The 139548-nt window shown below is 44.3% G+C and overlaps 3 protein-coding genes across 6 annotated transcripts; 2 read left to right on the forward strand and 1 right to left on the reverse strand.

Annotated features, from left to right (window-relative positions):
- Positions 1-8230: 8230 nt before the first annotated feature.
- ST13 (ST13 Hsp70 interacting protein) lies at positions 8231-33690 on the reverse strand. Its single transcript, XM_051962105.1, has 12 exons — positions 33127-33690; positions 23573-23630; positions 20901-20976; positions 20728-20798; positions 19040-19106; positions 18262-18346; positions 17934-18044; positions 15253-15355; positions 14303-14419; positions 13272-13320; positions 11532-11659; positions 8231-10513 (listed from the first exon to the last, which is right to left on the reverse strand). Exons 1-12 carry the CDS (start codon positions 33612-33614, stop codon positions 10385-10387), a joined length of 1482 nt encoding a protein of 493 aa, XP_051818065.1. The 5' UTR covers positions 33615-33690; the 3' UTR covers positions 8231-10384.
- XPNPEP3 (X-prolyl aminopeptidase 3) lies at positions 32387-64439 on the forward strand. Of its 4 annotated transcripts, none has more exons than XM_051962101.1 (10): positions 32387-32743; positions 35569-35685; positions 45846-46253; positions 47419-47621; positions 49534-49596; positions 50617-50730; positions 52080-52165; positions 52941-53121; positions 57054-57174; positions 61318-64439. In XM_051962101.1, the coding sequence occupies exons 1-10, from the start codon at positions 32533-32535 to the stop codon at positions 61482-61484; spliced, it is 1671 nt and encodes a 556-aa protein (XP_051818061.1). In that variant the 5' UTR covers positions 32387-32532; the 3' UTR covers positions 61485-64439. The 4 variants fall into 4 exon arrangements, with proteins under 4 accessions (XP_051818061.1, XP_051818062.1, XP_051818064.1 ...); XM_051962103.1 differs by lacking the exon at positions 32387-32743 and adding an exon at positions 33825-33979; XM_051962102.1 differs by lacking the exon at positions 35569-35685.
- Positions 64440-68926: 4487 nt separating this feature from the next.
- RBX1 (ring-box 1) lies at positions 68927-80618 on the forward strand. Its single transcript, XM_051962106.1, has 5 exons — positions 68927-69092; positions 70486-70564; positions 75327-75397; positions 77801-77886; positions 80423-80618. Exons 1-5 carry the CDS (start codon positions 69015-69017, stop codon positions 80433-80435), a joined length of 327 nt encoding a protein of 108 aa, XP_051818066.1. The 5' UTR covers positions 68927-69014; the 3' UTR covers positions 80436-80618.
- The last annotated feature ends 58930 nt before the right edge of the window (positions 80619-139548 follow it).

The raw sequence follows: 139548 nt of genomic DNA on the forward strand, positions 1-139548 counted from the left end.
CGTCCCTAAAGTCCTAATGCAGTTTTGGGGCGCCACGAATGATCGCGGGGAAGCATGGATCAGCATTTATTAAAGCACCGACGACGCTTAAGGGCAAAGTAGGATTAGCAGCCCTGTTAGCCGCGTAGTGCCCCACTAAATCCTAGCCCCGCAGCTGGGAGGGATCCAAAATCCCTGCCCTCCGGGAGCTTACATCCGGCTTGTAAGCCGCATCCCGCGCACGGGATAACAGGACGTACAGACAAGACCAATATAGGGCAAATAAAAGTCCCAAGGGCCAATGAATTGTCATCGATAACCTTGGGGGAGGGGGAGGGTTTCATTCCTGTCCAACTCTTTATGATCCTGTTTGGAGTTTTCTTGGCAAAGATGCTAGAGTGATTTGCCTTTTCCTCCTCCAGCTCATTTTACAGATGAGCAAACTGAGGAAAGCAGGGAGAATTTATTTGGCCAGGATCATACAGCTAGTGTCTTGAGTTTGGATTTGAACTCAGGTCTTCCTGACTCCCACCTGGCATTCTCCCCTGCACAACCAACAGCCCCTCCTGGCACACAGCAAATACTTAACGTTTTCTTTTTCCATTTTGAATAAATTCTTTATTCTGGTGCTTATTGTTTTCCCACAGTTCAAAGAAATCGCAGTTCACTATATAAAAGGTTCCCCACAGCACAAAGATGCTATTGCCCTCACCCACTGCACCTCCCTCGGACATTTGCGCATCAGCGGGCGAATCCTTTGTTTCTGGTCCTCAGCACCACCACAGATACTTTTGTGACCATCCAAAGGCCAAGGCCTCTCGGGGATGTCTCTATTTTGATGCAACGTGGCCCGTTCCCATCCCCCACAGTGCGTGACTCAAAGACGTTCAGCACCACCAAGAGAAGGCCGCCATTGAGAAGTTTGAGGTTTTAACTTCTTGAAAGGATGACATCCTCCCATGTGCTTGCTTCTTGGCTCCAACCTCCAGCAACCTACGCCAAGCCCCCCACCTGTCCACCAGGGCTGCTCTCTGATGGTGACCTCGGGGACAAACTCACCAGCCATTTTTCAATGTTGAATTTCCCTGGTCTCTATTCCCACTTCTAACTCTTTGTGCTTCTACACTGGATTCTCTCTCTTCTCCGGAGATGGCACACTTTCCTCGTTCTCTTACTTCTCATTGCTATTACTTGTCCTCAACTGGCTCATCCTTTCCCAACCAACCTCTTACTATGGGATTTCCAAATGTCTGTCCTTAGCTCTCATTACTTAGCAATCCCTGGATCACTTTGACCGTGGCCTCTACCCCTCCCAAATACTATCCTGATCTGCATTCTGAGCTCCACCTCCAAAAGCTTACAATGAATCTCCATCTTGTTATCCCACAGGACCTCAAAAATTCTATATGTAATCCAAATCGAGTTCATTTTCCTCTTCTTACATCTGCCTTCTGAGTTCAGTTTCTGCCCAGGGCACTCTTCATTCAAAGACTCCCATGCTTCCATTAATTTGTTCATTTTTCAGTCCTGTCCGCTCACTTGGGGTTTTCTCAGCAGCTGACTGGAGTAGTTTGCTATTTCCTTTTCCAGCTGATTTTACAGATGAGGCAATTGAGGCAATCAGAGTTGAGTGACTTGTCCAGAATCACACAGCTATCGAGTACCTGAGGCCAATACTCTGTGCAAGAGGTTAAGAAGCATCCAGGTCACCGAAGGAGGGGCTGTGAACCCAAAGACCAGCTGCTAGTCTTCCTCCTGAAGCAAGACACATATCAAAATCCCAAGCACTAAAGAGGCCCTCTCTGTGCACGGAAGACAGTTTTTCTGGCGAGCTTCTAGAGTTTTGGAGTTTGCAAAATTCTTTACAAAAATTCTCTCATCTGATCCTTATAACAGCCTGGGAGATTAGTGAATATACCTCCCACACTACCCACAAGGAAAATTAAGCTAAGAGAGATTAAATAATGATCACAGGGATCCCACAATCTAGTGTCTGAGACAGAACTTGAACTCAGCTCTTTGTAATTCAAGGCCCAAAAAAGAAAAACAAGGCTAACAAGGCCCAAAGCCACCTGGCTAGCTGCCTCTTAAGGTTTACTGGAGAAACTTGAGAACCTTCCATTTGTAAGTTATTATTATCCTAATTTTCTTTTGCCAAATACTTTTTTAAAAATGCTATTACTTGCTTCTTTGGACAAAACTCAGTATAAGGAGGGGGCTATGTGGCCAGCAGATATAGTGTTGGGTCTGGAGTTGGGAAGATCTGAAATCAAATCTAGTCTGACGTTTTACTGCTCTAAGTACCAAATTTTCATCCCTTAGCTAGACCTCACCCTCAATTTGATATCCTTGTTCTGCTTCATACACTAAGCCTCTGGAGCCCCCTCCATCAAAATGTTCTCTTCTTTGCTAGAAACCTCCACTTACTAGTACTTTGTCGTCTGTGGACCTCGGGTAGAGGAACTAATCAGAATCCTCTGAGGGAGAATCCTCTTAGGAGACTCTTGAGTTTGGGATAAGCAGGAACCATCTCCATATGTGGACTCCCTCCTCCTGAAGACCCAAGAGCATCGGGAGGACAGCTAGATCAATGGATAAAGCAATGGGTCCTGGAGCCAGGAGACCCAAGTTCAAATCCAACCTCAGACACTTGACATTTATTAGCTGTGACTTTCCCACAAGTCATCTAACCCTGACTGCCTTGACAAAAGAAAAACAAAAAACTCCAAAAACCTCAGAATCCTAATATCCTTTTCTAGCCCTTATAACAAGAAGGGAAGGAGATTGTAGTCTTTGAAAACTCTCTTTGCTTCTCTCCTTCCCACCCCAATAGCTTGTTCTCTTGGATGACCTTAGGGAAACCATATGGCCTTTCCTTAAAAGACTTAAAAAAGAAGCTATTTACTCTCAGCATTGACCTGACCTGCTTCTCTGATTTTTCTGCAAAACCTCTACAAAAAGTCAGAAATAAGTCTTACATCAGTGTTTTACACCATACTCAACACATTTAAAATGAATACATGACCCGCATATTACAGATAATAGTATAGGAAAATTTAAAAAGAGAAATCATAATAAAAGCTTTCACAGCTATGGAAAGGATAACCAAAGGATAGAGGCAATTACAAAAGAGTAAATATGTAATTTTGATTATATGAAAATAATACAGCTAGGTAGCAGACAAGCAAAAAAAAAAAAAGTTATCAAATATCTGACATCTATTATTTAGACAAGAGAAATTTAAAAAAAGAAAAAATACTGAAGGTTATTCCTCAGTAAGTTTGGACAAGGGGCAGGAAATTTTCAAAAGAATTGCAAATCGTTAGCAACTGCTCCAAACCATTGAAAAATGCAAATCAAGGCAACCCTGAGGTTGCACCCCAGATGGACTCATGAACCAGGATGCTGGAAAAAGAAAGTCAGTCAATGATAAGGGATTTGGAAAGACAGGCTTGAAGCCATTCTGAGTAGCCTGTCATACCATCCCTTTAAGTTCCTAGCCTCTCAACTCTTAATTAGCTCAAAAGTCTACCTCAGTCTCCCATCCACCTTTTTGTTAACTTAAGTTCAAACTTCATGGCTCAACTGAAACCGCTCTCCCCTGATATCAGTAATCTATGAGCAAATCCATTATTTAAGTGGCACAATGGGTAGTTGAGTTAAGGAAGACCCAAATTCATAAACCCCGTAAATAATAGCACTGACTTCCCCAGATTGCAAGGATAAAATTAAGGTATTTATAAAGCACTGTGCAGACTTTAACTTGGGTTCTCTATAAATTCGGTCCCACGTCACTAAATGGCCATTGGACATTTCAAACAGGATGTCCCAGAGTCATCTCAAACTGATTTCATCTTTTCCCTGCATCCCCCAAGCTTTTCTGGCCTGCCACCAATGTTCACCCCAACTTAATTTGAGATTTAACTTTGTCTCTGATTAGTACTTGTCTTCTAGACTGAGTATCTAGTCCTTGAGAGGAGGAATTGCTTTACTCTTTGAAGCTAAATTCCCATTGCCTATAGGAAGTATGGCCCACAGCACACATTTAATAGCTAATTAGCTATTGATTGTCTATTCTGAAAGAAATTAACCCATTTGACCCAGATTCTAAAGCTAGGTAGATTATAGCTCAAGGGGGGTCTTTGATAAAAATGAAAATCCCAGGTACATACAAATACTTGTAACTGCAATTCTGGTGGAAACAAAGAACTGGATTAAAAAGTAATGTCCATCCATTGGGAAATGGATGGCTATCAGGGTGTATAAGTGTCATGTTATATTCTTAATGATGCACAATCTGATATAAAGCAAAAAGAATCAGGAAAACATCCATAATAATGACAATATAAAAGAACAGAAAATAGTATAAACTCTTCATATTCTGAGTACACCAAAGCATGGAGGAAAAGTCTCTCCTAATCTCAGAGTAATTTTAAATGGTTATCTGCCCAAAAAGAATTCATAGAGCTCAAAAAAGATTTTAGAAATCAAATGAGATTGAGGAAAAACTTTTTAAAAAAGAAAAAAGAAAAAGATCATGAAAACAAAATCAACCAATAGGAAAAGGAACTACAGAAATGAATTTTTGAAATATTAGAATTGAGCAAGGGGAAGTCAATGAAGTTATAAAAGATCAAGAAATAATGAAACAATATAAAGAATGAAAAAATTAAAAGAGAATGTGAGACATCTCATAAGAAAAACAAAATATCTGGACAACGGATCAAGAAGAGAAAACATAAGAACAATTAGACTATCTGAAAGCTGTGACCAAAAAAGAATTTAGTGACAAAAAAAAAAATACTCAAAGTTGTCCTGAAGGGATAGAACAATAGGGGAAACTTTTATACAACAAAAAGACAAAACAATTCAAATATGATGGAGTTACAATTCACACAGACCACTACGAGTCAGACAGGACGACAATCCTGTCTAGGTCCCTAGACTGTTATATATTTTATATTACAATCAAAAAGAACCAGTTGTGGCTAAAAAAAACATTATGTCCAGCAAAATTAAATATAACATTGAATGAAAAAAGCCAGGTTTCACGATTTTGTTGCAAACAAACCTGAACTCAATAGAAAATTCAACATATGAGAGGCATCAAAAAGTTAATTTCAAGGGACTCACTAGAGACAAAATGTGTTTTCTATATGTTAATGTAAACCATATCTCTAAGTAATTAGATAGGCCAAAAGATTGGGTATGATGTGATTATAAAAATCAAAACTGTAGGAAAAGGTAAATAGTAATTATGCTATAGAAATGAGATGTGAGAACAAGACCCCACAAGAGAAAATAGATGAGGGAAAGAAGGACCAGTAGTTCTGAAATCCTACGCACTTCAGGAGTGGGTTAAAGAGGGAACAATATATACACTAAGCATTCTTGGGAGGGGAGGTTAAGTAACAGCAAGGCAAATTAGCAGTTAAAAGTCAAATAGAAGAGTTAGTAGGGATAAGAAACAAGAGATAATGAATATATGTATGCATTTATGTGTCTATATGTAAGGTGCATATATATAAATGTAGGTAAATATAAATACATCTGAGCTTAACTGTAGCCTGCTTGGAGGAGGCAGAGGAAAGAAAGGGGATAAAGTAAAAAGTGCACAGCAGAGAACCAAAGAAAACCTACAAGGAAGCAAAGATGGGTAGTTTTGAAAACAATGTTTTATTATATATATTTTTTTGAAATAGAAATTTATTGATTGTTACATATTTTGAATCCTCTAGTATGATCTGTTGTGCACAGGACAATGTTGTTTTTGTTTTCTATTTTTAGTTTTAAATAATAAAAAACCACCGGATGGCAATAGAAGGAATTCCTCCCCCCTGCCCCTTTACAAGGTGGAGCAGGTCACATCTGTTTGGTGCTTTGGGTCACTTGGCAGAACTGCTGACTCTGGAAAGGGCAGGGGACAAAGGGGGACGGTAGAAGCCCTCCATCCTGGCGTTGCCAGCAGCCCTTCCTGACTGTGCATCCTCTGGTTTCCTTCCGTGCTGCCCACTGTGATCCTAGCCGTTCAGTCACCCACATCTGCCACGGGCTCCCAACCTTGCCTCCAGGCACCCGAGTCTCCTGGGGTGGGCAAAGGTAGGCGGCCCAGAGGCAAGTAAAAGAGCTTAGGAAAAATGCCACAGGAGCCGGGCTCTCTTTGACTGTTTATTTCCTGGTCTTAAACTGCGCTCAAAAGTCCTTGTCTTGTTTATTTTCTGGTCTTAAACTGTGCTCTCACAGATCCTTGTCACTGAGCCTTTTGGTGATTTCATCTTCATCTTCACTGCTCGCACCCTCCAGTTCCTCAATCCTCACTTTCTTACGGCCCCAGCGCTTCACCTCTCCAGTTTTGTGATGACTCGAGAAGAGGCTCATTTCCTTAGGGACAAAAGAGCCAGGGATAGGCTTCGGAGTCGTGATCCACTGCTCGTCCTCAGTCGAGGCGTCCATCAACTCTAAGCTATCTTCACTGTACATTTCGTCACTCGTCCTCTCCAGACTGAGCTGATCTAGCTCATCACTAGGCTCCCGCTCCTCCTTGGACACCTCAGCGAGTCCTGGTAGGGTAAAATGCTCACCACATTAATGACTACATCGATCATCGCTTATGCTACTTAGATAAGCTCCCGGGCTGCCCCTCCTTGGGGCCCACAGTTCAGTCCTCTGCCCCTATAGATTTTGTTAGTGGGGGGCAGTTTTAAAATTTTTTCCTCAAGGGAAAAACAATTAACCTTTTGGGCACCAGGAGATAAAAATTTAAATACACTAAGTGATCATAAATTGCAGGTACTTAACACTAAAGCAGTATCAAATTAAAATTAAACTTATCTCCAAGTTCCCCCAGCCCCATGTCATTCATCCCCTTCCCAAGAGGGAGAGGAGTAGCATTTACTTCAATTTTGAAAATGTGGGGAAAGGCTATTCCTTCCAGGAGATAGAGGTTGGGCCATCACCGTACAAGGTATTGAACCCAAATTGTGGTCTATTCGATAATGAAAATATGCCCAATCTGTATTACTGACAAAGAAATCTTTTTTTTTTTAAATTTTATTTAATAATAACTTTATATTGACAGAATGCATGCCAGGGTGATTTTTTTTACAACATTATGCCTTGCACTCGTTTCTGTTCCGATTTTTCCCCTCCCTCCCTCCACCCCCTCCCCAGATGGCAAGCAGTCCTATATATGTTAGATATGTTACAGTATATCCTAGATACAATATATGTTTGCAGAACCAAACAGTTCTCTTGTTGCACAGGGAGAATTGGATTCAGAAGGTAAAAATAACCCGGAAAGAAAAACAAAAATGCAAATAGTTCACATTTGTTTCCCAGTGTTCTTTCTTTGGGTGTAGCTGCTTCTGTCCATCATTTATCAATTGAAACTCAGGTCTCTTTGACAAAGAAATCTACTGTACTTTTTTTCCCTTAGAAATCATGTTTAATCATGTTCTAAAATTTAAAAATACATTTTTTATAATTTGGCCCACATCTATTATCTTTTTATAGCAATGTTGCCTTTTCAATGTTTAAATATCTTGCAAGCATAGACCAACAAACTAGAAACTGTTTCTAATCTCGTACAAGGTTTATCAGTTACCCAGTCACTTAATTCCTAAGTCTATAAGCAATTTTAGGACTCAAAACTTTGGAGACATGGCTAATGCCACACCCAGCTGTCTGTACCGTTTTCCTAAATAAAATCGTCCAATACTCTGCAGACAGCTTTTTTTCTTACTTTGAGATTTCCTTCCTCCCTAAGAGGTAATTATTATAGGGCTCCCTGGACTTTCCCCCAAAGAGAGCATTCAGAACCTATGGTTTCATCCTTTCATTTCCTATAGTCCCTGACTAGGCCAATTTACCCAGCAGGCAACTTTGAGACTGACCCCAGTAACATTTATTTCACACCTTTCATCACCTTCTTGTTCTCAAGCACTTGTTCTCAGATCCTAATTCTCACATTGTACCTGTGCTCCACACTCATGTGGCTGAGAAAGCTGCCTCAAACCTGAGGGAGTCTGAATGCAATGGTAGGTGAGCTACTGGCAATGCCCACATAGACCACCTCTGAGACCGACAAGCTTTAAAAAAGCTGTCCATCTCTGACTCAGTAGGGTTTTCTTCTTCACATTCCCAGAGACACAGTCCCTTGCCATTAGTGGTCCCCCTGAGCTGGGTTAAAAGATGTGGAATATCCCTTATCTTTTCCCCCAGTCTAACTGGTCAATTGAGACAACACAAAAGCTTCCGGTTTGAAAACCACACTTTATTTGTGAAGGCGACTAGAAATATCCAATAATTTCTATTTTAAGCAAAAACAAAAAACAAACAAAAAGCCTCCTTTCACATTTTTCTTTCTTGTAGAGTTGTTAGTACAAGAAAAAAAATCACAGACTTGGCTATTTATGTTGCATTCCTAGACAAATGGAGAATAAGCTTTATATTTGCAAACCAATCAGGCCCAACACACTGAACACAAGCTGTTTTCCTAAGACTGAGATGACTTATCCAGACTCAACTGGGACAAACTTTTTGCATTGCTTAAATGTAGGAAGTAAGGTTTAATAAACCAAATGAAAAGGCTAGGATTCTGGGAAGGTTGGTGATGTCACGCTGAGGGCTACAAGAAGGCAGACCACACCATCAGGAAAAACCCAGGTCTCTGCCTGAGTAAGGGTATCCATTACCAAACCAGCTGTGCTGCCTCAGCACCATGAGCTCCATCCTGCCTGCTGGAGGGGAAAGGGGGCGGCAAAGTGTCATCGGGTTTACTGATGACTTATTTTAGGGATGTACTGTACTGTACTGCCTCAGCTACTCCTGTCCTTAAATCACAGGCTGTGTATGAGTAACATGCTGCCCTTCAGAATGTCTTTAGATGGAGGGCCTTGTCCATGCAGGCAAAGCCAGAGCCGTTTTCTGGATGGTGTCCAGCTTACTGTTATTTAAAAGTCACTTGAGGAAAGGAGAGCAGAGGTAGCAGCCGTAGCAACAGCTAGCATCTACCGAGAGGGACAGTTCCCTATTGGAAAGCAGCAATGAGATGTGTTATAAAATAAACAGTCCTACAATGCAGAAAAGAATCACAAATCTAATCTATTTATAAATCACATATTTAATATTGGATCATATAGCCATGTTCACCTACACGTTTATGTACCCACTAATCCAATGCTCACACCCTCCTTCCCCAAAATGGAAAGATAAATGCAAATGTAATTTCCAACGGACATTTCCCAAGTAACAGAAAGAAAACCAAAAACTTGCTGTGTTTAGTATAGATATATGTGGGGTCCTCAGGGTTCCAGTGAGTAAAAATGAAATTTCTTGTCCAAATGAGAAACTAAGGGTATTAGCCTATATATATAGAAACAGTAAGTGTTGCATTTTACATTAAATCAAACATTCGGCAATGCTTGCATAATTATGTTTACTTTGAATGATATTCTTTATAAATATGGACTATATGAGAACTATTTTTAGCCTAATAAAATGGGGGGAAATAAGACTGTGGGAATAACTGAAAACACACAGCCCAAAAGAGGACCAAGTGTCTTGTTGAGAAAAAGAAATCAATTCACATCCAAGAAAGTAAAGGACCTCCTCCTTCCTTTCCCTACACAAAGATACAAACGATGACAGTGACAGAGGAGCCGAGATTACAAGGTGGTGAACCAGTTTCACCAAAACATGCCTTCATCACAATGCAGGATCTAATTATTTAATTCCTCCCCACAATGCTATGGGAGAGATTATCTGGTAACACTGCCAGAGGTAGCTCCCATCCATCTCTGCTCACATACTTACTACATCATTGGTGGTCCCACAGTTGGTTTTGCCATCAAAATTAGCATTTTTTTAAAAGCACAGAATTTAAAAAAAAAAAAAAATCAAAAAATCCAAATAGGCATGAACTTTTTCAAATTTTACATAATTATATGAGGAAGTTCACCTCCTCTCTCTGATTAAACCAATTTTCCACCATGATTGGATAAGAAATTTTTTAAAGTAAGTCTCTTTTTCCTCACCCTGAAGTCTATTCAAATCCACGGGAAAGCCAAAATGATTAGTAAAGAAAATAATTTTTTGCACTATCTTTCCTTTCTTCTTTATGTAAGTTTTGGAAAATGCTTTTATGTTTCTTAAGTTTGTGATTCAGAGTAGGACAACATTATCTGATATGATTAATGGCCAACCAATCACTATAAAATGTTCCTGTTGCATTGGGGGTGGGGGGAGGGAGGAAGGGGGAGGGGAATATCTTCCAAGCACCCCAATTTTCTTCACCAGAAGGTCAGAGGTACATTTGGTTTGTATTATTGCGAGGTCCATTAAGTGATCTGGGTTGTTTTTGTGTTTTTTTTTCCGTCAGTAAGGGCTTTATTTGTTAAAAGGGCATTTATGCTTGACCTCCAAATTTGGCTGACAATTTGCTGATGAGATTCATAACCTTTGGGTTGCTCTGATATTTGGACATGTTCGCAGGGTTCTGTGCCACATCCTGGAACGCCACCATCACCTCTGGGTCCTGCAAACAAAGTTGTAACCCCATTAGATAAACTATCCTGGAGGAAGACAGCCCTAATGAACTCATCTATCAGCCTAAATCATACTGCCCCTTCAGCTAGACTCTAGTCTTGTCAGGGTCAATCTGTCAGCCTCACCACTATGCTTTCTGGCCCATAGTAGTGTTCACAATTCTTGGCTTCTCCTAAAAGAACAAATAATCCTACAGGAAGTGGGCCTGTTTCATCAGTAAGTACAACAGTTGGCTGGATCCGTCCCCTCCTCCCCCCCGCCCCCAACGCTCATTTGCTTGCCTCTTTTCTGTGTCGTTTCCTATCAATCCATCTAGTAGGACTTTTGGTCATGGCTAGAATCGAGATCTACTTTCTCTCCGTTATGACATGCTACCAGAGCAATGTGCTAATATAGGGCAATTTTCCCTTGTGTGAGCTAAAGTATTTACACTTGTTCTATTACATGCCATTTCCAAAGTTTCTTAGATAATTGTAGAACACATTAGAAACATAAAAAGAGTTTATAAGACTCGTGACTGCGCCCAAGGACAGACATGGGTACAATCTCCTTTCCCAGGAGGGTCATTCTCTCCTCCCTGCCCGGAGTCAGTTCCTCCACCCCTTTATGATGGCTGCCCTCTTAGGGCTGTGCCCCCTTGGCCAGAATCTTTAGTCACCACCTTGACCACAAGGAGACGGTAAAGGATAGCTTTAGGACCACACTGTGTGCCCAACCTTGTGGGCAAGTCTTAGGTGGGGAGGAATCTGAAATCAGTCAAGATGGAAAATGGGAGGAGGGGAGTCTGTAGGAAAAAAACAGCTGTTTTGTTTCATAAAGCCTTTCCCCGCAAACTGCTCCCCATGTAGAATGGGCGCTTCTTGAGTTCCCCAAATGACCCATCAGTCACTCAACAGGAAAAGATGATTCCTAAAATGGTTTCACTGTCACTACAAATAGAACCACTAGTACCTCCGCCTAGTACGGCAAGAATCAGCAGCCGATAGGTCGGTTTTTACAAAGCTTACCTGCATGGCGGCAAGCACTTCTGGGTCACTAAGAATCTCATTGAGCCCGGGCATTCCTGCCATCCCAGGCATGGCTCCTCCCATGCCTGGCATGCCTCCAAAGTTCCCAGGCATACCTCCAGGAAAACCTGCAACATGAGAATGAAACAAAACAAGCAAAAAAAAAAAATCACATGATGGTGGTCACGCTTTTAACAATATGATTTCTAACAACTGAACCATTTGCTAGCTCCTCACCCAGCATGCCAAAGCTGCCATTAAGTGACAATTCTGGATCGGTCTCATCTTAATCCCTGGCTTTTATCTTGAGACCTTTTGACGATAGCCTAGGCCTGGGGTACCTAATAGCAACTGAAATGGGGCCATAAACCATACATGAGGATCCCTATGTGCTGCACACCCTATCTTAGCTTTAAAGTTGTCATCTCATCTATACTGTGTTGTATTTTTATTTGGCCAAAGATTAATTAAATTCCAATTACATTTTTAAATTATTATTTTTTTTTTTTGGCAAGGCAATTGGGATTAAGGGACTTGGTCAGGAGTGTTCAGTGTCTGAGGCCGGGTTTGAACTCAGGTCCTCCTGACTCCAAAGTTGGTGCTCTAGCCACTGTATCAACCAGCCACCCATTCCCAATTCCATTTTAATCTGGCTCAGGCCACACTCAGGAGAGTTTTAGGCCAAGCATGTACCCTCAGGCCTGACCTATTGGCCCAGACAATCAGAATGAGAGCCATTGACTTTCCAAGTCTGTGTATTGATAAGTATGTTTTGGACACAATTTTCTCTGCTCAAGTTTCTACACAGAACATTCACTTCCAGCTTATAATCCAGCCAATCACAACACAGACACATCTTCAGAAGCCTCACAGCTCCTATTAACCTAGATGACGGGTGAACAGGAAAGCCCAGAAGCCCAACAGACAAGTCCTCACTGTCCATGATTCACCTCTTCTTCATACTCTGATCTCTGAAGCTCACCCAGCTGGTCCATGGTTCCCACAGCAGGGCACAACTTCCACTAATACTGGATTATTAATTCACATTTTAGATATTCTATTATTCCATTAAAGCCCACTTCATTACTGCCAATCCAAGAGCCAGAGCAATGTCAAATGAACTCCCAATGCGTGGAGCTTTAATGCTTCCTTTCAGGTGTGGAAACCACTTGGCAGCAGGCAAACATCATGGGATTTAGAGGAACCTTTGGTTTTCAGACTCTCTGGAGGACACTTCTTTGGGGCTCAGTTCTTTTTCTATACATGAGGGCTCCAAGGAGTTACACACACACACCATGCGCTAGCCACAGGGGAAGGACAGGGTGAAAGGCAGAGGACCAGTGCCTTTCACTGTTAATTCAGTCCAGTCCGCTTGGGCTCCTTGTCCCTGCCTGTCCTCCACGTCTCTGTCTCTTTGGCTCAATGTCAGCAAGAGACCAGTTCATTTAAAGATACAGAAAAAATTAACTTGGCTAGTAAGTATTTAAGCTTTCTGGACATCCCTTCCTCTCCATTCAAACTGGGTTTCACGCCTCCTCTTTCCCCATCCTGTTTTCCTGAGATGGAAGATTACATTGTTGATACATAAAAACTGTCTTTCCTAGATAATGTAACTATGTACTCTGATAATATATACACAGAAAACAATTCTACTGCATGTTTCTTAGAGTTCAGAAAAAAAAACCCAAACAATTTCCTTAATTCAAAACACTGACAGTTTGTTATTTTGATAAGTAGTACCTGGAAAAGAGCCAAATTGGGCTCCTGAAGTTCGTCGGGCTTCTTCCTCCTTTGAAGAGACAGAAAAAAAGAGTCCATCATTCCAGAAGGAGAATCTCAATTGCTTTCTTACTTGCTTGACTCAATCACAAATATCTGAGAGGTCAGGATCATTTGTGTAAAAGCTGGCTCTGAGTTCACTTAACTACCTTGTATCAAAACATTTTGTATTTATTCTTTATAGAATTTGAGGTGTTAACTGTCTCTCCCAGAAGAATGTAAACTACTTAACGCCTGCAGCTTTTTGGTTTTTGTTCTTGGCATACAGTAGTTACTAAATAATTGCTTGTTTACTCATTTTAAAATGTAAAATAAAATAACCTTGTATCAAAGATAGCAGAATTTCTATTAGGTCTACAAGGACCAGAAAAATATACGAAGCAAAATCAATCAATAAAACACATGACACTGTTGCTACTCCACTTTATTTTAAACAAACCAGGCCAACATTCAGTAAATCCGATCTGATTATGCTTCTAAAAGACCCAAGTTGCTTTAACTTGTCAGCAGGATAATGACCAGGATGGCCCCAGCTCTCCAGGACTGTGGGCTTGCCCTCAACAGAAATTCAGGGAGAAGCACTTAGGTAGGAACTAACGGTGCAATTGTCAGTCTTTCTAATGGTTAGAGATAAGTGAGGGGAAACAAAAACACTTTCTGGGATGAAAAATTTCAACTTGATGATCAGTGAGTTTTGAAGTTTTCTGCTGAATTAAATTATAATCCTATGCTACCACCCAAAACAGAAAACTGATGGATCAGCGGGCAGAAAAAGAGAATACCACTGAGTGATGGGCAGAAATCCCACTATAGTAGAAAGGTACAAAACAAACTGCCTCAGATGGGAACAGGCTGATCCAGCTTCCTTTTCCTCTGTGGGTTAATGTCTCATCAGCTAGGTGCTCTATCACCACTATGAACCTGTGCAAGTGTATGGCGTGTGGACATCAAGATCAGGGCCTGATCTCTTATCTCTAGCTCAAATTCTTTACCCTTTGGGCTCTCTCATGTTCTTCCCGAGCCTTCTTCACCCTTTCTAGCCTTTCTTTGACCTCTCGTTCCTCACGTTTTCTTTCATATTTCCGCCGATGTTCAGCAATCTTCTGGGCCTGGTAAAATGAACAGAAAGAGAAATATATTTTTCTCTAAAGTATAACAAAGGAAAAAAAACTACGTGGGCAACCATTACCCTGCCTATCCCCTCATCTCCCACAGAAAATGTAGGACTATTCCTGACTAAATACCCTAAAAAATTTGGGATGGCAATTAAATGACAACTTTAACAGAGCAAGGCAACCCATTACAATGAGACAGTAAGGAAGGACTGACGGGAAGAGACCCAGCTACTTAATTTATAAGCTGTTTTTGAGAACATCACTACAGTGGCAAAAATGTAGTCAAGAGTTCAAGGCCTACTCAGAGAGAAGGGATTGTGCGCCCTCTTGTGGTCAGCGACTCCTCTACACCCTGACCAGCCTTCTGATAAGGAAAGTTTACTCTGCTAGCCCTACTTGAAGGACCTCTGCATCAGAGGAGTCACACACCTCCTGGCCTCCCTAAAGCAAAGATCCAGTATCTAACCTGGTTTTGAGGTACACGCTAACATGCTCTCATAGCATACCCACCTGTTCCAGGGATGGATATCACAGCTGGGTTGCCCATCACTCAACTCTTAGATCATTTCTACAAAAGCATGTATCCAACCCTCTATCCCTCCTCTGCAGCACAGCTTCTTAAACTGTGATTCGATGGGGTTGCAAAATTATAATTTATTATCAATAAATATTTGATTTGTACAATATATAACTTGGGTTGTATAAAAATCTCCCTTGTGGAAAAAGTAGAGTCCTGACCTAGACTATCTGGAGCAGTCTCACTTGGGCTGCTTCCAGCAAACGTGATGCTGTGAGACTACTTCCCAGCCACCTGTGGCTTCACTTACTCTTGGCTGGACTTCCTTCAACATAGCACTGGCATCTTCATCATAGTCCAGCTTGCAAGCCATGGCAAGATCACGAGCAGAGTCCTCCCAGTGACCAAGGAGTCTACAATGGATTTAGATTTAATAATTAATTGATAAATTCTTCCGATCTCTCTGCAATCTCTTCCCCTTCCCATTACCAGAGTGCCACAACACCTGGTTTTCATTCCAAAACAAACTAAAAGAGGATCATTTCTAAAGATCTAAATGAGACAGGTAAGAATCAAAAGCACAGCTCATTTGTGACTTGATTCACACTTTATTTCTCTCACATCAACTACACGTAACTGATGTCATTTTGATCTCAGCAGTATGAGCAGCTGTTTCAAAGAAAAAAAATATTACTATTTTAGGTTTTCATAGAAAATAAGTCTTTCTTCCTTGAAGAGATACAAATCCAGAAAAGGGAGGGATTCAGATGCTTTGGGGAAGATAGTGAATCCTCCCCCTCAGAATAATTTCAGGGGACTGATAACAAAAATTGTGTTTTAGATTAGGGTCAGTTTGTTGATCACACATTCATCATCAGACTCTTAATCTACATTAAAGAGCACTGGTTCTATATGATGGGTCACAGCAGATAGAATCATTCTGGTTACTAAGAAACAGCAATGTTGTATTTCAGGTCTACAAAGTGCTCTGGTTTCAGGTACTCAATGATTCATAATTCACTTCTGGCACAACTCAATAAAAATGGTGTAACCAAAATCACACAAAGGGACACTGGAATTTTTTAACCAGGCCTGGAGACAGGAAGACTCATCTTACCGAGTTCAAATCCAGTCCCTGACACTGTGTTGGGAACAACTCACTTTATCCTGTTTGTCTGAGTATCCCCCTCTGCAAAATAAGCTAGGGAAGGAAAGGGCAAACTCTTCCAGTGTCTGGCAAGAAAGCCCCAAAGGGGATACCTGCAAGTTGGAGCCCAAAGGCCGACAGTGTCTCCCTGTAAAGTCCAGGGGTGTGCCACCTTCAGCCCCCACATCCCCTGGCTGCCAAGTTCTAAGGAGCCTCCCTTTATAACATGTGCTCTGTCCTTCCCTTCTCTTACTCACCTGCCACCCCCTTCCAGGCCCCCCTCCTGGCTTCCCCAAACTCTCCCTCTACATAGTCCTTTCCTTGCTCGCCACAAGACAGTCCAATGAACATGTCTGAGCCTGTCATTCCTTATCAGAAGGCCGCTCTGCTCCCCAGACTCAGACTTCCTCAAACTAGCTCTAGACTCCCTTTCCAGGGAAGTCTCCATTCTTGCCCCCCACACCCAATGCTCTGCTCATCAAGCTTCTTCTACTTTCACTGATGGAGAGAAAAGAACATTTAAGACTGACCTTGAGGAGGAAAAGAACAAGCTCTATCTTAGCGATAAACAGGGTCTACATCATCACAATGGGATCAATCTTTCTCAGAGCTCATCAGTCTTCAATTCACCAATTATTTCATTCAGTGCCTTCTTTCTGATTGATAGCACAAGGCACACAAACTACACCATCCTTGCCTTTAAAGAGATGACATTCTCTTAGCTAAGGAAGGAAATCTAAGCTTATTATGCCTTGAAGCGTCTCTCTCTTCCCCCCTGCTGATGGCTCACTCCTTCCGATCACCTGATGCAGATTCCACTACCAAACACCTGCCTTCTCACTAGCAATGGTTCAGCCTGCACTTAGAGGCCCTGTCCTCAGCATCTGACAGTGTCGTACCTCAACCTGGATCCCAACAGCAGCCCTGTGAAGGAAACGCTGTCACTGTCCCTGCCTCACAGATGAGAAACAGGCAGTAGTGGAGCGTCTGAGGCCAGATCTGTCTCCCAGACTCCAGGCAGCCCAACACCCCTCCGCTGGCCAGGACATTTCAGTGAAGCTCCCTTCCTCTCTGCTCTGCCTTCCCTGGCCTCCCCTACTTGTCTTCCTCAAGGCTAGAAGGACCCCCTTCTCTTTTCTCTACCTCACCCCAAAGAGGGAAAGATTTCCTACCTCATCATCTCTCACAGGGGCATTTGGCGGGACTGGATGGTCAGTCCTGCATTCTAGCTCTTTTTGGAAACTAAGCGACCTCTGCTTTCTGGCTTCCTTTTCTTGGTTCTTATTCCTAATACAGGTAAGGAAGACGGTTTTTTCATTCCCATCTAACTTCTCAACATAAATCAATCCAAAGGAAATATACGTTCTCTAAACATACAAGTTACTATACTAAAAATTGATTTCAGTACTTTTTCCATAGGAATGATGGAATCTCGGCGGTAGAAGATTCACAAAACTGATAAGACTTTTGGCCTTCTAAAGTTCTATTCCTGGGAATAAGCCCCAATATATGAATCCAAAGAAATAGACCTCAGACCCAGCTGGGGGCTAGATTCTGCACCATCAAGGAAATACCCCTCAACATATACACTTAAGTGCAGAGTGTGTAGAGGTTGGACTAAATGGATGTGGGTAGTTTGCTGAAAAGACCTCTAGCAACTATGTACCAGAAGGGGTGTAACCAGTGGGTGACCGAGATGAAAGGCCCTGGATAGATTGGCAGCTGTGGACAGCCTCTTGTTCTTCTCTCCTCCCAAGGGGAGGAAGGGGAAAGGAAGGAAAAGGAAAAGAAGAAGAGGAAGGAAAGGGAGCCCTGTTCCACCCAAAAGTTGCTCTCTCTCTCACCTGTGGGCTTTCCCTCGCCATTTGTAGGGCTGGGCGGAGTCCGGGTTTATTTCAATCGCTCTATCACAATCTCTAATAGCAGCATTGGGTTTTTGCAGTTTTATAAAGATACTAAAAAGAGAGATGACATTATTAAGCACTTTCAAAAACAATTTCACAAAAGGTTGACACAACAGTCCCCATGAGAAAAGAAAAAGCTAACACTGACAAGTGCCATTTGGAACCTTCTCTCCTCCCCCCTTCCTTCTTCCTGATCCAATGACCCACAAACTAGGAAGAAAAAAAAGGGGGGAGCTTGCACGTTACTTCACTTCCCAGGGCTCCTTACCTGGCTCTCTTAGCATATAAAATGGCCAAACGGGGATTGAGTTTGATGGCCTCTGTGAATAACTGAATGGCGGCATTAAGGTCACCTAAAGTAATAACCAAGAGGAAAAATGAAAAACAGACAAAAAACCATGTTAATGCTTTTGTAATATTCATTTACCTCACATTTCCCAAATAACATTTAGAATAGTCATCTACATTCTTCCCATGACCAGCAAAAATATTAGTAGTTACTTAGGTCAGTGTGCAAAACGAGCTATTGGCACGTGCCTGCTTCAGGGTCTCCTGAACTGCATGTAGCCCAGGAAAGAAACATACTGTTAAATCTGAAACCCCCAGGGAACCAATATGTGCTACTTTCTCAGTGTGATGTCCTCTCTAACCAAAAAGGCTGCTGGATATCAGTCAGAGATTGCACTAAGGGAATCTAGCCCAAGTTCGGGCTAACTACAACCACTCCCGTCTGGGCGAGCACAGCGCAGCAGGAATAAGCATGGAAGAGGCTTGGATGAGAGCAGTGCTGCCCGAAGAGCGTCTGAGGCTGGGACAGGCAGGGTGGGGATCAGGGATGTTCGCGGATCCTTAGCAGAGAAGCCTCATCACCACCTTCTTGAAAAAAGACATTTTCCTACTGTTCGCTCTCCCTGTGGTAGTTTCTAGGGATTCATTCACACACCTAGCTGCCAGATCTTTCCCAAAGGAACACTTTTCTGTTGGTGTAGCTGCGTAAGCACAGGGCAGGCACCTCCAGGAAGGTCAAAAGAAGCCCCTCTACTCACCCCCATTGAGGGCGTCAATGGCCGCCACTTTCTTTTCATTAGCCTGATCCATCATCTCATCTGTTATCTAGAGAAAGATTAAAGAGAAGAGGCTGGATTATATATGGGGTGGAGGAGGGAAGGGGAGAGGGGCACAGAGGCAAGCTTCTACCACAGAGGCCCACAGGCTCCACGCTGGCCCCCGCACCCCCCTGCCCCATACTTCAGGCTGACCACTCTGTCCAGACTTCAAGCCCTGAGCTGCCCCCACTTCTACTTTCATTTGAGCCAGACTCACAGAACAATACTGCTCCTAGTTTTTAAGTGAGTAAATGAGAAAGATCCTTCTGCAAAGGGAAGGGCAGGCAATTCACTGGCTGAACTGAAATAAGAGAATCAAAATTTAAATGAGCACACGCTAATCATTTCTGCCCATGAAAAGTCACAAATGTGTGACAAAGGGAACCCCTCTGAGAATAAATGTTTCTTGGCAGTAGAAAATAAAATTTCAGTATCATTTTTACCAAGATGAGCTTTATGCTCGGTGCTTCATTTTCCCATCTGGATTTTTTTTTTAAAATGTACTCAATTAGCATTCAAGTCTTTTTCCTTATGACATCAAAAAGAACAAAACCTATGAAAACTGCTTTCTACAAGAGCCTTTTCTCTTCTTACTATATTTCTGTGCATATATTTAATTTATCTCATGCTATAAAAAATTCTCTCCAGTTTCCCTGGTTGTTTCATCCCCCATATCTCCACTCCAGACAAGCGCGCCACTCTCTGACTTCCAGGACCACATCGCCAGCAGCCTCTGAATATTCTAGAACTAGAGTACCTCAAAGCATCGTACCACGCCAGCATGTACAAAACAGAGCTCCAAGGGGTTTTCCTCTCCACGCTTGCTTTATAGCAGCACAGTACTCCTGTTCATAACCACAGCATGACCTCCCACTCATTCTTCTGCACCTAATACAGCCCAAACTGGGCTACCGAATCTTCCCAATTTTCTACCTCCACAACACCCTATGAATTTCTATCCCCAAGGCCACCATCTCAGTGGGGAGTCAATGGCATCATCTCTCACTGGATTGCTACCAAGATCTCCTAACTGGTTTTTCCTGCTTTTTTCGAAGTAATCAGGGTTAAGTGACTTGCCCAGGGTCACACAACTTTAAGTGTCAAGTATCTGAGGACAGATTTGAATTTAGGTCCTGATGCTCTATCCACTAGCTGGCATCTCTTCCCACTCAAGTCCAGCCAACACAGCTGGCAAAAAGATTTCCCTCAAGGAGTTGATGTGACCATGTCACTCTGGAGGCTCCCAAGGACTCCAATCATCTCAATACTAAAACCACCTTCATCTAACTGTCACAAGTCCTTCCCGGTCTCGTCCCCAATGTTGCACTGGGGTGCACATCTGGCTGTCCCAAAGCCCTGGGGCCCTTCCCTTCCCATCCCTCCCCGATTCCAAGAGCTCCACACCATCCCCACATTACCCCTCCCACCCTCACTCAGCACCACAAGCTCATCCCCAGACTGCTCCAAGATACAACAGGCATCTGTATACCCTGTGGACCCCAGCAGCCCAGCCCAGCCTCTGGATACAACCAGCACTTATACACATCCTCCTTTCAGCTTTCACTGGAAGTGAAATTACTACTACCAGCAATTCTTAAGGCAAAAGACAAGGAGGGTCTTGAACTCACCTCTTTAGTCTCATCTCCCATTTCCTGAGGGGAGTCTGTATCTGCTTCAATCACACCTTCATTATCAATTTCTGCAAGGGGCAAAACACAAGTCCATTAGCAATCTGGGGGAGGTCTGAGAAGGATGTCTTTCCCCCACCCCATGTCAATCACATGAGCCCAGCTCCTCTCACCAACATCGCTTTCCTCGCTCTCTAGCTCTTCTAGTTTGGGGGCTTCCTCTGCTTTTTTAGTTTCCGTCTTTTCTTCCTAAGAAAACAAGAGCCAACCAAGTCAGCCCCATACTCGCCACCTCTTCATCAATCAGAACGTGCAATGGCAGCAGACACTGGGAGGTTTTACACTGAGAAAAACTCTGGGTGTTCACTTGCAAGAATAATAAGCATTAACGAGTTACTGGAGCAGAAAATGAGTTCAATCCTCTCTTTGTAGACTGCCCTTCCTTAAGTCCAAAGTGCTCAATGGTTTTGGTTTAACAAGCCCAGGACTGAACTTAGCTCCACCATCCACATGCTCTGAAGCTGTCCTGCAATATCTCATCAAGTGAGAGATATGTAAAGCACTCAGCCAGAACCTGTGCAGGAACTATGTTATAAATGCTGATTTTCTCAGAATGTTCTTAATAACATGGTTTTTTCTTATCTTGAAAAATTGATAGAAGTCTTAACTCGTTACAATGCCTTGGATACTTTAAGAATTTAAGGAGAGGAGAAATATATCCAGAAGAAACCCCAAGAAAAGATGGAACAGAAGTAAACTGAGTTTCTGTGCCCACATTTCCTCCAAACCAAGCTAGAAAATGGACCAGAACGAATGCTAATGAAGCAATCCAGAGAAAATCCTTATGAGTCCTTTGTATGGCCCAGGTTGGCATGGAAAGGTTTTAAGATTAGGCCAGTCTGGTACACAGAAAGAGGTTACTATCAGACTTGGACACCCTTAGACTCATGCAGGCTACTCTTAACAGGGGCAGGCACCAACTGGCATCTCTGCTCCCCACCCCCAGTCCCAGGGAGGAGTGAGGTCAGTGGCCCTGCTGGCTAGGGAGGCCCCAGCCAATGCAGAAGTGGGCATGGATGTGGCTTAGACCACAAGTTCGGAGCAGGGTCTCACTTCCAAGCTCTAGTCAAGTTGTAGGGGAATGAGTAAGAACCTACAATTCTGCTGCTCTGAACCTCTCAGGGTTTCCCCACTAGCTAACAGAGCCTAAGAGCAGCAGTAGCTGTTCTGCAAAGCAAACCAAATACTCTAGAAGCCTGACACTTATGGGTACCCAGACTGAGCTATCCCTGGCACTCTGAAACACGACATCCATTATCCCCAGAAAACAACAAGAGGAGCAGGCCAGAAGTATGCTGAGGCCGTCAATGCTCCAGTCAGGAAGGAAGCTGGGAGGATAAATAAAAGACTCCCACCCTAATGAGCCTTTATAACAGTGCAGTAAAGCTCAAGACACAAGCCCAGAAAGAATGATTCCACAACATATATGAGCAAAGCCTCAAAGAAACACACAGACTGGGAACAAACTCAACCATAATTCCTGGAAGATAAAGAAAGAAGTTTTTAAAAGTTATGTTTTTTATAATTAGAATGAGAGTACTTGAGAAAGAAACTGGAAAAGAAACGATAGCTGTAGAACAAAGAAATGGAACAGTAATTAAGACAACTTGGCACAAGAGATAGAAGCTTTTATGCAAAGCAACAAATTCCCTGAAAATAAGAATGGTCCAAATAGAAGCCAAAGACACAATAAGAAATAGAAACACAAAGACAAAAAGATAAATAAATAAAAACCCTTATAGTAAAAACCACCAAAAGACCTGGAATGTGACATTCCAAAGGGCAAAAAAATTGGGCAGATAGCTAAGTATAACTTCCACAGCCAAATATAACGAATATAATGTTACAAGGGAAACAGCTGGACCCCTTAATAAAACAGACTCTTCCAAATATTCCTGGTGGAAAGACCAAAGCCTCAGAGAATCTTGGGAGATTTAAATACAGGAGAGAAAAGAAACATAAAAAGGTACAAACACATAAATGAACTTAAAAGATAAAACAAGGATAAATAACTTCCATTCAAACATGGGGAGAGGATACCAGGGGGTCCTTGTGAAACCATTCATCATTATAAGGGTTCACAAAGGGGTCCAATGAATCAAGGTCTAGGCGTGATCTTAAGAATGGAAAGGGAGAAGACGAATATATTCTGGGGAAAAGGGAAGTTAGGAAAAACTCACACAGAAAGGGTGTAAAAGTGACATTTATACAGACTAAGGCAGGGGAGAAGTGGGGGACACTAGACATGAACTTTATTCTTATGTGAACTATTTGAAAGAAGAACACACACACACACACACACACACACTTCATTCCACAGGAAAACAGAAGAAGAGAATTAAAGGGAAGATACATTGAAAGAGGGAGGAATGAGTCTTGAGCAAAACAAATTCTAAGGATGTACAAAAATAGTAATAACTCTTGTTGAAGGGGTGCCCATAAACTAGAGAACAGATAAACAAGTTATGGTATTTGAATACTGAACTCTTATCAGTGTAATGACTAACCAAGATTCCAGAGGACTAATGAGGAATAAATCTGCCTACTCCCTGAAAGAAGTGAAGAAATGAGATGAGACAAATACTTTTTAGGATGTGGCTAATAGAGAAATTTGTTTTGACTGATGATACATGCGTGCCATGAGTTTTGCTTTTTCTGTGTTCTCAATTTGGGGGGAGTGGTGGCAGATCTTGGCTGAATATAATAAAATTTTAAAAATCAACAAAAAAGAAAGTCAACATTAGCTATGCCCTCAATGATCAAATTAGAATTAATTTCTACTTACCTTGACTTTTTCTTCTGATTTTGCTTTATGTGGAATCGGTGGGATTTTACCACCCATACTGGAAAAAGAAAAAAAAATAATCAAATTTTAACAAAAATACGCATTATTATCTTTAACACACAAACAGTTTTATTATGCTATTGTAGCTGACAACAGCTACATACTACGAAAGAGTTGGATGCCTGCAAGGAATCACTGCCAGATGGGACAGCTCAGAAAGTCACGTGGTGAATGTTTGCATACTTGAAAAGCAAGCCATGCAAAAAGATCCCAACTTTCACATACAATCATCGTGCTCTATTCCACTATATATCCGGCAGTATCCATTTTAACTGGTATTCTGTTAATACCAGAAAAAACCTTTTATGATGGGGGCATCTCCAAATCTAAATATCATCAAGTGGGGTTATCCTGGCAGAAATATATACAAGTAAAATCTAAATTAAATGGAACACTTGCTTGTGTTTTATCTACATTTAGCTTTTTCCTAATTGACTCACAGTGAAGCAAAAAGCTACCACCATCTCCCCAACACCTTTTAGTTCTATTGCTGATGCATATAAAATAGACTAATAACTTCTGGCAGGGCAGCTAAGCAGCACAAGTCAAAACTCCACCATACAACCAATGAAGTGTCTGAGGCTGGAAGTGTCTCAGACTCCTGGCCCAGCTTCCTGCACTATGGCACCCCTAGCTGCTCCAAGGTCGCTTCTACAGGGTTCCGCTATTGTCTCTCCCAGACCCTCCATATGCTTATTTCCCTTGACCTCTGTAGGATTCACAGTGCTAGCTATTCCATTCCTCCTTCATCCTATTTCTTCCTACGCAAGCACATTCATGCCTCCCCTGCACCTTTTCCAATAAGAAGTAAAACATACTAGAAAGAATACTGAATTTGGAGTCCATAGGCTCAGGGTAGAGTTATTTAAGATCACTGCTGTGAAAGGAGAGGGCAGTCTAGCTACCTTTTATCTTGGCCAATCCCCTTTAATTTACAAATGAGCCAATTGAGCTCTTAAGAGGCTTCCTGAATCCCAGTCCTTACCAAGTGGTCCTGGACTGCTGAGTCTTCCTCTTCATCTATAAAGTTGAGAGGAGGGTGGGGGCCAAAGTATCCCATTAGCTATACCTTATTTTGTTTTTGTTTTTGAGAATTTAAAATAAAATACCTTGTACACATTAAGCACTACATCAAAGGTCAGGTTTTCTATGTAAGAATGGAACAAAGGGAACCTTGTGTGCTTAAAATTGATGCCAATCTGGCCAAAGCCCCAGCAAGGCCTATGAAGTCACTTCTGAGCTGACACCCTCCCTGGGTTTGTAAGCAATGCAGGCACCAGCACAAGGGACCGAGCCCTTCTGGCAGATTTCCTTTTCTCAGAACTTCCTGGACCTTTCATGGGCAAGGGAATCTATTTGGAATTAGTCATTTATCTGTTTATTTTTTTTATTAAAGTTAAGTCCTTGGAGGGAAAAGGTGGTTTTCACTCCCAACACTATTGTGGAGAAAAGGGTTTCATCAACCTAAAGGAATTCTCTGCATTTCACCCCCCTGAATCCCCAGCACTAAATGCAGGATCAAGTTATGGGCCACAGCAAGCGCACAGTAAATTTTTGGGCCTTCAAAAAAAAAAAAAAAAAAGAGGTTAGTACCATGGCCCCTGAACCATGGCACAGACTGCCAGGAGCCACTATTAGGTGTTCTGTTTGGATGGCATGCCCCTGTCACTGCCACCACCTCCACCTTTCCTTTGTATTTTTGGTTACAAAGGATGGCTCTCTGGGAAAAAAAGAGAGAAGGATGCATTTGAAAATAAAGATGTCAGCAAAAATACTAACAAAAACTCAAAAAAATAAGTGTCTGTCAGCAAAAATACTAACAAAAACTCAAAAATAAGCGTCTGTTGAATTGTAGTATTCAGGAATCATCACTCAGGAATGGTGGCAGGTCATGGGTGGGCAGGATGTCATCCACTTACAATGGATGTAATCCATCATTGGAGTGAGCATCTTAGAGATGTAAAATGTGATTGCAGGTATCTTTCAGTCTGCAATAAAAGGGAATGACCTCTGGAGTTGGGCGGGGGGGAGAGGAGGGGGCCGGCGGGGAAGGGGAGGGGGAATCAGTGACAAGTGATATCTTCTCATCATTTTCCGTCTGATTTCCTCAAAGCTAAACTTGGTCTTCTAGAAATCAGTGATGGTGCAGGCCCTGAAATCAGGAGGACAAATTCAAATCTGCCCTCAGACACTTAACACTGCCTAGCTGGGTGACTCTTAGCAAGTCACTTAACCCCAATTGCTGAACCCCAATTGCTCCAGCAAAAAACCACATACAAATAAAAGAAACAGGTAAATCACCTCCAGAAAAAATCCCACTTTATCAATCCTTTCTCAAAGAGTAGATAAAGGACTGAATGCCAAATTTCATCTGCCATCTGACCCTAGCAATAGACAGTGGCCCCATCACTTCTGAGAGCACAGCTCCTTCAAAGTATTCTTTGTTTTGTTATCATTAGGATCTAACACCAGGCCCTGCACACAACTGGTACTTTATAAATGTTTGTAAAAATGACAAAAAGAAAAGTAGAGGCAGGGAGTTAGCCAGATGTCTCCGGTGCTTCCATCTGAAGAACCCCACCGACCCCGACTGGTCCAAGACCTCGTCCTCCCCCATCTTCTTCTGGGCCTTGCTGAGCCCACTGGGTTCAAAGCCAACACCATGAATGAGACACACAGGGATATACAAGGCGAGTTGAATGGCCACCATCTTCCCTCTGCTCTGATGACAGCAAAAGCTCAAGGGCCTGATCCACAGCACCCCACTTCCTGAAGCACCTCCTTCCAGTTCAGCTGCCCCTTCTCTTCCCCCACTGCAGAGAAAGAACGCACCTTTTTTTTTTTTTTAATTTTTTAAATATATATTTTATTTTATTTTATAATAACTTTATATTGACAGAATCCATGCCAGGGTAATTTTTTTACAACATTATCCCTTGCACTCGTTTCTTCCCCTATTTTTCCCCTCTCTCTCTCTACCCCCTCCCCAGATGGCAAGCAGTCCTATATATGTTAGATATGTTGTAGTATATCCTAGATACAATATATGTTTGCAGAACCGAACAGTTCTCTTGTTGCACAGGGAGAATTGGATTCAGAAGGTAAAAATAACCCGGGAAGAAAAACAAAAATGCAAATAGTTCACATTCGTTTCCCAGTGAAGAACGCACCTTCTTAACTGGCAGCCATCAATGTGAGGGGCTCAGGAGCTCTGCCTTCCCTCCAATGACTACCTGTCTTGCTAATAAGTATATCTGAAGCTCTAGGCCAAGAACTGCGGATACAACCGAGGGTAAAAGGCAGTCCCTGCCCTCAACAGAACAAGAAGTAAAAGCTGTGCCCAGATGGAATAAACTGGAGAAAACCATCAGAAAGGGCCCTGGAATGAAGCAAAAAGGCAGAAGCAAGAAGATAACTTTACACTGATACACTAATATTATGGCTGAAAAGTACAATCGAAGGAGGATAGGGGTGGGGAAGGACCCACCATAGAGGTCTACAGCTCACAGACCAACAGAATCAATATTGAATTACTGCTATTGGCAACACTTTTTGGGGCACTCGAGGCCAGGTAACATCAGGGCTTCTCAGACATTGAAACTTTCTCACATCTCATCTTTTTCAGTGTCTAATAATGTGCACAGGGCCTGGCACATTATGGATGTTTAATATATTTTCTTTAACAGATGAAAAATTGTAACATTCAAGTACAGAGAGTCTAGGAGATATAGTGTCACAGAAAAAAGTGATGATAACCACAGCTTAAGACCCCTTCAAAAATGCTCATTCTAGAGGACGAGGCTAACATCAGCATTATTAGGCTGGGAGAAATGGACAGACATTTATTTGGTTTTCACAATTATGAAAATTAAGTTGGCAAAATGAAACAGAAAACAAACCCAAGAAGAAAAAATAAACAAGGATTATCAAGGATAATCAAGTTATCTTCCCCCTTCCAGAAGGTAAGCTCTTTGGGGGAGGAACTGGCTATATAATGAGAGTTGGAGAGTCATGTGGTTTAACATGCAATTAAATGGGAATCGGGAGGATAAGAAAGAAAATACTGACTAGGCACCCATTCTTGCAAGAATGTAAAAGAAATCTTTCCCCGCGTTCATCAGTGAGATCTTGGTAAGATATTTTGTTTCCTACAAGGCTTTATGTCATTCTCAGAGAAAACAATTACCCAGAGGACACAGTTGCCAACATGACTTCCTCAAGTATCATCTGACCAGGTCACGCCTGGGCTCAAATTTCCAATTACTCCCCTCCCTCAGGCAATTGGGGTTGAGTGGCCTGCCCAAGGTCACCCAGCCAGGAAGCATTAAGCAATTGACGTCAAATTTGAACTCAGGTCTTCCTAACTTCAGGGCTAGTGCTCTATCTACTGCGCCGACTAGTTGCCCCACTCCCAATTACTTTTAAAGGATCCACCATCAACTCTTCCTAGAGGCAACAATGATATATTGAGGGGGGGGGATGAGGAGAGAGCCAGAAGTACTTGGGATCCAGTTTTCCATCTCCCAAGACCCTATACAACTGTAAGCTACAGAGATATACTCACCTGCACTGAGAGGAAGTTTTTTCATTTGAGGATTTCCTTTATCAATGCAATCAAATATCCAGTCCCTATCTTCCTACAATTATCCAGTGTACAGAAAATATTTGGGGATTTGTTTTTTTTTTTTTTAATGAGCTAGCTCCCTTGAAATAATTGAGGCTGCCTCCTCTCCTCCTCCTCCCAAAGATCCAGTGTTTCTAGGCTGGGGACCAGTGACAAACTGGTATTAGCACCGTACTTGTGCCTGACAAGTCAGTGTCCACTCTATGCCCAGGCCTCAGGATCTTTCTTTCCCCAAACCCTCCTCTTTCCGACTCTCCCATCACTGTTGCCAAGGGCATCCCCCTCATTTGGGGTTCCTCACCTAATAGCCATCCTTACATTCACTGCACATTCCAATCCACTGGCAAATCTGCTCTTATCTCACACATACACATGTCCTGCCTGATAACCCCTCTTCTCCCCACCCAAAGCCTCCTCACACCCTTAATACACCCTTAATTCACCCTCGTGGCCACATGTACTGCTTGGAGAGGGAACAAAGGGAGCAAGAAATCCATCCAAAAACAACAGAAATGTTTTACAGGGCATTTGCCATTTTCACACAATGCGGCACTAACAATAGATGTCTGCAAAATGGTCACCAAGACAATCGGTGCAGCTTATTGCCAACTTCAGCTTGCTGAAGATGAAAGGGTAGAACAGTTTTAACACTTCAGGACTTCAATCCATAAAGGTGGGGAAAGGGAAGGATCAGAAGTATATAGAAAAGTATGATTTAGAAAGAAGAAATGAGATAATCCAACCTATATAATTTGCATGATTTGTACAGAAGAAACATCATACTTCACTACCTGCAAAACTTTATTCAAAACAAGAATTGTGCCCAGAAAAATCCCCAAGACTAAACTGACATTTTAATAGATAAGATAATTAAGAGGGTTATCTCATATCTCTGGAAAGTTGAGCCACTGGCTCATTAGAATTAAAATCAGACTTTACAATATAGCGATGAGAAAAAAAAAACAGAATCTATAGTTAAAATGAAACATTTCAATAATGAAAATCAAAGTCAAGGGATAATAGAAATGACACCAAAAATTACTATTTCATCCAGAAATTACAATAATGTAAATCAGTCACTGCAATGGGACCAGAAGGCCCATTAATTAGCAGTAATATAGCTTGCCAAAAAAAAAAAAAAAAAAAAAAAAAAGGCTTTAACACTGGATTTGAATATAACTCATTGGTAAAATCTTACAAAGAATGAAAGGTTATTATGAGCTCATAGAAGAGTTTACCCTGTTTATCCACACAGGAAAAGATTTGGGTGACAAGTCTATTGGACAGATTCACTCTGCCTCTGATCTCTAGATCTGGGACAGACATTCAAGATGGATTATCAATGAGCTGCACCAAAGTGAAAAGGAAGAGTGATCTGATTTATTCCAAGTTTCCCATCTTTAAAAATAATCACTAAAACAGTGTTGCTTCACCAAAACTTCCACTGGTCACCACTGCCCTCGAGGAAGGAATGATTAATGCGCTACAGTAGGGAGAGCAATGGATACTTGTGGGTGTGAGCAGGCTACCTTACACCCACCTAGAACTCCATAAGACTTCTGACTGACCTCAAAAAAGGTACTTCCCCTTGAGGCCTGTATCATCTTCCACATGAAGAGGCTGGACACAAGTCCATTTTCATGAGGTGTGGAATGGTTGTGGACAGAGAGAACACTAAAGAATTGATCCCCGAGGCAAACAGGCAGAAAGCTCTGATAGAGATCAGTTTAGCTCCGTGGCCCCACCCTCTGGAAAGGTCCTCCAGTCTGAAATCCAATTTATCTGGGGGGGTCTCCAGCAGCCTTACCTTGCCAAGTCACGTCAGAAATCCCAATCACGTCCATGAGGTTAAATTTTCCCTATAAAATCTTTAGGGATTTAGGTGGGCCACTTCATGGCTGCTGCCCTCCTTTAGGTCAGTGTGCCACGGCATTGCCTTAATAGAGTCTTTATAATCTCTCCTCCCCTTCCCCCATCATATGGTATCTTCCCTAACTCCACTATGCTTCCCAACCTCACTTTTCCTTCTTACAGCTAACTTTTAGGGTGCTAAGTCCTTTTAGGATTTAAAGCCTGCTAGCTAAGGAATGCCCCAACCTCATGGGGAGCTCCCTTTCTACTAGATAATCACGAGTTCCACTGAGGAACTTGTCTTTCATAGGCTCTACCGCTTTATCTCATATTCACCATTCCCAGTGTCCACTCACCTGCTTAAGGCTTTGAAGGCCTTTGGTCTAGTCTGAATAAGCCTTTGAATGGGCTCTGAAGTATAAATTACATGGAATTACAAATTCGAAGAAGTAGCTTAAGTGCTGCCAGAGGCTTGTGAGAGCTTAGCTTAATTAAAGTGTTCGATTTCATTCCAGTGATGCAATCCAGATGATGTCTTGTAGTTCTGTATCCCTTCATTTTGTCTGTAACCTCTTCCCTAAACAAATCTACCTTTTGCCAAAGAGAAAGGTCACTGTGCATTTTTCACGTGACTGAACCTGAACTTTTGGTGCCTACCATCATCAAGCATCTGTATCACCCACATCAGGTTGGTCCTCTAACCACAACACATTTCAGTTCTAGAGCTATTGTTGGAAACAAGAGTTTTCAAGCAAATATAGACAAGTGAAACTTGAGGAAATCGCTTGAAGGCATATATTGGGAGCCATTTCCCATTTCCCTTAGAACACACAGCCCAATGTCACTCGACTGATAAAATGGTTAAAGGATATGAATTTCGTATTCTTATTATAGATTAGATGACATTATATTATTACATGTTCACATAAGAAATAAAAAAATTGATAGTCATATAAAAATGCTCTAAATCACTGCAAAGTAAAACAACTCTCACACCTATCAGATGGGCTAAAATGACAGGAAAAGATGATGAATGTTGAAAGTGATATGGGAACACTGGGACACTAACGCATTGTTGGTAGATTTGTGAACTCATCCAACCATTCTGGAGATCAATTTGGAACTATGCCCAAAGGACTAGGATACTGTGCATACTCTGATCCAGCAGGGTGTCTACGGGAGTCTATGCCCCAGAGATCATAAAAGAGGGAAAATGATACACATGTGCAAAAAATGTTTATAGCCGCCCTTTTTGTAGTATCATGGAACTGGAAACAGAGTGGATGCCCATCAACTGGCAAATGGCTGAATAAGTTAGGGGATATAAATGTAATAGAATATAATCTGTACTATAAAAATGATGAACAAGCTGATTTTAGAAAAGCCTGCTAAGACTTATTTTTATGAAATAATGCTGAGTGAAGCAAGCAGAACCAAAAAAATTGTACACAGCAACAATATTGTGTGATGATCAACTGTGATAGCCTGGTTCTTCTCAGCAATTCAGTGAACTCACATAATTCCAATAAACTGGATGGAAAACACCATTTGCATACAGAAATAACTATGAAGACTAAATGGAATGTGGATAAACGCACACTATTTTCTTTTAGTTTTTCCCCCCTTTTGTTCATGACATACATAAAAACTGAATGAATACAATCTTTTTTTGCATTGAAGATGCTACAGATTGTGCCAAAAGCCAAAATTTGATTTAGAGTAGTTGCCTTTCAGTAAGTAACTTCCTTTTGGGTTCACCCTGGGTTCATTTTACTCTTTATAAATAGCAAAAATCTTGCAATCACCCTGCAGACAGTCCCTGTGCCTTTCTTTGCAGAATCAGAGGATCCATCAAATGGATTAAAAGACTCTGCCTGAACTTTCTAGGAAAAACCCCAAGACATAATGAGAATAACTAAAATTAGGACAACAGGTGCAAGTGATTAATGGGGTGAACCAATTTTGTTTTCAACTATCACAAAAAATGCAGGCCACCCATGGGCTACCACAACTTCCCTCCCAAAGCAAGTTCTCAGAAGAGGGTGAGCTGAGATCCCCAAAGCTCAAGCAGAAGAGTGGGACCGAGTCTTGCATGTGAGGGAAGAGCAGATTATGGAAATAACGCCAAAGGCAACCAAACTCAGCTCCCCTGCAGTGACCAATCCAGGTCCAGGTCCCGCTCCCACAAAACCTTAATGCTCCTTGCCAACGGGTTTAACGTCACAAACTACTCTACTTTTATAAGCGCAAAAGCACAGGAGAGGCTTTGCCATCTGAGAATGGGGCTCCGGGACCTCAGGGGGGTCCAAACCTAACACGTGGCCAGGGAGGCCGCGGACCGGATCCGTGACCACCTGGGTGACCTTGGTCAGAACCGCCCACCCTCAACGATTTCCTTCCTCGAAAAATGAGCAGCCCTCCCTGAATGGTGACCTCTAAATGCCATTCTAGCCCCACCTCGGCCTGGACTGGCAGGTCCGCAGGGGCCCCTGCCCCGCCCACCTCCATCACGGACACGCCCCTCCCGCCCAATCCAGAAGGGCAGCGGACCCCAGCCTTCCAGGGGGGCCCCAGAACAGAACAGTGCACGAAAATAACCGAATCAGAGCAGGAAGAGCCCTCAGGGGGAAAACAAGGTGGGCGCCCCTGTCCCTCCCCCTTAGGCAGCCCAGGCACACGAGCCTCTAGGCTTCCCCTCATCCTGGCCCGCTCCAGGCAAGCGCCCCCCGCCCAGCTCGGGTACATGCGCCCCTCCCCCTGCGCAATTCGGGCACGCGCGCCCCTCCCCCTAGCGTACTCAGAACTTTGCCCCTCCCCCTAGCGTGCCCAGAACCTTTTCCCCTCCGAAGCCCGGGCACGCGCTCCCTTCCCCCACCCCTCGAGCATCCCGGGCACGCGCGCCCCTTCACCACTGGAGTTGGGGGGAGGGAGGGGTCATCTTTGCAGGTCGGGGCAGACCGGTCGTTTGCCTCCCGGACTCTCGCGCTCCCGCAACGGTCCCGCCCAGGTCAGGCCTCACCTCTCCACCCATTCCCGGAGGAACCGCAGCTCTTCGGTGTGCAGAAGGCTCGGGTCCTGCTGGCAGAGCCTGATGAAGGCCTGGAGCTCGCTGAGCTTGCGGCTGTCCATGATGGGCAGAGCCGGAGCTGGGACTGAAGCCCGGACTGAGGCCGAGGCCGGGTCGCCGGGGGCCGGAGCAGCGGGCTCTGGAGAGGCGGCGGACGACTGCTCGCGCTCGCGCGTGACGAAGCGGGCGCTGGCCGAGACGGAGGAGACGGAGGTGGTGGGCAGGCGGACGCGCGACGTGGGAGCGGACTGGGTCCGGAACGGCAGATAGCTCCGCCTTCCGGACAGTCTCGTGGGGCCTTGGGGTCTTGGCGGCAGCTCCTCCCCCGCGCCCCGCCCCATCGCACCTGCGCACGAACCTTCTAGAAGTCCCCCGGGCGAGCTCGTCGCCTGCCCGAACGCGCAACCGTGCTTGGCGCACACGCCTCCACTGCCCCCCATGCTGCTGCTAACTCCCGCGACTGGTGGATGCCGGTGGGCTGGCGGCGGGAAGCGGGTTGGATAGGCTGGACTCAGGCGCTCTCGGAAGGCAGCCTTAGAGTGGCGCCAGGCGGGGCCGCGCCCCGGGACGCCACAGGGCCGGATGCCTGTGACGCCATCGCCGCGCGCCGCGCGCTGTTCAGGCCCGAGGTCCCTACCGGCCCTGCACGCCTGCGCGGCCGGAAGCGCCTCGGTCTCCCAGCGACGCGGCGCTCGCCTGTGCTAGCGGCTCCGGTCCGGCACGCGCGAGGGGCTGGCTGCCATGCCCTGGCTGCTCTCGGGTCCCCGGCTCGGGCCCGCCACCAGGAGCGCCCGCCGCCTCGCAGGTTAGAGCCGAGCCGTCTCGGCCTGAGGGCGCGCCGAAGGAGAAACTGAGGCTAGGATGGGGTGGGGGGCGAGCCGGTCTCCAAGCTCCCCGGGAGTCTGGAGAGGAAGAGAAGCCGGAATGGGCCTGGTGGACTCCGGAGCGGTAGGGGCGGGAACAGAGAAGGGCAAAATCGCGGAATAAATGCTATCAATTCTCGAAATTATTACGGCCCCCGGCCCGCTAAGAATGAGGCCGGAGCGCCAAGGTGATCGAATGGGGGGCGGGACCAGCCCCTGGAGAGCAACCCCCAAAGAGAGTTGTCACTCTTCTAGGGAGGATCTGGGAGCGCTGTCACCTTGAGGTCACACAGCTTTCCCTCTGCGAACACTTAGAGGCAATGGAAAGTGGGGCTAAAAGATGCTGGTCAGGAAAGTGTCCCCCAGCCTGATCTGGCTCAGGCTCAGAGGGAAACGAACGCCCCCAAGTGTGGTTTTCTATTCTCATGCATGTGGGCACCGTCCCCTGGCCTCTGTGAGACTCTTCCTGTCCCGGGCACCGACCAAGGATGTCCAACCGAGCCCCAGCTTTGTTAGAGGCCAACCTCCAGTTTAGTCACACAGCAAAAGCCGGGAGGGCAGACAAAAAAGTCGCTGTCTTCCGAGGGCTCCTGGTCTGAGATGGGGGCCGCTGAGCCAAGGAGACCTGGAGCTGGAGCAATCGAGCTGCCGCCAAAGAAGTAAAGAATGAGGGTCGTGGGGTGGCCAGAAAAGATCTGGTCCCCTGCCAAAAATAAAAACCTAGCGATGGTCAAGGAACAAGCTCTCCTGGTCCAGTGTTAGGCAGTTGGACAGGGGTGGACAGGCTGTTCTCCATCTGTGGAGCGAGCTCCACTGCAAGAGCTTCCTCCCAGCCTTGTGATTTTCCCTATCCCCTTCTTCCTCTCTAAGGTCCCTTGTAGCTTAAATTGTACTCTTTACTTTCCATACTCTGCCCCACAGCAGGCCCTTTGGTCCCTACCCCACCTGCATTTGCCACTGAGGTGCCACCTTCATTTGACTTTTTGGTCCGGGGATTAGAGGAAGCCAAGTCTTGAGTTTATCCATATGATTTAACACAGAGTAGCAATAAACAACTCCTTTCTGTGACACTTTAAGAATGAAAAAGAACCATCCTTAGCTGTTTCAGCCTACAGGAAGTCTCCTGGCTCTTAGCCTTGGGCCACCAAAACCACACAGTTCTTCGTCTTTGCTTGTCAGCAGGTGTAGAGAGGCTGTGGCAGAATGCTGCCATCATGGTGCTGAGCCAGTCCTGGGCCACTGGCATTGTTATCTATCTGTTTTCCTGATAAATCTAATGAAGAAATTCTTGGTCTGAGAGCGGGGGGAGAAGGGCGCTAGACAGTGGAAAACTTTCCCTTATGATAATGTACTTTGCTTGGAGTATAAATGGATGGAACTTAATTAAACTTAAGAGTAGAGAAGTTTTGTTCTTTTTTTCTTATTCCAAGGCTGGGCACATCTTAGACAATCAATAAATGCTCATTGACTAACTGTTATCCATTCTTGTGACATATTTATTTTTCTTCATGCTCTCTTACTCTTTCCTTAGGATGCACACCCTGTTCACAGAGGAGGTTCTCCCTCCAACTTTTTCCCGAGAGAAAGATTCCCAGCCGCTATCTAGGCCAACCCAGCCCCTTTACACACCCACACCTTCTCAGGCCAGGTAAGGATGCCTCCTCTTCCAAGGAATAATCTCCCCAAATGGGTATTTGCTCTACAACCCAAAAAGTAAAACCCCATGAATTCATACTAATTGGAGGTGGGGATAAGTTTTTGTGAAAAGAGAGTAAGTCACATCAGATTTTGAAAAGTATAAAACACATTGGTAGCTTGAGCAGCTAAGCTTTTCAGTGGAAGATCTTCTTGTGGGATGGCTTTACTGAATGAATGGATGTTCCCAAAAGCCCTTTGAGAGAGAAGATGGGGAGGGGTGGACCCCAGAGCAGATGGACAGACAGATATCAGGCAGATATAAAAGGTTCCTTGGAGCTTGTTCCTCAGCTTTCTCCTGTGGTACAGCATATTTGTCCAGCGTTCTAGGCTCTGGATATTGAGTCAAAGCTGAAACAATTGGGCCTCGACAGGAAGGCCCTAAGGCCTCCATAGACTGGAGGCCCCAAGCTGAACCTGAAAAGGAAGACGCTTTCCCCACACACATACACCCTGGTTTGGGGGGCGGGGGTGATTCCAGGAATAGCGTCAGAAATGAGCTTAATGAGCAGTGGAAAACAGCATGAGATCCGATTGTGGCCCCTTCTATGTCACGTCACGTTATTTGATGTTGAGATGGATGTGTTGGGCCTACAGGAAGCGAGAGTCCCTGCTTGCAAGGAACTCCGGTTTGGCAGAGAGGAGGCCTGGCATATCCCATGTGCTTGTTAAGGCTGCGCCTGCCTTCTGTAAAGCTTTCCTGGGGAGAGGCTGGGCTGGGCTCCAGCTGGAACATTGGATGTACAACCAGTGAGACTAGAAGAGAGTTTTGTGGTCTTACCCCAAAGGGCCTTTCCAGTAAGAACGTTCTAAAACATTTTCTTGGTTAGTGTTTGTTTTGTTTTTGTATTACAATTAACATCATCCATTGGCACAGAAACAGCATTTTTTTTAATGTTCATGTTTTTGACTACTCAGTTATATTTGTTGATTCCCCCTTTAGGACTTGAGCTTCTTGAGGCCAGGAATATTTTCTGCCTTTCTTGGTATTCTCAGTACAGTATCCAGCATACCATAAGTGCTTAATAAGTGCTTGTCGATTGGTATTAGATCCCGCTTTGTTACTCCTTTGAGTCTCCTCTTTACCATCTGTGCACAATAAGCATCTGGCCTGATTGTCCCAAATGCTGATCACTTCTTGGGGCCCTGGAAGGCCCTCCCTTTGCTGTTGCTGCCTCTGGCCTCCCCTCAACTGTTGTACATTACAAACGTTGGGTACATAGCTTCCCAACTGGTAGGTTGTCCCCCTGCTAGGATGGATTTCACACTTACTCTTGAGCAGATGTATGACCAGGTGAGTGAAGTCAGCTGCCTCTGGAATCTTGTTTTGATTGCTTCCACTCAGCAAATGGCACCAGGTGCATCTCAGAAAGGGCTAGCCCTTTGCTGATTATCACTTCATCAGACTGGAACTCTTTCTGGGAAGTCTTCTGAGACTCAGAAATTACAGCTCACCACCCAAGAAAGAGTTGTCAGAGTCGGAAGGTGGGGTAAATGGTTGTTGAGCTGCTATCAAGTGAATTCTTCTTTCCACTCCACACACACACACACACACACAAAAATGGAGATGCTTTGATTTCTTGTGGCAAATGACTTCAGATGGTGAACTGTGTTTCCTGGACCCTTCATTTAATAATCAGTCATGTTGGCAAGGTGACACGTGTGGATTAGTTTTTCGTGGAGAGTCCATCGGGCTTGTTGCTGCCCTCTGCTGGAAGGAAGGGGTCGCATGGTGTGTTTCAGGGACAGCACAGGCCCAGAGCAGATGGGAGCCTGGGAAAATCATCTAGCTGAGGGTATTGCAGAGGCATCCTAGTCCCAACCCCCTCTTTCCTCCTATTGACTTGTCTTCTGTCGTACTTCAGAAGTACGGTATCTGGAAACTTTGAATCTCTTGGCATGGAAGAAAAATGAAAGTGTAACAGGTTTTTAGTGTTCTTTCCACATCTAAAATCACATTATTAGTTTCCATAGAGTGGTTGGGGGTGGGATGGTAACAAATAGCTACTTCTCTGTGTATATCCTTAGTTAGCTCCCATGGCTGACATAAGGTCCTGTTTGGCATTTAAAGCCCTTCGTGACCTGGTGGCCCCTTCCCACCCTTCCATTCTTTTTACTCTTTATCTGAGATCCAGGGATCTGGTCTCCTTGTTTTATCCCTGAAGGTGACACTCACCTCCAGGCATTTTTTTTTTTTTTTAATTTGGCTGCCCCTTGTGACTGGAACTCTGTCCCCCTCATCTCTGCTTTTCTGATTTCTCCGGCTTCCTTCAAGTCTCACCTTCAGTTAGAAACCTCTGAACTCCACTCCCACCTTCAGGCCTGTATCCTCTTGCTGATTTTCTCTATGTATTCTATACATATTGTTTGTACCTTTTCACTCCCATTAAATTGTAAGTTTCTAAAGAACAGGGACTGGCATTGGCCTGGTTTTATTTTCCTGGTGCTTAGCATAGTGTCTGGACCATAGGAGATAAAAAATAGACAGTAACTGACTCACGTTCTTTGTTACTAGAGATCATATTATCTTGACAAATCTGAAAAAATCAGTAGTAGTCACTGAAAGGTCAAAAGCAATGCTAGTGCTCATCTCCGAGGTGGTCCGTGTGCTGCTTATCTGGCCCCATTTGGATGGTCGCACAGCTGAGGAGCGGCCCTTTCTGAGAGGTTCCTCCCCCTCCCCACCCCCCCCTTGCACATCAAGGGTCTAAACTATGTGAGAGAGAGGGGAGCCAAGGAGGATTCAGGAGAGGTTCCCTGAACCATTAGCTGAGACAGACTTTGCCTTTCTGCAAATGGTAAATGGAATTGGAGCTAGCCTAGGAATCAATGGTAACAGGAAAACAAGGCGTTTCCCTTTTTAGGGGTCCACATTTATTCTTTATTCTTCTGACGAGGTGATAGAGGTCATTCTTTGCCTTAGTTGCTACCTAGCCTTAATCACTGAGTGGGTATTCAGTCAAGCTGAGCTTAAAAAGGCCCAGGCCTCCCACTGCATTTGGGGCCATCTCCATTTGTCCTGATCTATGTCGGGCCACTAGACCCAGCTGGCCCTGGGAGGTGGGAAGGGTGGAGTGAGGCAGGTGACCTTGCACAGCCCTGCCTCCTACATCCAGTTCCCCTTCCAAGACATGGCATCCCCTCCCTGATGTGCTGGTCCTCTTCCAGACCAACAACAATCAAGTTTATCCACATCTCAATGCACGTGAGGGATTAGGGGGAGTGGCCCAGCTAAGTTCCAGCTCTTTAACAGCCCCTGGGTCGTAGTGACATGGACCACATTCCCAAGATTGTATCTGATCATAGCATTGGACAGCGTAGAGAGACCGGAGGCCTCACGTGGTGCTTAGGAAGTCCCTGTTGTCCGATTTGTGGTCATGGAAACTAGAGGCTTCATTTTGCCAGAGATAAGAGGGAAACTAGGGACTCTACGCGACCAAATCCTTCACTTGGGTCTCTTAAATGGAGGAATTTTAAAATTACATGGTTGCCCTTCACCTCTCTCCTCCTCACTTGTATTGATAGGTCAAAGCTCCTAAAGAGACATGATAAGAATCAGATTCTGAATTTTTAGGGTTTTTAGGGGCTCTCTAAAGGTCATAAATAATAATTAAAAAAAATAATAAAGGCTTATGTCTCTTGAAAAAGCCTTTCACTTGTCAGAAAGGGGAAAATGGAATCAACAGCAGGCTATAGATCTGTTGGCCACCAGGGGTCAGCATGGAGTCAGGAGGGTCCATGTCATGCTCTTGGGACTAGGAGCAAACTACTTCCACCTCAATTTTTTCATCTACAAAATGGGGCATGTTCTTTTTCCTGGAGAATCGTGCTTCTTTCCTGCTCTCCTGACCTTAAACGGCCATCTTCAAGCATGGATTGTCATTCTCCAAGTACCTGCCATTCCTTCGCTAAAAGAAGTGGAAATCTTTTCTACTAGTTTTTTTCCAGACAGATTTTCCTCTGTTTTAAGTCTTAATTGAAGAGTGGTTATTTTCATGTTTCTCAAGAACAGGATTCTTGAAAATGAACGGTAATACTGAGAAGACACATATAGCTCAAATGCAGTCCGATTTTTTTCAAATGTGGACTACGTTTCAGTATTACATTTTCAAATGGCTCATTGTTCTGTTGGTGGAAGAAACCTTAATAGTTTTTTTGGCTCCTCTCCCCTGTGGTAGTTTTCTGTTAAATTAAGCACATTATAACTACTTCAAAAGCAGATACAGCAAAAGTTTGACTATGCAAAATGATTAGAGGAAAAAAAAAATTTTAAATCACCCAGTATCAAAGAGAGTACCATTTAAAGTCTCGCATCACAATCTCTCTGGTTCAGGCTCAGAATGTGTTTAATAAAATTTGACCCACCTTACTTCAGGATACATGAGCAGGAAACAGTTGTTCGGAGAGGTTCATACCTTTCTCTCTCTGGATTGTCATTTCTCAGGCAAAATCAGAAGTGACTTTCTTGCTCCCGTTCCTTTGGGATTCCTGGAGAGCCGGCTGGCTTGAGAGCTCTTCCCTTCTGCTGAGGAGGTTTCTGAATAGAGCACCTAGATTGGCTAAACAAGTGTGGTCATAGTCTGCATCACCTGGTGGCCCCTACTTGCTTCCCTGACTTTGGTTTCTTCATACTTTAGAGCCCATTTATGATTTGATAAGGGGGGATAATTCCTACTCGGCTTCGGTCTTATCAGCTGGACTTCATCCAACAGCAGCGTTGGGACTTTGTCTGTCCATTGTGCATAGTATAAAAATGGCCACATTTGCCTCAAAGGTTCACATTTCTTATCTTTCATCAGCCTTTTTTCTCCTTTTTTTCCTAAACTTTATCATTTTTATTTTATGTTTTTAAATGGGAAGGGCACAGTTAATAATCCCTTTGGACCATAGCCACCTATTTCAGTGTAGGCCTGTGCTAAAATATTGAACTATGCTAGAGGATTTTAGTGGGGCTCTGCTCTGCCTCTGATCAGCTTGAGTGGGTAACTTTCACAGCCTCAGTTTCTTGTTCTGTATAATAAAATAGATGATCCTTTAGGCTCCTTCTAGTTCTGATGTTTGATAATCCTTTCCAGACATAAATATGTGCTTAAAGTAAACATAAAGATATTAAAACTGTGTCTCTAATCCTTCCTTAAATTTGGTACTCCAGCTTTTGACCTCTTGCCTTTTCTTTCTCCAGCACTTAGTAGCTGAACATATTAAGTGCCGATATCAATGCTTTGCTGCTTATATGATCAGTTCTGTTGCTAATGACAGTCCTAGGATAAGGGAAATTCACAGATAGCCCAGAAGCCTCTGTATTCTCCAAGGTGACTCATCTCTTATAAGTGGGTGGTTCTCTCCAGGTCACAGAATAAAAAAGCTCAATGGAATGACCAGGAGGCAAAGAGGGATGAGAAGGAAAAGGGGGAAAACTTGAGTATTTGGACAAATCCTGAAGTGCAGAGCCACCATTTGCAGGGCCAGTTTGGAGCCCTGCATTCTGTAGTGCAAAGTCCTCTGGGTCCCTGTAGTGACAAAGTTCATCCTTTGGAACCAGACATAACGATTAGGAGGTAAGGGCAGGGAGACAATCTCTTTTTCAGGCTCGTAGCAGAGCCTAAGATATCTGGGTGAACCCCTAAGGAAGCCCATGGGAGAGAGGAGACCACCTGACTCTCCTAACTCCTGCTGTTGAGCGGGCCTGGCCCTTGAGGCACATTATCCAGTTGTCTCAACTTCACTTTTCCCCAATTTCCAACAATCTCCTCTAGTGTGAACAAGCAGACGTGTTTTCTTCTCCTGCTGGGGGCTTGCTTGTCCCCATCTCTATGACAACGCATCTCTGTCTTGCTTCCATCTCAGGAGACATTCACTGGGGGGAAGTGACTTTTTTTTTTTTTTTTTGAGCAATCAGCATGTTTTTAACATAGGAGAAATGAAAATGGAAAAATGAAATGGCTCTGAGCATCATAAAGTCCCCTTTTGCAGCTGAGGAAATGGGGCCAGAGACGAAGGGACTGCCCCAGAATCCCCCAATAAGATTGGGGAGAGGATTCGAAGCTCCTTGTCCTGGGCCCCATCCCCAATCCCATGCTGTGTTAAAACATGTCTGATCTACACTACGTTTCTTCTCTGATGACAACAATGACTCACATTTCTCCCATGCTTTCCTTGAGATAACAAGGAAATATGTTGTTATGGCTCATGACCCTGCATCTTCCTGATTTCCCCCATCCCCACCTTCCCACCAGTCACTTTGAATTGTACTGTCTTGCTGCTGGGTGACCCTGGGCCAGCTACTTTACCTCTTTCTGCCTCAGTCTTCTCATCTATAAAATAGGGGTAATGGTCATATCTGCCCCTTGGGGCTGCTGTGAGGTCAGGTGAAATGATCGGTAAAGGGCTTTGCTGGCTGTTGTGCCTGCTTCTGGTGACGAAGCTCCTTGTCTCCATCGGATGGCCCACTGAGCCTAGATGGAGCTCCAGGATGACACGTTCCAGGTGCCATCGCTGGGAATCTCCGTGGGGAGAAGGGGCTGCTGCCAGCTGAAGGGCATGACATCCCTGGTTATGCTCCTGTGCGGTTGTGGTGGCCAAGAGGGGCAAGAAATGACCCTGAAGCCCAGGGTGGAGACGTGATGATGTTGCCTTCAAAGAGAGGAGATCGTGAGCAGGCCAGAGGGCAACTTCCTGTGACATTTTGTGGTTGGTTATCCTTCCTTCTTGAAGAGACCCACGATGGCAGGGGCATAATGCCATGGCATGCCAGTGAGTTGGATTTAGGTGAGGGAGAGCTGTGTGAGGGCACTTGCCTCACTTTCCCCTCCAGAGCCCTCTGGGTCCAGTGGCAGGATAGAGATCAGGACTGGAGATGGCCCTGGATGCAGTGGGAGAACCTTGGCTTTTTTGAGCCTAGGGCCTTTAGCAGGTCTCAGTTTGACTGGGGCCATACCCATTCAGTGATTAGGGCTTGGTAGCAATTAAGGGTTCTGATGGTCAAGGGCCCTGCAGGGGCATGAAGAGGGCTCTGCTGATTCCATCAGTAGCTGTTTGTTTAGCAAGACATTGTGCCCAGATGTGCAGAGGTGGGGGGCCCAACAGGCGAACCCAGTGGAGAAGTGTAAGGAAAATCTAAAAAGATGACTTAAACTGGGAAAGGCCCCATTGAAATTGGGTTTTAAAGGGTAGATAGACATTGAGCCAACCTGGGGAGAAAGGCCAGCCATGTGTAGCTCTATTCACACACACACACACACACACACACACACACACACACACACACCCCTTTATCCAGAGGAGAGAATTTGGTCTGAGAGAGGTCAGGGGGCACAAGTAGGAAGCAGCTGGGCTAGGAAAACCCAGGGCCAGTGACTGATGGAGCTGATGGCCTGACGGGCCCCTCCAGCTTAGGCTTTCTGATGGCCTTAGGAAGGGAGGCACATGGGAAAGTCGGAGGTAACACTTCTCATGGCGGGTGGCAGTGGTGCTGATGGAGAGAGGGGTATCAGAAGGGGATGCAGTGTAGGGGAATGAAAGTATGGTCCCCCCTGGGACCAGACACCTGTAGGAAACAGCCTGAAGCCAGAGAGCTTGGGTTCAGATTCCACCTGTGATATGTCAGGGCAAACCTCCCAGGGCCTGTCATGTCTCCTGGAAAGGAAGAAGTCAGTGGCTTCTGATGGCTCTCACACTAAGGCCCATGCTCATTGCATGCTGCTCCCTGTGGCTCTGGTGGGTGATGGAGGACTCTTTGTCCTCTGGGTAGGTGCAGTTTCAGGCCTCCATTCCTTGTCTCTGAAATGATGGGGCCGACTCCTTCCCTGGCTCGTGACCTCCTTCTGTGACTTATGGAGGAAACGGCGTGGACGCATTGAGTCCTCAGTTGAAGGTGCAAGACAGTGGAGAGAGGAGGAGGAGGAAGAATTCTGACCCCAACCCTCAGTAATCTTCGTAGCTTGGCCCACTTGCGAGATAGAAGTGAGGAAATGTTCCTGGATTAAAGTCCTGGGAGGAAGTAGGGTGGGTTTGATGCCCCGTGGAGCAGTGGTTAGAGTGCTGGACTTGAATCCTTTCCTAGACCTGCTCTGTGCCTGGTTCTTGGTAGGATAGAAATGTTAGGGTTAATGGCTTCAATCATGTGTTGCTGAGAGAGACAGAGAAAATGTGATTAGTCTTGAGGAAATGTGGGGCGTCTTTTCCTTTGTTGCTGGAGTAGAGAATGGAGGGAGAACCGCCCAGTGCACCTGAGTCACAGGGAGTTCTCTGGAAGATGGCCTTGTCGTGGTCAGTGAAATCAGAGACTTGGTCAGGTCTGATAAATAATAAGGAGATGGAAGAGGTGTGAGTTTTGACTGGGAAGAAGGAAGCTGGGGATCAGCCCCTAAGAAATTCATCAAGCTATTGACAGAGCCGGTTCCATCTGCTGCTCCCCAAGCTATAAGAGAAGTTGGGAGCTGAGAAGCAGGGCCTGATGCCCCCATCTTGTTTCTGGCTCTCACCTTCATTGTCACTAGCTTGAGCCAAGTTCAAAGGTTTTAGCCAAGTTTGTTTGGTTCGGCCCAGCTCTGAGGAACTCCAGAACCTGATTGTTCTATCCTTACGTCTTCCTCAGCTTTCTTGCCCTGGGATTTTTGATCTTTGCTTTGAGGGATTTACCACCTCCTTCCCCCAAGACTCTGGTCAAGAGTCTGAGTTTCTGGCCCTTGCTGCCAAAAGTTTTCCCAAATTGATCAGTGCCTCATTGCCCTTGGTATCGGACAAAGCATTCTCAGATGCCCTCTTTTCTTTGACCTTTCCTTTCTTTTCTAGGGGTTAGTCTTTTCCACCATTTGCCATAGCCCGGGATGTCTTAACTTTTCACAGGAGTAAGTGTTACATGCTCCCTGGTATATAGGTATATAAAATAGGTACACAAACTAAGCCTTTACTGGTAATAAATCATAACTTCATGACCCCCACGTTCATTTAGGAGTCCCCTTATGGGATTGCGGCCCAGTAAGCAGCTGGGCCCTAGATTACTCTCCTTCAAAGAGGCCATGAAGTACACAAAATATCCCATCATGGTCCCTTCTCTTAAACTTCATTCAGCGGCTGGTAGTCCTCGGTTTCTCCCAAATTCCCGCTCCCGATCCGTGAGCCAAGGGCAAAGAGAAGATGCACCCTGGTGACAACCAAGGACATTTCCTGTCCCTTTCCTCTGTATCTTCTTTCCCCAGAGAATGGGTCACTAAGGTACAGGTATCAGCATTTTTAAAGAAACTTCCTAGAAGTGATTCCCATGCGGGCAAGGGTAGGGGCAGAGCGGGGGAGAGGGAACAAGGGGGATGCTAAGGAAGACTGCTCAGTATTGACTTGGGCTACCTTGGGCAATAGTCAGATGGTAAGCTAGGTGATGTCATCAACTGATAGAGGAAGCTAAGCTGAGCACTTGGGTCAAAAATGAGCCGGTGGAGGCCTTTCCACAAATGGACTGCAGGGGGAGTTTGTGCCCTTCCTTGAGCTGTAACCAGCCAGCCATTAATTTAAAACGTAAAGGAAGCCTTCCGGGACATCCCCATTGTTAGTCTGTAATCATTTCTCCGTCCCCATCCCCATCGGTTTGGTTGGCTTGGGAGCCAGATGTTGGGGGCCACATGATTGTACAAACTATATTGGTGGTTGGGGGGGGGGGGTTGAGTATGCTAATCAAGGCAGACAGCTTCAGGGAACTCGGGAGGCTCCCCACAATATCTAGGCCATGTTTTAGCCCTTCAGTCATGCTACAAGCTAGCAAACCTGCTCCCAGAATGTAAGCCTCTTCTCAACCAGACAATTTTGGAATTTAGAGGGAAATTGGAGTCTTGGTAAACCAAGGCATTTTGGTATGATATTGAGCCTGGTACTTTGGGCTGGGGAAGGGCCATTGCCCATCCTCTGATCTTTTCACAGATGTGTTGGATCCACCTTCATCCTTGAGGATGGAGAAGGGCTGGCCCAAAGATGGAAAACCTGGGCACTCTCCCCAGCCTCTGAGGCGTTAGCAGAGCCCCATGGAGTACACTGGGGAGCTTGTGTGTCCTTATCCTCAGGCCGTCTCATCGGTAAAATAACTCCGCATAAACACACAATCTTGTCGTTTGTCATCCTTAGGCGAGGTGACTCCAGGACTGTCCCAAGTGGAATATGCTCTCCGTAGACACAAACTGATGTCTTTGATCCAGAAAGAAGCCCGAGATCAGAGTGGGACAGACCAAGCGGTGGTCTTGCTCTCTAATCCCACCTTCTACATGAGCAATGACATCCCCTACGTCTTCCACCAAGACAATAATTTCCTGTACCTCTGTGGATTCCAGGAGCCCGACAGTATTCTGGTCCTTCAGAGCCTCCCTGGCAAGGAGCTGCCCACTCACAAAGCCATGCTCTTTGTTCCCCGGCGGGATCCTAGCCGGGAGCTCTGGGATGGGCCACGGTCGGGGGCTGACGGAGCCGTGGCTCTCACTGGCGTGGACGAAGCTTTCCCTCTGGAGGAGTTCAAGCATCTGGTCCCCAAACTGAAAGGTACCAACAGGGGCCTGTAGGGATGTTGGTGCTAGAGCCCCTCTTACCACTGGGTCACCATTTTCCTTGGGGATCCCACTGGATCCCTCGCCACCTTTACCACCAAGTCACCATTTTCCTTGGGGGTGGGATCCCTTGCCACCTAAAATCAAGTTTCTAGTAGATCTTCTGTGGTCCAAAGGACTAAGACTGTCCTTTCCTAAGCTGGAAACTTAGTGGATGGTGTTTATTCTCCTCCAGAGGCACCTGTAAGGTCCTTAGCCCTTCCAAATGGAAGACACAAAAGGTCAGGATTTCACCCTTTTTTCCCCCTTGAGATAGGGAAGTGATCAGCCTAATTTTTTGACAGGATTAGTAAACAAAATGCAAGGTGGATAGAATAGAGCTTACATGCTGTCTGGTGCCTGAGGGCTCTAAAAGCTGTCTTAATTAGGCAGTGAGTACTTGTACCCTGAGCCAGGCTTCCTGGCTTTGGGTGCAAACCTGGAGAACCTGCTCCCTCCCGACACCCTTATCCGTTAGGTGGCTGTGTATTAGAGCACTTGCTCACAGTTGGCGAGGACGCCCCACCAGCCTCCTGTAGACCTGCCAGTCAGGCGCCTGCTGGGCGGGGCTGGAATGGAGAAAAGGGTCCTCAGCTTCATGCAGGGGGAAACCTGGTCACAATCCCTCAGAAAAACTATTGGAAAAGCTGGCCCTGTCCCCGCCCCTTGTCCTGGGAACCTAGCTCTCCACCCAGAAGGGGCCACTTGGCAAGGGCGGCCGGCGCACTGTCCTCCGAGGCCTCGGCCCCTCTCTCTGGGTTTGCTCCAGACAGCGTCTGAGTCCTCTGGGATAGGCTGAGGGGAGGAGCGGCTTGTGCAGTGGCCCCTTGCTGTGCAGCCCGCCGCCACGGTTTGGGAGAAGTATTTCTCCCAGGATGATGAAAGGCTCCTCCCTGGAGTCCGGACAGAGCTGCGGCCGAACTCAGCCTGACCACCCCCTCCCCCCGCCCTGGTCCTTCGTGCCTCCTGCCCCTTTCTCTGATGGGGAGTGAGTGTTTGTGTGGTGTAGGGCCCTGCCACATCCCAGGCCCAGGGAGCTTGTGTCATTTGACCCTTTGTAATCCTGCCGTCTTTCTGCGACTCTTCTCCTTGCCTCCGGTTTTCTCGGGTTTCCTCGGAAGCGGAGACAAGTACAGTTTGGTACGACTGGTCCAAGCCCTCGCACGCCCAGCTGCATTTGGATTTCATGAAACCTGTGACTGAGGCCAAAGCCGGGAGCAGGAACAGGGTGCGAGCTGTCCGGCAGCTGATCCAGCGCCTCCGGCTCATCAAATCCCCCTCGGAGATAGCGCTCCTGCAGGCCGCCGGGCGGCTGACGTCACAGGTACGCGGCGGGCCAGCCACCAGCTCTGCCCGGGGGTATCTGATGATGCGTGAGCCAGGGTCTCCCACAAGAACTTCCGGGAGCTCCTGCTCGGGAGGCCCCGAGCCCTGGGGGGACAGCCCAGGTGTCCCCAGTCTCTCAGCTTCAGCTGAAATCTGCCTGCTCAGATCTCCTTCGTAGTTGTGCCCTTTTCCTGTGCCACATCTCCCCATCTCCAAAGAGAGCATAGACTCACAGAATGGCAGAGCGGGGAGGAAAACCCTTCTGATGGCAGGAACCCCGACTTCCCTTGTGGGAGCTCCACTCCAGGACTGAGAGACGGGAGCCAGGGGGCTTAGAGCTCAGCTGCTGCTGCCCCATCCCCACATCTTACAAACCAGGAAGCCGAGGAAGCTTCTAGGAAACGAGAGCTAAGGAAGGAATCCATTCCACACGATCCACACCACAAGGCCTCCTGCAAATGCTTGAGGAGAACCTGAGGTGGGATTGAAAATCACATTGGAGACATAGCCAGCCCTTCATCAGGGACCGGGGGCAGTGGGAGAGACATCGCCAGCTGTGTTGTTCACAGATTAGGACACACATGCTGCTTTAAACTAACAAAAGGGAGGGCATTCTGCTGGGAGACCTCGGGGGGCTCACCTTCTCCCACCACATCAGCTGTAGCTTCAGGGCTGCTACCATCTAGCTTGTCTTGGCACACAGAGCAATCCCCAGGCCCCCACAGAGGGACCACGAGCTCCCCCATTGACTTTACTCTCCGGCCTCCATTTTGGCCCCAGCCATGGCCACTGTAGTGAGTCACTCTCTCTGCAAAGAGATAAGATGGAGTCCCTAGTCAAGTTCATAAACTCTGTCCTTTTGCTGCCTCATTACCTCTGGGCAGGCCGCTGTGGGGTCCATCTCTTGTGAAGTCTTGGGAAGATTATGGGGCCATTAGGAGAAGCGAGGGGTCCATTCTGGAGCACGGTGTTCTTAAAGACACCCACACGGCCTCACCTGGCTTCCTCCTTTGATGATTCTTTATACATTAACAGAGAGTCAGCCCTCCCCGAGAAAGCTTCAGTGATTCTCATCTGGTGATCTCTGTGAACCAGGGTAACCTCTGAGGAGCTGTGGTAACATCCAAGGCCTTCCCCATGCCAAGCCCAGCCTTATTTCTGATCTGATTTCTCTTTGTTCCCTGGGCTCCAACCCCACAGGACGGCCTGTTCCCTGAACTTGGTGTGTTCTTCCCCATATCTGACTGTGCTAAGCCAGCCTCCTCACTCTTCAAGGCCCCGTTCAGGCTGTGCCCCCACGAAGCCGCCTCCTTTTTGGATGCTTCCTTTGCTGGTGCCCTCCAGAGATCTGTCTCCATCTCTCCTTTGGTCTCATGTCCCGCTACTGCTGCAGTGACCGAGGTGTGGGGCAGGAACAGTGTTTCCTTGGTGTCCCCATCCCCTAGCATATTGCCTGAAACATGGTGGCTGCTTGTGAAATACTAGTTCAGTTACGCAGTGGTGGATATGAATCCCTTAGCTCATTTGATCCCCACCATGAGGAAGGAGATAAGGTCATCAATACAACCAGCACGTTAAAAGTGTAATGCTATTCCTCTTTTACAAGATAAAGAAACTGAGGTTTATAGACTTATTTTAAACCACTCAGCAGTTAATTGTTAAAAGTAAGAGCAGAGCCAGGTTTCTGACCCCAGGCTTGCTGCTTTTTCTGTCCCACAGCAGGGGTGCACAAGGCACCTCTGGAAGGGAACAGTTTTGCCTTCTCAACTCTGACTCAGCCGCCCATGCTTGACTCCCAATATCCCTTTTGGGCCTGAGAAAATAGAAGGACCAGTTTTTGGTATTCCAGTCTCTAGGTCAAGAAGTGTGGATTGGATAAAAAAAAACTCTGTCCCCTTTTCCTTTGGCAGGCTTTTGTAGAGACCATGTTTGCTTGCAAAGCCCCAGTGGATGAAGCGTTTCTTTACGCAAAGGTAGGTATTTTATTGAAATAAGGGATTGTTGAAGAAGAAAAGCTTTCTTAAGGAGTTAGCAGATAATCTTGAGTTGGTAGAGAGTGCCCAGGGGGCAGTCCTTGAAACAGGAAATATTGGAGAGAGAATGATCTCGGAACCAAGAAAATCAGAGCTGGGAGGGCCTTAGAACAGGGTTCATCCTCCTTTTGCAGGTAAGGAGGTAACACCTCTGAGCTTAGGAAGTTCTATGCATCCTCAGAGCCAGCAGCTGCATGAGTGTTCCCATAAGTGGCCATTGTATATTTGGGCAAGAAGAAAACATGTTGTTCTGACAATGAAGGCTCGGGGGGCGCCCGCCTAAGCGGGCACGCTGCCCTAGCGTCCTGGGGGCTGCTAGAATGCAGTTCGTGATGTGATGACTCACTTGCCCACAGCTCTCACTCCCCCATAAGAGTAGGCTGGTGGCCATTTGAAAGGCTGAAAAGGTCACAAGGCGTGTGTGCGTCAGCAGGCCCGGCGCACCGCTGTTTAAAAAATAAGCTGGCGTGGTGCTGCAGTACCTGAATAGGAGTCCGGCCTCTCTCCCCCAAGGTCCATAATTGCCCTCATTATGCCCCTCGATAGAGTTGGAGCCACTTGTGGCCTTCGCAGAATGCGGCCCATAGAAAAGGAGGCCCGGAGGGCTGATTATAGGTCTGGCAAAGGGGCCATTAAGAGTCCAAGTTCTGCGGCTTAGAGAATAGAACGCCGGGAAGTAAGCAGCTAACGAGCTCTTAAGGAAGGAGCTGGCACTGAGAAAGCTGGAACCAGGCAAATGACCAGGCAACAAAAATGGCCTGAAATTGGAGGGGAAGCAGGTGAGGCTGCAGAACACAGGCCACAGCCCCTCTCCTGTGGCGCCCCCCTCAGGGCAGGGGCCTGGCCCGGCCTTCATGGGATTGTGCATGTTGTAGTCATGGTAAACAGTCAGACAAAGGCCCACCTTCAGGCACGGAGGACCCCAAGGCCGGGTCCTCATTCTGTCTCTGCCTTTTGCAGTTTGAATTTGAGTGCCGGGCTCGCGGTGCAGACATCTTGGCCTACCCCCCTGTGGTCGCGGGGGGGAACCGGTGTAATACTTTGCACTATGTGAAGAACAACCAAATTATTAAGGTAAGTGGGAACGCTTCCTGCCCCCCCCTCACTCACACACACATTGGATGGCCTGCCAGTCTGAGAGGACTGTGGTGTAGAGACCCAGGCCTGGCAGAGAGCTTCACTCAGCACCGAGGAGCAAGGGGAAGCTGTAGTTTGAGCGCTGCTCCCATTTTGTAGGTGCCCCCAGCACCCAGCTCATGGGGCTCCGAGCCCTGATGGTCGGCTCAGATGGTTCTCATTCCCCAGAACTGGGCCCAGAGATTCCCTCGACCCCCTCCCAGCATGTGCTGATCCACCTCCGTTTTTCACCATGTTAGGCGACCCTTGTCCTGTTGGCACATGTGGCACTCTCACCTCGCAGGCAGCAGCCACCAATGCTCCTGCTGCTGGGCAAAGGTCACCTCGCCCCTCCCTCTGGCTAGCCCCCCTCCACCTTGTCTGCACCCAGGGCAGAGCGGAGATGCTGTTCTCTGGAAGCTTTGGTTTTATTCTTTAGAGTGGCTTAAACACAACAGTGCCGTGGAGCCAGCCACCCCACTGCTCGTGGGTGCACTGAGCTCCAGGATGGGGTGGCTGAGGTGGCTGGTCACTCCCTCCGAGGGCAGCACAGGCTGTAAGGAGATGGCTGCTCAGACCCTGAGTGAGGGGGCAGTTGCCCATCCTTGCAGATAGGGTGGGCCAGCTTCTCGTGTCAAATCCACTGCTCACTTCAGTTAGGGACACCAAGGGCACTTCTCAGGTTTTCTCTCATTTTTTTTCCCTGGGATTAAGTGACTTGCCCCAGGGTCACAAGGCTAGTTAAGTGTTTGAGACCAGATTTGAACTCGGGTCCTCCTGACTTCAGGGCTAGGGTTTTGTCCACTGTGCCACCTAGCTGCCCCTCTCTCGGGGTTTTCTCAAGGGGTGCTGGCATCAAACAGCCCCAATGCCCAGGGTCACTAAGAGGAAAAGACTTCCTCTTTGAGCCGGGCCCATGGGAGCCCAGAGTCAACTTCTGCCTCTGGTCTGTTGGTCTCCTCTCCCCCCTGCTTAGGTGAGGAAAAGAAAACCAAAAATGCAAAGGGTAGGCAGGAAGGCAAAGACAGCCTGTGTAGATGATGGAACACGGGGGGCTGTGGACCAGGCCCCGTGTGAGCCACATGATCCCTTCGGGAAGCGAGAGGGCCCGGAGAAGGACTAGATCCCCCCTCGTGTGTGGGAGAGAAGTAGCAGAAAACTCCACAGAATGTGTCTGTTCTTGGCTGGGCCCAGGAAAGATTCTCCTTCCTTTAAATCGGGCCCATCAAAAGGGAGAAGCAGCACAAACTAAGTGCAGAGCACTGTGCTGGTCTCCCGCCACTCTGCTCGTTTCTCCGCCCCTGCAGGATGGGGAGCTGGTGCTGCTGGACGGAGGCTGCGAAACTTCTGGCTACGTGAGCGACATTACCCGGACCTGGCCTGTCAATGGGAGGTAGGCCCCAGGACCCGGATGGCGCCAGCAGGAAGGCTCCTTGGAGGTGCTCCCCGACAGAGGGCGGCTTGCAGTCCTGGGGTGGGCCAGGGGGTGGGGACAGAGCAGAGTTATTGTCACCAGGCTGGACAAAGTCAGAGACCTAACCCCGCGGGCCTTGCCCCTGTCCCAGAAGGGGCCCCCCTTGGAGCCATTTGGCGCCGTTCACAGCCTTTTGGGACATGGACTCACATGTCACTTGGGGAGTCTCACTCCCACGCATAGGAAGCGTATTGCAGCTTGTCCTCAGGGACATGGAGCACAGGGAGACTTCCCCTCTGTTAGCACTCATAGACGTTGGTGGCGAGGCTCTCCTTTGGAGGCGCTGAAAGCAGACCAGTGGTGTGACGCTTGGTCATAGGATCTCAGCAAGCATTCCTTACGCACCTGCTGGGTGCCAGGGGCGGCACAGGGCGCTGCAAGTTCAGAGACATCCGTGCCCTCTTGCCCTCCAGAAGCTCCCTGTATCTGGACCTGGGTCTGGGAAGCATCAGTTGTTCTTCCTGCTTTTACGAATGAGGCAGTTGAGGCCCAGGGCTTTGCCCGCAGTCACATCAGTGGCGCCCCACAGTGAGAGGCCCAGGTTTCCGGCCTTTCCTAAATGCCTCATCGCCCACCAGCCATCACTGCTATGATGGCGTCCCCACTCCTCTTCAAGCTTTAATCATTTCTGGTGCCCTGTGTTTTCCTCCGTTCCCTTTGGTGATGGTAGTGAGCCTCCCTCCCTTCTCTGCAGGTTCTCCGCAGCCCAGGCAGAGCTCTATGAAGCTGTGCTGGACGTCCAGAAGGCGTGCCTGGCCCTGTGCCGCCCCGGCAAGAGCCTGGAGGACATCTACAACCACATGCTGGCCCTGATCGGGCAGAAGCTGCAGGAGCTCCGGGCACTGAGCAGCCACCGGGCCAACGGCACCATCAAGGTACGCGCCCTCACACAGGGCACCACCTCGGGAGACTGCAGACGATGGGAGGCTCATTAAGGACCAGGGAAAGGCTCCTTCTTGGGGAGCCCATGGAGAGACTATTACCTGGTGCTGCCAGCAGGGGGCAGCCCCATCTTCCACAAGCCCTTCATCCCTTACCAAGATGGTGGTTTGTGGGCACCTAGCAGAGGGCCAGAAAAGGGCCGGGCACAGGTTGTACAGATTTCTTTGCGGTGAAACCGAAAGAGCTCACAAATTTGTGCATTTATTAAGCACCTATTGTGTCCTACCAATGTGCTGAAGGCCACCAGAATTAATATTGTTCCCTTTTTGGAAGGGAACAAATCTCACACAAATGGAATTTATTATAAACTAAAAGACTCTACTTGGGAGAAAGTTGAAGGTTTTATCAAGGAAATGTTACAGATGGAAGATCTCCCTCTTCCCCAGAGTTTCCCTGAACCATTTTTATCTGAAGACAAAAGTCCCAAATTCCTCCCAGTTTAGGCAACTTAGTAAACAGCCAGTGCTTTGCTGTCCATGCAAGAATCTTTGTCTTAGCTACTAGCAAATGCTTAGCATGAGAACCAAAGGGAGTGATTTGAATGAGAATAACAACCTCCATCATAAAAGAGGGAAAAGGAGCCACATGTTTGTGGCAGCTCTTTTTGTGATGAAAATGAATAGATGCGCATCAGTTGGGGAATGGTATGGCATGTGGGAGTAATGGAGTATTATCATTTTATAAGAAACAATCAGTAGACTGATTTCAGAAAAGCCTGGAGAGACTTACATGAGCCGATGCTGAGTGAAGTGAGTAGAACCAGGAGATCATTGTACATAGCAGTAAGATTATGTGATAGTCAACTGTGATGGGCTCTTTTCAACAATGAGGTGTGATTCAAGGTTATTCCAATAGACTTGGGATGGGAAATGCCATCTGCATCCAGAGAGAGAACTATGGAGACTGAATATGGAGCAAAGCAGAGTATTTTCACTTTTTTTGTTTGTCTTTTCTTATTTTTTTTCCCTTTTGGTCTGATTTTTCTTACACAAATTGACAGATATGCTTAAAAGGATTGTATAAACTCTTATCAGATGGTTTGCCTTCTTGAGGAAGAAACAGGTAAAAGAGAAGGGAGAAAAAATTTGGAATACAAAATCTTACAAAAATGAATGCCGGAAACTATCTTTACGTGGAATTAGAAAAATCAAGTGCTGTTGAGAAAAAATTAAAACCAACTCCCTCCTCAAACTTGAAGATTGGCAGGTTTGAAATAACTTTTATTTCCTAGTAAATAGAAAGAATCAGCATTCACTGTAGTTTTTGTGAGCAGGGAAGATTCAGAACCAGAGGATAATCATCTGTAGATTTCTGCCAAGAGGGCAAATCTGGCCTTTGAGCCTGAACAGAGAGCCTGGGACTCACTGAGTGATCCAGGGGAGAGTGTGTGTGAGTGGGTGGGTGTTCCTGGAGGAATCAGTTTCATCTGGGTTTCAGATGAGTTAGGACTCCTTGTCAGGAATGCTAAAAGTGGGGTAGTGTTTGGACCTAAGACAAGACACAAAAGACAAGTAGTTAGAACTAAATGTTGTGCAGGGGCTCACAGTAAAGGTTGGAGCCTTGTGGCAATCCAGGATCACAACAGGACCTCCGAGAGAGAGAGAAAAGGGGGTGGGGGAAGGAAAGGGAAAGAGAAGGGAGAGGGAGAGGGAGAGAGAGGCGGGAGGAAGGAAGAGGAGAAGGAGAAGGGGAGGGAGGGAGAGAAAGAGAGAGAGAGAGAGAGAGAACGAGTGCACGCACGCACGCGCGCACGCGCGCACGTATGCAAGCACTCTGGAGGGTAGTGGGCATAAGGGCTAACTCTTCAGAAGACAACAGTATCTGACCACCTGGGGAAACTTGGCCACCTGATAATTAGATCCCTTCTGGGTATTTTGACTTTGCTGTTTTTTGTTTTTTGTTTTTTTTCCCTGTTAGCCTAAAATATCTGGTCCTTTGTCAGGGAGAGAAAGGGCAGAGTGTGAGTTTTTAATTTGGGGAGAGGTGTTGATATTATTAATTTTTAATTTTTCAAAATTTTTGTTTAGTTCCAAATTTTCTCCTTCCAGTCAATTCCAAATCTCCACTTGCCCACTCAGTGATAAGCAGTAATAGATACCATTGTACATGTGAAATCATGCAAAACATATATCTATATTAGTCATGTTAGGAAAATTTTTTTAAAGGAAAATCAATTAGTTAATAAAAAGATGCTTCAAACTGAACTTAGAGTTCATCAATTCTGTGTCTCTATAGGAATAGCATTTTTCATCATGGGTCCTTTGGACCAATTATCTTGAGTCATTACTGATCCAAATAGCTAAGTGAGTGGTGGTTGATCATACAGTATTGCTGTTAACTGTGTCCAGTGTCTCCTGGTTCTGCTTACTTCAGCTTGCTTTTGGTTTATAAAAGCCTTTCCAGGTTTATCCGAAAATATCCTACTATATTTCTTTCTTTTTTTTTTTTCTTTTTCTTTTTCTTTCTTTCTTTCTTTCTTTCTTTCTTTCTTTCTTTCTTTCTTTCTTTTTTTTTTTTTTTTTTTTGTTGCTGAGGCAATTGGGGTTAAGTGATTTACGCAGGGGGTCACAGCTAGGAAGTGTAAGTGGCTGAAGACTGAGGCCAGATTTAAATTCAGGTCTTCCTGACTTCAGGGCTGATGCTCTATCCACTGCATCGCCTAGCTACCCCTTGTCATTTCTTATTGTACAGTGGATGGTATTCCATCACAATTATATGCCACAACTTATTCGGCCATTCCCCAGTTGATGGACATCTTCTCAATTTCCAACTTATTTGCTGCTATATTTTTGCATATGTGGATTTTTTTTTTCTTTTTTTGATCTCTTTAGGATACAGACCTAATAGTTTCTGGGTCAAAGGATTTGCAGAGTTTTCTAGCCTTTTGGGCATAATTCCAGATTGTACTCCATATTTGCAGCAGTTCACAACTCTACCAGCAGTGCATTCGTGTCCCAATTTTCCCATCTCTCTTCCAGTATTTATCATTTCCTTTTCTTGTCATCTTAGCCATTGTAAAATGAGGTGATACGTTGGAGTTGTTTTAATTTTCATTTCTCCAATCAATAGCGATTTAGATTGGTTTTTTATATTGATGGCTTTGATTACTTCTTCTAAAAATTGTTCATTTCTTTAGTTATTTATTGATTGGAAAATGGCTTATTTTTCTTTACTCGTTGCCACAGTTCCTAAGGAAGACCTTTTTTTAAAAAAAAATCCTAGTATCTTCATTGGATAAATGAAAATTTGCTTTGCTGCCTTTTAGAGCAGCGGGTTTCGTTGGAGTTGTTTTAATTTTCATTTCTCCAATCTAGCAATTTAAAGATGTTTTTTATATTGATGGCTTTGATTACTTCTTCTGAAAGCTGTTCATGTTCTTTAGTTACTTATTGATTGGAAAATGGCTTCTTTTTATTTATTCTTTGCCATAGTTCCTAAGGAAGACCTTTCTTTCTTTCTTTCTTTTTTTTTTTTTTTGGAAGACCTTTAAAAAAAAATCTTACAGTATCTTCATTGAATAAATGAAAGTTTGCTTTGCTGCCTTTTAGAGTAGCAAGGAGTGTGGTCCTTGGATGGAATTAAGCTAGGCACACTTTCCTTGGGAATGGGACAAAAAGCTGTTTGTGGCAGCCCAGGATCTCCCTTCCCAGGGAGTCTTGAATAGAGAGATGTGCAGTAAATTAAATCTGGTGGGAGCCCCTGGACTCTCTCCTAGCAAGCTTAGAGTTTCCCTCAGAGTCAGCTCATGTAACGGGAGCTATCCTGTGACTCCTAGGTCTAAACATCAGTCTCTGCAGGGAGGACAGTTCCCCCTTCACTGGCCTAGTCGTTTCTATGATGATGACCCAGGACTTTGCTCTTCTAGGCAGCTCGGAAATACTGCCCCCATCACGTCGGCCATTACCTTGGTATGGATGTCCATGACACGCCGGACATGTCCCGCTCGCTGCCCCTCCAGCCCGGCATGGTGGTCACCATCGAGCCAGGTGAGAGCAGCTTCATTACGCTTGGAACTTGAGCCAGGTGAGAGCAGCTTCATTACGCTTGGAACTTGAGCAGACTCGGAGCAGAAGGTGCTTGGAGAGCATGATGAAGTGTCCTTCCCCAAAGTAGTCATCCCCCTGTTTGCTTTAGGCCAGGTCTGCTCCCAAGGAGCGGAACCCCTGAGATGGCATTCTGGAATTCCTGTGTTGCTGGCGCCATGAACCTGGGTCTGGAGTCCTAGGATAGAAGGCCAGCTCTCAGGCCGGTCTTCATTACATGCAGCCGTGGGGTGTCTGTGCCCATCAGGATGGCCCCGGGGGGGAGGGGGTGCATCCAAGGCCATTTGCTCCCAAGTTTCTCCTTCCTGGCACCTCACATTGGGAAGCTGGAACAGCTCCCTATATTCTCTCCTTGTCTCAGAGTCTTCACCAGGCCCCCATTCCCTCACCTGCCAAAATCTGAGCTCAGAGGGGGAATCGATGACCAGGAAAAATAGCCCCCTGCCAGTGGGCAGATGAGGTCTGAGGATCAGTTACACTGCAGAGGGCAGAGGACATCAACGGGAGGTGGCCAGTAGAACAAAAGTCTTTGGCCTCCAGGCCATTGCTCTTTGGCCCTTGCTGTTCAGTGGGGGACCCCCTCCTTCCCTCTGTACACCCACCCCTTGCCTGAAGCCCAAAGACCCACCCTGCTTCTTGGCCAGGCCAAGCCCTCCCCCGGGCCTAAGGAAAAGTGCTGGGGACACTCATTAGCAACTCTTGAAGCTGGAGCAGCCCAGGAAGGATTCCACCCATGCTCAGGATCTGGAAGTCCTCTCCTTTGTGGGGCAGAGCCCCTTCTGCACTTGTTCTCTTTGCCCGTCAGAGCTGTCCTTGGTCTTAGACCTTTTGTGGGCCGCCACCAGTCTTAAGGACATTTTTTCTTTTTTGTTTGTTGGTGTTTGGACCAGCATATCTAGCTGGTGAACAATAGTCCTTAATGCTACCTTGGTTTTCCATCTTAGTTCTGCTAACAAAGAAATATTCAGGAACATCTATACACATACAGGTTTCTGGAAATCTCCATAGACAGATCCAATATACCCACCAGAAAACTTCTTAAAGCTTCATTTGCTTTGGGAAAGGTCCTTCAGAAGTTGTATCAGCCATGTAATTGAATTAACTTTCTCCGGACTAACTTGTCTCTTCCCCTCATCTAGGTTTTCTTTCCTTCTTCTTCTGGCTCTGTGAGCTATTGGGTTTCTCCCTTTTTGGGGGGGCCACAAGCTGAAATGTTGGTACTTGGGTTTCTCTGTCACCTTTATAGCAAATTACACTACTGCCCATGATTTTGGGAGGAGGATGCTGTGGATTTAATGTAAGAATTTAATGGATTTAATCCGCCTTCATCCAAAAATTCTGGAGATCTGTCATTGACCATATTGGACTTTGCTGCCAACTTTTGGGGCTAAAAACACAAATCCGCCATCTTGATCCAAGCATTCTTTCTGATTACTGGAGGTTTTCCTCCAAATTTGACACCCACCCACCCACCCCCATCGCCACAGCAAATCTATCAGCATTAATCTCTGCTTAGCCCCCCAAAACACAAGTTCATGTGCCTCCCATGCTAGCCCACTAGGCCCTTCCCCTGGAGCGAAACCACTTTCTAAATGAAATGCTGAGAGCATTGCTTTCCAGGAAGAACATCAGCCAAGAGACAGAAGCAATACATCCCTGCAAAAAGAAATATGATTTCTCAGTGGGCTGTCTTGGCCTCTTGAAAAGCAAAGTACCTCATGGATAACCTCCTAAATTCTGAAGGCCCCATAAGCCGGCAGTCCTGGGCAGACTGCTTTTCCTGGAACCAGATTAACTGTTTGACACTTGGCAAATAGTATATCACTTGGTCCTCTCTATAGCTCTAGGAGTAAATGCTGTTTTTATCCCCCCCGCTTTACAGTTGAAGAAACTAAGGCAGACACTTAAAGCGACTTGTCCACAGTCACCCAACTAGGAGTTGTCTGAGGCTGGACTCAAACTCAAGTCTTTCTGGTACCAAGCCTAATGCTTTACCCACTGTGCCACTCCGCTGAAGAAAGGGGCCCAGTTTAGCCATCACCCTTATGTTCTTTCATTAACATCATAGGATCTTTGCTTGACTTCTTCCTTTATTGTTCAACTTTCAGTATCTACAAATGCTTCTTTTGTTGTGATTTTTTGTTTAGTCATTTTCAGTCATGTCCGGCTCTCTCTGACCCCATTTGGGGTTTTCTTGGCAGAAATAATGGAGGGGATGGCCATTCCTTCTCCAGCTCATTTTATAGATGAGGAAACTGAGGCAGAGACGGTGAGGTGACTTGTTCAGGGTCATACAGCTAGGATCAAAGATCAGATTGAACTCGGATATTCATGTAAGGGGCTCTAGTCACTGTGCCACCCATCGGCCTTTTATTGTGTTAGACTCTGCTGGGAAGCAGAAATCCTTATTGAAATATTCCATTTGATGTAAATTTCAGTCAATATTATTAGGCTTAGATGACAAGAGATTTTGCCAGCCTAGCAGGTGAGAAATACCCTTGCCCTCCCTGCGGAAAGATTCAGGGAGGGGCTTGTTGGGCACCTCCTGTGGCACTGCCCAGCTCTCTGCTGCCACACATCTCTGTGCTTTCTCAGATGCCTCAGAGAGAGGTGTGACTGTCTGATGGGTCACCTGATGTGGGCATGTAGGGAGTGAAATCTGGGGCACTGCCGTGGCTGTAGCTGCTGTCAGGAGCTCGCGGGCCAGTGACCTCCACCTCCAGCCAGTTATGAAATCACGGGTTGGAGCTGGAAAGGCTGGCGAGCTCAGTGCATCCAGCCTTGTGCCATCCTCCCAGCCTTGAAGCTCTTGTGCCAGCCTCTTTGGTGGTGTGTCAGAAGCTAAGCTCCTCCCACAGTGCCTGACCCGGCCTTCGTTGTGCTCCATGTCGGGGAGACGAGGACCTTCCAGGGAGGGGCTGTGTTGAATTTGCTTTTGCTTCCTTTTGGTCTGATTGTCCCACTGAGGATATCCCCTGGAGGCTGTGGAAGGGAAAATTTTAAAGCTATCTGATGGAAAATTTTCCATGGCATGGTGGAGCCCTTGAATTCATACCCTGTGCTAGATCTTCGCTATCACTCTTCCCCCATAGTTCAGCCCATTGAGACAGTCTTTCAGAAGTAAAGTTCTAGGTCCCCAATGGTGCCGTCACCCACAGATTCTCTGCCTCAGTGACATCCTCACAAAGTCACTGGTCAGGACCTGGGGGGCTTGTTTACTGGGCAGTGGAAAGGAGCACAGCAAGAAGGGAGAGGCGGGAAGTAGGATTGTCCCCTGGCCTATTGGGAACATGCCATGAACTTCCAGAGCCAGAAGAGGAGCATCCCTAAGCTGCGCCCCTGGGCGTCACTTGTTCTAGGGGAAGATGGGGGCAACATTGGTATTCTCAAAAGTTTTCTTTTGTTCTCCCTCCCCGGTGGAAAGAGAAGAAACCAGCCCTTGGAACGAGTAAACACAGGCCAGCCAAACTGTCTGTGTTAGCCATGTCCAACATAGGTTTCCATCTTGGGTTCCATCAGCTCTGTTAGGGGGTCATGTTTGATTAGCAGATCCCCAGAGTTATGGCGGGAATATGTCAAGTTCCTTCCAAGTGGTTGATTTTTGCAAAGTACTGTTAAAACTTCTGGTTCTGTTCGCCACACTCTGCATCAGTTTGTACAAGTCTTTCCATTGAAATGCAGCACTGCTCCCAGGCAGCCACTTGTTGGTGAGCCCTCCCCTGGCTTCCATTTCATTAATCTCATGTGGTCTAAACTTTAGTTTTATAGAGAGAGGATTTTTTTCCTTTTTGTGATGGACCTAATGGTGATGTGCTGAGCCAGAGGCTATCCCCAGTTTAGAACCTCTGGGGGGCCAGTTGTAAATTGCTTCCTGGAGCAGCTCCACCACTGTGCACTTAATGTGTGTGCATTGGGAGGCACCTCAGAGCCATTTGGATTTGCATTTCTCTTAATTTTTTGTGATTTGGAGTGTTTTAAGTAGCTTGGATTTCTTCCAGCTTAAGGCACTCTGAAAAGCTACCCTGGCCTGTCTTCTCTTCCCTGGGTGATTTCCTTTCTTTTCCTTCCCCTTTCTTCCATTCCCAGGCATTTACGTTCCTGAAGGTGACTGTGATGTCTCTGAGAGATTCCGGGGTCTCGGCGTGCGCATTGAGGACGACGTGGTGGTGACCGAGGGCTCGCCCCTCATCCTGTCTGCAGATTGCCCTAAAGAGATGCACCATGTGGAGCGGATCTGTGACCGGGGCTCTTGACCCGAAGCTCAGGCTCCTAGGCAGACCCATACACTCACCCCTGGAGGAGCTTCCAGAATGTGCACACGCATATATTCTCGAGTATATGTTTGTGCACATATGTGTATATATACATATATACATGTATTCATGTATATATGTATATATGTTTGTATGTATTCCCTTCCTTGGGAGTTGGAGGGAGTCTTTATGCGGACATTTTCCTTTTATACTTGGGAAGCCTAAAGAGGGAATTCTTCAGCTCTGGAGGGGGGCAAGGGGCCTGTTTATACAACAGCAGTGACTTAGGCCTGCTCAAGGTTTTAAGGTAAAGGGGTAGGTGAGGTCTGCATTTCCTCTGGTCTTTAATTAGTAAATCATTCATTGACAAAGGCAGGAAAAAGATGCCCCTCTCCCGCCCTCCCAATGTAGCTGTTCCTGCTTCCAGGGACTCCATGACCTGCCTTAGAGGCTTGGAGACAAGGCACAAAGCTCTTGGCTTCTCTTCCTCTCTCCCATGGGGGACCACACTCCACACCCAGAAGCCCTTAGCTGACCACGTTGTCTCCACAACTTGGGTTGGCTGGCTGCTGAGGCTACACCCTCAGTGAGGTGATGGCTCGGAGTCCATCCCTTGTGGCAGGCTGGGAAAGGGCTTTGAGGGCAGAAGAGGAGCTTGCTTCTGGACAGACCTTCCCTCTCCTTTTCCCGGTTTTCCATAGCTTATCCTGCCCTGGTGGTACCCATTCCCTGGTCAGGTGGGCCCTCTTCTTTGACCGAAGGGACCAGCTCGGCAGCCTCTCCAAGGCTGCAGCTCAGTCTGAGCAAGGGAGACTTGCCGACTCTCCCACCATTTGCTTAAGGCAGTGCTAATGCTGGTAAAGCTGCTGATGAGCCTTCAGCTGTCCCTTGAAATCCTGGTGTCCTGGTTTCCTGGTTGGGCTCGGGACACACCCAGCCCTGGCCTTGGTGCTGGGGCCCCACTAGGGAGGGAGCCTTAGGAAAGGGTTAAGAGTCAGTGCCAAAATCAAAGCCCAACTTCACAAAGTGCCAGTAAAAGGACCACGGATTGTTTAATAAACACGTCAGGGAAACGAGCTTGAGAAATGACACCCTTCGTGGAGTGCTGGAAGTGTGCCTATCTGATAGGAAAACTGGAGAGAGATACAGAGGAAGCCAAGGGCGGGCAGCCGGGCGCTCCTTCGGGAGGCAAGGATAATGTTACAAAGCCAAAGTGTTACAAATTATATCCGGGCTGCCCTTCCCCGCTGAAAAGGGGCCCGTGATGGCTGGACAGCTGGAGCAGGTGTCCACGAGGAGGCCCAGTGTTCCAGAGAGCCGAGATGTCCCTTTACATACAGCCTTAACCCCCGCACACACACATACACATATACACTGTCTTTCTCCATCTCTCTCTTGCCCAGGCCCCAACTTCAGCCTGCCATTTGCCACTTAAATGAAAAAAATGAGACAAGCAAGGTAGGAAGGCTTTTTTAAACTTGAAAAACCCTAGAATAAAAGCTTGACCTTTCTATATGGCATTCCTTGTGAAAGAACACAGTAACAAGTTTGCAACTTTCTGCTGAGAAACTGGCCGAACTTGGGCAGAACACGTTCTTGTATTTGATACTTACCTCCTCCTCCCTTCAAAAAGAAACTTTCAGGTCATTGGGAACTTTGTCCTGGGCCCTAGAGCCCTAAGTGTGCCTTTGAGTAGAATCGTGGAGCTGCTCTGGCCACCGTAAAGTCCCTCCGACAGGGTCTCTTGTCGCCCAAGTCCCAGCATCCTAACAGGACCCTCCTGGATACTTGAACAACTGGTGCTCCTGAGGTCAAAATCCCCCCCCCCCCGCACCATCACCTCGAAGACAGTATTTTATGAGGTGTGTGGCTTTGCTAGGTTTGGGAATTGGAGAGCAGACAGTCGTTCCGCCCGGGGTACATCCTTGGTGCTTCGCATAAAGATTGATTTGCCAGCCAAAAAAGTATTAGATCCTTTCAACATCCACCCACACCCCCAAGTGAACGCTTTTATTGGGCAGTGACTGGGGAAAAAAAAGCAAGGATATTCTTTTTCTTCCCTAAGAGGGGCTTGAGGAAACAATACCAATGGCAGTTATTTCAAGGTGGTTCTCATTGGCTCCCCAAACTTTGCATTTATGTTTGTTGATATCAAGAATGTTTCTTGTTTCTGGGTGAAGAGAAACCAGCAACCCCATTGCTGAGGGGTCACTGTTGGGTGCCCTTTGTGATATGTCTGATCTCAGGGCATTCTCATTTATTTTTGAAAGAGAAAGCCTCCATCTCGCACAGTTCCCCTCTCCTTGAGAGCAAGGGTCATTGTAAGACAAATCAGAATTTGCCCTCAATTTGGTGTATCCTCGGGGAGTTAGGGCCTCTGCAAATCTGACCACAGAGTCTGCTTCCCATGATAGCATTAGAAAGGTCCAGTAATAAAAGCAGATTTTACTCTTGAAGGGGAAAGGTTTGGGGGCGCTTTTTTATTTTGGTCATTCTTGCCACTGAGTGAAACAGTGTTAAAGCCAGACGTGGCCAACAAAGCCGTTGTCTTGAGAGGTGTCCCTTTAAGCTGCTGAGCTTGCTCGGGTGTCTGGCTAGGCTCGACCTTAACTGGAACAGGAGAGAAGGGTCACCAAATACCTCATGGATCCCTTGGGGGAAGAGACTCTTCCCTTATACCAAGGCCCTTCCCAAGTTCACAGAGCAGCTGAATATTTCTGACTGCCTTCTCCTTCCTGCACCCATGGGGAAATCATGGCAGATTCACAGAGGGGAATGGTCTCCTCGTGGGGTAGCTGATCTCAACCAGCATTCTGACAGTTTTATGAACTTTGTGAATATCGAGTTGGACAAAATGCTGTTACTTTGTAAAGACTCGCCCATTGAGATATCAGGTATTTCCCAACAAGGGAAAAATTTTGTTACCAGTGTTTAAAAATAAACTAATATACTGTACATTGCTTTTGGCCTTGTCATGTTTTGGAAGCTAAAGGTTTCTTCTGGTGTGACTTTTTCACCAAGCACTCAGCTCAAGGTTCTCTTGGGCAGCAAGCAACCATTTCACTTCCCGCTCTTGCTCACCGATATGTTCTAGACATAAGGACCCCATCCTCAGGCTGAGGGGAAGAAATGTAACTGACTGATCGAAGGGTGGCAGAGCCAGATCCGTCTGAAGGCAGTGCTTACACTGTAAATTAGGCCAGTGCTGGGCTTGATCCAGGTCCTGTCCCTTACCTGGGTGACCCAACACAAACTGCTGCACATTCCTAGGTTTCAGAAAGCCCCTCTACAAAATCTGAGGTTTGGATGAGATCTCAAGAGATTCCTTCCATCCCTAAAACCTGTAGGCCTAGTCTATGGAAAACTGGCCATAGGGAAGAGCATTTTCCCTCAATAGGGTGGGATCAGAGGAGGTTCTGACTTAGGTATTGAAGGAGGACGGAGGGCTGAAGGCTCAGTCTTTCCAGACCTGAGAGAGGGAGTTTGCAAATACATGGCAGCAGAAAGCAGTGGGCAGACAAGGATTCCCATTTGGCTGGGAGAGGAAAAGCCTTTAGAGGCAATGGCAAATTTTCGGTGCTAATGACTGACAAGAGGTATCTTCCTATAGTAGATTGCAAGCCAGTCTTTGAAGCGGGAGAGACATGGCTTCAGACCACCATCCCCTTTCTTGACCCAATATATGACTAGGCAAATCTCAGTAGTCAAGGCAGTGATGGATGATGGATGTTACGTAATAGACATAAATCACAAAGAACCAAAAATGCTGAGGCTTCCTATCAAGAGGCTCCCCAATTTTCATTCTTATTTATAAAGATCACTTAAAACATGGAAAGTATGAAATTCTCGGGGGCAGCTATTTCCATTCATTATCTAAGGTGTCTCCGAAAGGATGGTATACAGCGGAAAGTTCTCTAGGTTTTGGGTTTAGAATCAGGAGACCTGGATTTTAGGCCGGACTTGGTTAACCTCAGGCTCATGTACTGAGAAAGTCAAATTTTTTAAAGTAATTCGTTTGCTGGAACCACGTGCCCCTCTGCAAAATGAGGGCATTGGACAAAGAAATCTCCGAGGCTCTTTCCCATCCTGACATTCCTTGATAACACAAAATCCCACTTCTTTTTTTGCTAACACTCCACAAGGAAATCATAAGTGGAGTGTGGCTGCTAGCCTCTGAATCACCTCCAGAAAAGCCCCATTCTACATATGTTCCCATCCAGCCTTTGTCTGAAGCCTTCCAAAGGGAAAGAACTTACTGCCCAACGCAGCCCCCTCTGCTCTTGCCATGCTTGCATCAGGGTTTCCCTTGACACAGAGCCAGAATCTGCCTCTGTAACAACTCCCCAGAGCCCTCACTGCTTGTCGTGGACTCTCTGGGGCCAAGTAGAACAAACTTAATCCTCCTTCCCAAAGTCAGCTCTTCAAATACTTGAAGACCAGAGGCATTTATTTATCTTCTCCAGACCAAACATGGCCACTTCATTCGGTGATGTTCAAATTGGGCACCCTCGACCCATCCTAAAAGATGGCCCCATTCCTACCCTGCCCTCCCTTAAATGTTCATAGGAACTCTGTGTCCGACCTGTGGCAGAGCACGTCGAGCTCATATTGGTCTGATCAGTCACACTGTAACTTGACCCCAACAGTGATGTCATTTTGGTCCTTTTCAAGAACGCGGACAACCAATCCTCCCACTGAACACGATCATCCAGATAGGGCCTGACCATGGCAGTTATGGGGAGACCCTCATCTTCTCTCCTTCTAAGAGGATTAAGAGCCTCTGACTCAATTCATCTTACGAAGAAATACACTTTTGGGGCTGTGATTTTAGCCCCTACTTGGATAAGAAAAAATTAAAAACTGGACCAACAAAAGCTCAGTGGATCAGTACAGCATATTATTACAGGTTCAGTAACTGCAAGGCTGGGCTCGCCCCATGATATTTCTTTTTTTGTCAAATGTTGGCACCAGGGCAATGAGTAAGACAAGGAAATGAGTGGCAGGTAGCCTCTCAAGGAGTAGCCACTTCAAGACTTTCAGTTGGTCTACACCCTGTCGGTCACAGTCCACTGCTGTCCCAGTTTCTTGAGAGCAGATATGAAAATCATTCACTGGAGAGTGATCCTGATGAATCTTGTGCTCTGAAAACTGGATTCAAACCTGGACCTTGGTTCCCTGGCCTGTAGAATGAGGGAGTTAGTTCAGAGAATGCCTCTAAGCCATGAGTTTACCATTGGGGATTCAAACTTGTTAAGAGTCCATGAGTCTGGTCAAAGTGGAACCTGAAAAATACTTGAAAGTGGCCAGGACAGGAAAGGCAAATAGAATCAATCGCAAATTAGACATTTAAGAAATACAGTGATTATAGGTTAGCTGGTTAATGTGGATTTCACAGAGTAAAGAAGAATGAATGAAGTATTTATTAAACACTTACTTTGGGCAGAGCACTGAGCTAAGTAAGCTCTGGTAATATAAAGTATGACCAAGCGTGGAAACTTCTCAGGAGCTACAAGAAAATTGAAATATGCCTTATGAAAAAAATTAAGAAAAATATCACATCTTTTGGCGTTTTGGGAGGACATAAAAGTTGGACTTTAGGATTCATTTTTCTCTGCAGTGGCTTAGCACAGTTCATGACACACAGTGAAGACAGTAACTGCTTTATCACTCCATGTATCATTTATACCTGCCAACCTGTCCATACTTACCAATATACCTGCCTAATTACCCATCACTGGTTGTTTAAAAAAAAAAAAAAAAAAAAAGGCTGGAAAAGATCTGCTTTGTTTAGCCTCAGAGAGAAAGTTCTAGAGCTTATTTTTCAACACTAAAACTCTGAAAAACAGAAAAATAGGCATCTAACAAGATCTGGCTTTTAGTCCTCCAAACCTCGAAGGGCACCTGCAGGGTGCTTTCACCTTGCAGGTCAGGAGGGTGGTCCCTAACCAAAGCAGCATTTTCAGGACTAGGCAGAGAATGAAGTCCTGGGGGAAAAGGCTAGATATGGAATTAGAAAATGAGCCATTGATCCTTTTCCAGCCTCAGTTTCCTCAGTGAGCCAGACAGAGCCTCATCCAGGGTCACAGATTTAGAGCATCAAGGTTCAAAGAATCAGTCTCTGGATGGGAAGCTGGACAGTGACCAGAGATCCTCCTCTCTACAAAGGGCCTCTTCCTGCACAGCCTTTGCTTCAAAACCTAAGAAGGGATGGGAGGGGAGGGATGGAAGGGGAAGGGGCTCTGAAGCAGGCAAGCTGCTCCGGCCCCATCGCTTCCAGCTCTAAATGAAAAAGCCTAAGAAACCCAGAGAGGAAGAGGAAGAGCCAATTGTCAAGCCTTAGGTTTTTGTACCCGGAAGATTTGGGGGGAGGGGGAGACGGGCAGCACAGCTGGCTCTCGTAGATGAAAAGGAGAAATTGTTGACATGTGGGACCCCCGAGGGATATGAGAGCTTTGTGGGGATGGGAGGGAGTCCAAAGGAATCCATTGAGACAGGGAGGGAAGCTTCGGGAAATGTAACTGGAGTCGCAGAAAGGAGGTACGATCTTGGAGACGTTGGGGAGCAGTATCTGGAGGAAAATTTGGGTATCATGGAAGGCACTCGAGGGGACCCAGGATGGAGACATGATCTTAGGGGATGGGGACGTATGGGATGATGAGATTAACTGGAGATTTGGGACCCCCGAAAGGAGTCTTGAAGGCTCTTTGGAAGTAGAGAACCCCTCTCATCGAGACCCAGCAAGGAGACATGGTCTTGGAGAATGGGAGTATGGGGGGGGGGTGTTAGGGGAGACACGGAAAGTTCGGGGATCCAAAGAGAGAACATTAGGGTCCCGTGGGGAATCGGGGAGACCTCGGATCTCGGTGGTCGTGAGGGGAGCGGGGAGACCTTGTATATCGGTGGCCGTGAGGAATCGGGGAGACCTCGGATCTCGGTGGCCGGGAGGAATCAGGGAGACCTCGGCTCTCGATGGCCGTTGGGGGAGGGGGGTAGCTCAGGAATGCTGGGGAGGGGGGGGCGCATTGCGTAGGTGGAGGTGCCTTACGTGTGCACGTGCGTGGGTACGTGTCTGCCAGTGCGTACTCGGGCCGGGGGGCCGGGCTGTCCCCCCCAACCTCCCGCCAGGCTCGGAGGCTGTGGCGCAGCACCCCAGCGGGGTCCCTGCGGCTCCCGGGGATGGGGGGCTGCGCACGGGGGGAAACCCGGAGCCTCCTCGGGCTCAGCGCGGGGGGAAGGCTATTCTGGGGGGACGACGACGTCTTTTCGATTTCAGCTGGGCTTACTCGGCCCCTCCCTGTCCAGCCCCGCCTCCTCTGGGGGTTGAGCAACCCCAGTGACAACCTGGGGAGACAAGAGGGAGGGGGGAGAGCCCGACCAGCGCCTTTAAGGGGCGTGGCTTCTTGCCACGCCTCGGAGCCTCCGTACGCCGGGAGGGGCGGGGCTGGAGAGGGAGGAGGTCGGAGGCGGGAGGGGGAGGCGTGCACCGCCGCGCAGGCGCAGTGAGCGCGCGACGGGCACTCGCTTTCCAAAATGGCGGCGGCGATGGATGTGGACACCCCCAGTGGCACCAACAGCGGCGCCGGCAAGAAGCGCTTTGAAGTGAAAAAGGTTGGGCCTGTCCGGCACCTCCCTCAGAGGGGCCGGCGGGGTGTGGGTCCGCTTGCAGGGCCAAGCGGGGGACGGCTGGGCTGGGGGGCCCCTGTTCCCCGGCGTTGCTGGGGTACCCGGTTCTCCACAGGAGGACGGAAGTGGGCGGGATTTCGGCGGGGATGGACGCGGACGCTGCCCAATGGGCGCGGGCGAGGCTGCCCGGCGAGGAAGCGGGACGGGCCAATGGGCGCGGCCGTTGTTGAGAGGCCGGCGGGCTGCGGCTCCTGCACCTCTGCCGGGAGCCTGAGCTGTCATTGGGGGAGGCGGTGGCGGCGCGGCCGGGAGGGGCGGGGGTGGGGCCGGATCTGCCCCGCCCAAGCCAACCCAGCCCAGCAGCGGAGCCGAGCCCGGGGTCTCGTGACGCCTCGGGGGCTGCCCCGCCCGCTCCTCTGCTCCCTCCCCGGGGCGCGGGGGTGGGAAGGGGGGGGGCACCAGCCGGCTCCCCCTTCCCCCCTCCCCGCAGCCCCTGGCCTTTGCTTTGTCCCGCGGCTCCTCCCAGGCCCCTTGTTCTGGTCACGTCCAGAGCCCGTGGGTTTGCCCTTAAGCACTCGAGCCCCCTCCCTCCCCCAGTTGAAATGGAGGGGGGACGTGGAGAAGAGGGCTACGGTCACAGCAAACCTGAGGGCATTCTCTCCTTCAGAAATCTCGGGGGGAGGGATGGGATTGAAGGGTTTGCAAACACCCCCAGTTATACGTTTTAGAGACATGGGAGATCCATTTTTGAGTGCAATAAATGAAGGCATCAGAAACGAAGTCCCTGCTGCCGCCCTTCCCCCCCTGAAGTGGGAGGAGGAGGAGGGAGGTGCTCCCCGACTATCTGAAACACGGGGGGGGGGAGGGGGCTCCTAGTTTACCTGGGATGGAAGAGGCAGTTGGGCTACCGTGGGGAGCAGAATGGCTTGCACCCCACTGGTGAGCCCCGGATGGATGCTGGCTGGCCTGGATCGATGCCTGGGATGTAGATTTAGAAAGGATGACCTGAGCAATGACCAAGCCCCTTTTATCCTGGGATTAGCCATTTCCACCTGGTCATCCCCCACTTGAGGCTCTGCTGGGCATTTTCTGTGGATGAGGGTTTCCCATAGGACATCCTGGGGGGGAGGGGTGCTTGGAGCTCCTGAGAGATCCCAGCACTTATTACAGCTAAAAAGGACTTTACAGAGACGGGAGGCTGCAAGCTCTCGGTCTTTTGGAGAGCTGGCTGGACAGGGGGTCCGGCCACCAACGGTGCTTTTATCACATAGGAGACTGGCCCTGCTTCCTGATTGCCTTGGCTAAAGAGCAAGGTGGACCCATTGCTCTAGGAACTCTGCAGCAAGTGTGCATCCTTCTCCCCTTTTTCTCTTTGCAGTGGAATGCAGTAGCTCTCTGGGCCTGGGATATTGTGGTTGACAACTGTGCCATCTGCAGGAACCACATTATGGACCTTTGTAAGTCACTGGGGGAGGGGATCAAGAGGAGAAGGTGGCAGGGCTTGGGGGTCCAAGTTGGGCCCCTTTTCTTCCAAGTGACCTAAAGACAGAAGTGCCGCATCTAGGCTGTGAACCTTTTAGAGACCGAGCTAACTGGAAAGAAATCCACTCACATCTGAGGGGGGAAGACCACGCTTCCCAGTGAATAGTAAAAAGAGAAGGTTGACTCTCCATCATCTCTGGCTCTCCTGCCAGGCACAAAAAAGGCAGAAATAGTTAAAGGAAAAAGAAAGTTACAAATGCTCTTTCAGGACCATTGTTTGTGGGGCACAGGTTGCAGGGAAGGTCAGAAGACGAAGGGAAAACACTTTTCGGTCTCTCAAACATAGTAGAGAATCACGGGAAACTTCAGATTCCCAGTCAAATAGCTCAAAGGGAATTATACTTACATCTTTACACGCCACATGGGACACAATTGGCTGCTGAACACATGCTGTTGAATGGCTAGCCTTTTAGTAATAAGAACAAGAAAATCAACCAGGAACACTTTTAAAAGCCAATCTTGAAGAGTTAATGTGCAAAAATGGTTTGTTTTATTATTAGCAGTTAGGCCAAGAAATCTACAAACACCCAAATTTAGTTCTTTATTTTTGAAATAGCTTCAGGGAACTGTGATAAATTTTCATGATTAAATTATCAGCCAGTGGGAATAGTCTGTAATCATAGCTACATTTTCTAAATTAAAAAATAAAATTCATTAGTTGCTGTTGGGAAGCAAGCCTGACTCTTATGATTTTGTAGTGTATTGATTGGTGGTTGGGTAGACTGCCTTTGTCTTAGGTAGGATCTTTTTGGTTTTCTGTGGGTTTGAGGCTTTTTTCCAGGGGAGAAAGGAAGCAAGCAGTGTTTCTCTTTCACACATAGGCAAATCCACAGCTTCCAAGAAATTCCAAATACATATCTACATATATATATATGTGTATATATGTATTTGTGTATGTGTATACATATATATATTATGTGTGTGTGGCATGTATATTTGAAAGATGCCAATCACAGAAGAACATATGTACACCCTTAAATGTGTGTGGGTGTAGTCTTTGATTACAGCCAGCCAATATCTGTGCCTTGCCCAGAAGTAAGAAGATCTGACTTGGGGTTGCTTTTGTATAAAGGTTATTATTTAAAATTCTTTTCACATTTCCCATTTTTACCCCAAATAACCATGCATTGTAAGAATCAGTGTTAGTTTTGGAAAGCCAGCCTACTAGCTGTATCACAGGGAAACTCAAGGCCATGCTTGCTCTCTTTCTACTTGTATTTTCTCTTAGATCTTGTTGAGTGAATATAGGCCTTTAAGGGTGCTTCTTCTTCTTCAAGATTCTTATGAAGAGCTATTCATTGTCAGTTTGGGTGCTGTATAGAAGTTATATGACAATGGGTTATAAACAACTTACATGCCAGCGTCTGATCTTCTGAGGGTCTCAAAAAGTGTTTGAGCTGTCAAGATGGCCCTCGCTTTTCAAAAGTAAATGGATTCTAATTTGACTAGACCATCCTCTAAGAAAGCATCAACGCTCGCTTTATTAACAGCTTCATCTAAAGAGACTCCCTCCTTGAATTAACATGTGTACCACCAAACATGGGAGGCCACTGTTAGTGCAGACAGGCTTAGACTGCCAGGCCTGTGATGCTGATCCAGAGAGCTCTGGTCTGGCATCTCTGCTTACTATATAACGTGCTGGGCAACTTCTGTATCTGTTGGGCTTGTGGTCATTTCTTCAAGCCTTTTGTTCACCATGAATGTTTTCTCAGGAGAAAGGCCTCACAGAAGGTTCCAGTTGGCCTCTTGTTCTGCTACTAATAATTGGTCTCTTCCTGAAATCATGGGACAATTTATGTGCCCTGAACTTGAGAGATAAATTCACTTCAGGTAGAGCCAACCGCCTTCACTGTACTGATAGCCAGATAACTCAATATAGACTTTACTTTGTCCCCTTCCAAATTAAATTAAATTGGGCCCACTATTGGGAAGCAAAATTCAGTGGTCTCAGTTTTGTCCGCAGACACTTTCTACCTTGTTTCCATTATCTTGATAACCTCTCCTCAGCTACCCACTGTTCTGCTAGTCATCCTTTCCTCCTTAATAAGGTAAAAAGAGGATCTCTTCTCATTTACATATTACCCTACCTTGATTCTCCTAGACTATGATAAATACTTGTTAACTGACTCCACTGAATATATTTCCCTGCAATCCAGTCTCTTGGATTGTACTTCAGCCAGCCTGCCTTTCTAAGACCTTGTCTTGACTCTGAAGCTTAGTTGAAAGGCCCCTCCTCTCTGAAGTCCTTCCCACATAACTCCCCATTATTCCCAGCTTTTCCTGGAGCATAACTTGTTCCAGATTTTGCCCCTTTATGTCTACCTATGTTATACTTTTGCATTTGCGTTGTATCGTCTAGTGGAATATAAGGTCCTTGAGATCAGAGACTGAATTTGGGCTTTTTATCCATCACTAGCTTATTAGTTGTCATGATACATGGAGCTGAAATATTGGTTGAATTGAATAGATTCACAAGTGTGAAATAAAGTTTTTTTTCCCCTGATTAAAGGAATTTCTGGCTTGAATCAAAAGAAAGGGGAAAGTTGATGTGTGGGATAGAAAGGCAGGGAGCCCCTGAAACCACACCAAGATAACTTGACAGACTGCTGGTCAATGTGATGATAAAAGGAACTTCTGGAGGTCTCTTGTCTATGTTTGCTAGTCACCTTTCCAGTCAGCAGGTTCTGCTCCCTCCCTCCCAGGTTCTTTCCTGTTCCCCAAGAAGGGATTATCAGGGCAAGGTTGGTGAGGGCCTAATCCTGGGAATTACTGTGGGCCAAGACATCTTTTTTGACAGCAGGGGTGGGGAATGGCCGAAGTCTGTGTAATATGTGCAAAATCATTTGCATAATCAGTAATCAACCACAGGTGATAATGAGCTGAAAGCTAGCTGCTACAACCTCTTTAGTTCTGTAAGTTGATCATTTTGTATGACCCATGAATGATAATATAAATATCCAAATGGCCCTTGGCAGAATAAAGGTTCCTGCACCTGTTTTAAAACTTGCACATGTCTGCAGGACAATGTTTTCCTCAGGATCAGTACTTTTCCTGTTGCTCCTTGACTTGTCTAAAGTCAGGCACTGGACTCACCTAGCTTTAATCTATCTACTCTTGGCCCCCAAACTTCAAATATGTGTTTTCTCATACGTTTGATATTTTTAAATATTTAATATTTGATTGGTTTTTTAAATTTCATAACCCCCCTCATCTGACGTCCTAATGCCCACCCCTCTGCCATCTCTCTTATTCCTCTCTCATGAAGTTTCTGATCAAGAAAAGGGGTTATTGTAATCAGGCCCTTCATAAGTAATAATACCATTGTAATTCTTGAAATATTTAGTGAGTTTTTGTTCTGTACAAAACACTTTCTAGGTCCTAGCTGAACTAAGTGGAAGATCACTTTTGGAAGAAAAACAATCTAGTCCTCATGCTGAAATTGTCACCTTACTCATGACTTTTCTTTTTTTGGCTAGATTTTTATCCTCCTTTAATTGTAGGTCCTTCATCATGAAATGAACTGGTCCTTGAGAACCCGTGTGGTCATTTGCTCTCTTCAGCAGACATAAAAAAAATCACAAGCAGAAACTTTAGGTCTTCATTTGGGTGATTCCTTAAAAATGAGTGCTAGACAAAGAACAGGTCCAAGAGAAGGAGAGTGAAATGCTGCTTTAGGTGGGAGCTGTTTCTTAAACAGATCCTTCAAGAAACTTCTGGAGGCCTCTTGTCTGTGTTTGCTAGTCACCTTTCCAGTCAGGACATAATTATACCTTTTTTTTCTCTAGGTTTCTAGTTACTGCCAGGTTTACATGATGAATAATTGAATTCTACAAATATTTAGTACTTCTATTGAAAGCAATGTTCAAAGATTTTATTAGGCCCTGACCTCAAGAAATTTGTGATCTCAGACACATACCCAATGAGCTAGAATGCAAATCAGAACATGATAAAACCCAAGAAATTCACGAGAAGTCGCAAGAAATCTGAGGGGAAAGAAGCGGCTTCTAGCTGGGGAGAGTTAGACAATTCTACCGATTCAGCGATTAGTGGGAGAAGGTCAAGCAGCTGGCAGAAGAGATCCCTGCCCAAGTCCAGCTGGGAAGCAGCGAAGGAGTCGCAAGTGTGAGCTGCTGTGATTCAGAGAGGGCTTCATGAGTTATATTGGGCACCATAGGGAGAGAAGAATGTCAGTGGGGTGGGGGAGGGGAGGCAGTCCATGCCAGCCAGAGTTTGGAAAGGGGGACGTGAGCTGTCAGTCTGGCGTGACTTAAAACTTTGTTAGAAGGGCAGGAAGGGAACATCAGAGCCAGATTGGGGAAAACACTAAATGCCAGGGATTTGGAGTCAGCAGTAGGAACCCATTGAAGACCTTTGAGCAGTAGCATTGTGAGAGCAGGGCCTTGGGAAGATGCTGCAAATGTTGATGTGGAAGGGGGATCAGAGAAGGGTCAGGACTAGGACCCCTTTGGAAGGCAGAGGGAAAAGAGATAGCAAGGATTCAAGGCTCCCCATTTCCACATTAGAAAACTGATTAAATAAAATCACACTTTTTTTTGCAAATGTTAAAAAAAAAAAAAAGACCCTCTTGCCATAGTCGTCAAAAGTGCAGGAGGAGTTGCTGTTACAGGCAGGTAAAAGAGTTCCTACTCCTGAGATTGTGTGATCTTGTTCCCACAGGTATAGAATGTCAAGCCAATCAGGCATCCGCCACCTCTGAAGAATGTACTGTCGCATGGGGAGTCTGCAATGTAAGAGAAACATCTTTATGTTCCATAGACATACCATTCTCTTGTCTTTTCTGTTAGGTTTGCTGTTAAATAGAAAACCTTTCCACAGTGGGCTCTATGCAATAAGTACATGGAAAGTAAGATTTTTAAACATCATTCGCCTGGTTTTGCTCATTGCTTCTGTGGGCCAGTAACTATTTGCAAGGTGCCTTTATGCAGCACTTCAGCTGGGCCCTTCCTTGGTCATGCTGTTTTCTTCACAAAGGCTCCCAGCTCCTTGCTCATCGTGTAGGTCACAGTGGAGCGGGAAAGGAAGATCAAGATTAAGGGCAGAAGGGGCAGCCCTGGCCCTGGCCCAAGCCCAGCCCCAATCCCAACCCCAACCCCAACCCCAAGGCTGACTTTTTAAACAAACGTGCTGTAGAGAGACTTCTTAGTGGGCCACAGATTTATTCCAGCAGCATTTAGAATGCTTCAGAAACTCTTTCCCTGGAAATGGCCTTTGAGCCTCTAAAAACATTTGCTTCACTAGTCTTTTGGGTTGTTTTTGTTTTGTTTTATTTTAAACCAAGCATTTACTTTTTCTCTCTCTCACTTGTCCCTTCCCTCCTGGAAAACGAAGAAGAGAGAAAGAAAACCCTTATAACAAATACGCCATGGTCAAGCCTAATTGAATCCTGCTTTTGGCCATGTCCAAAGCTGCCCGCCTCATCGGGCGTCTCATCTATCCTCTTTGTGTCAGGAAGGGTTTGCTTCTAGTCTAGTTGGTGACTGATCAGAGCTTTGCTCTGTTGGATGCAGCCTGGAGCCATTTGGGCTGAATGAGTTCTAGGCTGGAGCACTGGCGGCTGTCAGAGAAGCCTGAGCTCCCATTGGGTGGAGGACATCCCCCGTAAGCCCCCGGCCATGAGAAGGCTGCCCTTCTCATAGTCCCAGCCTCCCTGGTTCCAAGTTCCCTTCCAGCTCCCACTCTTGATCCCTATGAGCAGTCTTCTCAGTGTATTGGCCAGCTTCCTGCAGACTGGTTGTAAAGGGCGTTGTTAGGATCTAGCCGAGGACCCTGGGCTCTCCTCTCTGTGGGTCTCTTCTAAAAAGCTCAATGTGCTGGCTCCAAAGCTGCTGAAGAGCCAGGGCAGCCTGTTGCGGGGTCGGTGCCAGCCAGCCTTTGCCCTGGCCAGCTGAAGCAGGGTAAGAGGTTCTGCGGCCCAGCCAGCTCCACAGAGTTAGGGTTGTGAAGGTCAAGGAGGTTGACTAAAGTTGTCCTTAGAAAGGCCCAGGACCAGCACGGGTCCTGATGATTCTAGCGCTTTCTCCAGTGAACTCTTTTTTTTGTTTTAATAACTTTTTATTGATAGAACCCATGCCTCTCCAGGGAACTCTTGCAACTCCTCCCAGGACTGGCTTCTGCTGGCTCTCCCTGAGGTAGAACACTCCTGCTCGATGCCCCCAATGCAATGGATCTAGTCTTTATTTACTACACCTGAATTTGGTTATAATTGTTACAAAACAACAGTTACAAAACTCCCCAAAGATCAGTCCCTCTCCTGCTTCTTCGTAAGCTCTCTTTGCTCTAGAATTCCCCCAGCCTCCCGTAAGTTCAAGGCCGTGGTGGATGCCACAAAATGAGCGTGCTTGCAGACCAGCCTGGGGGGTAGCTTTTCTCCTCCAGGCACGTGTCTTGAGTTGTAGGAGGCAGCCAACCCTCCCTGCTGCTTGCAGATTATTCTCTATAACAAGTTGTGTGGGGACATGAGCCCCCAAGGTCACTGACCTACGGCCTTGAAACAGATCCTCTCCTCCCCTGCCCGAAGGCAGGCTCTGCTCCTCTCCCAAGGCTACTCAGGGAGTATCCTTGCTCGCTGCTCCATCCCTCTCCCTCCCTTCACCCCAATTCGAGTAATGCCCTTTTCCCACATCCTTGTCCCAAAGGAAGATGATGTTTGTCTGCCCTCCCCATAGTCTGCCTTCCCCACTGCCTCCTCTCAGCAAATTTAAAATGAACCTTGGCGTCCACAAGATGAGATGCATCTCTGCTGACAGAAGCCAGCCTTTGCCACTGGGAGGGTGCTGGAGGGAGTTCTGGGCTCCCAAAGCACTGGCCCTTGGGGTGAGGCCTGAGGGAAAATACTGGGAAGCTGGGATCCATGGGCAGGCCCAGGGGAGCCCTCGGCCTGTGAGAAGAGCAGAGGAGAGCCACGTCCTGGACGGGCAGGGCATGATGGGGGTCCCGGCCTACAGTGTCTGCCCCGTGCATTCTGTGATTTTTCTGTTCGTTATAGTGAAGTTTCTGAGAATGGATCTCCATACAGAGAGGAGAGAGGTTCATCTTTTGCCTTCTCGTGTCTTCCTCCACACCTCTGCTTCTGCCTGGCTTGTGAGGTAGTGATGGAGATCCTCCTTAATGTGCTTTGCTTTCTATTTCAGCACGCCTTCCACTTCCACTGCATCTCTCGCTGGCTCAAAACCAGGCAGGTGTGCCCGCTGGACAACAGAGAGTGGGAGTTTCAAAAGTAGGTGCTCTGAGCAGTTTGGTGTGTGATGGGAGACACACAGACTTCCTGGGGTGGGGGGCTGAGTATACTTGGGGGTTTTTTAAATTTAGACTTTGGTCACCAGAGTAGCAACCATTCGTGTACCTGGGGGGCGACTCTGTCTTGGACTAACAGCTGGTGGGACTCATTTAATAAGATTCTAAGGAGGCACCGTGGGTAAGGAGCCTTGGCTTCCAGCATCTGCTCTGCACACCCTTACGGACCTTGAGATGGACTGCTGACGTCTCATTTCATCTGTAACATAAGCTGAAGGACTCTGTACTCCCAGCCTCTCAGAGCTGGGAGAAGGGAGCTTTGGGAAGCCTTGTGAGGCTTGCCAGAGGCCTCAAACACATCCCTTAATTCAGTTCAGTAAGTCTTTCAGAGGGCCTTCCATGTGACAGATGCAGAGGAAAGACAAGGCAAGGTCCTGTCCCAAAATCCAGCCATACGGGAACCTATCTTATGAGAAGATGTCGGGATCCCAACCCTTAGAATTGTCTGGAAGGGCTGGGCACTGGCAGAGGTGGAGCTGCTCCCGGGGCATGGGCACGTAGGCTACTTTCCAGTGAGCCTGAGCTAGGGGTCCGGCCTGTCAGCCTGGATGGCTTGAGGGATGGAGGGCATTTCCTAGTGGCGAGCAGGCAGCGGCACTGGCCCTGCTACAGGGCCCAAGGGTATTGGGTCTATGCCTTGTAAAGCAGAGACAGCAGAATAGGGGTTTGGCTTTGGTGCCAGAGGACCTGCCTTCAAATCCTTGCTGTACAATTTCTAACCTCTGGACTAAGACAAATCACTTCAGCTTGTGGGCGTCAGTTAAATTAGGTGTTCTCAAGGTCCATTTCTGCTCTAAAACTTAGGATTCTAGCCCCCTCAAACCCAGATTAAAGCACTGGTTTATCTGATAAGCAATTGGACACTTTGGGGTATTCTTCCGTGACGTGGCATTGGGTGTCACGTGGACCTTATTTGGGCCCCTGTCCAAGAAGCTGCTTCCAGGGAGTACCAGAAGGACCCAGTATAACATGGCCTAGAGTGAGAACTTCAATGGCTGATTTTACAAAGAAACCTACCTAGTAATCCTTAGAAATCTAAGCTTTGTTCTGGGAATATAACAGATCCAAGAGGCCTGGGGTTAAAGATAAGGATGCCAAAGAGACAGGCTCGGGGCTTGACACACGCAGCCCCAGGCCAGGGTCTCGCCATAGTCCTCTGCTGGGGCCAGCGGAAACTTAGTGCTTGACATATCCTATAGGGAGGCTCCAAACTAAGTTCAGAGGATGGAGGACAGAAGTGGACTTGCTCTGTGTTGCCTAGAATCCACCAATCTCTCAAATTTCCTCCCCCAAAAATAAAGTCAGCAGTAGAATTAGGAAGGTTTTGGTCCTGGCCCTTCTACACACTTTATGACCTTGGGCAAAACACTTGTGTCCCAAGGAGATTGATGATCTCATCTGTGAAAGGGGGGGTCTTAAAGACCTTGCAGGTGACTCCCAGAGTGCTACTGCCAGCCCTCAGCCCTCTCCTGAGCTCCAGGCCTTCTTTCCTTAGCAACTGCCCTGGGGCATTCCTGGGCATCCCACACTGCAGAGTCCATCCTTCCAGTCAGGCAGGTTTTTGAAGTCTCCCAGCTGCCCTCAGCTCTTCCCTCTCCCTCATCCCCTGTAGTTAATCAGTCGCCAAGTCTCGTCCTCCACCCTCCACCCCGTCTCTCACGTCCCTCCCCTTCGCTCCCCTGTCCTCTGCACTACTGCTAAACTAGTCCCTCTATAGTTTCTCCTCCCCTGTCCATTCTCTGCGCAATGCTTAATTGATATTCCTGAAGCATGATGGAGCCAGACCCCTGCCTACCAGGCACTAGTGGCTCTTAAGACAAATAGACATTTTTCTTTTGTGCGCCTTTCTCACCACATCTCCCCTCACACTTTGCTCTACCTTCCAGCCCCAGTGGGCTGCTGATTCCCCCCCACCCTGTGCCCTCCTTGCCTTAGTTGGAAGCCAGAGCTCCATTCACTCACCTGAAGCCCCCCTCCCAACCCCCAATGGTTTCTGTATCTTCTCCATCAACTTGATGAGTTGTTTCTCAGCAGTAGAATTTAAGTGTTGAGGGCAGTTTGGTTTTTGTGTGTTTTAGTGTCCCCAAGGTTCGACAGATGCAGGGGATCTGGATGTGGGTGCTTAAGAAATGACTGTTGAGTCGAATCGAGTGACCTAGGAATGTCCGCCCTCCGTTGGGGCTTCCCTCAGGGAAGCCTGAGAGCAAAGCTGAGCCAGTACTGGCAAGGCCAGCCCTTCCTCAGGCCCAGGAACCTCACGGTGCCCCTGTAGCAAGGGCCAGCCTCTGATTGGTGGGGGAGGTCTCAGAAGAACAGGGACTGGCAAGGAGCCGGCCTCCTGAGCCACACACGTGGGGCCCATGTAAGCCGCCAGCAGGCTTTAGCCCAGAGGCCCTGCGGGCTTGGACCGACTGGGAAGGAGGAGGCTCCAAGACAACTATCTTCCTTTTGTTTTTCAGGTATGGGCATTAGAAAAAGCACCTTCTTCCTCAAGATTATCACTTTTGTTCGCTACTTGATGACTTGCTGTCCTGTTGCTTAATTATACATGAGTTAAAGCCAGTCTTTGGTCTTGTGTGCAGCGTCTTTTGAGTTTGGTCTTAGTGCCACCATATTGTATTCTGTGTGAAATAAAGCCCTGTTGGATCCAAGAAACTTCTGGTCTCTTCCATGTGTTCTAGAATGATGACATCACAAGGATTTTCTCTTCCCGGACTAGGAAATCGTCCTTCTGAATTAAACATTTGAAAAGAAAACTGAGGATGTGGATTGATTGAATTAGATAGTCTGTGCCCTGCTTGGCCCTTACTAGACCGAGGCTGGGTGAGTGGCGCATTCCGTCCTCGGTTATCGGGCACCTGCCCATCCTCTTCCTCACGGTCGGACCAGTCCCACTAATGTGGTGGCTCCATCAGCTCCCGTCATGCAGCATTTTCTTACGCTCGATTATCCCGAGTCTTCCCCTCGTTCTCTTGATGGTTTCATAAGTTCCTGTGAATTCTCCTGGCACGTTGGGATGGATGATACTTCTGTCTCCACGTCCAGCCTCCATCGGGCCAGATCCCATTCCCACATCCCCTGGACATTTACACCGAGATAGCTCTGGGCCTCGCAAGGTCCGCGTATCCAAAATGCATTCTCCTTCCCCTCGGCCCACCCCTCCTCACGAGCCTATTTCCAGTAGGAGCACAGCCACCCCCCATGTTTGTGGTCTGGGGGACCCGGCCACTCCCCATTTGCTCCCCCCTTCCCTCCATAACATTTTGATTGTCCTGCTATGTCACATGGGTCTCGGGGGTCTGGGTTGTCTGCCAACTTTGGCTTTCGAGGGGAATCCGTGACAGGCTGGGGTTTTTGGTCTTTCTGTTTTTGGAGTACAGCTAGAACTACAGAGTCGGGGGCCTTGGGATGGGGTTCCCTCCCACTTCTTGTTGAGCTGCTGCAGCCCCGTCTGACTCTCGGTGACCTCGTTTGGGGCTTTCTTGGCAGACATCCTCCGATGGTTTACCATTTCCTTCTCCAGCTCGTTTTACAGTTGAGGAAACAGGCAAACATTTAAGTGAGTGACTCGGTCAGACATTGGTGTCACAGGCCACATTTGGACCCAGGTCTCCCTGACTCAAGACCTGGCCTTCTATCCCCTGCATTACCCAGCAGCTGCCCCACGAGCAGAGGGACAGACAGGAGGGGGTCGCGGAAAGATAACGAGCTCTGTTCTGGACAAGCCGAGTTTAAGACGGCTCCTGAACATCCCGTTCAGGATGTCTAAAGGGCAGCTAGAGATGTCGGTTGTTCTTAGTTCTCAAAATGGACCCTGACGTCAGGGAAGCAATTCTGGGGAAGTTTAAGTGAGGGATGAGAGATTGGAGTCAGGATGGGTGAATTATCCCATGCACATGATCGTTAAATCCATGGGAGCATCGGACGTGGCGTTCTCACAGTGTTCGTCCAGATCCACAATCTCTAGGGCTCAGGATGCCGGAATCTGGGCTTCCAGAGAGACTTGGGAGCTCTCACATTTGAGAGAGAAAGGGAGGCAAAGCCAGGCCTTTGGGGAGAGATGAGGTCCCCATCGCCAGAAGAGCTCCAAGGAAGCCGATCCACAGAATTGTGTTTGGGAGAGACAGGACCTGAACTTTGTCCTTTGTTACTTCCATGAGTTGCCCAGACTGGGCAGGTCTGTTCTGGGGAGGGGAACCTGGTCAGAGTCTTAGCCCCCTCAGGGTAGTGGCAAAAGGCTGAAGAAGTCACTTTCCCTTCTGGGTGGAACCCGAGTCCTTGGTGGGATGTCGGGATCTCTGGAGAAGGTGGCGTTCACCGACCTGTCAGCGGCTTGCTTTGCTCGTCGCCAGAAGTTTAGGGTGGTCCTCTGGGACCCAGGTGGGTGCCAGACAAGCCAAAGAGAGCGTGATCTGGGGGATGGTCCCCAAGGCCCACTGTTCCCCGTATCTGCTGCTTCATGGGGCAACAAATAAGGTCCTGCCAGGAATATGACAGGGGAGTTGTTGAGACAGGGATTTACAAGACATGATTGTAGCGCTTTCCCAGGCTGAAGACCTTGCTAAAAAATAGCCTCCAACGCAAGGAAATGCCTGCATTTCCCATCTGGGAAAGTCATCTGACTTCTCAAGGTTCTAGGTAACTCTTTCGAGACTATACTATCAATCAACCAGCGTTTATTAAGCCTGGACTGTATGCTATTTTCTGCAGATACAAAAACAGCAACAGCATTTATTTAGTGCTTAAAAATTTACAAAGCATATTACAAATGGAATTTCATTTCATCCCACGGCAACCCTGGGAGGGAGGTGAAGGGAGTGCTGCTGCCATTGGCTGTTTACATTTGGGGAGACTGAGTCTGAGAGGTGACAAATGTGTACTGAAAAAAAGGACAGAGAATCAACAAATGTGACTCCCATGGTACCGGGCACTGCTGGACAAAGACCAAGAATAAGACCTCCTCTCCTCGCAGATTGGAGAGAAATACATGCATAAATATGTGCAGAATAAATACGAAATAGAAAATAATCATTGCTAGTATTCCTTTAAGATTTTCAAAGCTCCGTAATAGATACAGATTACCATATTCCCATTTTACAGATAAGGAAAATGAGTCTCAGACAGTGAAGTAAATTGCCCATTGGAACTCACGTCTTCCTGGCCCCTAGTTCTTTTCACGTGAAAATTTGAAAAGAAATGCTTCCTAAATGTCAACAAATCTCAGAAGCTACAAAGGGGCGTCTGGTGCAGCTCAAAACCTACAAAGTAGACGTTGGGACTCCAAAGACTCCTCTTCCGACGGGCCGCCCACCCTTCACGGCAGCCTGCTGATGGACCTCACTTATCTTACCCATGACAAGGCGTTTTCAGGCTTGAAAGCTGTCCCCAGAACCAGCCAATGTTCACCTCCTTCGGACTTAAACCCACTGCTCATCTACCATGGATCCCAGTCAAGCCCTTCCCATGTTCCTTAAGCCTTCCCCAATTTCCTTCAGCTGTGACAGGTTCTCTCTTCCCCACCTCATTAATGGCCCAACCCAAAGAGAAAAACATGAGCACCGGCCCTTATCACCTTTTCTTGGGATTGCTATTTCATTAATCCGACCATCCTAAAATTTGGAAAATCTTTTTAAAATGCAGAATGCTTTCCTCGGGAGAGCTCTCAAGTGACCTTCCAGCTCTAACATCCTCTCTTCCGACATTCCAAGTTCTAAGGTTCTTGCTTGATCTGATATTCTGTGTTTTAATTCCCCCTCAACTCTGTCATTTCACATTCTCATCCATCTCCTAGTTCTGACATTTTGTTATCTAAGGGGCCCCTGCCAGCTCAGATGTTCTGTATTCTAAGGGGCTTTCCCAGCTTGCTGTTCTATAACCCTTCCCAATTCTGACATTCTCTAAGCCCCCTTCCAGGTCTGACTTCTATTCTAAGCCCCCTCCCAGCTCTAACATCCCCTGTTGTAAGCCCCTTCCCAGCCCTGACATCCCTTGTTCTAAGTTCCCTCCCAGCCCTGACATCCCTGTTCTAAGTTCCCTCCCAGCCCTGACATGTCCTGTTCTAAGCTCCCTCCCAGCCCTGACATCCCCTGTTCTAAGCTCCCTCCCCGCTCTGATATCCCCTGTTCTAAGCTCCCTCCCAGCCCTGACATCCCCTGTTCTAAGCTCCCTCCCAGCCCTGACATCCCCTGTTCTAAGGCCGGATGACCCTCCTGTCCTTAACAGCTTTCCTGTGCTTGCTGGTTCTGAGCCTCGGGTCCCTGCTCAGTACAGAGGGGGCCGGCACTCCTGCCCCGGTTTCTCCCTGGAGTGCTAGGAAGCCCAACCTTAGACAATGCCCCAGGTGCGCTCTGTGCCCCAGTAGCCTCCTCCTAGGCCAAGATGGCAGCCCGGCCTGGGGGTGGGGCAGGTGGCTGCTCTCCCAGCTCGGGATATTTCAGTCCTCCCAGGCCGGGCTCGCCGCCCCCACGGCCTCGCTCCCTCATTGTTTACCCCGCTGGGTGCTGGGAGCCGTCTGTGACTCACTGCCTCCCTCACAAACAAGGCTGGGTTTTATTGCAACTGGAGGCCCTCGGGTCCCTTGGGCTGCCGGCTGGATGCAGCCCCCTGGAGCCCAGCCCCGGGCAGCCCTGCTGGAAGCCAACATGGAGGAGACCTTCCTGCGGTCGTCTCAGTCAAGGTCCCGGGAGCCTGCCTGTCGGCGGCAGCGGGATGGTTTGTTATATTGTTGCTATGGCAACTGAGGGATGCTGATACAGGTGGGTGAGGAGGAAGCCCATGGAGCATCTCGTTCATTCAGCACCCGAGCCATTCATTCACTCGTTCAGGCACTTGACAAATATTTCCTGAGGGCCTGCTTCATTCAGGGGCCTGGCTGGGGTGGGGGAGGGGACCAGAGAGGCCCCAGAGAATCATGGTTTAGGAAGAAAAGGCCTGGGAACAAGGAAAACTGGGTTCCTGGACACTTACTAGGGCACGTCCCCTGGTCTCTCTGGACCTCTGACTTCATTTGTCAAATGGGAACTTGCTTTGTAGGGACTGACTGGAACAGCAAGTGTAAGAAGCTTCATGAAGCTAACCTTGCTAAAGAAATATCAGCTAGTTAGCTAGGTGGCACAGTCAAGAGGACCTGGGTTCAAATCTGGTCTCAGACATTTAACACTCCCTAGCTGTGTGACCCTGAGCAAGTCACTTAACCCCAATTTCTTCAGGAAAAAAAAAAAAAATATATATATATATATATGTACACACATATACACACACACACACACACATATATATATATATATATGTGTGTGTGTGTATATATATATATATATATATATATATGTAATTGTTCTTGTAGTATTTATCGGTATCTGGCTGGTTAATCTTGTTAATCCAGGAGGAAGGAATTAGGGGGATAGATCAACCTTCCCAAGTACTTCACCATTAGGCCTTCCAGATCCCTATACATCGCCATCCAGGCGTCTAATGACCCCTAAGCATGCTTGGGCCTTGTAACTCTTGTAACTCTTGTAACATCTGCCCTGTAACTGCACCCTTGGGACCACCAGCTCTTATATTCACCTAGCAGGTAAACCCTCCTGTATGTATTGTCTCTCCCCAACCCCTCAAAAGCAAGGAGAGTTTCCATATGTGTCCTCTGTCCTTGGGCACCGGTAAACGCTTTTTCATTCATTCACCGTTGTTATAACTCATAGACCATCTCCCCCAAAGCACTGGGCTCACATAGGCCAGCTTCCATCCTGCTGACCCCTCAAAGGTGAGATTCTCTCTGTAGCTCATTGTCCCAAGCCTGGAGTTTTACTCTGGAGAAGTCTTCAAAATATAGCTGAGGTGGGGCAGCTAGCTGGATAGAGCAGGAATCGGGAGACCCTGAATTCAAATTTGTCCTCCAAAACTTGACACTTCTTATTAGCCGCGTGACCCTACGTAAATCAAGTAACCCTCATTGTCTCAAAAAAAGCAAAAATAAATCAAAGAATAACAAGAATTATGTCGTGTCCAGGTTTCTCCAAATGTAGGTGACAGATATAATCCCAGAATTGGGGTGGTGGTCACTCTAGATCAGAAGTCACGTTATTTCAAGAGACACTATTTTTTTTTACATGATAGCTTTTTATTTTCATGTTTCAATTTTAAAAAACGTGCAAAGATAGTTTTCAATATTCACCCTTGCAAAATCTTGTGTTCCAGATTTTTCACCCTTCCTTCCCCGAGACAGAAAGCAATCCAATATATGTTAAATGTGAAAAGACACTATTTTTTTCCTTCATAGTCACAAAATTTTAATATTTTAATCCTAAACATTTTAGGCAAATGGATACTGGAACTAATTCCATACTCCATAAATTCTAACTTTATTTCCTTTTAAAATGTGGCTCAAACCACTAAAACATTAGTAGTTGTACAACCTTTGGATTATGAAAATACATATTTTTGAAATAAAAGCTACAAAAGTAACAATGGAAGAAAGCCAAACTGTCTCCGTGAAAGAAAATAAAAGTGGAACACTGTGAAGTTTTTGATACTTCTCTTTCCCTGTCTTACGATTAACCTGTCAATTCAGTGCATCCTTCAATGTAATGGTCCCCATATTGAACAAACATTTAACTAGTGTCCATTGATTCCAAGTTAGTGGATGATGAATCTTTCTGGATACTTTCAAAGATGGCTGCCGGCTCTGAGTAGAGCTGGTTTGTGACTGGAAGTCGCTCATTAGCGGACTCTTCTCCACTTCTGGAATGGTTAGGAGCCCTCGTGGCAGATGGCTTTAGCGCATCTCGTTTTTCAAATTCTTGCTTCACTGGGTTTGCCTTTACTTGTACATGGAGCACATGATGGCTCAACAGGTCGGTCCAATCTCTGCATTACTGCACTTGGACAAAGGGTAGACAATCTTACCAACATAAAAGATGTAAGCATCTTAATATCATAATGGTCCTTCAAACCATCTTCAACGTGGTTTAAAAATTCAAAGATAGGTGGCGCAGTGGATAGAGCACCAGCCCTGAAATCGGGAGTTCAAATCTGGTCTGACACTTAACACTTCCTGGCTGTGTGACTCTGGGTAAGTCACTTAACCCCAATTGTCTCAGCAAAAAATAAAAAAATAAAAAATTCACAGATATCTAATCTATCAAGACAACTGTCTAGAAGCGTATACATACACTCAAAACCTGGAAAGGCACTATTTTAAAAATATTTTTAAAATAACAAATCCACGAGAATATCCCTATTGATAGAGAGGCCCTCCTCATAATCATGTTTGAAGATGCTTGCCAAAGAGAGGCAGCTAGGTGTCAAAAGTGCATAAAGCAGTGGAAACAGGAGGCCCTCAATTCAAATAGACTTTAGATACTTACTGTGTGACTCTGAATAAATCACTTTTTAAAAGTCACTTAATCCAAGGCAATCCCAATAAACTTTAGCTAGAAAATGCCATCTGCATCCAGAAAAAGAACTATGGAGACTGAATGTAAATCAACACAAGCTATGTTCACTTTTTTCTGTTTTTTGCTTTCTTTCTTTCTTGGGGTTTTTGCCTTTTGTTCGGCTTTTTCTCCTACAACATGATTCATAAAGAAAAGAAAAAAATGTATATTTAAAAAATTAATGTAACCAGAAAAAAAAATGATTTAAAAAAAAAGTCACTTAAGTCCAATTGCTTCCCTGCCATGTGCCTCCATCTCACCCCTCACCCCCCACAAAAAAAAAAAAATATATATATATATATATATGGTTGCCAAAGTCCTAGGACACTGCAGGATACTCTCTTATCCCTTTTAAGGAGGGAGGCTCCAATCTCTTTGGAAACATATTAAGTCTCTCCCACACATACACCTTCCCCTGTCCCTTCTCAAGGCTTCAAATTACAAAATAATGTTAAAATTGTACTTTAGTCTGACGTCCTTGGCCTAATCTGAATGAAAAATCCCTATCGGTCTTTAACTCTCAATTCTGAACAAGGTCATTTCATATCATTCTTCTAATTTATATCATTTCTCTCAGTCTTTTTGTATCATTCTTATCAAAGGTCTAAACAGTGTGTAAAACAGACAAATAAATTTGGTTTCAAAGAAAATATTTGAGCAAATATATTTTAATAGAATTAGCTTTCTTTGAAATCCAACATATTTGAAAACAGTATTCTGAGAAGGGGTCCCGAACTATGGTGGTCGGCCTAGGAAGGTGTCCTCCTTCAAGGGATCGATGTAAGAGAAAGAAGCCGATTAATTGAATTAACCGAAATTTCTCTTGAGTTCATTTTTGATCAGGTGAAAAGAAGGCTTCTTCAAATGCCGTACAATGGCCTTTGGAGTTTGGATTCTCTAGGGTGAGCCAAAAATGAAAGGAAGAGTAGTTTGTTTGGTGAATCAAAAAGATAGTCTAGCTCCTGTTTTAAATTTGTCTTTGTTCTTAGGACCTAAAAATTATAACTCAAAAATGTAGAGAGATTTCCAAAGATAGGATGCATTTTGGTCCCTTCTGATTTTCTCTTTCTTAAAGCAATAGAATTAGATAAATTTAATTAATAAATTCATCCTTGGCAGGCTTGGACCTAAAACAAAGGGTATAGAATTTTTCTTCCACCTATGGAGGAAAGTCAAATGGATGACAAATGCCTATTGTTCCAGCAATGACATAGAATTGGAGGGATAACTCATAGAACTGGTCCCCTAGCACAAATGTCTCAGACTGACACTGCAAATGGCATTCAGTCAATAAGCATATATTAACCGCCTACTTTATACCAACCAGGTCTGGTTCTGGGAATCTGAAGAAAGGCAAAAATCAATCCCAAGTCTCAAGGAGCTCACGATCAAATAGATAGTGAACTGGACCCAGGGTCAAATAGAATAGGCCTGTGTCCCTATAGGAAATGCAGTGACCCAAATCTGATTCAGAGAGATCAATAATGTTTAGATATACACATACATGTGTACATACATAAATGGATGTGTATAAATATAGGCTTATAAAATGTATATGTTATATGCATAAACTATTTGTATATATATTTGTGCATGTATGTATTTAGAGACTAAATATTACCTACGTAACCTATACTAAACACACATATACATACACACAAGGCAGAAAAGATATTTATTTCCCCTCCATCCAACTCAACTGATATATATATATATCAAGTGTTAAGGGTCTGAGGCCAGATTTGAACTCAGATCCTCCTGACTTCAGGACTGGTGCTCTATCTACTAGAGCAACTAGCTGAACTATTGCTATATTTTCATATCTGCAACTGTAGACTATGATGTGGTCATAAGAAGTTAACCCTTGGTTTTCCCCTTTGTGAAATGGGAACACTTTTCTCTGATGGATTTGAAGAGAGCCTGGAATTGCACTAATGCAGATTGGGCACACTCATTGGGATTAGAAATAGCTAAATCCTGAAGACAACCGGGCATCTCAAAATATGAAGTTTATATCGTTGGGGGGATTCTTTGATGGGAAAGACAGGAAGAGATTTTTTTCTCCTCTCCAATCTTCCAGTTTTCCATGATGTCTAACATCTGAGTTACTGCTCAACCCATCCAGTAGCTGGGGAATTGTGGTGATCTTTTTCTTCTTTAAAATATATAAGATGAAGGTTCTCTCTGAGGGAGAGAGCAGGTTTCTCGGGGGAGGTTTTCTTGGAGGCAGCCTTAGTATCAGTTCAGATCAATAATTACCCCAAATGCAGCCAGTTGGTAAAAATAAAAACGTTTATTTCTCCTTCCAAGTCTTGTCTCTTTCCTTGGGCCCAGATAGCTAGATTCTTAGAGGTCTATCTCTCTGCTTGGTTCCAAGAGCTCCCTCCGAATGTCTCCAAATCCAAAGGTTTGTCCTTCAACCTCTGCCTCTGCTTTCTTCAGCCTCCAGCCAGCTCCACTCTTCATGTCATTCCGGTGAAATCTGTCCGAGAGCCTCTGTCTGTTTCTTTTATATGAGAGAGAGGAATTGTGGGATACGAGAGAGAGGGATTATGGGTTTTCTCCCAGAGTGCTCTCTGGCCCCAAGAGCTTCAAGGGAGGTGGGAATTCACCAAGTTACACAGTTAACTTTGTGAACTCCCATACTTGTGAACTCCAATGAGTAAAGGTGTGAACACAAGCATTGTATCAGTTAGTTCTACTTAGTACCTTGTTTCAGGTTCTGGCCCAAAACATCTTCTTGTAGATCAGATCAATAATCTATCAACTTTAATGAGCTAGCAGCTTGTAAAGATTGCAACAGGGAATCAGCCTAAAAGAGTTTGTGGCTCAGTTTAATTGAGTTTGGTCACATTCCAGAAAGACACAATTACAAAGACACACTCCAGAAAGACTCAAAACCAGAAAAAGCTTCACAGAGCAGGATTTCTGGCAGCAGAGAAGAGAGCCAGCTATAGACTCAAGACTCAGCTCATATTTGCGAGCCCATCGTTAGTTTTTCACTGTCATTTATACCTCCAAAGTTGGTAAAGGCTGTAAGTTTATTGTTATATTGATTGTCTAGACTTAAGAAAGCAATTGACAACATGTTAATAACACAGATTAATTTTAAAAGTATTTCCTCATTTATTTTTTCCTGGAGAGTTAGTTATTAAATATTTACCAACACATTTTTTGAGAGTCTGGCTGCAACGAGGAAGGCATCGGTGCCCTTAGACGATGGAATTATGAGTTGTCTTGGCCACAGGTGCGTCCAGAAAAGTAAAATGACTTGCCATTGGTCGCATGGATAGGAAATGTCCAAGGTGAGATTTAAACTAAGGTTCTCTGACCCCAGAACTAGCCTAGCTCTGGGTCTGTGGGGCCTATAGACTGTGCAGCTGGCTGTGTCCATTGATGAATTGGTGATCTGGGAAACTAGCTTGGGTGTGGTGAGTGTGAAAACATGGCAGAAGAGGCTATTTATTTATTTATCATTTATTTATTTCTTTATTTGCAAAGTATATGCATGGGTAAATTTTCCAACTTTGACCCTTGCAAAACCTTTTATTCCAAAATTTCCCCTCCTTCCCCCCACCCCACCCCTAGCTGGCAGGTAGTCCAATACATGTTAAATATGTTGAAATACATGTTAAATCCAATATAAATATATACAATTATCTTGCTGCACAAGAAAAATCAGATCAAGAAGGAAGAAAAAGAAAAACTGAGAAGGAAAACATAATGCAAGCAAATAACAACAAAAAGAATGAGAATGTTATGTTATATTCTACACTCAGTTCCCACAGTCCTCTCTGGGTGTAGATGGCTCTCTTCATCTCTGAACAATTGGAATTGGTTTGAATCATTTCATTGTTGAAGAGCCACGTCCATCAGAACTAATCATTGTATAGTCTTCATGTTGCCCTGTACAATGATCTCCTGGTTCTGCTCACTTCACTCAATTCACGTAAGTCTCTCCAGGCCTTTCTGAAATCCTCCTGCTGGTCGTTTCTTACGGAACAATAATATTCCATGACATTCATATACCACAATTTATTCAGCCAGTCTCCCACCGAGGGGCATCCATTCAGTTTCCAGTTTCTCACCACTACAAAAAGGGCTGCCACGAACATTTTTGCACATGTGGGTTCCTTACCGAAGAGGCTATTTATTGATAGTCTTAAAGAGTTGTCCAGCTGTTTAAATGACTCAACTGGTCAAATAGGTGTTGGCTATTATTTCAGAAAAAGGATCACAGGTCCTCCCATTTCCATGACAAGCTTTTCAGCCTACCTCTCAAAGCTGGGCATGATTTTTTTAAATAGTATATTATTTGGGGGGCAACTAGGTGGTGCAGTGGATAGAGCACCAGCCCTGAAGTCAGGAGGACCTGAGTTCAAATCCGACTCAGACACTTAACACACGTCCTACCTGTGTGATCCTGGACAAGTCACTTAACCCCAATTGCTTCAGCCAAAAAAAAAAGAGAGAGAGAGAATTTTAAAAATAGTATATTATTTTTCTTATTCCATGTAAAGATGGTTTTCCACTGTCATTTTTGTAAGATTTTGAGTTCCAACTTTTTTCCTTCTTCCATCTTACTTGCTCACTCCCCATGCTAGCAAATAATCTGATACAGTTTCACATATACATTCATTTTTAATATATTTCCATATGAGTCATGTTGAGAAAGAAAAATCAGAACAAAAGAGAAAAACCACGAGAAAGGAAAAAAAAAAAGATAAAAATAATCTGCTTCGATCTTCATTCAGTCTCCACAATTCTCTGTTTGGATGTGGTCGGCATTTTCCACCTAGAATTTCCTGGAATTAAAGCTGGGCATTCTCACCATGATATTCAGTGATAAACACAGGAAGCATTTAGTGACCCAATAGCACTGAACTGGGTACACCTCTCCCCCTTGGCTTAGAATCCTTCTGGGTCACTTTACTGCTCATATGACTTAAGGGACATGACCAACTCTACTCTTTTGTGTGAAAGAAAAAAAGAGAGAGACAGAGAGAAAGACAGAGAGACACAGAGAGACACAAAGAGACAGAGAGAGAGACAGAGAGAAAGACAGACACAGACAGAGAGAAACAGAGAGAGAGACAGAGACACAAACAGAGAGAGACACAAAGACAGAGACAGAGAGAAAGACAAAGACAGAGAGACAGAGACAGAGAGAGACAGAGACAAGAGAGACACAAACAGAGAGAGACAGAAAGACAGAGACACAGAAAGAGAAAGACAGGGACAGAGAGGGGGAGAGAGAGAGAGAGAGAGAGAGAGAAAGACAGAGGGACAGAGAGAGACAGAGAGACAGAGAGAGACAGAGAGACAGAGACAGAGAGAGAGACACACACACACACACACACAAACAGAGAGAGACAGAAAGCAGAGAGACACAGAAAGAGAAAGACAGAGACAGAGAGGGGGAGAGAGAGAGAGAAGAGACAAAGAGAGAGAGGAAGAGAGAGAGAGAGAGAGAGAGAGAGAGACAGAGAGAGACAGAATGAAATGGCTCACACATTACCATCAACCCTGATGCTGCACTTGCTTTTGTGTGTGAAGTCCAGTAAGAATGTAACTTAAGAGGGGGCGCTTTTTGCATTGTCTATTTGTATCCCCAATACTTGGTACCAAGTAGGAATCTAACAAATTATTTTTCCTTCATTCAGTCATTGGATAGCACAGCATTTTCTGTTGGCAGGACTTAGAATCTTAGAGCTGGAGCAGTCTGCCTAATCCAACTCGCTCATTTTAGAGTTAATTAATAATAATGGGCTAAGGATCAAGAATACAAAGGAGGCAAAAAAGACAGTGTTTGCCCTTGTGAAGTTTCCAACCTAATGGGGAGACAAGACACAAAGGGGTACAAGCAAGCTATAAGCAGGATAAATAGGAAATAATTAAGGGTGGGGCAGCTCAGTGGAACCATGGTAGATACAGCATCAGGCCTAGAGTCAGGAATATTCACCTTCCTGAACTAAAATCTGGCCTCAGACACTTACTAGCTGTATGACCCAGCGTGCCTCAGTTTCTTTATCTGTCAAATGAGCTGAAGGGGGAAGTGGCCAACCATTTCCTGCCACAAAAACCCCAAAGGAAATCACAAAAAAAGTTAGGACTGAAGAAGGAGGGCACTAGAATTGAGAAAGGCTTCCTGGATTTAGTTAGGATTTAAAGAAAGCCAGAAAGGTGGGAGTTGAGTGAAAAAAAGGAGAGCATTCTGGGTATGGGAGATGGCCAAAGGGAATGACGAGCCAGATTCGGAGGGTCTGGTTTGAAGAGTACATAGTGGGGAGCAAGATGTCAAAAGTCTAAAAGGATGGGAGGGGCAAAGTCAGGAAGGGCTTTGAATAATAGAGGGTTTTGTATTTGCTCCTAAGGCAATAGGGAGCCATTGGAGTTTACTGAGTAAGGTCAGACCCGTGGCTGAATGGAGCTGGAAGCTATTGGATAATGCAGGTATCAGGTGATGAGGGCCTTCACCGGCTGGATGCTGGACAAAAGTTTGTGGAACACCTGCAGTTGGAGGGCGTGACCTGGGTGAGGATCCTGCAGAGGAGACAGAGAGGTAGGGGGAGAACCAGGAGAGAAGCAGGTCCAGCGGGAGGAAGACTGAGGAAAGGCCATGGGATGTGGCCACGTGGGTCGCTTTGGACAGAGCACTCCTGGTGGAATGATGAGCTCAGACTGGGGGAAGATGGATTAATTGATGTGGCTGAGGGTGTGTTCACACTGAGGGGGAGAGCCCCTTAGGCAGAATTTGAATCCAGGTGGTCTTGACTTCTAGTCCAGAGCTCTGCCCACTGAGCCACGCTGGGTTTTTTTGGGGGGCAGAATATTGGGGGGCCGTTTCCGCTCCCGCCCACCTAGGGCAGTCTGGGTTGCTGTTGAGCCTCTCAGTCTCGGGTTGTGAGTCCCAGGGGTGAGAAGGGAGTGAGGACTTTGTGAAGGCCGGATCTGGGCACTTTCTGCCCACCTGCTTCCAGGCTCCTGGGCACCTCCCTCCCCTGGGGGGCTGCTTGCACCTGGGGCTTCCTCGGTGGGTTTTAGCTGGAGGAATCAGCCATTCCCAGCCAGTGGGCCAGCCTTTAAGCAAATCTCTTCTCTCAGCCTCAGTTGCTTCTTCTGAAAAAACAGGGTTTTACTACCTAAGGCGAGACATTTTTCCTTCTCTGTCCCAATCTCCCCAACAGCCGCCGCACTTAATGAGTGCAAGGGGAAAGCCCCCCAATCTCCGAGCACGTCGAGTGCTCTCCTCATTTCCCTGTTCGGTGAGCACTGCTTCTTCATCTGAAAAAGGAGGAAGTTAGAGTTGGGGATTCTAAGGTCCCCTCCCTCTCCAAAGCTATAATCCAGGACGCAGAACTGTGGACTTCCCCTCCCCCTCTGCTCCCCTCCCTCCCTCCCTCCTCCCCAAGATCATCTTGAACATCCATGGAGAGGGAGGGTTTTTCTTCGTTTCGCTTTTTTTGCTCATTGCTATTTCAACAAACTTAGCCAGCGCCCGCTGAACAAAAGAGAATAATGGCCGGGGAAGCTCTGCTGTTTCTTCTCCCTCTTTCCCTCCGTTATCGTTCTTTCCCCACTTCTCTCTCCACTCTCAATCTGCAGCTCCCCTCCCCCTTCACCTGGCCGGGAGAAGGGGGGCATGCGCTGAAAAGCGCTCTGCTTCCTCTCCCTTCCCCCTCTCCAGCTACCGAAGACTCTCTCTCTACGTCTCTGTCTGTCTGTCTGTCTCTCTTTCTCCCCGCCCTTCTCCGTCTTCTATCTCTTTCTCTGTCTCTCTCTGTTTCTGTCTCTCTTTCTCCCCCTTTCTCTGTCTTCTGTCTCTCTCTGTATCTCTCTGTCTCTTTCTCCCCCCCTCCTTTCTCCCTGTCTTCTCTGTGTCTCTGTATCTCCGTCTGTCTTTGTATGACTCTTTCAGTCTTTCTGTCTCTGTCTCTATTTTTATGTAAGCATCTCTCTCACTCTCCCTCTCCTCTCTTCCCTTCTCTTCCTTTCTCTTCTCTTCTCTTTTCTTCTCCTGTCTTCTCTCCTCTTCTCCTGACTATTTCTGTCTCCATATGTACATGTCTGTCTCTTTGTGTGTATTTTTTGTCTCTATTTTTGTCTCTGTGTCTCATCTTCCCTCCTTCCTTCTCCTTTTTCTCTCTCTCTCTCTCTCTGTCTGTCTCTGTCTCCCCCTCCCAGTCCCTTTTGCCTCTCCCATCTTCCCTCCTTCCTTCTCCTTTCTCTCTGTCTCTCTCTGAGTCTCTCTCTCTCTGTCTGTCTCTGTCTCCCCCTCCCAGTCCCTCTTGCCTCTCCCATCTTCCCTCCCTCCTTCTCTTTTTCTCTGTCTCTGTGTCTGTCTTCCCCTCCCCCCATTTAAAACCCTTCCTCATCACTTCCATGAAAATGCTGGCTGCTGGCTTTTGAGTTTTTTCTGTTGCTGAATTCTCTTTGGTTCCCCTCCCCCCTCCTCGCCCGTGCCCTCATTGGAGAACCTGCTGTAAAAAAGGAAAAATAATTCTAATAATAATGATAGTAGTTACTGACATTGCTGGAGTGTTTGCTGAAGCAGGTATTACTATTATCATCATCCTCATTATAAGATGAAGAAAACCGAATCCTGGACACAGTAGGCGGTGAATAAATGCTTCCTCACTTCAGAGTGGCTAAGGGACTTGGCTAGAATCAACACGGCTAGTGGTGGTCGCAGGATTACAACCCATTCCCCCTCCCCCCACGTCGATACTCCCCCCTTCTGCTGGGGTGATGGAATCTTGGTCTTTGATTATCAGCCTCTTCAGAGATCATAGATTTAGAGCTGGTGGGAAGCTCAAAAGAGATCAAATCCACCACCATCCCCCCAGTTTTACTGATGGAGAAACTGAGGCACACAGTGGTTAATCGCCTCATGGGGGATGGCTCATTTTGGAGGCATTTGAACTCAAATCTGCCCTTGGTCAGGGTCCTGTCCACCACTTCACCATGCTTAATGACTCCAGAGGTCATAGATTTATAGGAGCACGGGATCAGAGTATGAGCGCTGGCTGGGAATTTTAAGGTGATCTAGTGTGATCCACTGGTCTGTCTATGGCCCTTCCACACCTGAAAAGCCTGAGTCAGGAAGATGAGACTTTGAGACTCAAGCCTACGACAGCTAGATGATGTAATGCTCTGAAGTTAGGAGGTCCTGAGTTCAAGTCCAACCTCATGGTTACCAGCTGTGTGACCTTAACCAAGTGACATAACCCCAATTGCCTTATCTGCTCTCCCAAAAAACCCCAAACTCCATCCCCTCATGACCCCAAGCTGAGCAGGTGCCCATCAGTTTCCAGCAAAAGTTCCTCACCCAGATTTCCTTTCCCAGATGAGATCACAGAGTCAGCCACTAAAAGCATTAACCTGGATAAAGAAGCATGCTCCCCCCACCCCCACTTCTTGTCATTGAGGAGGTGGACTCAGGGTGCTGAGGAAAACATCTACATGTATAAGTCTATATGAATATGTGTCTATATGCTGACATAACTCCACGTTTATAGCATGTACACATGTGTATACCTACCTACTTGTGTATATGTATACATATAAATGACATGGCCAGTGAGGGGGATTTGTTTTGCTTGATTATTCACATTCGTTGCAAAAAATTTTTATTTTTGTTTTTGTTTTTTCTATTAACAGAGATGGGAGGGAAAGAAAACAGATTTTTCTTCTTTTAGAAAAAATAATTTAAATTTTAAAAATAGATTAATCGAGTATTTAATAGCACCTGACCCATATTTGTAACTTGGGGAGAGGGGGTGTGTGGAATTATTTTTATCATCTCCTATCTTCATAATCGCCTCCAGAGTTTATAGTGAAAATGCTATTTGTTTTCCCCCGTTTCGTTGCTATTTAGTCTGATTGTTCCCGGTCTAATTTGGAGTTTTCTTGGCAAAGATGCTGGATTCGTTTGCCATTTCCAACTCCAACTCATTTTGCAGGTGAGAAAACTGAGGCAGAGTCACAGCTAGCAAGTGCCTGACTCCAAGCCCCACCCACTGAACCACCCACCTGTCCACATTTTACAGATGAGGAATTTCAGGCTGGGACATATGAATTGAATTGTACAAACTGGGCCTAGTGATGTAATTCTCACTCCTACCTCGCTTCTCCTTTATAAACTTCAGTTTCCATCTCAGGAAAAATTTTTTTAAAAAGGGAATATTGTTATAAGTGCTAAGATTATTTTTTCTTGAGCATTCATGTGTTTATTGTGCTTTAAGGCACATCATTTTGTCTAAGCGAGCCTCAGTTTCCTGATCTATAAAATGTGGAGGTGGAGTTCCATCTCAGGGCAGTCCGGAAGCAGAGGCCCCAGGTTAGGAGGGAACATCAGAAGAGGGGGGCAGCAGGCAAGATGCCTGGGAGGCAGGTAATCTCCTTCCACCTGGGAAAGAGCCGGGACTCATTTGCAGATCCTTCTCTGCTCTCTGTTCCCAGGAGTGGTAATTAGCTTCCCGGCTAACAGCCTTGGAGCAGACTGAGGTTTAGGAGCACTGCACACTTGGTGGTATAGCTGGGGGAAGGCAGGCGATGGGACCCTAAAGTGGCCCTCTGGGGCATTGTCTAGGGCGTCAGAGGATCCTGCCAGATGTTCCAGTGGCTATGGTGAAAAGAGCATTGACTCTGGAGCCAGAGATCCGGATTGAAATCTCCCTTCTCCCCTTACTACTCGTGTGACCTTGAGGATGGCGTCAATTCTCTGGGTCTGGATTTTTTTCCTCTGTTAGATGAGGGGATTAGACTAGATGGATTATAGATAAATCTATAGTCATGTATGACCCCCAGGGAAATAACTTCCCCTGTCAGGGAGCTGGAAGAGCCCATTTTGAGGTAATGGAATCAAGAAGACCTGAGTTTGAACTTCAGTTGAGATATGTACTCTTGGGTAAATGGGTTCGCTTTCTAGATTTCTTCCTCGGTTAAAATGAAGGGTTTGGACTAAGGGACTTCTTTCCAGCTCTCAGCAGACAGGAGAGGGCAAAGCCCAGTTGTCCCACCTTAGTTAGGCCTCTTTCTGCTTCTCAAACCTTCCCTCTAGACTGTTGACCATTGACCAAGGAGTCCCACTGGAAACTCGGTTATCTAATTCATCTCCATTTGTTCCTCCCTCCCTCTCTCTGGCCCTGGGGAGGTCTCGGTACACTGCCCATTGTGCTGTTCTGAACCTCCTAAAGCACCCACCTCCTCCTCAAAAAGGATCATCCTGTTTCTTCCCTTATCGAGGCCATCCATCCTGCCCCAACGTTAGAAGAATATGTTCTTTTTCTAGCAATTAAGCCCCCCCTCCTCCCAGGATCTGACTCCAGGTTCCTGAGGCCTTATTTCCTAATCAGATCCCCTCATTTTACAGAAGAGAAAACTGAGGGACAGAGAGGGAAAGTGAGTTATCCACTGGTGGTCAATAAGAAATCCAGGATTCAAGTTCAGGGCTCTTTCCACAATGTAATGGCTTCTCAATCTCTTAATGAAAGTTCAAGCAAGGTTCCATGTTCTTGCCTGGCCATCTTTGCTCATTCTGAATGGATCCGATTTGGCAAAGAACTCTCTCCCTTTTTCCATGTTGAACATCCCATTTCTCCAAATGTTGGGGTTCACTTTGAATTCTTTCCTCTTCATTCAGTTTTGGCAGGTCTCACCAACTTCCTGTCCTTGGAGAATGAAGCTCTTAATTCTCTGTTGCTCTTTCTTGGTCATAATCCATTAGTTATTATGAATACTATTCATTCCTAGGCCCAGCCTATTGCTTCTCACCCTGTCCTAGAAGCCAAGAGAGTACCATTACCCCATTTCACAGAGCAGGAAACAGGGGTTCAGTCTGGGTAGGTGCCCAAGTCAGTGCTACTGTCTAGACACAAATCCAGGCCTCTCTAGTCCAGTGATCATTGTTTTGGTCTCCCTTCTCTCTGAAGGAAAAATTGGGGAAGATCATGGTTCTTTGGCTTACTGCCTCTAGGACCCCCCTCACTGAACCTTAGTTATCTCATCTATAGAAATAGGGTAATTTTTGCTGGAGAGGCCGGAGACGTTAGTGGTTATAGCTATGTAGGAGGAAAAGGACAATAGGAGATGAATTATGGTGAGAGAAGTCACTACATTAAATAATACCTTCGAAAAGAGGTGGACCCATGAGCTACCCAGCCTGATGCCAGAATGTCCCATACTTTGTGGACGGTAATGGCCACAGATGAAACATATGTGATCACACATGGCCAATATGGCCGCTTGTTTAGCTCAGCTACACTTCTTTGGGGGGAGGTAATAAGTAATAGGAGAGATGATAGAAAAGAACAACTAAACATTTTTAAAGTACACAAAAGAAAACAAAAAGGAAATTGGAAAGAGATACAAACAGGGCAATTTTATTACTGTCTTGTTAAATTTTATGTCAAATGTTAAACTTAATAGTTTTAAAACATTTTGAAATCAAAAAGCACATAATAGAAGTCTATACTTTTATATATCATTTTCTTTTGTTTTTTATATATTGAAATATAGTTTACATATTGAAATGATTATTGATTCAATTCATAGTAATTTTGATGAAGTTTATAGTAAATAAAAAAAGAAAACTACTTACAAAGATCAAGTCAACCTCTGAACTAGTGGGGAAGACCTTGAAGAACGGCTGAAATGCCCTTTCTTCAGGCTCCAGAATATGTTATCAATGAAGAGATTGCCTTGAGGGGGAAAAAGTTCTTTGTCCCAGGAGTCTTCAGGAGACTATCAGATGAACACAGGCACTCAGAGGGGGAAATCTCAGGTAAGTTTGGACAAGATGATCTCTTTCGGTTGGATGGTCTAAGATTAAGTAGACTCTTGGGAAGTGCTCTCTTTCCCATAGTTCACATCTCAGGCAAGTTTCTTGTTTTCCTTACATATAATTTTAATCTTCCACCTCTATGTTTTTGCCCTGGCTGTAACCCACACTTGGAAGGTGCACACTCCTCACAGTTCCCTCTTTGAATTCCTTCCTTGTCTTCAAGACTTAGCTCGGGGGCAGCAAAAAAAAAAAAAGGGGGGGGAGTAGCTAGGTGATGCAATGGATAGAGCACCAGCCTGAAGTCAGAAGGATCTGAGTTCAAATCTGGTCTCAGACACTTAACACTTCCTAGCTGTGTGACCTTGGGCAAGTCGCATAACCCCAATTGCCTTGGGGGGGGGGGCGGGGAGAAGGACTTAGCTGGACCAGATGATTTCAGAAAAGCCTGAGAAGACTTACATGAACCGAGGCTGAGAGAAGTGAGCAGAACCAGGAGACCATTGTACCAGTAACAACAAGGTTATGTAATGATCAACTGTGATGGATGTGGCTCTTTAAGGCAATTCAGATAGACTTGGGATGGAGAGAGCCATTCACATCTAGAGAGAGAACCATGGAGACTGAATGTGGATCAAAACATAGGATGTTCACCTTTTGTGATGTTGTTTGCTTGTTTCCTTTCTTGTGTGTTTTTTTCCCTTTTCATCTGATATTTCTTGTTCAGCATGACCAATATGGAGATATGTTTAGAAGACGTGTACATGTTTAACCTATAGTGGATTGCTTGTAGTCTTGGGGTCGGAGAAGTGGGGGAGAGAGAGAAAAAATGGAAACACAAAATTTTGCAAAGTGAATGTTAAAAGCTATCCTTGCATGGATTTGGAAAACTAAAATACTATTAAAATTTTTAAAGAAGAAGCTCAGGTACAACTACCTACATGAAACTTTTCCTGATCTCAAACGCCAGTGCCTTCTACCCCCAAATTGCCTTGTATGGGATCGTGTAAGGCTCAATGTATACATGCCCATGTTCTCGTCTGGTAATATGCCCAGGATTATTTGGTTTTTATCTCTGCATCCACAGCACCCCGGATCTGGGTCCGGCACCTTGCAATAAGGTGCGTACTAAATAGTGGTTAATTCACTCATTGCCCGATATTTGTGTATCTATGCATGTATGTGTGTGTATGTGCACATGTCTGTGTGTGTGTGTGTGTGTGTGTGAGGGGCAGCAGAAAACACGGCTGGAATGGGAGTGGGAGGTTCAGATGCTACTTCGGGGCATTCTCGCTGAGGGACTTCCTTGGGCCTCAGTTTCTCAGCGTTGGGCAGGCTCGGGGATTTCTTCATTTGCATGCGTCCTGGACCTCTCTAACGGGTCTGGTGAGAGCCGTGACATGAAAGCAAAGGGCGCTGGGTGGAAAGAAAGACGGGTTATTTCCCCAGCCACTTTCACAGATGCCCAGGAGTCGGTGGTCTCTTCCAGCTCTAGAACTGTGCCTCCATGATCTCATATAACGAAGCCCAGAATCGGCTTCCGATTGATCCCTCTAATGGGCTCCGGGCCCGTCTCACCCACTGGTGGCAGAGCTACCCAAGTAACCTTTCTGAGGCACCGGCAGACCCCGCCACTCCCCTGGGCCGTAATCTCCGGGGGATCACTAGGGCCTCCAGGCTGAACTAGGTCCCCGGCCTAAGCTGGATAAAGAACCATCCCCCTCCGCACTTTCTGGGGTCCTGCGCCGCCCAAGGTCCCCGGGGGGGTCCCTGAAGCTCTCCCGGCCGGGCTCGAACCTCCCGATTTCACGGTCCTCCCCTCCCCGAGCTCGCTGTCCCGGCCAAATTGACCTTCCCCGCGTCCCTTCGGTGAACGTGACATTCTGACTCCCCGCGCACAGGCTGTCCCTGCGCCAGGAACGCGCTCCCCCTCCCCGCGGCAGCTTGGCCGGCTGCCTCCGAGGCTCCGCGCTCAGGTGGGCCCTTGGGGAGGACTTTCTGAGCTCCCCTCCCCCCGCCCGCCCGCTTTGAGAGTCCTCCTTCCCCCGCCCTCCCCTGCTGGGGCGGGAGGGGGTGCTCCTCACCCCGCCCCCGCCCCGTGGGAAAGAGCGGAGGAAGGCTTCTGAGCTACGCGTTCTGGAGGGGGCGGGAGGGAACGACCAGTCCCCGGGCCTTTTTCAGGTCTCCTGAACAGAAGGCACAGTTCCTGCGGGTTTAATGGCCAGTGCGGAGCTCTGATCTCTTGTGTCCCCTGCAGCCACACTGGGAGGTGCGGGACCCCGGGTACCGCTTAGGGTTGGCTCCCTCCTCCCAAAGCTGGGGGCACGCGCCCGGCACGTGCCCCATGGCACGGGCCTGCCGACCCAGCGCCACTCATGCCCTGTGCTGTGAAGGCAGAAGCCCGCCCACGTGCCCCCGAGGACCCCCTGTCTCTGTCCCCGACTAGCTTTGTCTCTGTCTCTGTCCTTATCTATCTTTGTCTCTCTCTCTCCCTCCCCCCTCTTCTCTGTCTCTTTCTCCCTCTCTCCCTTTCCTCTCTATCTCTGTCTCTGTCCCTGACTATCTTTGTCTCTGTCCCTGTCCCTGTCCCTGACTATCTGTCTCTCTCTCCCTCTCCCTCTTTCTTCTCTATCTCTGTCTCTGTCCCTATCTTTGTCTCTGTCCCTGTCCCTGACTATCTTTGTCTGTCTTTCTCTCCCTTTCCCCTCTTCTCTGTCTCTATTTCTTTCTCTCCCCCTTTCCTTTCTATCTCTGTCTCTGTCCCTGACTATCTTTGTCTCTCTCTCTCCCTTCCCTCTCTTCTCTATCTCTTTCTCTCCCCCTTTCCTCTCTATCTCTGTCTCTGTCCTTATCTTTGTCTCTCTCTCCCTTCCCTCTCTTCTCTGTCTCTATCTCTTTCTCTCCCCCTTTCCTCTCTATCTCTGTCCCTGTCCCTATCTTTATCACTGTTTCTCTCTTCCTCCTCCTTCTCTCTCTCCTTCTTTCCTCTCTATCTCTGTCTCTGTCCTTATCTTTGTCTCTCTCTCCCTTCCCTCTCTTTTCTGTCTCTATCTCTTTCTCTCCCCTTTTCCTCTCTATCTCTGTCCCTGTTCCTATCTTTATCGCTGTTTCTCTCTTCCTCCTCCTTCTCTCTCTCCTTCTTTCCTCTCTATCTCTGTCTCTGTCCTTGATTATCTTTATCTCTGTCTCCCTCCCTTCTCTTCTCTGTCTTTGTCTCTTTCTCTCCCCCTTCCTATCCTCTCTATCTCTCTGTCTCTGTCTCAGTCTATCTCCAGCTTTCTGCCCTGTGGGTCTCCCCAGTTCCCCAGTTCAGCCCCCCAAGTTCGGTCTCCCAGACAAGGAAAGATAGAGGATCTGCAGGAACCTCTACCTTTTCCTTGCCAAATGTTCTTGTCTCATTGGTGCTCCCTCCTTCCTGGCTGTCTCCTTCCTTTCCCCTCCCTTCTCCCAGCCTCCATCACTGCCCAAGACCATCTTCTGTCTGTATGCCCATCAGTGGCTTCTATTCCCCAAGCTGGGGAGGCTTCTTGCTCCTGCCAGGGATCCCGGTTGGCACAAAGGCCCGGGATACTTTGGGAGGATATTTCTCTGCTTTATGGTTAAGGCCCCCAGTAGGATCCTGGGGAAATCTCTGAAGTGGGGCCCTTGCCCTGTCCGATTGCCCCGAGTCCCTACCATCCCCCAGTGCCCTTCTCTGGGGACAGGAAACCGGAACCAGGCTTAGTTGGTGCAATTCAGATAGTCGGTGGAAGACCTGGCCAGACCACAAGCCTCATCAGGGCCTGCTTCCCCATTTCTCTTGTGCACTGGAAGGGGGTGGCCCGGCGCCAACTCAGGACCCAGGCTACCCCAGACTGTACCAAGGTGACCTGGGAGGACAGAGGCGGAGCCCAGCAGATGGGGGGCCCAGTGACAGTGGGAGGGGCCCTTTCTGTGTCTCTTGACACAGCCGTTTATAAAACGAGCAGATTGGGCTGTGTGGCTTCCAACTCCTCAGTCTAGGATTCTCCAGCCTCAGTTTCCCCAGCTGTAAAACGCTGGACTGGAGAATCTCTAAAGTTCCTTCCAGCTGCAGAGCTGTGATCTTATAATTCGCTCCGGTATCCTAAGGGAGCATAATTGCTTGTGTCAAGCAATGTCACCATGTAACAGCTGGTCTGGTGTCCCAGCCCCCTACTACACCCAACTCCCATTTCTCCAGCCCTCCATGGTTTGCAAAATGCTTTCATTACATGTGCTATAAATAGTGTAAATGTTATTGTTTCACAATTAACAAATGAGGAAGCTAAGGCACCCGGATGGAGAGAGGCAATAGAGTACAGGGGGAGGAGTGCTGGACCAGGCTCGGGGAGCCCTGCTCGGAAATTGGGGTCTCACTGCTTGACCCCCTGAACCTATCTTTGCTTATTTATAAGGTGTCAATGGCCATATTTATCCTCCTTTGCAAATCTTAAAATGTCCCTGCTCTTTCTCCTCAGAATCCCAATCTCCTGCCATAGAAGCCAGAGGTCCATGAGGAAGCTCAGGCTGAGGACACAAACAATTCAGAGAAAGGGAAAAAAAAGTCCATGCAGGCTTTTACTACAGATGTCAGGTCCACGGGATCTTCAGGACACGGCCAGTGGCCAGCCTTAAAAGGGGAGCTCAGTTCTCCTGCTCCCTCTCGTTCCAGTGGACCTTTCTAAAGCCACCTGGGGCTCAAGGCTCTCTCTCTGGTGTCTTCTTCCTGAGGAGATTCTGGGCACAAAGTAAGCCCTTAATAATGCCTTTTAGTCACTCATTGTTTTTTATTCATTTATCATTCTTTCCTTTCTCTCTTTCCTTCCTCTTTCTTTCTTTTTCTTTCCCTCCCTTTTTGTTTTTTCCTTCCTTCCTTCTTCCCATCTTTCTTTCCTCCTTTCTTCCTTCTTTCCTCCCTTCTCTTTGTTTTTTCCTTCCTTCTTTCATTTCCTTTTCTCCTTTTTCTTTCCCCCTTCCCTTTTTCCCTTCTTTCTCTTCTTCCTCCTTTTTGTTTCTTTATCGCTTTCTTCTTTTCTTCTTCCTTCCTTTCCTTTTTCTTTCTTTCCTTCCTTTTTCTTTTTCCTCCTTCCCTCTCTTTTTGTTTTTCTTTTATTTCCTTCTTTCCTTCTTTCTTTCCTCCTTCCTTCCTTCTTTACCTCCTTTCTTTTATTTCTTCCTACCCTCTTTCATTTCCTTCTTTTTCTTTCCTCATTCCCTTTCCCCCTCCTTTTTCTTTCTTTCCTTCCTTCCTCCTTTTATTTTTCTATTTATTGCTTTCTTCTTTTCCTTATTTCTTCTTTCCTTCCTCCTCCTTTCCTTTCTTGTTTGTGCTTCTTTTTTATCCTTTCTTCTTTCTTTCCTTCCCTTCCTCCCTTCATGCTAGCCATCAGTCAAACAACAAATATTTATTATATACCCCTTTGTCAGACACTATGCCAGGTACTGGGATACAAATCTTCCCCAACCCCCCTTCCCCGCCAAAAAAAAAAAAAAAAAGTTAAACAGACTCTCCACTTCTCAAGGGACTTCCATAAAGTCAGTTAGGACCTCGAGCACAGAAGTCTATACAACATGAATGCATGATCATTCTTTGGGGAATTGCCCAGAGTTACCCAGCTAGGAAGTTGTTCAGTCAATCTGACCTGACCCCATTCATGACCCTGTTTGGCAGCTGGAGAGGCTCAGGGAAGGTGGCTCTTGCACAGGGTTGGGAAGGAAATAAAATGTCGGAGAGGAGAATAATATCTAATCACGTGGAAAGTCAGGGTGGAGTCAGGTCAGTAAGCACTCTTACTGCCACATGTAGATATTTTTAGAGATAATAGGGAGCTATTGGAATTTATTAAGTAGGAGAATGAAGCGTGTCTTCTCTCTTCAGTAAGATTTCTTTGTTGTCCACACTTAAGAGTTCCCAGTAAGCTATATCTAAATGATCCTGTCGATACAGATGACATACACCAATCCCGAACTTCCCATAGGGAGCCATGCTTGTCCATGTTTTTCCATAAATCTGTCATAGAAAATCTGCCCAACACGTTGAAGAAGGTCTCCAGCCAGAATTTACTCCTTACTCTTAAGCCAGGCCCGCCCTCCTCATTTTCAGTTCAGACATATCCCTGCTGATGTTTCTTCCTTCATTTTTAGTACCAGGGTCACCATCATTAATATATAGCAATTGACCATCTCATCTCTACTCACCACCACAAATCTCTGTTTACCCTCTGGAGCCTTGGCTATTTTGGTTCTTCTAAGATGTTGGCGTTCGATGGTTCAGCCATGAGCATCCCTCAATGGGTGCTTTGCCAGGACCACTTCCATTCATGCAATTCATCCAATTCTTACTTGCAAAATGGGGTAACTGACTATCACAAAATGCCATTTAAATGTGAATTGTGATTATGTAAAATCAAATCAAATCAATACAATCCCTGTGATCTCTTTGATATGGAGGATTCCTAGAAAAATACAGCAGGTCAGCACCATCTCTGCAATTTATGGTCTTTGAAAGTTCACTAGGGGGCAGCTAAATGGTGCAGTGGATAGAGCCCCAGCCCTGAAATCAGGTAGGACCTGAGTTCAAATTTGACCTCAGACACTTAACACTTCCTGCCTGTGTGACCCTGGGCAAGTCATTTAACCCCAATTGCCTGTCTGCCTTCCTTCTTCCCCTTTTTCTTTTCTCCTTCCCTCTTTCCTTCCTAATTCCCTTTCATTTACTATTTTTTCTTTATTGCTTTTTTCTTTTTTCCTTTCTTCCTCCCTTTTTATTTTTGCTTCTTTCTTTCCTTTCTTCCCTTCCTTCCTTCATGCTAGCATCAGTCAAGCATTTATTAAATACATCTGTGTCAAAGAATCAATTACAAGTGAATAGAGAAATGTAGAGTGGATGCAAGAGTGAGGAATTGGCATATTATTCTAGAAATGTACAGCTGAAAGGAATGTGGATCTATCATGTATCATGACCAATGGGTGGCAAATGAATAGCAAGCTCAGTTATTGCACTGGTCACCATGAAATGTAGAAAGTCCCAGAATAGCCAAGTTTCAAAGCTCTCAGGTTAAGGAGAAAATATTGGCAGCCACAAGAAAAAAATTAAATATCATGGAGCTACAATATGGATTACATAAAACCTAGAAGATACTATGTTGAAAGACTGTAGAGGTCTTGGAATACTATATTTCATAGAGGAATAAGAACTGGAATTATGACCAAGAGTAATTTATCCAACAAAGTGGATATTTAATGGGAACTATATATATATGGAAGGGTATAGAAATCTAAATTCGGAAAGAAATAAGAGGGCAAAGGACTCTTTGAGGGTTGAGTAGATTAAGGAATGGGAGGACAAGGTAGGAGGTAGAAGTAAAGCAGAGAAATGAGAAGGGATAGGAATAGAGTAAGAAGAATAGGAGGGTGGGAAATAGGGAGGAAAATACACAGTTATAGCTTATAATGTGAATGGAATGGACTTACCCATAAGATGGAAACTGATAGATTAAGATTTTGAATTTACAATATATTGCTTTCAGGAAATGCTATAAAAATGAGAGATATACACAAAAATAAAATAAAGGTCAGTAGTAGAATATATTATATTTAAAAAGCAGTAGTAATCATTATCTCTCTCTTTCTTTAAATTCAAGCTTTTTTATTTACAAAGCATATGCATAGGTAATTTTTCCAACATTGACCCTTGCAAAACCTTTTGTTCCAAATTTTCCCCTCCTACTCCCCATCCCTCCTCCCCTAGCTGGCAGGTAGTCCAATACATGTTAAATATGTTGAAATACATGTTAAATCCAATATATGTATACATATTTATACAGTCATCTTGTTGCACAAGAAAAATCAGATCAAGAAGAAAGAAAAAGAAAAACTCAGAAAGAAAATTATAATGCAAGCAAATAACAACACAGAGAGTGAGAATGCTATGTTGTGGTCCATGCTCACTTCCCACAGTCCTTTCTCTGGGTGTAGACGGCTCTTTTCATCACTGAACAAGTGAAATTGGTTTGAATCGTCTCATTGTTGAAGAGAGCCACATCCATCAGAATTGATCATCGTATAGTCTTGTTGTTGTTGTGTATAATGATCTCCTGGTTCTGCTCGTTTCACTCAGCATTAGTTCATGTAAGTCTCTCCAGGCCCCCCTTTTTCATCCTGTTTGTCGTTTCTTACAGAACAATAATATTCCATAACATTCATATACCACAATTTATCCAGCCATTCTCCAACTGATGGGCATCCATTCATTTTCCAGTTTCTTGCCACTACAAAAGGGGCTGCCACAAACATTTTTGCACATGTGGGTCCCTTTCCCTCTTTTAAGATCTCTTTGGTTTATAAGCCCAGTAGTAACATTGCTGGGTCAAAGGGTATGTGTGGTGTTCTTGTTCTTTAAAATAATAAAATAATATGATGGTTCTCTCTGGGAGAAAGTAGGCTTGTTGGGGAGGTTTTCTGGAGGCAGCCTTAGTTTCAGTTGAAAGTCATAATCACCCAAAACGCAGCCAGGTGATAAAAGTTCAGATCTTTTATTGTCTCCAATATAGTCCAGTTAGCTTAGAGGCCTATCTGTCTGCTTGGTTCCAAGAGCTCCCTCTGAATGTCTCCAAATCCAAAGATTTGTCTTTCAGCCTCTAACCAGCACCAAGGTAAAAGTTGTAATGAATCTCTCTTGTCTAGGAGAGAGGGCTTCTGGCTCTCAATTTCCCAAAGTGCTCTGAGTCTGTCCCAGTGTGCTCCTCTCCAATCTAATTCAGCTGAACTCTCTTAATTGGGCCTCTGCTTTCTTCTTATATCTCAGAGAGCAGGATTATAGGTTTTCTCCCAGAGAGCTCTCTGGCCCTAAGAGCTTCAAGGGAGATGTGAATTTGGATATCTCATACTAAACCCTGAAATCTCCCAAACATGTGAACTCCAATGAGTAAAGGTGTGAACACAAGTATTGTATCAATTAGTTCTACTTAGTACCTTGTTTTAGGTTCTGGCCCAAAACATCTCCTTGTAAGATCAGATCAATAATCTATCAACTCTAATGAGTTAGCAGTTTGTAAAGATTCCAATAGATATGCAGAGTTTGATAACTTTTTGAACATAGTTCCAAATTGCTCTCCAGAATGGTTGGATCCATTCCCAGTTCCATCAACAATGCATCAGTGTCCCAGTTTTCCCACATCCCCTCCAACCTTTGTCATTATCTTTTCTTGTCATCTTAGCCAATCTGAGAAGTGTGTAGTGGTATCTCAGAGTTGTCTTAATTTGCATTTCTCTGATCAATAGTGATTTGGAGCACCTTTTCATGAGGCTACAGATAGTTTCAATTTCTTCATCTTAAAATGGTCTGTTCATATCCTTTGATCATTTATTAGTTGGAGAACTTTTATAAATTTGAGTCAATTCTCGATATATTCTAGAAATGAGGCCTTTATCAGATCCTTTGGATGTAAAAATGTTTCCCCAATTTATTGATTCTCTTCTAATCTTGTCTGCTTTAGTTTTGTTTGTACAAAAACTTTTTAACTTAATCAAAATGATCTATTTTATGATCAATAATGATCTCTAGTTCTTCTTTGGTCACAAATTCCTTCCTTCTCCACAAATCTGAGAGGTAAACTATCCTATGTTCTTCTAATTTGTTTATAATCTCATTTTTTATGTCTAAATCATGAACCCATTTCAACCTTATCTTGATATACACTTCAGGTATGGATCAATGCCTAGTTTCTGCCATACTAGCTTCCATTTTTCCCAGCAGTTTTTTATCAAATAGTGAATTCTTATCCCAAAAGCTGGGGCCTTTGGGTTTGTCAAATACTAGATTTTTATAGTCATTGGCTATTTTGTTCTGTGAACCTAACCTATTCCACTGATCAACTTCTCTATTTCTTAGCCAATAAAAATGGTTTTGATGACCACTGCTTTATAATATAGTTTTAGATCTGGTACAGCTGGGCCACCTTCGTTTGCTTTTCTCTTTATTAATTCCTTTGAAATTCTTGCCCTTTTGTTCTTCCAGATGAATTTTGTTGTTATTTTTTCTAGGTCAGTAAAATAGTTTCTTGGGAATCTGATTGATATAGCACTAAATAAATAGATTAGTTTAAAGAGTATTGTCATCTTTATTATAATAGCTCGATCTATTCATGGAGCACTTGATATTTTTCCAATTGCTTAAATCTGACTTTATTTGTGTGAAACGTTATTTGTAGTTTTGCTCATATAGTTCCTTGGCAGATAAATTCCCAAATATTTTATATTATCAACAGTTATTTTAAATGGAATTTCTCTTTGGATCTCTTGCTGTTGGATTTTGTTAGTGATGTATAAGAAGGTTGATGATTTATATGGATTTATTTTATATCCTGCAACTTTGCTAAAGTTGTGGATTGATTCTCTGGGGTAGTAATCGTTATCTCAAAGTTAAAATAAATTAATCAAAAGAGAAAAATAGGGAAGCCACTATGTGTCAGCAGTATTATTCAATATTGTTTTAGTCCATTTAAAATAACTAAACAGTATAAAATACCTGATAATATACCTGCCAAAAGAGACACAGGAGATATATGGACTTAAAACATTTTATACAAATAAAATCGGATCTAAATAATTGGAATAATATTTATTCTTCATGGGAAGGTAAATCTAATATAATTTTTTAAATGACAATTTACTATTTATTTAATGCCATCCCAATTAAATTACTAAAAAATTATCTTACTGAGTGAGAAAAAAAATAACAAACTTCATTTGGAAGAACAAAAGGTGAGGAACTTCAAAGAAACCATGGGAAAAAAGATGTAAAGGAAGCAGATTCAGTATCAGACCTTAAACGGTTATAAAACAAGAGAATTGTTGAAGCATAAAATGTGTAATTTGGATTCTTTTATTTTGTTGTTTTTTTTTTTCATAAAACCAACTCTTAGTTTTGAATATTCAATAATTTTCTTACTTTCCAGTATTTGTTTTTGTTTTTTTGCTGAGGCAATTGGGGTTAAGCAACTTGCCCAGAATCACACAGCTAGGAAGTGTTAAGTGTCTGAGGTCACCTTTAAACTCAGGTCCTCCAGACTTGAAGGCTAGTGCTCTATCCATTGTGCCACTTAGTTGCTCCACTTTCACTTTTACTAATCCCTCCTTTGATTTTCAGAATTTCTAATTTGGTATTTAATGGGTGGGGGTTAATTTGTTACATGCCCAATTCACTGATCTTCTCTTTCTCTATTTTATTTATGTAAGCATCTAGAGATATAAAATTTTCCCTACGAACTGCTTTGGCTGCATTGGATTATTTTAAATTAAAATTTTCTTACATAAATAAAACCTATTCAGCCAAGAATAGAAGGAATGCAGAAAATTGTGGGAAAAAAATTCGTAGACAATCTCTCAGATAGGGTGTGATTGGGTTGGAATATTACTGTGGTACACGAAATGATGAACTGGTTGATTTAGAAAAACATGGAAAGACTTGGACTTGTGCGAAGTTATCTACCTTCAGAGAAATAGATGACAAGTGGCAATAAGCATAGTATGGTCTTATATGATTATGTATATGTTTAAATGTATGTTTAGAGATATCTACATATATCTATATCTATAAATCCATGCTTAACTGTAGCCTTATTTAGGACAAAGGTGGGAAAAAATGAAAAAGTGCACAGCAGAGAACAAAAGAAAACCTACAAAAAAGCAAAGAAAAAAAAGCTGGGCAGCTTTCAAAACAATGGGTAGTGTATTGTATTTAACATATACTTTAATATATTTAACATGTATTGGACTACCTGCCATCTAGGGGAGGAGGAGGAGGAGAAAAGTGGGAACAGAAGGTTTCCCAAGGGTCAATGCTGAAAAATTACCCATGCATAGGTTTTGTAAGTAAAAAGCTATAATAATAATAATAATAAAATATGTAGTAATTTTTACACCGGTTTTCTTGAAATGTAATTGTATTGTTTTCTATTGAATTCTTTCATGTCCTATTGTGTACATGGCAATTTTTTTGTTTCCCCTTCAAGAAACACATAGTCTTTGAAGGCAGGCCCCCAGACCCATTTATAAAATCCTGTTTTAATGGAAGTACTGAAAAATGCACAAGGACGAAGGATTTTATACACATCTTTGAAACTCACAGATACTCTGTGAATTAATCTGTGCAGAGATTACATTTTGCAGATGAATAAACTGAGGCCCAAAGAGTGATCTGAGCTAGTGAATGATATGATGAATCAAGGTCAGAGGATCTGGCCCTGGAAGGGACCTTTGTGGGTCACTGAGTTCAACCCCTTCATTTGAAGGATGATATAAAGGAGACAAGTTTCACTAATGATAGGATAATAATGAGGCAATGGAGGTCAAGGAGATTTAAGGGATTTGCTAAAGCTTCCCCATCAGTAAAAGTCAGAGATGAGATTTGAAACCAGCCTCCCTCCAGCTCTTGCTCAGACCAAAAGGAAGATGGCCCAGGGCTCATGGAACACCTTTGGGAATGAGTGTGAGGTGGGATGAAAGCAGGTGTGTTCAGAGCAAATCTTGGGAGGGGGAAAAGATTAGATAGAGGCAGGTACTACATTTACAGATGAATAAACCGAGTCTCAAAGAATGATTTGAACTAATGAGTGACCTTTTCTGAGTTAGAACCAAGGCCCTGGAAGGATCCCATAGGGGCCGTTGAGTTCAACTCCAGATAGCAAGCTGTGGCACCCATCTAGGCACCTAAGGGCTCTTAGCTGGAAAGCGGATGGGGATGGGGATGGAATACAGTGGGAGTTTTTTGTTTTTTAGTAAAACTGTTTATTTTCAAAACATGTAATTTTCAATACTCATCTTTGCAAAACCTTGTCTTCCAAAATAATTTTTTCTTTCTCTCCCCTCCCCCCTATTGTGGCAAGTAATCCAATATGTTAAACATGTGCAATTCTTCTAGACATATTTCCACAATTATCATGCTGCACAAGAAAAATCATATCAAAAAGGGGGAAAATGAGAAAGAAAACAATAAAAAAAAGATGAAAACGCTGCGTTGTGATCCACACTCAGTTCCCACAGTCCTCTCTCTGGGTGTAGATGGCTCTCTCCAGCACAAGATCACCTCATTGTTGAAAAGAGCCAGATCCATCACAGTTAATCATCCTATAATCTTATTGCTACTGTGTACAATGTTCTCTTGGTTCAACTCACTGTATTTAGCATCAATTCATGTAATTGTTTTTTGCCGAGACAATTGGGGTTAAGTGATTTGCCCGGGGTCACGCAGCTAGGAAGTGTTAAGCGTCTGAGATCAGATTTCTTGCACATACGGGTCCTTTTCCCTGTTTAAGATCTCTTTGGGATACAGGCCCAGTAGAACACTGCCGGGTCAAAGGGTCCGCACAGTTCGAAAGCCCTTTGGGGATGGATTGGCTTATCTGAGCGAGATAAGCCCCAAAGCGATCCCAACCCCAATTAGCCGACCTTGGCAGGGAAGGCACCAGCGGCTGGGGGCAGGACAGAGGAATCCCCCTTATGGCCTTCTGTAAAAGATGATGTTGGCACAAGGTGGGCTTTGATGGGTGTTGGGGATTTCAAGAGATGGAGAAAAGGGTGTTCTAGGCTCTACAAGGGAGTCTCTGCCATTGACCACTTGTATTTTAGCCAAGCCTTGGATGAGAAAAGCTTCACTATTCCCCATTTGTAAAATGGAGGGATTCTACTAAGTGGTTGAGGTCCCACACAATTTTAATCGGAAATCCCACGATTTCAGCTCTGCCCTCCCAGGGGTATCGGAAGAAAGGCGATTTTCTAACTTGCAGCTCGGCCTGGCGGCCATAATTCACTAATCTGAAGAGCCCGGAAGCCCCCGATAAGTGGGGCCGGCCAGTCAGGGAGGGGGATGGAGGTTCCTAAAGCCTTGATGGAGAGTAGAACGGCAAAAGGCGGGGAGGGGGGAGCTACAGGGGGAACGACGCTAAGCCGAGGGAAGGAGAGTCTCAGGAATAGCTTGCTCCGCTGTCCCACCCGGGCCCTAAGTCTCACTCCCCCTCCCTTTACCCCCCCAGTGCAGCCCCTTTGGGGCGGTGGGCAGGAGCTGCCCCGGAGAGGAAGCGGTCCCGGGGGTCCTGGGGGCGGGGGAGCCGGGGACAGCTCCCTTTGGCTTTTTCGGCTCTATCACTAGGCGAGGGTTTTCTGCTGGGGGCGGGGGGGTGAGGGATTGGCTCCCCTGGGCCCCGTTCTCCGCTGGAGGAGAAGCGGGCAGGCAGGCAGACCGGCAGGCAGCCGGCAACCTGCAATTAACCAGCCCCCGACTGCAACAGAGCAGGCAGAGGCTGGAGCCGGCGCCCCATTGGCTGGGCCTGAGCTCGGCGGGCGCTGATTGGCCGGCCCGGAGTTGTGCGGGTCGCCGATTGGGCGGCCAGGAGCTAGGTAGAGAAGGCGGAGGCTGGTGAGCCTAACTCTTGACTCCAGGATCGCCCTCCCTCCTCCCTGCCCTCCCCTCCCCCTCCTCTCTATCTGCTCTCCTCCCCCACCTCCCCGTTTTTTCCTTTATTTTTTGCCTTACAGAGAAAAAAGCCAGTGGATAACACAGCCACATGTGCTGTTTCCTCCTCCATCCCGAGCACGGGGAGACATGGGGACGAGCAGGGCCGGGAGGACCAGCACCGAACGGCTGGCTCTCTGATCGGGGGGAGGGAGGGGGAGAAAAGCTCGTTCCCCCAGACCGACCCAGGGTAGCCGGGAGAACTAGGCCCCCACCCAAACCCATTCCTCTCCTTTGACAGTTAAGTGCACTTGAAGCCCAAAGGATGAGACTTCGGGTCCCAGAAGTGAAATCCAGAAGCATCTAGTAGGCGCCCACTATGACGGATCTCCCGACTACCTCGACATCAGTCCGGGTGTTAAGGGGCGGCTGAGTCCGTCAGCTCTCATTTATCAAGGAGGCCCCCATTTGAGGAAAAATTGCTCGGTCCGCTGAAATGTTCTTAAATCCTGGACTTTCTGTAAAGTGCCTACTGTGTGCCAGCTGCTAAACCAAATCCGGCACTTTTGCCACTCCTAATTATTCCCGTTTTACACATAAAGAAACTGAGGGAAGTGATTTTAAGCTTTTAAGCTTTAAAATGGAGACACTGGAGTGCATCCAGTCCATTCTAATAATCTAATTTAAAAGAAGGACTTAAAGGTGACAATTAATAAATCTCAGAGTTTAGACTCCAGTTTTTGACTCTGAATCGTAATAAAATATAAGTTTCTTGAAACCAGGGACAGCATTTACTTTTATAATTAAAAGATACTAGTGTATCTCTGGGGTCCTGGATATCACACTGGGCTTGGATTTAAGAATATACCACAATTCCCCAGTAAGACAGTTCCTCAGTTTCCAATTTTGTGACTTTTCTGAAGATGAGTTTAAAAAAAGAGTATATTTTATATCAATATTATATTTATGGGTATAAATATTTTTGTATATATAGGGTCCTTTTTTCTTTGATGATTTTTGAGTGTATATGCCTAGATACAGCTGGATGAAAGGGCCTTTATCGTTTAGTAACTATTTTGATTTTGTTCCAAATTCTTTTCTAGGATGTGCATTCATGAAGCTCCTTTTACATTTATCAATCAGTCAATTAGCATTTATTAAGTGCCCCCTGTCTACGAGGCACTGTGCTAAAAGCTGGGGATGTAAAGAAAGACAAAAAGTCCAGGGACTTTTGAGAATCTCACAGTCTAAGTGGGAAGGTAGTGCAAATAACCACTGACAAAATATATACAGGATAAATTGAAAATAATTGAGGGAATTAAGACTAGAATTAGGGGGAATTTGGAAGGGCTTCCTGTAGAAGGCAAGATTTTAGCTGTGACAGGAAGCTAGGGAGGCAAAGATGAGGGGGAAAAGCATTCCGGCCATGGGGCTCAGTCAGGGAAAATGGAGGGTTGGAATGTCTTATACAAGGAACAGCAGGGAGCCGACATTGGATGGGAAAATGAAAGGAAGAGTGTAAGATATAAGTAAAACGCCTTTTTTTTTTTTTTTTTTTTAATCATTTTTGCCAATCTGGTGGGAATGAATAGAATCTCAAGGTTGCTTTAATTTGCATTTCTTTAATTATCAGTGACTTGGTTGTTGATTATTTATATTTCTTTGAAAACTGCCTACTGGTAATCCCTAACCTATTGGGAAATGGCTCTTAGTTTTATAGAACTTAGAGAATTCTTATGTGTTTTGGATATGAGACATTTATCAGAGAATCTTACTACAAAAATGCTTCTGTTTACATGTTTCCTTTTGCATTTTAACTACATATATTGGTTTATGCACAAGCTTTTAAAGTTTATATAATCAAAATTGTCCGTTTTTTCTTATGGGATTATGTGGTGTTTTTCTTCTTTAATAATATAAGATGACGGTTCTCTCTGGGAGAAAGCAGGTTTCTCAGGGTTAGTTTCTCAGAGCCTTAGTTTCAATTAAGAGTAAATAATCACCCAAAACACAGCCAGGTGATAAAAGTTCAGAACTTTTATTGCCTCCAATATAGCCCGGTTAGCTTAGAGGCCTATTTCTCTGCTTGGTTCTAAGAGCTGTTGCAGCTTTGTCCTTTGCCTCTGCTCCCTTCAGCCTCCAGCCAGCATCAAGTTGAATCTGTCTTGCCTCCGAATAGCTCTTGCAGCTTTGTCCTTTGCTTCTGCCTCTGCCTCCAGCCAGCACCAAGGTAAAAGTTGTAATGAATCTTTCTTGCTTTGGAGAGAGGGCTTCTGGCTCTCCCAGAATGCTCCTCTCCAATGTAATTCAGCTGAACTCTCTTCTGCCACCAGCCAGCCAAGTGGAAAATGGAATGACTCTCCCTCCGAGAGCTTCTGTCTGTTTCTTATAGAGAGAGAGAGAGAGAGGAATTGTGGGATACGAGAGAGAGGGATTATGGGTTTTCTCCCAGAGTACTTTCTGGCCCTAAGAGCTTCAAGGGAGGTGTGAATTCACAAAGTTATACAGTTAACTTTGTGAATCTCCCATACTTTTGAATTCGGATGAGTAAAGGTGTGAACACAAGCATTGTATCAATTAGTTCTACTTAGTACCTTGTTTCAGGTTCTGGCCCAAAACATCTCAACTCTAATGACTTAACAATCTGTAAAGATTCCAACATCATTATCTCTATCATTTGCTTTAATCATGTACTCTGCCCCATCCATGTACCTGAAAAGTAATTTTTTCTTTGTTTCTCTAATTTGTTTATGATATGACTTTTCTTTTCTTTTTTTTTTTAATTAAAGCTTTTTATTTTTCCAAACATATGCATGGATAATTCTGCGACATTAACCCTTTCAAAACCTTGTATTTCAATTTTCCCCCCTTTCTCCCACACCCTTCCCTAGATGACAAGTAGCTCAATATATGTTAAACATGGTAGAAATATGATATGACTTTTCTTATCATTGGCAGTTTATCTTGGTATATGGTGTGAAGGCTTGGTCTAAGCCTAATTTCTGCCAGACTTCTATCTAGTTTTCCCAAGCAGTTTTTGTTCAAATTTGTGAGTCTTTCTTCCAATAATTGGAACTTTTGAGTTTATTAAAGACTTATCCCTGTGTTTGTTTACTTCTGTAAATTGTATAAACCACAAATATCTCAGCAAATTAATTAAACACTTCTCCATCCCCATCAGGAGCAATCAACATTCATTTCCTTTTATTTTTCCTCTTAAATAAGGTTAAAGTACTCTGCGCATAACTTCCTAAAAGTCTTTCTAGTGTTCTATTTCTCACAATTATCTGCCTTAATCTCTATAAACATTAAGTCCTTCACAGTTAAGGTTTGAGTCTACCGAATTGTTGAATTTTGATTTTTGTCTTTTTTTGGACTCTGTAGTCCCAGCACTTAGTTCAGTAAATGGCATACGCTGTATACTATATACATCTTTGTTTGAGATTGGATTGTGCTGTAATAGTTCATTATACATTTATTTAGCTGTCTACCTATTATTGGGTTATAGGTCTTAGATCTAAAACTCAAAAGGGCTTTAGAGATCCTCTTTCATTTTACAGTGAAGAAAACTGTTTCTGTAATTCCAGTGGAAGAGACAGAACATCCAAATCCTATCTTGACTTGTTGTTCAGACGTGTCTGACTCTTCATAACCCCATTTGGAGTTTTCTTGGCAAAGATATTGGAGTGGTTTGCCATTTCCATCTCCAGTTAATTTTACAGATGGGGAAACTGAGTCAAATAGGGTGAAGTGACTTGGTTAGAATCACACAACTAGTGTCTGAGGTTGGATTTGTACTCAGGAAGATAAGTCTGACTTCAGATTCCTGACTCGAGTCCATATTGGCAAGTCACTTCCCCTGACCTTCCGTTTCCTCATCTGTGAAATAGAGGTAATAACAACATCCATCTGGCAGGATTGCTGAGAGAATCAAATGAGAAAATGCATGTAAAGAACTTGGAAAGCCTGGGGAATATATGAACTGATGGTTATCAGAAACAGCAGAAATAGAGTACATGAGATAGATGGGGAGATTGCATCTCTCTGGGCCTCGTTTCTCAGCTTGAGAATGAGGAGGATGTGCTAAGAGAGAGCCAACTGCATCTAAAATGTCATTATTTTAATATTCAACTCAGCAGCCATTTGTTTTCAGAAGATCCCAAGCACCATTTTAGGTCTGGCTTAGAAGCTCTGGCTCCTCACAAATGGAATTGGACTCATGGCCTTTGAGGTTCCTTCCCAATGGAAATCTAGAACTCTTCTATTATTCGTCTAGGATTCAGTAAGGGAAAAGGCCTTAAAAAGGCAGGAAATAGGCCTGGAGATGGAAAGGAATTTGTTTGAGTTTGCACAATTATTTAAGGAACGGGGTCGGAATTTGAATCCAGGATGCTCAGATGACAAATCCAGTGGTTGCTGTCTTGAAAACTATTTCCTCTGGGTAGACTGTGCACTTCTTTTCTTTTATTTACTACTGAAAGTTCATCCTGTTCTTTAGAAAGGAGTTGAGAGCAATCACCCACAAGGCTGAAATCCTCTGCAGTTGGAAAGGATAAAGGGAAGGTAATCCCAGATTAAAGGCTGCTTGAATTTAGCTCTACCTGTCAACAGCTCTTAACTGACAAACCTGGAGACAGAGGAAAGAAAAAGATTCCATCCAGAGCCAGTCCTGAGATGGGTGGACCAGCCACCGAGGAAGCACTAGGAACTGTTACAATATCAACAACTAGAGTTTGTAGAGTGGTGATTTTGGGATTAATCTCTTTCTGTATAATATAATTAGTACAAGGACTCTAAGCCCCGTTTTACAGATGGGGAAATAGAGGCTGAGAGCTTAAAGGATTCAGTCATAGATTTTAAACAAATTAGTTCCCCTCTCTGGGCTGCAGTTCCTTGGTTTATGAAATGAGAACGGATGAGATCATCTCTAAGATACTTATTATCATTTCATTGTTCCACATGAATTAAAGGGACTAGGTATAAGCTCCTGTTCTTGTTACTAGGTAGATATATAAAGATAAAACCAAAAAGGTTCTTCCCTCTAAGAGGAACCTATTCTACTCAGGAAAAGGTGATCTCAAGGTTCTGATGAAAGGAAATACTTCTAAAGGAAAAGATGTTTTTGGAGAGAGAGGGATTTTTATTTAAAAGAAAAAAATTTAAGCCAATGGAAGACAAGAAAAAATGAGGAATTGCAAGTCGAATTTAGGGCTAAAGGAAACTGTCTAATCCATCCTTCTAAAAATATAGAAATCAGGACAGGTAGGTAGTATAGTGGATTGAGCACCAGCCCTGAAGTCGGGAGGACCAGAGTTCAAATTTGGTCTCAGACACGGAATACTTCCTAACTGTGTGACCCTGGGCAAGCACTTAACTCCAATTGCCTTAGCAAATAAATTTAAAAAAAAAAACAAAAATATAGAAATCTCCTCCACATCATCTGTAACTTATGTTTCCCCAACTTTTGCTTGAACTCCTCCTTTGACGGGGAACTCAATACTTCTTGAAACAACTCATTCCATTTCTGGATTAATCTAATTTGTTAGAAGTTCTGGAAACTAAGCTGATTTACTCTTCTTCCTGTGATTCTGGTTCTGCTCTCCTTCACATGGGAGTCTTTCAGATACTTGGAGAATATGATGATGTTGTGAAGGAATGGGAGGAGAATCTCTGGGCTTTGCAGTATGAGGTCCTCAAGTCCTTTCTCCTATCACTCTATACTGATTCTCTTGGTGAATCATTATTTCCATACAAATGAGTCTCATATCTATTTATCAATCCTAACCTTTCTCCTGCCCTCAATCTCCAATCATCAACAAGCTATTGGACCTCTCCAGTCTCACCATGTCCAAAACTGAGCTCTTTCAACCTTTCACCTTCTCAATCCTCCCCCTCTTCCCAGCTTCCCTATTGCTATGGAGGGAATTACAATCCTCTGAGTCACTTCTAGACCTGGAGGCATCACTCACTCTCTCCATGTAACCCTTTCTACCTTTACAATGGCTCTCCTTGGACCCTGCTCCAACCCTGTACAGACCCCCCTCATTGTCACCTCACTTCTGGACTGTGATAATAACTTGCTGAGGAGGAGGTGTCTTTCTGCCTCAGTCTCCCCACTCCAATCCATCTTCCACTTATTGCCAAAGTGATTTTTCTAAAACCCAGGAGCTACCATGTCACTTCCCTACCCAATCAGTTCCAATGGTTCCATTTCACCTTTAGGACCAATATAAAATGCTCTATTTTCATGCTCTTCCTCTTTCTCATCTTTACTTCTAGGTTTCCCCTGCTCTCTTTAAGACTCAGTTCAAATCCTATCTTCTATAGAAAAATAAGGGAACACTCTGTGGCTTGGTGGCTAGATAATCAGGTTTAGAGTCAAAAAGATGGCTTTTCCTGAGTTTACATCCAGCCTGAGATGTTTTTCATTGCAGTAAGTTTGTTTATTTTTAATATACATTGCTTTATGAATCATTTTGGGAGAGGAAATCTGAGCAAAAGCCAAAAGTCATGGGAGAGATTAAAAAAAAAAATCCAGAAAAAAGAAGTGAACATAGCAATGTATTGATTTACATTCATTCTCTGGTTCTTTCTCTGGTTACAAATGGCATGTTCTGTTCAAAGTCTCTTGGGATTGCCTTGGATCACTGAACCACTGAGAAGAAGCAAGTCTTTCATAGTTGATCATCGTACATTGTTGCTATTACTGTGTACAATGTATTCCTGGTTCTGCTCGTTTCATTCAGCATCAGTTCATGGAAATCTTTCCGGGTCTTTCTATAATCAGTTTACTTATCATTTTTGATAGAACAATAATATTCCATTATCTTCATAAACCACAATGTGTTCAGCCATTCCCGAATTGATGGGTATCAATGCATTTTCCAGTTCTTTGCTACCACAAAAAGAGCTGCTACAAACATTTTTGCACATGGGGTCCTTTCCCCTCTCTTATGATTCCTTGGGATGCAAACCCAGTAATGGCACTGCCGGGTCAAAGGGCATGCACAGTTTTATAGCCCTTTGGGAATAATTCCAAATTGTTCTCCAGAATGATTGGATCATTTTCCAGCTCTACTAACAATGCATTGGTGTCCCCTCCAACAGTTGTCATTGAATTCTTCCTGAGTTCAAATCCAGCCTGAGATACCTGTTATTAGCTGACTGACCCTGGGCATCATCATCATTCATCAGTTTTCTCATATCCTCCTCATCCAAATGAACTATATTTTCCAAGAAAACCCTAAATGGACTCAAGAAGAGGAGTAGTATAGTCCTTTTCTTGTTTTTTTGTTGGTTTTGTTTTTAATATGGATAGTACTTTTCCTCTGAAATTACCTCCATTTATCCTGAAAAAATATTGGTCATACATAGTTGTTTGCTTAGGAAGTGAACTCCTTGTAGTCAGGTCTCCTGTTTTAACTTTTCCTTGTATTTCCAGCATTTAGCACAGTGCCTGGCACATAAGAAACATTCAACCAATAATCAATGACTGACTGATTGACCTCGAGGAGCCTAAATTCTAAAAGAAGGATACAATATATTTATTTATATATAATATATTAATATTATATATATATATAGGATGGCCATGAAGGAATAGTTTGTTAGAAAATTTAAGAGATGCCAACTGGAGCATTATGGAAGTAGGGTTATCATGCCCATTCCAGTATCAACACAATATTAATCTGATTATGGTGGAATTAAATGAGACTTGGGAGGTAGCAACCTTGTTGTTGGATTTGGGGTTCAGAAGCTAAAAGGGTCTTTTATCAGGCTTTGAAAGGCTGTTTTTTTTTTTTTTTTAAATCAGGCTTTGAAAGACCAGACCCAAGTCACTGGGGTCCAGATATTGCTGGAACATGGAAGAGGAGTAAAGTGAATTATGGCCAGATCTGCGAGCTTCTGTTGCTGACTTACTTGGTGACTTTGTCTGGGTCCCAATTCCTTCTGAATAAAAATAGAAGTATTAAACTAGATGATCTTGAGAGTCCCTTTTAGCTCTGAGTTATGAACTTTCCAAATGGCTTGGGAGTTTCAAGGCCAAAGTGAGAACAGGTTGTCATTTTAGAGTGGCTGAATGTCCTCCTCCATTCTGCTCTCCCTCTCAGCCCATCTCCTGTCAAGGTCTCCCAGGATCCCTAACCTTCTCCTACTTTCCTATAATACTTGGCAGCAGGATTCATGAGACCTGCCAGTTTCAATCCCACAATCACTTACTAAGCACTCACTGGCCTTAAAAACAAATCAGTCCCTGCTCTCAAGGAACCTGCATTCTGGTGGGGAAAGGGTTGGGGGGGAGGAAGAAAAAGGGGAGATGCAATTTGTACACAGTGATCGTTACCTGATAGGTAGAGACAGATATTGGGACAGACAGCTTCTGAAAATCTTCCAACCCTGGATTTTGTAGAAATGAAGGACTTTCAGGTGCAGGGAAGCACTTACAACTAGGGGATCAGAAAGGGCTCTTTTAGCATCAGAGTCTTTTTATAAGGACCTGAGCCTTGAAAGGAACCACAGGCTCCAAGGTAGAGTGTGGGGGCTGGGACGAGAGCAAGGTTAAGAGAACAACATCACTTTGGCCCCCTTTGCATGCCATCAAATCGCTGCAAGGAACTTGACCAATAGAATATTCTGTTGCTAGGTAACAGACTCTAGAGAAGGCTGGGGATGGGCAGATGGAAGGCCCACCCCCTTCTCCCCATTATATGTCAGGGAGAATAAGCACATTACTAAGCTGTAAACAATTTACCAGGCAAGGTACCTTGGAATGTCTGCAGCTAGACATTGTGAAAAGCTTGCATGAGCTGGTCAAATTGAGAGTCTCAGTCATTGGGAAAGACAGGCAGCAGGATGCAGTAGTAGTAGTAGTAGTAGTAGTAGTAGTAGTAGTGGTAGTAGTGGTAGTAGTAATAATAATAATACTAGTAGTAGTCATAGTAGTAGCAGCAGTAATTATTATTATTATTATTATCATTAATAGGGAGCATTTATATGCTGCTTTAAGATTTGCAAAGGGCTTTACAGACATCATTTTATTTGGTCCTTATAACCCCCTTGGAAGATATTATTCTCATTTTACAGATAAGAAGTCTAGAGACACAACTTGCCCAGAGTCACATACCTAGAAAGCACTTGAGGTAAGGATTTGAACCCTAAGTCCAGGATTCTAGATGCTAATGCATTAGATTGTAAGATCCTGGAGGGAAAAGGAAATAAAAAACAAAACAAAAAACGAAACACAAAACAAAACAAAAAAGATCTGGAGGGCAGGAGCTGTCTTTTGCCTCTTTTTTTGTATCCTCAGCATTTAGCATGGTGTCTGGCATATCATCGATGCTTAATAAATGTTCCTGATGACCCCCTTTGGAGAGAATACTGGCTTTGGAGCAGGAAGATTCTGGAACACACTTATTTTCTCTCACTTCTCTAGGATTCTTCCAGGAGATCAGTTGTTAAGAGGGGTGCTAATCTATAGTAACGGTGACTGTCCTTATGCAAAGGAAATCCTCATTTTCCTCATCTATAAACCTCAGTTTCCTCATCTATAAAATGAATTTTATAGAATGAATCTGATTCCCAGGATTTCTGGGAATCAGATGACAGAAGAGTTATAAGTTTTCAAAGGCAGCTCTTATCATAAATGAAATAATCTGTGTAAAGGGCTCTTTAAATCCCAAAGTGCTACATAAATGTTCACTAGTATGAATTATCATTAAGTGGAGAGTAGGTAGCCACATAAGAGGGACCAGAATGGTGGAGGAAATGTATTGAGGGGAGGGTGTAATAGAATTTTAAAGATGAAAAGGAAGAGAAACTAGAAACTGAACGAGGTTGGAAAGAATAGTTTAAGGATAGATCCAATAGCTGTCTTTTAATATTTGAGATATTTCCCTCTGAAGGAAGGATCATTAAGCAAAAGGGGCATTCAGTTATAAAAAAGAAAGAGAATCATCCCATACCAGGCAGGGTCCACCAGTGTTCCTGGGATTATAGCAGGCACTGAGAATAAGGAGCTATCAGCTCCCAGGAAGGAAGGAAAGAGCCAGAATCAGGTCAGGTTAGTGTCAGGGGTTCTGGGAGCACCAAAATCCAAGGGGATGAAAGAAATGTGAGCAGCTCAGCTCCAGGGGTCAGTCTTAAAGCAGGAGACAAGATGTTGATATGGGGAGAGTCAGGGAGCAGACTGTGTAATCAACCTGTGTCCCCCAAGGCTTTGACCTTTTCTGGAGCCTTCCTGTAGTGAGTGGGTGAGCAGTGTCCCAGGCTGGGTCTTACCATCCCAAGAAAGACAATAGATTCAAACCCTTACCATCCCAAGAAAGACAATAGGTTCAAACCCTTTGGAATTAGGTACTTTGGAAGTCAAGGTCTAATTGCCAAGTTCATGATAATAGTTTAAAGGAACTTATTCATCCCAAGCCAGATATCAAGGGTGGGCATTGACAACATAAGCAAGGGACTTTTATCATGAACATTTTAGTTTATTTGATAAAAAGTCTTGGGGTTTGAAAGTCAAAAGGGAGGCCTTATGGGAAGTTACACACTAATACCAGCCTAATGCATTGTATCAAGTCTTCCCCTCCCTGACCATTAATGTTATTCCTTTTTATTACTAGGAAGTTAGGAAGGTTGAGGCAGGTGGCTCCCTTTCCCCCTTTCTGTGTCCATCTCTCTTTCTTTTTTCATCTCTTTGTGTCTCTCTGTCATATGTGTGTGTGTGTGTGTATGTGTGTAAAAATATCATCTATAAATCTGTTATCTTTTTATCTCTCTCTTCTATCATCTACCTATCTGTACCAATTCATCCTTTATCTCTCATTAATCTATTTCTCCCTCTCTTTTTCTTTTTCTTTTTTGTTTTTATTTGTTTGTTTGTTTGTTTTGGTGAGGCAATTGGGGTTAAGTGACTTACCCAGGATCACACAGCTAGGAAATGTTAAGTGTCTGAGGTCATATTTGTTTGTTTGTTTGTTTTTTAAAATTTAATAATAACTTTATATGGACAGAATCCATGCCAGGGTAATTTTTTTACAACATTATCCCTTGCACTCGCTTCTGTTCCTATTTTTCCCCTCCCTCCCTCCACCCCCTCCCCTAGATGGCAAGCAGTCCTATATATGTTAGATATGTTGCAGTATATCCTAGATACAATATATTTTTGCAGAACCGAACAGTTCTCTTGTTGCACAGGGAGAATTAGATTCAGAAGGTAAAAATAACCGGGAAGAAAACCAAAGATGCAGATAGTTCACATTCGTTTCCCAGTGTTCTTTCTTTGGGTATAGCTGCTTCTGTCCATCATTTATCAATTGAAACTCAGTTAGGTCTCTTTGTCAAAGAAGTCCACTTCCATCAGAATACATCCTCATACAATATCGTTATCGAAGTGTATAATGATCTGAGGTCATATTTGAACTCAGGTCCTCCTGACTTCAGGACAGTGCTCTAACCACTGTGCAACCTAGCTGCCCTGCCCCCTCTCTTTTTCTCCAAAATCCTTTTCTCCCTTTCTTTTTTCCTTTCTTTCTTCTTCCTTTTGTGCATTGTGGAATACATACATATGTGAATGTTAGGAAATCAAAGCTCAGAGATATGTATATATAAAAAATATGTTATATATATGTATGTTTGTATATGTATATTTGAATATAAAGACCTATGTATGTTTATATAATATATGATTATACACAAATACAATATGCATATGAATATGTAATTAATAATGAACAATATATCATGAATGCCCTCATATATAACATATACACTCATACATACATATTTGTACACACATACTATACATACAAGTACATACAAATTTTAATTTGCTTGGAAAGAACCTGAATGTGGACCCAGGACCTGGTTTCAATGCCCTCGTCCTTGGAGGAGCCATTTCCTTTCTCTGGACTACAGTCTCAAGGTGTGGACAAAAGAGCACTTGGAGTTCTTCCAGGCCCCAAATCTATGATCCTGTTTTCCTGTAAAGTCAAGGATCAATGAATCCACAGCCAGACTCTAAGACTCACTAGCATGGGATGCTGGATGAATCATTCCCCTCTTTGTTCTTTACCTTTCTCAACTATTAAAAATGAATATACCAACACCTGTGGTACTTATCACATAGCAAGCAGGTTTTTAAATTTATTTGGTAATTTTTTTTTTTTTGGTAATAGCTTTTTCTCTTTCCAACACATGCAAAGATAGTTTTCAACATTAATCTCTTGTAAAACCTTGTGTTCCAAATTTTTGTCCACTCCTTCTTCCCACCCCATCTCCCAGATAGCAGGTAATCCAATATATGTTAAACATGTGCAATTCTTCTATACATTTTCCCACAATTATCATGTTACACAAGAAAAATCAGATTAAAAAGGACAAAAGAGAAAGAAAAAACGAGCAAGCAAACAACAAGAACAACACAGGTGAAGACATGTTGTGATCCACATTCAGTTCCCATAATTCTCTCTCTGGAGGCAGAAGACTCTTTGCATCACAAGATCATTAGAATTGCCCTGAATCACCTGATTGTTGAAAAGATCCAAGTCTATCACAGTTGATCATCACTTAATCTTGTTGCTGCTGTATACAGCATTTTCTGGGTTCTACTCGATGCACTTACTTTCTCCAAGCCTTTCTGAAATCATCTATAGTAAGCAGTTATTAAGTGCCTATTATATGCCATGCACTGTGCTGAGCTCTGGGGATTTAAAGAAAGAAACACAAAAGGAAGAGCTTGTTCTTCGAGAGCTCACAGGGTGGTTGTGAAGCTAATATTTACAGAGTGTTTTGAAGTTTGAAAAGAGCCTTACAAATATGATCTAATTTGGTCCTCACAATAATCATGGGAGGTGAGTGCTATTATTATCCCCATTTTACAGAAAGGGGGATTGAAGGTGACTTGTTCAGGGTCAGACAGCTAGGAATGTCTGAGAAAAGATTTGTACTCAGGTCTTCCTAGCTCCAGTGCTTTAACAATTATACCATCTAGGTAATCTATGTAATGTGTTCTTAGGATCATGGATTCAGTCAAAAGGGGCTTTGAGACCATCAGCTCTTAGCCCAGTGCCTGGTACATAATAGGTACTTAATATTTATTGTCATATAGTCCAGTGCTCTCATATAAAAAAAAGTCTTGGTCAAAGTTTTGTGTTCTTAGTTGACCATGTATGCATGCCAAGGGCAGACCCATGTTTCCCCCACTCACAGCTGTTATTTTATTTTTTTTTAAATTTCCTATCCATACATGAACTGATGTTGAGTGAAATGAGTAGGACCAGGAGATCATTATATACTTCAACAACAACACTATATGATGATCAGTTCTGATGGATGTGGCCCTCTTTAACAATGAGATGAACCAAATCAGTTCCAATACAGCAGTAATGAATTGAACCAGCTACACCCAGCAAAAGAACTCTGGGAGATGACTGTGAACCATTACATAGAATTCCCAATCCCTCTATTTTTGTCTGCCTGCATTTTTTATTTCCTTCACAGACTAATTGTACAATATTTCAAAGTCCGATTCTTTTTTACTTATATTGTATTTAACATATACTTTAACATATTTAACATGTATTGGTCAACCTGCCATCTGGGTGAGGGGGTGAGGGAAAGAGTGGAAAAGTTGGAACAAAAGGTTTTGCAATTATCAATGCTGAAAAATTACCCATGCATATATCTTAAACAGCTATAATAATTTAAAAAAAAGAAAAAGAAAAAATTTTCTATCCAAAGACAACAAAGACTGGCTTTTTGGGTGTATTTCAAACCTCTACGCCTTTATTGTATAATAAGGAAGCTTAAGCCCTCAGAGGGGAAGTATCATCTTGGCACTTTAAAATGAGAGACATTAGTTATCATAATTATATTTATTGCTATTTTTAATGAAGCCAGAGAATGAGTGGGTCAAACAACAAATAGAAACAATCAATAATTCCACTCAAGAGAATGACAATAATGAGACGACATACCAAAATTTATGTAATGCAGCCAAAGCAGTTCTTAGGGGAAATTTTATATCCCTAAATAATTGCATGAATAAAATAGAGCAATGAATTGGGAATGCAACTTAAAAAGCTAGAAAAAGAACACATTAAAAACCCCAATGAAATACTAACTTAGAAATTCTGAAAATCAAAGGAGAGATTAATAAAATTGAAAGTAAGAAAACTATTCAATTAATTATTTTTAATGAAGACATGCTCTGTGGCATAGGAGGATGCCCATCCTCCCGCCTCCTTTTTTTTGAAGGGAGGATAACAAGCATTTATTAAGCACCTACTATGTGGTGGACACTATACTAAGCATTTTACAAATATTATCATATTTGATCTTCCTACCAACCCTGGAAGGTGTTATTATTATACCTTAAACTGAAGAAACTGAGGCAGACAGAGGCTAAGTGATTATCACAAACTAGTTAATTAAGGTGGTCAGCTCTTGACTTTAGACTCAACATGACATCCACTGTTACCAGCTACCAATTCATGTGGGTACTGCCATCCTGAACTTTATTGTCCTGTTAAGGATCAGATCCTGTGGCATTGGTGTGTACAATTTTTGAGGCAAACATTATACTTCTCTTTTCCCTCATAGCCTTTGGTCTCTTTTTGGATCATCATTAATTAACAATTGTTTATTCTAAGCAACCAAAGTTGATAAACAAACGACTTACCATGTGGGAACTGGTCAACATCAGAGACACTTGTTCTTTCTCAGCCCTTTTTGGGGGGATGTCTGACTCACCCATCAGGCAGTTGGAAAAAGGTTTAAAAAATTTTTTTAGCTTGAAATCAGCCTAAGATCAAGAACTCCACAAAAGTTTCCTAGTAGAAAGCTGATCTGGAATTGTCCAGATGATGGCTGAAGATGTCTGTGCTTGAGGCAGATAGTAATTTGGCTGTGTCCTTTCCTTCTCTGTCCTTCTGTAAAATGAGGGAATAAGACCATATGAACTCACAGGTCCCTTTCAGATCTGATGAATCTATGATTTGGTAGGGCTATATGGATAAAAATGGATCACAGATTTAAAGCTAGAGGAGACTTTCAGATCATTCCAAGGGTCCTCAAACTATGGCCCACGGGCCAGATGTGGCATCTGAGGACGTTTATCCCTCTCACCCAGGGCTATGAAGTTTCTTTATTTAAAGGCCCACAAAACAAAGTTTTTGTTTTCAGTCTGAGGGACAGTGAACTGGCCCCCTATTTAAAAAGTTTGAGGACCCCTGATATAGTCCATCCCTTCCATTTTAAAAGTGGCAAAACTAAGGCTTAGAGAGAAGAAGGGGCATGAGACATTAACTGGCAGACCTAGCTCCTTTGATGGCACATCGTTTCCCAAAGAGCTTTTTCCTCATACTCCTTCAGATGAGCTGTTACTGTAGAGCTTTTGGGTGAGCAGCTAGATTTTTTCAGCATTTAAGAAAAGAGGGAAAGAGAACATTCACTTATTCACTCAATATTTATAGTTTGTTTAACAATTTTTTTTATTTTGGGCCTACTGTGTGCAAACCACTGTACTAATGCTAGACCTGTAGGAACAGGAAACTTTAGAGAAGACACATTTCCAGTCTCATCAAGCTCATAGGGAAAGAGAAAGAAACACAAAGCACAATGGTCATAATAGCTGATGTCACATCTTTACTGGATTGATAAAGTGCTGTGGTAGGCCTGTTGAGTCATGCTGACTCTCACTGGCTTGGTAGGAGCTCACTGGCCTTTCTGGAAAAGCTGTTGCTTGACTTGGGTTGGGCAGATGAAGACAGGGAGCAGATAATACGTATTTCCTAAGCCCTCTTAATTCTAGTGCCTTCCTTCTCTCTTAATTACTTCCTATTTTACTTGTGCTTATTGATATATATTTGCTTGCTTGTCTCCCACATCAGATTGTAAATCCCTCAGGGTACAGACTTGTATCCCCAGCTGCTTAGCACAGTGCCTGGCACACTGCAGATGCTTGATAAATGTTGACTGGAGGCTGAGCATTCCAGGTACACACGCACACACAAAAAAAGAACTCATTCGTGAGTTCACTTCAGGAAGCAATAGCTTGGCTGGAGCACAGAGCGGGTAGGAGGGAGGAAATCATATGAAATTAGGGTGAGGTATTTTGTGGTAAACCTTGAATGCCAGTTAGAGAGAAGTTTGGACCTTGCTCCAAAGGCAAGAGAAAGCCACTGAAGACTGGGGCAGAGAACAGAGGCTCTTTCACAGCCAATCCAAAGGTTCATTGATGTTAAGAGGGAAGCCCCTGAGGGTCTCTCACACATTTCTGCAGCTGGAGTCTCCCACTGTGCTCTTCCAGGGGCTGCCTGTCCAAGAGTACAGGTGAGGCTGTCAGACGCAAAGGCACTCTGGGAATTCTCCCAAGAACTAGCTCTGCCCCTGCTGACCAGAGTTTTACACTTAAAAAAAAAATTATGAAGATCTTTTGTTTTTTATATCTCTTCCCTCTACAAATACAATTCTCCTCTTCACCTACCTAGAGACTCAACAAGCTTTCCCTTGTTCTTTTAAAAAATATATCTAGGGGTAGCTAGGAGATACAGTGGATAGAGTACCAGCCCTGAAGTCAGGAGGATCTGAGTTCAAATGTGACCTCAGACACTTAATACTTCCTGGCTATGTGAGCCTGGAAAAATTACTTAATCCCAATTGCCTCAGCAAAAAAAAAAAAAAAAAAATAGTAACAAATAATGTATTTATTGCTTTTTTTACTTTACTTTTATAAGATTTTGATTTCCATTTTTTTCTTCCGTTCCCTTCACTCTTCCCCAAGATAACAATCAATCCCTTACAAGTTATACATGTACAATTATACTAAACATATTTCCACATTTGGAGTAAAAGAAAAATCAGAATAAAAGGGGGAAACTATGAGAAAAAAAAACACAGCCAAGTGAAAATAATCTGCATTTAGATTCTATAGTTCTTTCTCTGGCTATAGACAGCATTTTACATTGTGAGTCATTTAGAAGGATCTTAGATGATTTATTGCTGAGAAGAGCAATGTTTTTAAAGGGTTATCATTGTATAGTGTTGCTGTTGCTGTGTACAATGTTCTCCTGGTTCTGCTCACTTCACTCATCATCAGTTCATGTCAGTCTTGCCAGGTTTTTCTGAAACCTGTCTGCTCATCATTTGTTATAGAACAATACCATTCTATCATAATCATATATAACTTGTTCAGCTATTCCCAACTGCTGGACATTCCCTCATTTTTGTACATGTGATTCCTTTTTCATTTTTTTAATGATCTTTTTGGGAAACAGACTCGGTAGAGGTATTGCAAAATGAAAGGGTATGCACAGTTTTATAGCCCTTTGAGCAAAGTTCCAAATTGGAAAGCTATCCCTTGTAACAGTGAATAGAAAATAAAGAAGAGAAAAAGAAAGTAGTTCAAAACTGACAGATCACCCGAGTCTGACTAGTGGATATAAGGAGCCACTCCCAGAGCCTCCACCAAGACAAATAAGGAAAGGAGCCAACCATATTTCCCTGTCCCTTCTCCTGGGCCAAGGTGGGTCTTTTGGCATTCTAATTCTATAGTGTTCATGCTCAGTTTTGACTTCTGTTGTTTTTTCCCCCATAAAGATTGATCACTTTTCTGATCTACTTACTCCCTTTAACTCACTTAGCTTGTTTGAACTCATGTTCAAACAAATCTTGCCCATGTTCTTCTGTATTTTTCAATCACCATTCATTTTGGTACACTAATGTAATATCCCATGACTTTTGGATACTCCAGCTCAGCCTTTCCCGAGTCCACTTCTTTGCTATTACCAAAAGTTTGATGATGAAAAATTTCAGAATATATTATTCAGAAATTATTAAATAATATTTAGAATAATTAAAAGTCCAAATTCACTGGACTTTTGAAACCAAGAGGGAGTGAAGAAGGAACCCTCTGAAGCCCTGCCAAATTCCCCTCCACAAAACTAGAAAATTGTCTCTCAATTTATCTAGCAGCAAGGAAGCACCTTATCAGTCCAAGAGAAAAGGGGATGGGAGAGGAGTGAGGTCCAAGAGCAGCAGCAATAGCCAACTTCACAACAAGGGGCCTGCAGCAAGCCTTCAAACCTGGGGCAATCCACCAGCTAGGATTGGATCTGCAGCAAATCAGCAGTTTACTAGGTCAGTGAGCAGCCTTTGAAGGACAAGCCCAAACCCAGTGACCCCTGCCCCAGCAAAAGCTACTATCAGGCCTTGACTCCTTTGCTAACCAGTAGTGAAACCCAACCTGAGGCTGGTCAACAGCAAGACTCCCTCTTTGGGCTTACCAGCAGAGGGTCCCAAATATGGGGTAGACCAGCAACAAGATCCTTCTTCAGCCCAACCATCAGAAGCTCTGTTACTATAGCAACCAAGCAGCAAGGCCCATCCCTGAAGCAGACCAGCAGCTAAACCACAGAGCTAGGAAAAACCAATAGGGTGGCCCTACCTACCAAGTACAAGGAGCACCTACCTTCCAGAGAAAGAAAGCAGCTAAGCCCTCCCTAAAGCCCAATGAAAAGCAGGAGTTAAGACTCAGAAACCAACATAAAAAGCTTGGGACAGTGCAGAATCAGAGCCCAACTCTCATATAAAAATTCCAAGTCACACACACCAAAAAAAAAAAAAGGCCGAAAAAAAGTAGCAAAAAACAAAAAAAGACCTTGACTACAGAAAGTTTCTCATAATAGGGAGGATCAAGGCATAAACTTAGAAGAGGACAATATTGTCCATATGGTTACCTGTAAAAGTTCAAAGAAAAATGTAATTTAGTTTCAGGGTCCAAAAGAATTCCTGTAAAAGCTTAAAAAGGATTTGAAAAACCATATTAGAGGAGTAGAAGAAAATTGGGAGGAAAAAAGAAATGAGAATAATGCAAGAAAATCATGAAAAGAGAGTCAATAGCATGGGAAAAGATACATAAAAATTTACTGAGAAAAATAACTTCCTAAAAAATAGAATTGGCCAAATGAGAAAGGAAGTACAAAAGCCCACTGAAGAAAATAATATCTTAAAAAATAGAATTGAATTGGTGGAAAAACTGATGACTCTATGGGACATCAAGATATGATAAAGCAAAATTTAAAAATTAAAAAAAAGAGAAAATGTGAATTTTTCATTGGAAAAAGAACTGACCTCAAAAATAGATCCTGGAGAGATAATATAAAATTACTAGACTCCCTGAAAGCCATGATTTTTTTCAAAAAGTCTGGACAATATCGTTAAAAAAATTATCAAAGAAAATTGTCCTGATATATTAGAACCAGGAGGCAAAAGAGAAATTGAAAGAAACCATCAATCATCATCTGAAAGAGATCCAAAAACAAAAACTGCCAGAAACATCATAGCCAAATTCCAGAACTCACAGATCAAGGACAATGTATTACAAGTAGCCAAGAAGAAACAATTCAAATATTCTGGTGCTAGAGTCAAGATTACATGGGATTTGGTAGCTTCCACATTAAAGAATTGGAGAATATGATATACCAGAAGAACAAGGAGTTAGGGTTACAAACCAAAATCACTTATCCAGCAAAAATAAATATAATCTTTCAAAAAAAAATAGATACTTAATGAAATAGCAAACTTTCAAACATTTCTAATTAAAAGACCAGAGCTGAATACAAGACTCAGAGAAAACATAAAAAGGTAAAAATGAAACAAAAAAGAGAAAACATAAATTCAATATGATTAAACTGTGCATATTTCTATATTTGTATTTTTTAATAACTTTATAACTATAAGAACAATTGGAAAGAGTATGTATAGCAGAGGGTATGGATTTAAAGTGTTTTTAATGGGATGATACCCCAAAAAATAAAGGGATGAAAAAGAAAATTGCACTAAAAAAAGGAGGGGAAGACTGAATGAAGCAAATTATTCTATATAAAAGAGTCATGAAAGAGCTATTATGATAAAGGGGTAGATGGAGGGAGATGAAGCTTAAACCTTACTCTTGTCAAAATTGGCTCAAAGGAAGAATAACTAACATACTGAGTTGTATGTAGAAATCTATCTTACCCTATAATGAAGTAAAAAGGGATGGGCATAATAAAAGGGGATATCTCTTTGATAAAATGGAGATTATATTGGAGGAGGTGGTGATTAGAAGTAAAACACATTTAAGGAAGGAAAAGATAGAGTGGAAGAGAGAGAGTGGAATAAACAAATGAAAAATAGCATGGAGAGATATACACAGTTATCATAACTATAAATATGAATGGGATAATTTCATCCATAAAACAAAAATGGATAGTAGAATGGATTGAAAACCAGAATCCTACAATATATTTTTTATAAGAAACACATTTGAAGGAGAAAGATACGCACAATGTAAATGTAAGGAACTGGAGCAGAATCTATTATGCGTTGACCAAAACAAACAACAACAACAGAAAAAGCAAGAGTGTCCAATCATCTCAAACAAAGCAAAATGAGATAGCAAGAGATACAAAGAAAAATTCTATTTAAAATAACTGTGGATAATATAAAATACTTGGAAGTCAAAAACAAATCCAGAAACTATATGAACACAACTTTAAAACACTTTTTACACTAAGTCAGATCTAAACAATTGGAAAAACATTAATTGCTCCAAGAAAGGTCAAGCCAGCATAATAAAAATGACAATTCTACCTAAATTAATCTAATTATTTAGTGTTATATCATTCAAATTATCAGAGATTATTTTATAGAGCTAGAAAAAATAACAAAATTCATCTAGAAGAACAAAAGTTCAAAGATATCGAGGGAATTAATGGAAAAGATATGAGGGAATACAGTACTAGATCTCAAAATGTGTTATAAAGCAGTAATATCAAAACAATCTGATACTGGCTAAGAAATAAAGTAGTACTAAGACCAAATAGGATTTGTACTAGGAATGCAGAGTTGGATCAACATCAGAAAAATTATTGGCATAATTGATCATATCAATAATGAAACACCAGAAATCATATGATTATTTCACTAAATGCAGAAAAAAATTTGATGAAATACAACACCCATTCCTAATAAAAAAACTAGAAAGCATAGGAATAAATGGAGTTTTCCTTAAAACGATAAGTAGCATCTGTCTAAAACTGTCAGCAAGCATTATCTGTAATGGGGATAAGCTCCAAGCGTTCCCAGTAAGATCAGGGTTGAAACAAGGATGTTCATTATCACCACTATTATTCAATATTGTATTAAATATGTTAGGTTTAGCAATGAGAGGAACAATTAGCATGGTTAATGAGGAAACAAAAGTATCACTCTTTGCAGATGACATGATAGTATAGATAATTATACAGAATCAACTTAAAAACTAATAAAAACAATGAACAACTTTAGCAAATTTGCAGGATAAATCCACAGAAACTAACATTTCTATGTGTTACCAGCAAAGCCCAGGAGCAAAAGTGATAGAAACAAAAATCCCATTTAAAATAACTGTAAATATAAAATATTTGAGTCTATCTGTGAAGACAATGTCTGGAACTATATAAACACAATTACAAACACTGTTCACACAAATAAAATTAGATTTAAACAATTGGAGAATATCAATTGTTCATGGGTGGGCTGAGCAAAAAAATTAAAATGACAATTTTACCTAATCTACTTTTTCAGTGCTATATCAATCAAACTACCAAAAAATTATTTTATAGAGCTAAAAAAAAAATTAAAATTCACCTAAGAGAACAAAAGGCCAAGAATATTAAGGGAATTAATGGATGGGGGGAGTCTTAAGCTATATTATAAAGAGGCAGTCATTAAAACCATTTTGTACTAGCTAAGAAATAGAAGAGTAGATTAGTAGTATAGATTAGGTACATAAGACACAATAGTCAATGGCTATAATAATCTAGTGTTTGATAAACCCAAAGACTCTAGCTTCTGCGATAAAAACTCAGTATTTGGCAAAAATTTCTGGGAAAATTGGAAAATAGTATGGCAGAAACTAGGCACTGACCTAAGATAAGGTCAAAATAGGTTCATAGTTTAGGCATAAAGGGTGATACTATAAGCAAATTTAGAGAGCAAGGGATAGTCTACTTGTCAGATCTGTGAAGGTAGGAATTTATAGCCAAAGAAAAATTAGAGAACATTATGAAATGCAAAATGGATAATTTTGAATATATTAAATTTGAAAGTTTTTGCAAAAGCAAAATTACCATAACTAAGATTAGAAGGGAAGCAGAAATCTGGGAAACAATTTTTACAAGTCAGTGTTTCTGATAAAGGTCTCATTTCTAAAATATATAGAAAATTGAGTCAAATGTATAAGAAAACAATTCATTCCCTAATTGATAAATGGTCAAAGACTATAAACAGACAATTTTCAGATGAAGAAATTACAACCATTTCTAGTCATATGAAAAAATGCTCTAAATCACTACTGGTTACAGAAATGCAAATTAAGACAACTGAGATACCATTACACAACTCTAAGACTGGCTAAGATGACAGGAAAAGATAATGATGAATCTTGGAGGTGTTGTGGGAAAACTGGGACACTAATGTATTTTTGGTGGAGTTGTGAATTGATCTAACCATTCTGGAGATCAATTTAGAACTGTGCCCAAAGGGCTATAAAACATACCTTTTGATTCAGTAGTGTCATTAGTAAGTCTATATTCCAAAGAAATCATAAAAGAAGGAAAAGGACCCACATGTGCAAAAATGTTTCTAGCAGTTCTTTTTTAGTGGCAGTTGGGAAATGGCTATAATGTATATGAATGTAATGCAATATTGTTACTTAAGAAATGATGAGCAGACTAATTTCAGAAAGCCTAGAAACATTTACATGCACTGATACTTAGTGAAGTGAGCAGAACCAAGAAAACATTGTACACAATATTAGCAAGATTATGTGATAATCAACTGTGAAGGACTTCTCACCAATGCAGTGCTTCAAAACAATTCCAATAGAGTTGGGATGGAAAATGCCATTTGCATCCAGAGTGTGAACTATGGAGAAATTAAATGTGGATCAAAACATGTTTGTTTTGTTTGTTTGTTTATTTGTTTTCTTTGCTTTTTATTTCACATGGTTTTCTCCTTTTTGTTCTGACTTTTCTTGTCCAACATGAGAAATATGAAAATATATTTAAAAGAACTGTGCATATTTAACCTATATCAGATTGCTTGCTCTCTTGGAGAGGGTGAAGATAAGGAGAGGAGGAAAAAAAACTTGGAATAAAGTCTTACAAAAATAAATCTTCATATGTATTTGGTAAAATAAAATACCATTGAGAAAAAAAAAGAAATAGAGTGGTAGATCAATAGAGTAGGGCCAAATTACATTATGGTAAATAATCATAATAATCTTGCATATGACAAACTCAAAGCCAAGCTTTTGGACCAAAAACTCATTATTTGACAAAAACTTCTGGGAAAACTGGAGAGCACAGAAAAAAATAGGTATAGACCAATATCTCATAATATATACCAAGACAAGTTCAAAATAGGTACATGATTTGCGTACAGAAAGTGATGCCATAAGCAAATTAAGACAGTCTGAAATAGTTTACTGGTCAGATTTAGGGATAAGGGAAGAATTTAGGACCAAAGTAAATAGATATAGAGAGGATTGCAAAATATGAAATAGATAATTCTGATTGTATAAAATTAAAAGGTTCCTATGCAAACAAAACCAATGCAATCAAAATTATAAAGAAAGCAGAAAAGTGGGGGGAAATTTTGCCATAAGTATCTTTGATAAAGCTCCATTTCTCATATATATAGAGAACTCAAATTTATAAAAGTACAAATCATTTCCCAATTGATAAATGATTAAATGGTATAAACAGGCGGTCTTCAGATAAAGAAATCAAAGCTATCCATAATCATATGCAAAGCCAAATGCTCTAAATCACTATTGTTTAGAGTAATACAAATTAAACATCTCAGAGGTATAGCTTCCCACCTATCAGAGTGGCTGTTATGACAAAAAAAGGAAGCTCTGGATGTTAGAAGGAATGTAGAAAAACTGGGACACTAATCTATCATTGGTGGAGCTGTGAACTGATCCAACCATTCTGGAGAGCCGTTTGAAACTAACTATTCCTAAAGGACTATAAAACTGTATACCCTTTGACCCAGGAATACCGCTGCTAATTCTATATCCCAAAGACATGTAAAAAAAAAAAAAAAGAGGTGGGAAGAGGAAGGACATATTTGTAAAATATATATATATATATATATATATATATATATATATATATGTATGTATATATATTTATTTATTTATACCAATTCTTTTTTGTGGTGACTAAGAATTGGAGATCAAAGAGTTGCATATCAATTGGGGAATGACTAAACAAGGTGTGGTGTATGATTGTAATAGAGTATCATTGTACTATAAGAAATGACAAACAGGATAATTTCAGGAAAACCTGGAAAGACTAACGAACTGATATATAGTGAAGTGAACAGAACTAGGAGAACATTGCATATAGTAATAGTAATATTGTTCAATGAATTGTGAATGACTTAGCTATTCTCAGCAATACAATGATCCAAGGCAATCCCAAAGGACTGATGATGAAGCAAACCATCTGTCTCCAGAGAAAGAATTGATATTGATTGAATACAAATTTAAGCATACTGTTTTCACTTTCTTTCTTTCCTTCTTTCTTTTTGTCTTCTTGTACAAAGTAACTATTACAAAAAAATTTCACATAATTACACATGTATAACCTCTATCTGATTGCTTATTGCCTCAGGAGGAAGACAGAGGAGGGAGGGATAGAATTTGGAATGCAAAATGTTATTTAAAAATTAGAGCAAAAAAGCATCTTCCATGTGCCAGGCACTGGACATGCTAAGACCAAAAAAAAAAAAAAAAAAAAGAGAGAGAGAGAAAAAATGAAACAGTATCTACCCTCTAGGAGATTACATTCTATCTGGTGGCTCTAGACTAGAGCAAGAATATGTGATGAT

The sequence above is a fragment of the Antechinus flavipes genome, chromosome 5 (assembly GCF_016432865.1).
Source record: "Antechinus flavipes isolate AdamAnt ecotype Samford, QLD, Australia chromosome 5, AdamAnt_v2, whole genome shotgun sequence".
NCBI classification, from domain to species: domain Eukaryota; kingdom Metazoa; phylum Chordata; class Mammalia; order Dasyuromorphia; family Dasyuridae; genus Antechinus; species Antechinus flavipes.

Excerpts from the sequence above, each read along its gene's own strand:
- RBX1 (XM_051962106.1), top strand. The coding sequence starts at position 69,015 with ATGGCGGCGGCGATGGATGTGGACACCCCCAGTGGCACCAACAGCGGC. Across the intron at positions 70,565-75,326 it reads GAACCACATTATGGACCTTT|GTATAGAATGTCAAGCCAAT; the intron begins GTAAGTCACTGG and ends TTGTTCCCACAG. Across the intron at positions 75,398-77,800 it reads TCGCATGGGGAGTCTGCAAT|CACGCCTTCCACTTCCACTG; the intron begins GTAAGAGAAACA and ends TTTCTATTTCAG.
- ST13 (XM_051962105.1), bottom strand. The coding sequence starts at position 33,614 with ATGGGGGGCAGTGGAGGCGTGTGCGCCAAGCACGGTTGCGCGTTCGGG. Across the intron at positions 18,347-19,039 it reads CATTGACGCCCTCAATGGGG|GTGACCTTAATGCCGCCATT; the intron begins GTGAGTAGAGGG and ends TTATTACTTTAG. Across the intron at positions 11,660-13,271 it reads CCAATTTGGCTCTTTTCCAG|GTTTTCCTGGAGGTATGCCT; the intron begins GTACTACTTATC and ends CTCATGTTGCAG.
- XPNPEP3 (XM_051962101.1), top strand. The coding sequence starts at position 32,533 with ATGGTGACCTCTAAATGCCATTCTAGCCCCACCTCGGCCTGGACTGGC. Across the intron at positions 46,254-47,418 it reads TCTGGTCCCCAAACTGAAAG|CGGAGACAAGTACAGTTTGG; the intron begins GTACCAACAGGG and ends TTTCCTCGGAAG. Across the intron at positions 50,731-52,079 it reads AGAACAACCAAATTATTAAG|GATGGGGAGCTGGTGCTGCT; the intron begins GTAAGTGGGAAC and ends CCGCCCCTGCAG.